This window comes from Eupeodes corollae, chromosome 1 (assembly GCF_945859685.1).
Source record: "Eupeodes corollae chromosome 1, idEupCoro1.1, whole genome shotgun sequence".
Taxonomy (NCBI): domain Eukaryota; kingdom Metazoa; phylum Arthropoda; class Insecta; order Diptera; family Syrphidae; genus Eupeodes; species Eupeodes corollae.
In genome coordinates, this window is record NC_079147.1 from 12,753,960 (window position 1) to 12,877,401 (window position 123,442).

The 123,442-nt window shown below is 36.6% G+C and overlaps 2 protein-coding genes across 2 annotated transcripts; both read left to right on the forward strand.

Annotated features, from left to right (window-relative positions):
- The first annotated feature begins 33,987 nt into the window (after nt 1–33,987).
- On the forward strand, nt 33,988–40,441 carry LOC129943263 (putative polypeptide N-acetylgalactosaminyltransferase 13). The gene is given in 10 exon segments (XM_056052571.1): nt 33,988–34,284; nt 34,397–34,590; nt 34,668–34,810; nt 38,253–38,665; nt 38,912–38,992; nt 39,203–39,378; nt 39,472–39,614; nt 39,616–39,727; nt 39,785–39,953; nt 39,985–40,441. Coding segments are annotated over 10 exon segments (1,827 nt in total). The 5' UTR covers nt 33,988–34,188; the 3' UTR covers nt 40,285–40,441.
- Nucleotides 40,442–52,410: 11,969 nt separating this feature from the next.
- On the forward strand, nt 52,411–114,992 carry LOC129942476 (allatostatin-A receptor). The gene is made up of 4 exons (XM_056051452.1): nt 52,411–53,370; nt 83,858–84,133; nt 84,271–84,429; nt 114,681–114,992. The coding sequence occupies exons 1-4, from the start codon at nt 52,870–52,872 to the stop codon at nt 114,774–114,776; spliced, it is 1,032 nt and encodes a 343-aa protein (XP_055907427.1). The 5' UTR covers nt 52,411–52,869; the 3' UTR covers nt 114,777–114,992.
- Nucleotides 114,993–123,442: the final 8,450 nt, after the last annotated feature.

A 123,442-nucleotide genomic window follows, 5' to 3' on the forward strand; every position in this document is an offset into this window, starting at 1 on the left:
TAAAATACGACTTAGACATTTTCAACAGCCCTTTTGACTGGAAATTATTATAAATGTCCTTCTAGGCCCTTTCATATATGCAGATTAAGAGTAACCTCGCGATCAGAAAATTATTAGTGATTTTCCTAAGCAAAATAATTCGCAAAAACAACTATGTTCCGTTTAAATTTGCATTCTATCGGGTCCAAAAAGCGAATTATCTCGGATTGGAACAAAAAGACACACTCTTCAATGGTCGAATGTTTATGTGTAAATTTAAAATAACTGTGATTTTCTTATCGCCTTAGTTTGAGCCAACGTGCGTTGTCGGCAAATATTTAGCAAAATGTTAGAAAAGGTCGTTGTCTAATGTCCAAGCTATCTTATATCCACGTCCACCGTCCATACTGCTCTTATCAAATAAAAGCAAGACAAAAAAAGGGATTATACAAACATGCAAAATACATGCATAGATGTATATATTTTGAAGTCATACTTTCGAGGACAATAACCCTGAGGATGGTTTTCAGATTCAAAACAAAAATAAATACGCAAAAAGTAGCACAAAAGTCAGAAGAGACTATTTTTAAAAGTTCTTTTTTTCTTTTTGTTGTTGTTAAATGAGAACAATTTCAACAAGAGGACAAAATGTCATACAATCTTGCAAGGATAATGTGTCATACAAATGTTTTCATACTTTTTGTTTATTTTGTGCTTTTTTTTCATTTGGAACAAGATAATATAAGGACGAAGCTGAATATCATTCATTTTAGAAAATTGTTCCCAGCCATCTATGTATATAGTGATGGAGCACGGGGGATGATGGGACATATAGTTAATATGGCAGAGCCCAGAACCAGAACTAGAATCAGAATCAGTGGAAGGGTATGGCAATGGCAGAGAGTTGGCAGTATGGAGGATACATAAATGACTGAACGACAGGACCGGCACCGGCATCATCACCGGAGTGTTTAACAGCAGCAACAACAACACCAACAACAGCACTTCCAGGATAATATGATGAAGAAGACGGTATAGCGGGGGAAGGACGATGGGTGTTGTGGGTGACGATGGTAAGCTATAGAATTTATGAGAACGTTTGATGTTGCATTTCGGTGTATTTATTCTGTTGGTTGGTTTCACACCCAACAACGGCAAACGTGTTCTAAGGATCTGCTATGCATAAAATGAACATACGTCAAGGATTTTAAAACACACACAAATTCACATATGAAAAAAAAAACATAACATAACTATACAAACAACAATGATGATGAGGAGGGTGACGTAGGGGGTGAGGGTGTATAAGGATGAAGACTGCAAGTATAGAATGTTTTCCAGTCTGCCAGAGACGAACGAAGGAAGCATTACATTGCGTTGACATTGCTTCGTCTGTTGATATATTATCCTTGCATAATGGCATGGCTGATGGTTTAAGCCAGGACTTTGTCCTTTTGGCTATATTCTGTCGCTGTGTTGGTGCTGTATCATATGCAACCATATCATCGCGCACAAGAGTTCTTCTTCAAGTTAAAGAGTGTAGATATACTTACAAGCATTTATTTAAACTGATGCAGGTATTGTTTTTTTGATGCTTCAAATAACACATATCCTTCTTATACGTTCTTTATAATATCCTATATCCTTTCGCTACCTCTGCTTCGTCATTTGTTGTGTTTGTTCCTTTCTGAAGTAAGTATAAAGTTTTTGGTGTAATGTATTAAAAAGAGGTTTAAGAAAAAACGAAACGTGTGGTAATTGAGTACCTAACTCATTACAGAAATGAGCTACAAATGAGATTTTGCTAATGAGTTTGGCATTGTGGAAGTCGTAAATGTTTTAGCTGCTGATGCTGTAAATGTTGCTCATTAAATTCGCGCGCACATAATAATATTTTAGAGCGCACATATGAGGGATTTCCTGGCAGTACATCAATGTTGGGGGAGGGGGGAGGTTGTGTTTTAATGTTGTAAACTTGGCCTTGATGATAAAAAGTTATGGAAGCATGAATTGCAATGTGATTACACTTCGCTAAAAAAAGATGGTGGTATGCATATGTAGGTAAGATATATAATAAAAATATACATATGTATGAACATACAATCCCCTTGTTAACAAACTTATCCTTAATGTCGATACAACAAAGTTAATTACATTATAAATAGATGTCAATTGTTAGAAAAAAATGAATTTAAAACTTATTTTTGAAAATCCTAACGGTCATTCAACTATTATTTATGAGTATTTTATTGCCTGCATGATTGTTCTCAAAAAAAGTTTACAAACAATAAACTTTCCTTACGGTACTACTCTGAAGCATGGTTTTCTAATTACAAATGTTTCTCCAGACATAAAATGACCAAACATTTGATTTGACGGGACCGTTTTTCTCTCAATCTATCAAAACCCTTTGTTGACCGATGACGGTGGTACTTGTACTATCAAATGTTACTCTAAATAAATTCTCCACATGTTTAAATATTTTTAACTTCCTAAAGTTATTGTAACTGATCCGATTTCTCAAATTGAAAATTTTAAATGAAGTCCGTACGCTCGAGAAGTTCGGGAAGAAAGGACTCTCAAAAAAATTCAGTGGGTGGTTTTTAAACATAATAATTTAAGAAAAAGGGGAACATTTTGGTGAAACCAAAATATCTCACGAACCAATAACGCTTGTGACTTTAATTTAATTTTATAATATATATTGTAACGTAATACCCAACAATTATATTTAAAGTTGGTAAAATTTACTCTAGACTCAAATATCTTTTCAAAAATTCAAAATATTGGCTTCAAACTAATTTTATCTCAAAATATTGTTTTAGACATTTAGTAATTTACTTATAAAAATCCAAAAATCATTTTTTTTCGTAAAAAATACAAATTTACAAAAAAAGTGGCTGATGTGAATGATGACGGATGCCAAACTTGACAGATATCCGAAGTGACAGATGTCAAAATCGAAAGGTGTCTAAAGTGTTAAAAACAGTTTGCTGAATACACTGTCCATTATTTTAAAAATTGAAATTGTAGTAAGCAGATTCATATTTCTATAAATTATGGCAATCGAACATCAAAAATTGCTTTGCCAAAAAGTTTCGGGAGTAAAAAGCTTTTTAAAAAAATGTGATCAAAATTGTCTTAAAGAGAAAAACTGACATGGAATAAATGGCGATAGAAAATAGGGGAACGCGATCTTATTTTAAATTATTTTTAAAGCTTTTGGAAATCCTAAATTCTTGTTAAAGTTCAAGAATTTATGTCAGTTTATTAAATTTGAAATCTAAGCTGCTTAACACATTGTGAGTGAAAGTGGTTTGGTAATTTATTTGTTTGTTTTCAGATATATAAACTGACAGTAGCCATCAACCACAGAACCCACCTTTTCAATGTTGTCAAATCCTTTAGCACCGAGCAACTGTTTCAAGTTAAGAAACAGAAAATAATCAAAAGGGGGCTAAATCTGGCGAATAGGGTACGTGCGTAATGGACCCATGTTTCATCCATGGTTAAAGATTGTCTCAAAAACTTTGTTTTATTGCTGTGAAAGTTCTCCAAACACTCGGTTTAAACAGCCTCACGACGCTGTTTTTGTTCCATTATCAGTTAATGGAACAAAAACAGCGTTCAAAAAGTCCCCTGCATTGAATATTGACTAAAAATTTGGACATGAGAAAGCTGTGCGCAAGATGCGATAACAAACAATAGAACAAGAACAGAAAGACTTCTAGTTTGCCCACTTTCAATCGGAAGTCAAACAATAATAAAATAAAAAGAGGCTGGGATGCGACCCACACTGATAACTTCCCATCTCGTCTGTCGTTTTGTCTTGCTAAAAAGTTTGTCTTTGTGTTCTCGTATCAATTTTTACCAAATATGCGTACTATTTTTTGGAGATTTTATTTTTAATAAAAAAATGAACTTTTGGACTTTTATATAAAAATTACTGAATATCGACAACAACATTTCTGTGAAATAAAATAAGTTTTAAGCAATTTTTAAAAAACGATTTGAGACGAAAGTAAATTTTTACCAAGTTTTAGCATTGTTTTTTTTAGAGTTTTATTTTTTGTAAAAAAAACAGTTTATTCGATTTTTTTTTTAAATTTTATCGAATGTTAACAACAATATTTCTTATAAGATAAAATTTGCTTGAAGCCAATATTTCAAATTTTTGAAAAAATATTTGAGTCGAAAATCAATTTTTACCAACTTTTTTAAATATTTTTTAGGTTTTTAATTTTTTGTACAAAAACTGTCAATTCGATTTTTTTTTCAAAATTTTACTAAATGTTAACAACAATATTTTTTGAAAGCCGATATCTACAATTTTTGAAAATATATTTGAGTCGAAATCAATTTTTACCAACTTTCGTTAAATTTTTTTAGGTTTTTATTTTTTGTAAGAAAACTGTCAATTCGATTTTTCTCAAGATTTTTCAAAATGTTAAAAACGATATTTCTTATAAGTTGAAATAAGTTTGAAGTCTTAATTTCAAGTTTTTGAAAAGATATTTGAATCGATATTCAATTTTTCCAACTTTGAGTAATGTTTTTCTTAGATTTTTATTTTTTATGAAAAAATACTGTCAATTCGATTTTTCTCAAAATTTTATAAGATGTTTTGTTTTGGAGACAAAATCATATTTTAGTCGTAAAATTTCCGAGGTGACAAATTTTTTTTATCAATTTTTTTGATTTATAAAAAAAACCGTTAAATGGAGTCTTTTCAAAAAATATATTTGTTTGATATCACGTTACAATATATTATATGCAATTTAATTCAAGTCTCTAGCGTTTTTGGTTCGTGAGATATTTAGGGTTAACCAATATTTTCACCCTTTTTTAAACTGGTATGGTAAAAAAACCACCCACGCAATTTTCTTGAGAGCCCTTTCAGCATTTTTCTGCCTTAATATCTGTATAAAAAAATTTATTTGAAGTCGATATCTCTTTTGGTTCTTGAGCTATGGAGGACAAAAAAAACGTCCCGAACGTACGGACGTACGGACGTATGATCGTACGTGTCGTACACACGCATGCACAGATATCTTTCTAAAAATCTTTTATCTCGACTCTAGGGACCTTGAAACGTCGAGAAATGTCAAAATTTTCAATTTGACGGATCGGACCCATTACAATAACTTCCTTTGTCAAGTTATTAAAGTAGGTAGCCCAACAGTCCATGAAGAATCAGGCCTAGTGACTTACAACTGTCAACCATTCTTGTGTGCGAGTAATGTTGTCAGGGATGGAAAGGGCCTTCAGTTTATATGCCGAATCCGAACGGCTAATTTGAGAAAGCACTTTTTCATGACAAGAATTACTCTTGGGGGATTTGTCAGTTACTCGCAAGAGGCAGTACCCGTGAAAAAAAATAGCTGGCACAGGCAGGGATCGAACCCAACACCTCTTGCATTACAGTCCAACGCACTAACCATCACGCTACGAGTACTACCCAATATCAGTTTTGTATGGTCCAAAACCACACTGATAAGGACCAATCAGGTTGTTGACGCTGAGCTTTAGGCGTTCACATATTACGGAAGAGAAGATTTTGTAAGTGATGTTAAGTAGCCTCTACATTTCGTGGGTCTCTTTTTTTCATTCTTTTTTCCGATCATATTTTACAGATTGGTTGGTGCAGTCTTCACTTCCTCTAAGTCAGGAAGACGGGATTGTTGGTTTCCGTCGGCTACATTGATTGGATCATTCTGCCTTACAGCAGAATTCGATTCGTCGTCGGCGTTATATACAGTCTGCAAAAGTGGTCCTTCCCTATCCTCAGCAGCCTTCGGTTTAAGGTTTATGTACTTTTGAATTTCGTTTCACTTGCCCATAAGACTCTTGAACTTCATAGAACGCCATTTTGCATCCCTTCTGTTTGGCTGCATTTTGCTACTGACATTCCTCTTCAAACCAAGGGTTTCTCGTTGGTGACTGCTTGAAACCCAGCACCTTGGCAATGTTGCCACTGCATTTCGATACATTGCGTTGGCGGCAGAGAACTTCAAAAGACGTTACTTTTGACCCCGTCCGAGAAGGATTTGATGGATGGTCATGAGGCGCTCGTTAATGACTTGTTGCCTAAAGTTGGCTCCAATGACATAGCCACATCGAAACAATCGTTAATGGTTTTCTTGGTACTAGTAAATATCCCCGTTTTTCATCCCCTTTTTCCCCGTGGTGATATATGCTTTATAGTTGTTTATGGCCTCCGCAAATTCTTCGGTTGGACGTGGTCTATTTAGGAACCTAACATTGGACGTGTATATCCAAAGTTCGTAGTCCTTAAATCAATCAACATTAAATCCATATTCGTATCTCAGGCTTGTTGGTGCCTTTGGTTCTTCTCAGCGTGGTCAAAAAGCGGATCGACTTTTAAGGCTTCGGTCAATGATAGATTTGTTAAATTAATAGTTCAGCACTTCTTACTACCTACTTACTTACTTTCTCTTGACAAATCAATGATTATTTTCAATTAAAGAAATTCTATGAAACAGTACAATCCTGTGAAGCCTATAAAGCGAGGATACAAATTATGGTGCTCAGAGTTTGAAGTCACTAGGCCCTAGTTCTCCACGAACTGTTGCGCCACCAATTTATTTTTTATTTTTAGAGGATCAACATGATAATTCTCATAAAATTCTAATTAGTTCTCGTTTTCAAATTAAACACCAAGGATATGCATTTTCTATGATTAAAGATTTATAATAGTCCTGAAAATTAATTTTATAATTTTTCAAAGCATCCTCTCTCTTCTGTAATGGTCTGAAGTCGTTGTTATGAGCGGGTGTTGAAATGTGATCCTTTCTATGTGTGTATAAAAGTAAAATTCACTTATCCTAATAGCATCTTTAGCTATATCCACATAAACAGAGGGCATATTTGCAAAATGCCTCAAGTATTCATTCAAGTTTAAAAACTCACAACCAAAAAAACAACGAAACTAGTCAATGATGGCAAAGAGGTCCACCTATGGCAAAAGTCAATCTTCTCCAAGTTTTATGCTTGTTCTTGTTTTTCAAAAATTAAATTTTCAATATAGGTACCTTCATATTTTGGTTTTCTTTTTGTTATTGCATTGTTTACTTTTGAGGGTGCATATGATGGCATCAAACAATATGCACAGTACATGAGTATTAAAATCATGAGGCACATACCACGGCAGGCTACAACTTCTCTCGGTCTTCTTCGGCACTGATGATACCTTATGTGTGCAGAGACCAAAGAAATAGAATTTGTTGAATACCTTTGAGAGAAGCGATCCTTTTCGTCTATAAAATAGGAACATTCTATACTTCAAATTTTCAAGTTTCAAAAATTTATGAAATTAAGCTTTATTAAGTGACCCGTTCGGAGTATAGGTATAGACAGATACTATAACGAGTATACGTGGTAAACAAAAGATGGAAAGGCTTTACAATTAACATATACAGGAAGTTTCTTATCAACGACTAACTTTTTTTTTTATTTATTTATATTGTACGCCCACTCAAGGGGATATGAATACCCTTATAATGATTACACACAGTGCGAGTAATTAGTAAGCCAGGATAGGATTTGAAAGGAGATACCGATGCACATTGCTTTTGAATGGCTGCACATTGCAATGAGTGGGAAATATTGAGTCTGGTAAAGCATTCCACATTCGTGTAGTGCGACTAAAAAAAGAATATCTGTACTTTACAGTACGACCGAAATTGGGCTCAAGGATAAACGAGTATTACGGTTGAATTGTTTGAGGGGAGGAATGCAACTGGCTATTTCATAAGAGAAATGCTTATGGAAGTAGCGATAAAATAATGAGAGACAAGAAACCTTACGACGGTGCTCGAGAGATGCATTTTTAGAGCTCCCATTTGAATTCTGTCCAAGAGACTCAAGTGGGTTATAGACAGGAGCACCTGCATAGATGTGGGAATTGTACTCAAGTTTTGGACGAATATAGGCATTTTTGGCGATGTCAAATATTTGATCACTCCACAACAAATTTTTTGTAATACACATACCTAGGACTGATAGCTGCTCAGTCTCCTCGATGTAAGTACCACTCATGGATAGTGGCATTGGGGGAGAGTTACGCTTTTGCGACAGTAGACTGCATTGAGTTTTCGAAGCATTAAATTCTACACGGTTTTTGATTCCCCATTGAGCGATGCTGTCAAGATCAAAATTTAATGAACTTATCATACGCTGCCGTTGGTAGTGCACATCCGAAGAACAAGGATGAGAATTTAAAACGATTATGAAAAGCTGAGGGTACTGCCATCCGCAAAACAATTAAGTGGGTTAGAAGTTTCAGACAAAAGATCATTTATAAAAATAAGGAAAAGTGTTGGAGACAAAACGGAATCCGGTAGCTCACCAGCATTTATTTTGTGAATATTAGATCTGAACGAGTCCAATACCACTTGAATTAAACGGTTCGTAAGGTAATTTCTAACCCAACAAAGAAGGGATTCATCACTACCAAATGCACGCATTTTCGATAAGAGAGCTTGGTGCCAAACTCTATAAAATGCCTTTGATATATCAGGTGAAATAATCTTACTTTCTCCAAAACGATGTAAAGACTTGTTTCACTGTTCGGTGAGATAAACCATGAGATCACCAGTGGACCTATTGCAACTAAAGCCATACTGCAGGTCATTAAGAAGCTTCCGTCTTTTTTAGGGACAGGGTGGACAAATGCAGTTTTCCATCCACACGGAAAGAGACCTGTAGAATAGGACAGATGGAAAAGCTTTCGCCGTGGTTTTGTCAGCGTTGAAGAACACCTCTTCAGATCAATAGCGGGGATACTTTCCGGGCCAGCGGATTTGTGAATGTCTAGTCTAGTAACTGAACGAGTGCGAAAGAAGATTCGTCCCATTGAATCATTTACGCTTTCAAGTACAGACGAAGTCATGTCATTCACTGGCAGCTTCGAATTAACAGCAAACTGTGCTGCAAGCAAATTGGCTTTATCAATCGAACTTTCATAGGAAGTGTCATTAGAAACGAGCTTAGGAACCGACGAAGACGTAGTGTTACGCACATTTTTTCCAAATGGCCAGAAATTTGTACTACCATTGGGACATTGTAGTATTTTTTGCCGTAATTTCCGGTCATGCAAAAATTTAATGAGTCGTATGTCCGTTACAGGCCTTTCTAGCTCGTTTGAACTTATTCCGGTTTTCCTCAGTTGGGTTGGCTTTGTAATACCGGAAACTTACATTTTTAATTATTTTAATTCAATAGAAAATCCCTGGATACACAGATACATTATATATATACTACTTGGGTTTACATGTAATAACTTTCTTCTCTTAGAAGTTGCAAGCCATTTAAAACAGAGTTGAATTAATGATGGTTTTTAGTTTGACTAAACTACTTCTAAATGAATTTTTGGGTGCAATTTTTAAGTTTAACGTTATCTAAAAGTAAATTAAATATTTAAATCAAGATTACAGAATCTGTGTAACGCTTTGCAAAATCGAGCGGGCATACTATATTGTTTAAGTTTTTAAATTTACATAATATATAAAACCTTTAGCATGAAAATTACGTAACTAAAAAACACCTATACCTCAATATTGCCTCGATCTCTTTTACATAAGATGCATAGGTGCGAACAACTAAAGTGACCGATGACTATTTCTCCCCTTATCACATTCGGTATCTTTTTTAGCACCAAGATTCCACTTTCAACTTCACATAGGAAGTTATTATAATCGGTTGATTTGTCGAACCGAAAATTGTGACTTTTCTCGAAGTTTCCTTTTCATTTGTATCAATTCATTTTTCTTATAACTATCTTCTCAAAACCTAATATTTTATCAAACAATAAAAAATAACCTACGGGCCCTTTGTCTAAAACAATGTCAACACTAACCATAACTTATTTCAAAACCAAGAAAAGAGGCCACACTGATAACTTCCCTTCCCGTCTGTCGATTTGTCTTGCTTAAAAGTTTGTAGGTTTTCGTGTTGAGTGATAAAAATTGTGAGTTGAATAATTATTCTTTAAAATTGCTAACAATATTTTTCATATAAAGAAAGAAATAGTTTAGTTTGAAAATCTAGTTTTGTTAAATATATTTTTAGTCGAAAACAAATGTTTACCAATTTTAGTAGCATTTCTTAAATTTTTACAAATAGGATGAATGAAATTAATTTGAGTACTATTTTTTGTAGATTTTATGTTTTAATGTAAAAGGGGACTGTATACTGAATACTGAACATTGAAAACAATATTTTCTGTTAAAAAAAAGTTTGAAGACTTCAATTTTTGAAAAGCTATTTGAGTCGAAATTCAATTTTTACTAACTTTGAGTAATGTTTTTTTAGGTTAAAAAAAACTAACAATTAGATTTTTTTAAATTTTTTAATTCTTTTTCTTCGTCTCCTTCATCTTTTTAAAACTCCAATAACATTAACATAGAATTCACATTTAATTTGGCTAAGAACACCATATTATGTAATTTATGTAAAATTTTATGAAACAATATCAAACCATAGTAACTTTATGAAACTAGAATCAATGAAACATAAATAAACTCTTGTAAAAGGGGGCTTTTCACACTTCGCCAACAGCTCAAGCCCATATGCAATTCAGTTTATTTGGACCATTTAGTTCGACTCCAAATAAATTGAGGATTCTCTCAACTACACCCACTGCTGCCGGTCAACGTCGCTTCACTACGGTCGGCCGGTGTCAGCTCCATCATCGTGCCACTTTTATAATATTAAGGTACATAGCTACAGTTATAATAATATGTGAAAATTTCAAGGATCATTGGTTTTCAAAGTGTTTGGTTAACCACATCAAAATCGATTGGAACAAAAGTAACTATGGCTACCATAACAGGTCATATATACATATTCCATTAAAAGTTGCATGAGAGACGAGGACCCATATCACTTCGGCCAGCCCGGTCGGCAACAGAGACGGGCGTGTTGTGAGTATGTGATGGTAGACTATGGGCACTCTGCAGGGAAAACATATTCGATTGCAAATTTATGAAAATCGTCGAGGACCGACCGCAAATGATGTGTGAAATTACCTTCAATGGAATTTATACAAAAGAAAACCTACACATAACCATCAGCAAGAGCATCGGTCCTTATAGTCATCAATAATAATGCATCCATCCCAATCCAAAGTTGATATGTGTCAGGTTTTTGGTGCAGAAGCTCGCTCATCATCACTAAGCTTTTGTAAGGATTTGTTCTTTTTTGTGTGTGTTGTCAGTGTGAGTAGATTGGTGGAGAAAAAGGGTATTACTTCAGTGATAGAGGTTAATGATTTAACTTCAATTAATTAAACGAACTACACTATAGGGTTGCCACATTATGAGTTCAACAATAATTTTGTTAGAGCGTAAATAAGTTAAAATTTGGTTGTAAGTCTTCCACCTAAATACGTTAAAATTTTGTTGTAAATCTTCCACCTAAATAGCGAAATCACAGGTCTATATAAAGTCTAGTAATTCAGCTACATCTTGGCAATCCTGTGATGCCTTATTCAACTGATCAAATAAAGATCGAATTTTCCAGGGCTTCTCCTAACTGACTATAAATATTTTTTGTGTCCAATCCTTATCTCCAAAGTATATGATGGAAGACAAAAAAACTTGTTGTGGTACGCAATTCTAACAATACTCATTATGAAAACGGATTTTTAAAAAATTAAAAATGTTGCCATAGAATCTTTATTCATGGTGTTAAGCAATTGAATGGAAACCTTTATCCCAAATAGGGTTAAAAGTATTAAACCCAACGTTAAATCATGGTTCGATTCCAGCTGCAAAAAGGTTATCAAGGCGAAAGAAGTAAGTTTCCAGTGTTTTAAAGCCAAACCAACTGAGGAAAATTCTAAAAGGTTTAACCAAGCCAGGAAAGCCTGCAACGCCTATCTTCAAATAACCAAATTTTTACATGACCAAAAATTACGTCAAAAGATACTGCAATGTCCCAAAGTTAGTAGGAATTGTTGGTAATTCGTAAAAATATGAGGAATTCTTGCTCTTCCTCGGTTCCTACGCTTGTTTTCAATGACACTCCTTTAGTTAGCTCTATTGATAAAGCCAACTTATTTGCAAGGCAGTTCACGGAAAATTACTCCCCCAGTTCTTAAACGTGTAAGTAATTCTATTGGACCAATCTTTTTCCGTACTCGAAATGTGGCGAAGGTTCTTAAAGATCTCAATATTCATAAATCCGCTGGCCCAGATGGTATCCCCGCTATTATTCCGAAAAGGCATTCTTCCACGCTAGCAAAACCACTGCGTAAGCTTTTCCATCTATTCTTTTCTTCTGGGCTCGTTCCGAGTAGTTGGAAAACTGCATTTGTTAAGCCAATCCCAAAAAAAAAGGCTAATCTTCCTCTCCCACAAATTACCGACCGATGGCACTAACGTCCCATCTTTTTAGGGTCATGGAAACGCTTATTAATTATCAGCTTAAGAAATATCTTGAAAAACGGAAGCTTCTTAATGACCGACAGTACAGCTTTCTGTCAATACTTTCACTGGTGATCTCATGGTTCATCTCACCGAACAGTGAAACAAATCTTTACATCTCTTTGGAGAAAGTACGATTATTGCATTTGATATTATAAAGGCATTTGATAAAGTCTGATATCTTGCTGTCTTATCGAAATTGCGTGCTTTTGATATCGACGAATCTCTTATTCGTTGGATTAGAAATTTTCTTTCGAACCGTTCAATACAAGTTGTTTTGGACGGATTCAAGTCTGAAACTCATAAAATAAAGTCTGGTGTGTCACAAGGCTCCGTTTTGTCTCCAATCCTCTTCCTTATTTTTATAAATGATCTGCTGTTTGCTACTTTTAGCACTCTTAGCTTTTCATATTCGTTTCCAGACTCGCAACCCTCCTCTTCGGATGTGGAACTGCAACGGCAAAATATGATAAGCTCATTAAATTCCAACCTAGACAGCATTATACAATAGGAAATAAAAAATCGTGTGGAATTTAATGCTTCGAAAACGCAATGCTGTCTTTTATGGTAAAAGCGAGCTAAACCCACTTTGCTACCGTCTATGAGTGGAACTTGTGTCAACGAAACAGAAAATCTTGACATCCTCGGAATGTGCATCAGCAACAACCTTTCGTGGAGCGATCATATACGCGATGTTGCCAAAAAAGCAAGCAATTGTTCTCTCCGTCTGATCAAAAAAGTTTTTTTTTAAATGATTGGTGACATTAACATCATTAACTCGTTTACGTCACTCGCACATCGACGCAAGGTTTCTCACCCTTTTTACCGTTATATTAACAGACTATGCTCTAGTGAAATAGTCAGTTGCATTCCTCCCCTTAAACAATTTAACCGTTATACCCACACTTCTAGGAATGACCATCAATTTACCCTTGAGCCAACTTCGGCCGTACTATAAAGTACAGAGATTCATTTTTTAGCCGTACTACGCGAATGTGGAACACCTTGCCCCGCGCTTTCTTTCCCTGTCATTGCAATGTTTAGAAATTTAAAATCAATGTACACCAAAACCTCCTATCCAACTCTTCCCTCTTTTCTTAACACTAAACACTGTGTCTTTGGTATATTATACAAGTTCTTATTTAGAAAAAACTGACCTTAAAAGAGGTTAAAATGTGACCCACTCTGATAAGTTCTAATTGGTACCCGATACAAATGTTCAAATGGTATTTTTTGTAAGAAGTAAATTTTATTATTAAATGAAACTATTGAAAGACTAGACGAATCAGTAATTTATTCGATATGTCCTGTGGAAAAATATAAAAGAATATTTTCGGGTGCTTGTCTGGTTGACGTGGAAAAGTCATTTGATATCGTATCTTTCCAGGGCCTATACTCGTCAGACTTGCCATAAGTAAGGCACTAACGTACAAGGTTTTTCAACAGGTAACCTACAAAAGTAGAGCGACAGGGACTGCAAACGACACCAAATTTCTTGCCGCTCTTTCGATATTTCTCTTTAGTAAGGTTTGTCTTTTTATAATGGAAAGATATGCGAGCCAACAACAAATGGAAATTATTAAGATTTACTACCGAAATTTGGAGTCAGTGGCCTCAACGTTAAAAACGTTACGGAAGAAGCCTCAAGATTCATGTGGTATCACAATGGGCCATTAAACTGTCCTAGGTGTGTCCTATTCCATCACAGACAGCCACTTTCACCTAACCTACCCTAGCAGATCAACAGTTGAGCGTCTAATAGGAAAATTTTAATCCACGGTACAAAATTTTCCGGTGCCAGTGGGACAGAAGTTGCAGAAAGCTTAAATGTGTCTCTGACACGTCGTTCTTAAGCGTTGGACATCTATGTTACGTCGTTCTGGCGAATTTGTGGAAAAGATCTTGGCCTATATCCTAATAAGATTAAATTGAGGCAAGAACTGAAGTCGCTTGACCACAAGAAGCGTCGTATGTTCGTCAATTGGGCTGAGCAACAACTTGAAAATGATTCGGATTTTCATCGAAACAGGCTCATTTCTGGCTCAATGGCTTTGTCTATAAACAAAATATGCGGTATTGGTCAGGCAACAATCCACAATTACTCGAAAAGTCATCATGCATCCCAAAAAAATTACTGTTTGGTTTGGTTTATGAGCTGGCGGCGGCTTCATTGTAAATGGGGATCGCTACCGTTCAATGATTACCGAATATTTTTGGCCCCAATGGGATGAAATGGACTTGGAACAACAGGACGGCGGCGCGGCGGCGCGGCACCACAAGCCAAACAGCGAATGTCACAATCAATTTATTGGAAACCAAGTTTGGAGAAATGGTCCAGTCGCTTGGCCGCCTCGGTCGTGCGATTTGACGCCGTTAGACTATTTCCAGTATGGGGTTTGTCAAATCTATGGTCCATGCCAACAAGCCAGCGACGATTGTAGAACTTCGTATGAATATCGAACAGGAAATTGCAGTAGTATTGAGTTCAGCGTCTGGATTTCTGCAAGTGCGGCCATGCAAAAGAAATCAAGTTCCATAAGCAATGGCATCAAAACGCACTTTTAAAGGGTGTCCCAAAATTAACGCAAGATTTGAATTTGCCGCCATTTGTGCAGTGAAGTGTTGGCAACCCTGAAAAAAAAACAATTTGACAGCTAACAGTATAGACTATGGGTTATTAAAAATGGAGCGTTACACGATAGAACAACGCGTCTTCATTATTAAAGAATATTTCAAAAATAGTGAAAGCTTGGCGGCTGCAGTTCGAAAATTTCATACAAAATATGGTCGGAATAGTGTTTTAACTTCGTCAACTGTGAAGAGATTAATTGAAAAATTCATGGAGACTGGATCCGTTGGAGACGCCCAACACACTGGTCGTCCAATACAAGCCGTTCAAATGTGAATGTCGAAGCAGTGCGTGAGAGTGTTGCTGACAATCCAAGAACCTCAATTCACCATCATGGACAAGAATTGAAAATTTCAAGAACCTCTCTACAGCGTATACTCACCAAAGATCTGTGCCTTCATGCTCGATATCGCGACATGATTACACTGTTCTTTCTGCCAAAATTGGATGATATTGATGTGTCCGTCCAATATGTGGTTTCAACAAGACGGTGCCACATGTCATACAGCCCGTGAAACAATTCAATTACTGCATGAGACATTTCCAGGTGGTGTACTCTCTCGTTTCGGTGATCAAAATTGGCCTCCTAGATCGTGTGATTTAACACCATTAGACTTCTTTTTATGGGGTTATTTGAAATCACAAGTCTATGTCAACAAGCCCACAACCACCCGTGCATTAAAGAAGGAGATTCAACGCTGCATCAACGAAATTCAGCCACATTTATGCAGATTGGTCGTGGAAAATTTCAACAAAAGAGTGCGCATGTGCATGCAAAGCCGTAGAGGCCATTTGTCCGATGTGTTATTCCATACATAACCCTATTCTATGTACTTTACGGGTCAATAAAAATATAACTATTAAAAGACTTAAAACGGCGTTTTCTATTTAATTCAAATCTTGCGTTTATTTTGGGACACCTTTTACAAAAATAAAGAATTTTATTTATGTCCAAAATCTTATAAATGATTAATGACATACTTAATGACATGCGGTTTATTGTCAAAAGTGGCATGTAACTTCTAACAAAATCTTTGATATTAAAAATGGTCTTCACCAGAAACCATTTAACTCACCGGTCTTGTTCAGCATTCACACCAGCTATCTGATAGGCAGCCTAGCTCAGACAATTGCGTACACAGACATCCTAATTGTGTACAGAACGGCCCCAAAAATTGAGGTTATCAGAACACTTGCACCGTGACTTCGACAAGATTCCGCAATATTGCGATAATTGGAAGTTAAAAATCAACTTTAAGAAATGCTTAATTTGTTAAGCACTCCGTAGTCCGTTGTATGGTACCTTAAAGGATACTGAAGGGTTTTTCAATTGACGCGGGTAGATTTTGGCGCCCCGTGGTGGCCATTTTGTTTTGGTGACATCTGTTAAATCTTTTGTTTACCATTCATTTGTTTATGCCAAATCATCGTGGCAAGTTACACCAGAACAGAGCGTTGAAATAATAAAACTTTTTTATCGAAATTATTGGTCGTTAACGTTGCGGTAGACGTGGTGGCTCTCCACAATCGACTATTCAACGTTGGGTGACCAAATTTGAAACGACCGGTTCAGTAAACAATCAGCCAACATCGGCCACGTTGAAGGAACGCAAGATCGTCAAGAACATCACTGTGCTGCTGCGATCCGTGAAAGTGTGCAGCAGAACCCGAGGTAGTCTTTTTCTCACCGTGCTCAAGAAAGAACTCGGCCTTTCGTAGACTTCTACTAAGCAAATTTTGAGTCGGGACTTGAGCTTCACCCGTACAACATCCAATTGACCTAGGAGCTCAAAGTTCATGACAATAGACAACGCCGGCCCACCGTTTGTTTGCTGACTGACTCATCTATAGTGACAAGGCGCATTTTTGGATGATTGGCTATGCTAACAAGCAAAATTTCCGCATATGGGACGACACCAAACCACGCGAGGTTCACTTGGTGATAATGTATCCTCAAAAAGTTACCGTTTGGTGTGCATTTTGGGCCGGGCGGCGGGGCGTGGCGGCGTAATTGGTCTGTACTTTGTTGATAGCGACATTAGTGAGGTCACCGTCAACAGCGAGCGCTACGTGTCAAACAGCAAACGCCACGATTGACATTTTGCATGCAAGATTTGAGGGTGAGGTTATCTTAGCCACCAAGATCATAAGATTTGACCCTACCAGACTTTATCTCTGGGGTTTCTTGAAGTCGTGGGTCTATAAAAATAAAAAACAATCGATTCGGAACGCGGAAGAGTCATTGAAGATTGGACCACTGGGATCAGTGCCACCGTTAAAAGGCGAGCATTTGAACGATGTCATAATCCACACCTAATGGCATACATGATCCTTTCAAATAAAAAAATAATTTTGTTAATACCTCACACACAGCTTGTTTTATTCCATTTCAACATCTACCCGCACTTATTGAAAAACCCTTTACATATCGATTAACACCTGTAAGAGCTTCACTCAAGTCGACTGCAGAGTATTGTTATCGCCAAAAATACCTCAACTTGTTGCTACCTTTTGTTCCTGAGGAAAAAAGTAACCCTGAATTTCACATCTGTCAAATTCCACCAATCACAAGAGGTTTTGGTCCGCAAAAATTTGCGGTCAAAGAAGTGTTCGAAGGGCGTCATCAAGAATCTTTTTGGAAACAAAATGTATGGGGTTCAAACAAAACGTGTTTACCTAAGTCGCCACCAGAACCAGATTCGTCTTTCGAGATATCAAAGTGTCTGCGGGCGAAGGAAAATGCGAAAATGATCGCATCAATACCACGACTGCAGCGTGTTTTGAAGTTAAAGAAACCAGCCAAGTTCGTCAAGCGAAGGTTGCCAATCAAGAACAGATTTCGACGTAAGAAGATCAAACCGAATCAGGAAGAAACCGAATTAATGAATGAAAGAATTACAATTTCTATTAATTTTAAATAAGCTAGAAAATTATTCTGCAAGCCACAGGCTTTTCTTTGTAAGCCAATTGAAGAGATGTCGAAGAGTGAGACCGTCATATCGGTTAAATAGAAATTCATTCATAAACTGCAAGCTCTGTTGTAGGTATAAAGAGCAATTAGTCAAGTTATTAAATAAATAAATGACCCACATTTACATAATTTGCAGTTTGCTATATTTACTATGTCCTCACTATCGAACTTTTTCAAAACAACTTATAGTCCTAAAGTACTCTTTATACCTTTTTGAAATCTTGATTTGTCCTTTTTAGAAAATCATTTAAACTTTTTTTTTAAGAAATGTCTTCTCCTATAAACATTTCCATCTAAGATACCTTAATCTAAAATCTCGTTACTTTCGAAGAGAAATTGTTTCTTTCTGAGCACGTTTCGTTTCAAAACAATTTTCTATATTTAAATTAGTTTTTGAAGTGTAATCTTAAGAGAATCTAGTTTTTCATTATTTCGTTTTACAAGAAATAGAAATTTCAAAAAATACAACAAACAAAATAAAAAGAATCTGTTGATGTTGTTCTTCTGAAGTAGAAGAGGCTAAAGTGCAGGCACGTTTTTCAAATCCTCAAAATGAATAGCTTTACATTAAGGTATATACTACACAGACCTTTCCTATATATTCTATACTATATACCTACCAAAGGCACTCACGCATAATCCTTAATGATAGCATCCAACACACAAAGGTGAGAGAAACAATTATCCTTGAGAAAAGTTTGTTGTTTCAAGAAGCTAACATATGCTGTTCACTGTGCAGTACAGTACAAGACAAGAAGTGCAAGAAAGCATTTTATCTTGGCCCCTTCTTCCCTTCCAACTCCTATGATGATGAGAAACGATTCTTCACAAACTTTTCCTCTTCAACATCACAAAGTGCATTTATAAACTTTGTTGTCTAAACTAAACAAAAAACAAGAACTCCCTGCCTCATAACACCATCATAATGATTTGCTTGAAGCTATTAAATCATGAAAAAAGCAAATATTTCTGACTATGAGACAAAAACTATGTTTCGCCTTGACTCTTGTTTCTATTTTTCCATTTTAATTTTCTTTGTATGGAAAAAAACATAGAAATCCAAATTCCAAAAGAAAGCAATTCTTTTGGAATTGAAAGATTTCAAATTGTATGGAAAATTATTGTGAAAACATTCCGTTTGGGTTTTTGGCAAAAATAGTTGTGATTCTGTTTGAAATCTTTGTCTAAACTTGAAAATAATATTTCTCGACTGCGGCGGAGGACGACGAAGGACGACGGATGGCGGACTGCGAATTCTTGTCCCGAAAGTTGAAACAAAGATCCAATTTTCGAGGTGGAAAGCAATTATTTAGTTATGAGCATCATTTCGCTTTAGCATCATAAAACTGGAAACAAAAAGCTAATTTCAACACCAAGCCGTCCCACCCGCCTTTATCCACTGCCATTTTCTTCTTTATCGGGCACCCTAACCAGGTGAGCCAGGTGGTGGAACAGCCCGGCAAGCTGTCCTGGATTATTATCCTTTAAGTCCAACAGACGACTCTCTTTTTCTCACTTTTGTTCACTCGTTCTCGTTCTCTCTGTCTCTCTCTTTCTGTTTCCAAAACTATTGTTTAAGTACACTTTTGTATCGAAATTGTTTTTAAATTGTTCCTGAAGGACTTTGCAATTCGTCTTAAGTTCTTTCCATGGTATACGAGTATGATGGGTTATTCTGGTGATGATGGGCGGGTAGGGGAGGTAAGGAGCTAGTGTTGTTTAAGGTGATGGTTATTGTGCAATTGTTCATAGTTTTACAGAGTTCAAGGGAGATATTTCAAAAATTATAAACTTGTTGTGTGCTGTGAATAAAGTGAATGGTGGAAGTTTTTTTTTGTTTCATGAGAAACTGGAGCAAGAAAGTGGAACATAATATTTCGACAAGAATTCTTAAGGGGAGGAGGCGTTGTTCGGGGAAAATTGTCGAGAGCAGCAATAAGGATCAAGTAAGGCTATTCTACGGTTTGTTTAAAGGGCGATACCAGATAATTTTAAGTTCTTCTATACATAGTTTTGAAAAGAGCTGAAACTTTGAAATTGAAACTATAGAGCTGTTGCTTCAGATGTTTGTGGCTTAATTCAACTTAAATATGCTTAAGTAAATATTATTTTCGTGTCAAAGACTTAAATGTTGGCAGAAATAAATAAATAAAAGAAAGTACATAGTGGTTTAGTCTGTGAGAAGAATATTTGACCATACCCGAAAAAGTCGGACACAAGAAAGCTTGCTAAAGTGATGACGAAAAGATAGAAGTACTCATATGTTCAATTTAATTCTGTGTAGAAACATAGAACTCTTTTTTAAAGACAAAGAACAGCCATTCAAAGTGGAATTAGAATAGAAACTGCAGTTTAGTCTTTTACCAACGGAGTCCAAGACATAAACTCCATCACACCTTGAGCGAGCAACCAAAAAATACACCAACCCAAGGAAGAATACATAATCGTGAAGTTCAATAACATGAAGACAGGTCTCTTAACGATTTCATGTATAACCATTTAAGTCCCTCAACTATCTGCATCGGAGATCACTACATGAAAATGGATGCTGAATTTAATAAACAGTGTTTTAAAATTTTGGTCTATCACCTTGATTCCGACAAGACATTAACCACTAGGGTGGGCCGAATTTCAATTTTTTGGATTTTTAACAGGGCTTAGCTATTTTAAGATGCTAAATGGTCCTCGTTAGCTTATACGTGAAGTTAAATTTTAATATTTTAAGCCTAATAGCATCTGGATTGTTGTTTAATTTTGCCTTAAAATCTCACATCCTTTCCTCCACTTATTTTTATCAGATTTCACTAAAAGTAAGGCCTGATTTTTTAGTAAAACCTTTCTAAAACTAAATAATATTATTATTATAATATACAATATCATTCTTGAAATTAAAGACATTAATTATTGAAAGTACATATTGGGAAATATTATATATTTGAATACATTTCAAATTCCCGCCAATCGTGCATCGGCCATATTTAATTTAAATATTCTAAACTCAAACGTAGAAGAAGAAGAAAATTAAATACAAATTCATTCTTTTTGAGTAACAACCAAGAGCAAGAGCCACACTTATCACTTCTTACAATTAGTCCGTTTGTTCGTTTATGAATTAAAGAAAAAGGTAACTTTGAGCTCTTAATATATCCGATTATTATTTTATTCTGTGTTAAATTATAGACAAAGTCTATTTGTTTTGTGTCATCAAGAGAATGGAACGCATTCGAAATAGTTGGAAATCTCCTTTCTTTGGTAATATTGACGAATTAAAAGACAACATATTGCCAACCTACGAAGAGGTGATGAAGTTTTATGAGGGGACCCGACATAAAATTAAATATGAAAGGCTAACTAAAAAAGAACCAACCCAACATTTAAAGAAATAGAAGCTGTGGTATGGTATGGATGTTCAAATGGTAGACATGTGCATTCAAGAGGACACAAGCGTCCACAGGTTTTTCTCAAAACCCACCTCTGTCTATCAACTCCTACTCTCACCTCCCCGCGGTGAACATCGGGTGCCTAGTACCTCAACTGGAGATTGGGTTCCAACCCCAGTGGAAAGCAAGTGGCAGCAAACGAGAGAGGGGGGAGAGGTGTTTCCACTAAGGCACCTCTCCTTATCCAGGCGGCAGCGGACGAATTCTCGAGATGGAATCAACGGTGGCGTTTACAGTTCCAGTAAGGTCGAACTACTTAGTGAACACCTTATAGGGCTTCTTCGACATATTCGGAGCCCAGGCCTATAAGGAGCGGTTCATCCGGCTCCCCTTCCTTGGAGATATACTAAGGATCTGGCCCTCCAGGTTGGGGGTTGTGCCGTCGGGGTGACTTCCTGGCCACGTAAAAACATCATAGTTTCGAAGCAACAACAAGGCTCGGATACGGACGGATTCACTGTTGACAACCCACGCAAACGAAATAAGGACAATGAACTTCGGATATGTACGTGGAATGTTAGGTCCCTTAACAGACCACGTGCAGCCGAACAATTAGCGGAAGCCCTTAACTGCTGCAAGGCAGATATTACAGCCATCCAAGAAGTGCGATGGGATGGACCGGGCAAACGCAAACTAAAAGACTGCGATATCTACTACGGCGACTGCTACCGAGAACAAAGACAGCGTCTATTTGGGTGTGGATTTGTTGTTGGAACTAGGCTCAGGCAAAAAGTCTTGAGTTTCAACAGTGTGAGCGAGCGCATCACGACAATCCGTATCAAGGCTAAATTCGCCAATATAAGCCTAATATGCGCGCATGCCCCAACAGAGGAGAAAGATGAAGACACCAAAGATATGTTCTTCGAGCTCTTGGACAAGACATATGAGCAGTGCCTTGGCTATGACATTAAAATTGTCTTAGGAGATTTTAATGCCAAGCTAGGAAGAGAAGACATCTTTGGTGGCATAATCGGGAGATACAGCCTGCACGACACTACCTCCGACAACGGATTCAGGCTGGTCGATTTCGCTGCGGGGCGAGACGTTCTGGTAGCTAGTACGCAGCACAAGGGGACATGGAAACCTCCTGATCAATCAACCGTCAACCAGATTGACCACATTGCGATCGACGCAGTATCCAGGATATCCGAACATTCCGAGAGGCCAACATTGACTCGGACCACTACCTCGTTGTAGCCAAGGTACGGCTACGGATATCCCGATCCAAGCCAAAACAAGGAAGTACTGTGAGAAGATTCGACGTTAGACGGCTACAATCGCAAGAGACTGCCATGTCCTTTTCCGATCGAGTCTCTAATAACCTCCTAAGGAGTCCTATGCTTCCTGCATTAAGCATTGAAAACCAGTGGCAACATTGCCTTGCAGCCATCAGAGATGCCGCCTCTGAAGTGATAGGTTTCACACGGCCACCACAGCGAAACCCCTGGTTTGACGACGAATGCCGGCAAGCTCACGCAGCGAAACAACAGGCATACAAAACGGCGCTGCACAAAAGGACGAGAGCTGCTCGCGAGCTCTACAAGCAGAAGAGGAGAGAGGAACACCGGCTTCTTAGACGGAAAAAAAGAGAGCATGAGAAGCGCGCGATCGAGGAGATAGAGGGATGTCACAACAGGAATGAGGTTCGTAAATTTTACCAAAAGGTAAAAAAAACCTCCCAAGGGTACCAGCCACGAACCGAAGCCTGTAAAGACGGTCAGAAGAACATCGTAGTAGAACCGCAGTCGATGTTGAGAATATGGAAAGATCACTTCTCCAAATTATATAACATCGACGACGAACCGAATTCCGCTGTAAGGGAGGTAGAACCACTCAACCTCGGCGACGCAGATCAACAATTCCGCCTACCCGACCTTGACGAAGTGAAGATAGCTATATCTAAACTTAAGTCAAACAAAGCTGCTGGAGCTGACGGCATCGCTGCCGAACTATTCAAAGCAGCAGGCGATGACGTGGTAGGGAGCATGCACCAACTCATCTGCAAAATATGGTCGGAAGAAAGCATGCCCGATGAGTGGAATCTCAGCATAGTGTGCCCGATACATAAGAAAGGAGACCCTCTAAACTGCGCCAAATACAGAGGCATTAGTCTCCTTAACATTGCGTATAAGATCCTCTCTGCCGTATTATGTGAACGTCTGAAGCCATTCGTCAACAACCTGATTGGTCCTTATCAGTGTGGCTTCAGACCAGGAAAGTCCACTATCGACCAAATATTCACACTACGGCAGATCTTTGAAAAAACCCAGGAGCTTCAAATCGATACCCACCATCTCTTTATCGATTTTAAAGCCGCGTATGACAGCATCTATAGGGAAGAGCTCTACCGAGCAATGTCTAGTTTTGGCATCCCTGTCAAACTTATCCGTTTGTCCAGAATGACGATGGAGAATGCACGCTGCTCTATCAAGGTCGGAAAAGATCTTACCGATGCATTTGATGTCAAAAAAGGTTTTAGACAAGGCGATGCACTGTCATGCGACTTCTTCAACATCGTTCTGGAAAGAATTGTGCAAAACTCAACCGTCAACACTAGAGGCACAATCTTCCAAAGATCCATCCAATTACTCGGATACGCAGATGATATTGACATAATTGGAAGATCAAAGCGGGATGTCAGTGGAGCGTTTTTGAGCATTTCGACGGAAGCGCAGAAGATGGGTTTAGTGGTCAATGAGGGCAAGACCAAGTATATGCTGTCATCAAAAAAGGACACTGAACGACGACGTCTTGGACAAAACGTCACCATGGACAGCTTTAACTTTGATATAGTTAAGGACTTTGTCTAGCTAGGCACCGCTATTAATGCAGACAACGACACCAGCACTGAAATCAAACGAAGAATAACTCTTGCAAATCGCTGCTTCTTTGGACTTAGAAGGCAATTGAGAAGTAAAGTCCTCTCTCGAGCATGTATGATCACCATCTATAAGACACTCATCATCCCGGTTCTCATTTATGGCGCTGAGGCCTGGACCTTGTCAAAGAAAGATGAGAGCTTCTTAGGATGCTTCGAGAGAAAAATTCTTCGGGCGATTTTTGGTCCTGTACGCATAGATGGAGAATGGAGGAGAAGATATAACGACGAGCTGTACGGGCTGTACAGCGACACTGACCTAGTTAGCAGAATCAAAGTCCAACGGCTTAGATGGCTAGGTCATGTAGAGCGGATGGACATCAACGCTCCAGCCCGGAAGGTCTTCGAATCCAATCCCGAGGGACGGCGCAGTAGAGGAAGACCGCGACTCAGGTGGCGCACCCAGGTGGGAGAGGACCTCAACCAACTTGGCGTGCGAAACTGGAGACAGCTAGCTAGGGACCGAGCTGGCTGGAGACGCTTGTTGGTTTAGGCCCAGGTCCGCCCCGGACTGTAGCGCCACCTTAAGTAAGTAAGTAAGTAAGAAGCTGTGGTAGCTGCAAAATTGGCAGACGTATAAGCGAAATCTTCTATGCCTACAGTAGAACCGAAACGAATCAAGGTAATACTACAAACATATCATGTATAGTGTAACATTCTTAAGTCTCACCCAAAAATACCGGAAGAGAAATTGGGAGAAATTTGTGTAAAAAACAAGATCTTATTTGATATTTCAGCTTGCAAATGCCAAACCTTACTTAAATGTACTTGTTCTTAAAACAAATAAGTACATATTAGGGAACGCAATTTCATAATAGATCAGGTGAAAGGTGGTTTTGACGTTGATACAACAAAAAAAATGACAAAAGCGCTGAAAAGAAAATAGTTACGAGAAGAGAAAAAGCTACAAAAAGTAGCTTAACTATATACGGAAAAGTTGAGTAGTACATTGGAATCCATATGTGTCCAAACGGATTGCGAGGAACCAAATTTTTAAATTGGATTGTCGACTCCAGTGACTGAATCAGCGAGCACTTCTAAGATTTTAGTTGATTTCGCTTTACTTTCAAAAACATGCGACAGATTTAAAGTGTCAGACAGTGCGAGAGCAGCCATTGTCTCAGCAGTTCTGCATGCATCGAAAGACAAAATAATAGTCAAAAATAAGCTGTGTCGATAAAGACAAAAAACCGGGAAAATGTGATTTCACAACATACTGTTTCACTGATTCTTACATGTTCTTTGATGGAAGAAAGGATCAGACTAACTTTATCTGAAAAAGATGGCAACAAAAAAAACAAAGCATACTTTAGGAAAACATTTCGTTAATAAAAGAACCTGACGCGAAGTTCTTAGGCTACATTCCACCATCTTCAGGCACAGCAAAGTGTATAGAACAAGAAATATTAACTTTTTTATGTATGCAGATATATCAATGGATAGTTTTATTGCAAATGGATGTGATGGATCAAATGTAGATGTTGATAAAAACGGCGGAATCGTACAGATGCTGGAAAAAGATTATATAGGCTATTGCAGTGGATCATTTGTTTATTGTATATGAATGAAATGCCATTTAGGCATCTGTTTCAACACTTTGATGGCGTCATTGGAAAAGAACTCGAAAAATGTGAAAAATTACCATTAACTCAGTTCCAACCTATTCCGACGAACTCGCCTGAATTCTTAGGCTTCATGTTTCAACAGAGTTGGCTTCTGCAAATCTTATCACCCTTGCAATGAACACCTTCAAGGTTTACGCTCCGGTATGGTTTTCTATTAAAACTCACCCTAGTTGTAAAGATGGATCTAGAAACTTGTTCAAACTCATCGAGCAAACCAGATATCTGCCAACAAATTTAAAAGCTGTTATTGACCCAGTTATTCAAAGGAACAGCTATTTCGCACATCCCGAAAATTTACTCCTTGTAATGAACACAGATCCCCAGCCAAATATTCGTGAATTAGCTGCTCGTCAAGTTTTAAAAGCTAGATCAACAACTTCAAAAAAATTGCGCCTGTTCCAAATCCCGAAAGTATATTTCAATGCTTCAACATATTACGATCTTTTGAGTTGGCAAGACAAAATTACTGAGCCACCGATATTAAAATCGATAACCGAAGAAAATCCCAGAATGTTGGATGGAAAATTGGAAATTGGATGCGCCTTCCTTGTCACACTCAAGCTGTTGAACGGGCAATAAAAACTTTGTGTGGTAGCTTAAGCAGACAAGACAAACTTCAAAAGTTCTATAGAAGCCGGCTGTGTTTTTTTGTGCTCTCTTAAATTTATTTGTTTAAAATGAATTCTAATTGTGATAAATGCTTAAAGGTTATTGATGATATTTCCTTTCTTTCTTTTGTGTTGTTTGTGGCAGAATCATACCATCATAGAATCGGGGTGTATCAACTTAATCGATAAAAAAGAAATTATCACTTTCAAATCAAATAAACATTTGTTCTTTAAATGCGAAAAGTGCATTCTTATTCCTTTAAAACTGTGTATTGACAAATTGAGAGAACTTTCTATGTTGCTCGATGTTCCATCTTCTCAAAGTGCAACACCTTCTCTGGATCTGAGTCGAAACATCCGTATCTCTACTCGTGCTCAGAGAACAACAAGTTTAAGTGTAACTGATAAAAAGAAACAGTCAATTACTAATACGAAAAACAAAAAAGTTTCTCTCGGAGAAACCTCTACACCTCAGAGTCGCTCTTCGTTAAAAAATAACGTTCCTTCGCGTTCCTCTCTCACTCCCTCATCAACGAAATTGTTATCAACTTCTACGATATCAAATTCAAATAAAGTCAAATTGGCATCGAAATTGAAGAATGTTCCTACGACAATAATAGATGTTGATGCTAGCAACATTGACAACAGTGATAAAAACAATTCAATTGAAACAGATGTTGTTGTTGATGCTCGCGATGACGTTAGTAATGTTGACGATATTGGTGATGTTAATGTTGATAGAGTAAAATTTGTTGCTATTGATGATCGTGATGCCTGCGAAAGTGGAAAACTTGTTGCTGACGCTGTTATAAACAATAATGTTACATCGGACAATAATGTTGAAGGTGAAAGTGAAAAACTTGTTGCTGTTGATGATGGTGTGGCTGAAGCTGTTGTAAGCAATAATGTTACATCGAACAAAAATGTTGCAGGTACTAGTAAGTGTAAGAAACAAAAACATTTAATAGGCAGCGATGTTCTCGCCGTCTCCGTTCTTCCTTCCGTACCTAAAATACGTTTTATACATGTTTCTCGGCTTAAAAACACTGTCAATGAAAACGACATTACGAAATTTGTAGCACAAAAGCTAAATCTGCCAGCAGAGAACCTTGTTTGTGCTAAATTGATGAAGAATGATGCAGATATTTCTCAACTGCGTTTCATAAATTTTAAACTTGGTGTACCTTCGAGATCTTTCGATGCTGTTCTTCAATCATCTTTATGGCCAACTGGAGTACAAGTTAAGCAGTTTTTGAACCATCCAAAAAACGGACTAGGCCAAAAACAAAATCAAACGTCAATGAATGATCTTCAAATTTTTAGCTTCAACAAGTATTTTTACATCTTTTATCATAATGCGAGTGGTATGAGAACCAAATCGCATGATTTCTATATTGCTGCCCAGGACTGTCCATACGACATTATAGCTTTAACTGAAACTTGGTTAAATGAGAACTTTTTGAATGGTGAATATTTCCCTTCCGATTACATCGTCTTTCGCAAAGATCGTCAAACTGGTCAAACTAGAGGAGGAGGAGTTTTGTTGGCTGTTCAATCAAATTTTACATGTAGAGAAATTAGACTACCTTATAATTCTTTCGAAATTGATCAGATTTGTGTTTGTGTAGATTTATTTATCCAATCTTTTAAATGTATTCATTTATATATTTTCGTATCATATATCCCACCTTCATTTCAAAATCTTTTGTATGAGTCTCACATTAAAAATATTGTAGAAATTGCTAATGATAAAGATGAAAATTGTTATTTTGTAGTTGTTGGTGATTTTAACTTGCCTAATATTAATTGGAAATTCTCAGATGATGAAAAGCAATTATTTCCTTATAATGTTGTCAAAGATTATGAATATAATGTTATTGATAGTTTATCAGCCTTAAATATGTATCAAATTAACAATATTCCTAATTCTATTGGTCGTATTTTGGGTTTAATTTTTATTGATAATTGCCTTGAAACTCAATGTAATGAACCATCTTATAAGATGTTAGAAAATAGCATTCATCACAAGGCAATTGAAATAATTTTAAATTTTTCAGTTTTAAATGAATCTAAATCTAAAAATAATTCACAATTGTATGATTTTAAAAAAGCTGATTATGATTCCATAAAAACTTATTTAAACACAGTAGATTGGCAACAAATCTTAAGCAGTAAAGATACTTAACAAGCTTTTACTCAGTTTCGGAACATTTTAGATTCAGCGGTTTCTTCTTACGTTCCTGAAAAAAACTTTATTTAAAAATTCAAATAAACCTATTTGGTTCAACAAAAGTATATCAAGACTGAAAAATGTCATGAATAAACTTAATAAAATTAAAAAATCTTTAATTCATTTCAATGAACAGTTCAAACAAATAAGAAGGAAGTATGAGTTTTTGAAAAAAAATTTATACAAGCAATACATCTCGTCTCTTGAATCAAATATTAAGAATGACCCTAAGAGTTGTTGGTCATTTATTAACACGAAAAGAAACTCAACTGGGATTCCAACTAGCATGACTTATAATAATGTGTTGTCCGATGATATTAATATAATTTGCAATAACTTCGCGTCGTTCTTTCAATCTAATTTTATAAATCTTAAATTAGACTATGCTAACTCAATAAATTCAGATCCTATGTTGATCTTGGTAATTTACAGTTATCTGTAGATAATGTCTTACAAGTACTTTTATCTCTTGAAAACAATTTCTCTATTTCACCAGACAATATTCCACCAATTCTTTTAAAAACTTGTGCTAATATACTTGCTACACCACTTTGTATAATATTTAACCTTTTTTAAGTAGTGGTGAGTTCTTAGATGAATGGAAATACTCTATAATAACTCCCCTTCAAAAAACAGATGAAAAGCTGAAAACCTATGCCAAAATTCGACAGCTACGTTTAATTTTAATTTAATTTTGCTTTAGTTTTAGTTTTATTTATCAAATTTTTCTATTATTTTTGAGTTACTAATTATGTATTATTTAAATGTTACTGTTTCTTAAATAAATACAAATAGAAGTATTTATTTTGTATTGTATAAAAAGTAGTTTTAATCGATTCAAACTTTAACATTAAACCGAAGGCAGAAGATAAAGTCTGATGACAGCCAAACTTAATACCATTGTTTTACTCATTGTTTGACACCATTTCAGCACTGTGCCCGAAGAGAAATCAAACTTTTTTTATCCATACAAGTGTGACCCACCCTATTAACCACCAACAAAAAACGCAGGATTTTGAACTTTTTACTTTGGAATATTTATATATAAATCGACCATGCCCACCATATCAACTGTAAGACAGGAATATGTAGAACTCAGCCTATAGTTTCTATCTGTTACAAATTTACGTCATGGTCAGTTACTACGCTCTTTTCGAACAACACTCATTTTATAAGGTCGATTTATATAGTCAATTTGATAACAAGATAGCGGTTAATTCAATACTGAAAGCGTAAACGATTTTATGGGATGAATCTTTTGTCGCACTCGTGCAGCTTCAAAAATCCACTGGCCATTATATTATCATCGCTTTTGTTCTGAACTGATGTTCTGCAACGCTGTCAAAACAACTACGTTCATTTTTTCATCTGTCATAAAAAGCTGTCCAGCTTAACCCTAAAAGCGAATCCTCCTCGTTGCCTGTGTAACCGAACAGTGGACAAATCTTTAAATAGTTGTATAGAAAGTAAGAACATTGCACGTGCTATTTCAAAGGCATTCGATAGAGTTTGGCATCAAGCCCTCTTATCGAGTATATGTGCACTTGATGTTGTTAAATCTGTTCTTTGTTGGGTTAGAAATAACCTTTTGGACCTTCCAAAAAAGTAGTATTGGACGGGTTTGATAGTGATAACTATAAATTAAATGTTAAAAATATATTTCGATCTTGAATCTTGGAATCAAAAAACCGTGTAAAATTTAATAATTCGAAAAATGAATGTCTGTCTTATGTCGCAAAAGCTTTACTCTTCTTTAATGGCACTATCAAGGCGTGGTACTTGCATCAAGGAGACAGAGAGGACTGTAGGAGGAGACACATAACTAGAACTGAAAGTGATATATTTGACATCGCCAAAAAACTGCTAAGTTCTTAGGTTTTCTCCGGAGATGCAAGAATTTTGTTTGCTTATTGTTATTTGGCTAAATTTTGAAAAACTTTTAACTGTCCAAAACTTGCGTAGAATTCCCAAATTTGGACTTGAGTCTTTTGGATAGAATTAAACAAAGGGCTCCTAATGATAGGAAATATTCTATTACTGAAATACTTACTACAGAGACATTTTATTTTACCGCTTTTGAAAACCGCCAAAATTAAATAACGAGTATATAACTCGTTATTTAATTTTGGCGGTTTTCAAAAGCGGTAAAATAAAATGTCTCTGTAGTAAGTATTTCAAGGAATACCTATATCCTTCACTCAAAAAATTCAACCGTAATACTCATACTTCTAAAAATGCTCATCAGTTTACCCTGCAGCCTAATTTCGGACGTATTCTTTCTTCAGCCAAACTACACGAATTTGAAGTACTTTACAAGGCTTAAAATTTCCTACTCTTTCTTGAAGCTGGTCGGGCCGTAGATGTTGGTCGACTCAACATTCCATCCTCGCGATGTAATGGCCTTCCACCTCAGCGATACCACCCAAGACCACGACGGGAAAAATAGACTGTGTAGTATGTAACGCTTTACAATGCTTTCTTTTGTCGACGACAGTTTTTAGTTGTTTAAAGGAAACTCATTAGGTGAAAAAGTTTCGCTGATGGCGTTACATTATTCATTGTAGTTAGTTACGAGTTTATGCGAAACCAAGGACTTTTAGAAGGCGCCCTTGAAAGTGTATGCAGAGCATTAGGAAAGTGGGTCCTACCTAGTAACTTACTTAAGGTGGCACTGTAGTCATGTGCGAAGTAGGTCCACAACCAACATAATTCTCCGTCTAGCTTGGTCCCCATAGTTACTCGTATATGTCTCACAGATGTGCACTTTAGCTGGGTCAGGTGACTTTTCACTTGTACGATCACCCGAACGGCATTCCCTTACGAGCCTGTCCTCTGGGAGTGGACTCAAAGATTTTCCGGGAGGAAGTATTGGTTAAGATGCGCCCTACGTGACCCTGCCATCTCAGTCGTTGCGCTTTTATCCTTCTACTTCACTGTACAGCTCGTTATTCCAACTTCTTCTCCCCTCACCTTCAATTCATACGTGATCGTAGATCACGCGAAGAACTTTTCTCTCGAAACTGCCCAAGGGCGTTCTCTCTGTTTTTGTCAGGGTCTATGCTTCTGAATCATATAACAGAACGGGAATATGTACCGATACTTTGCTTGCTCGAGAAAGGACTGTACTTCTTAATTGCTTTCCTTTTTTGATATCGAAAAGTTGTTCCCAACCCTTATGGAGATGGTCATCTTCCACAATCAAACCAGTTTGGCACGGATGCTAAAACTAGAAATGGATCTATACAGTTCGTCCCTCGAGATGCTGTTTTATGTGGCCTTGAAACTGATGAAAAGATGGTGGGTGTCGATTTGACGTTTTTTTTTCCAGGCTCTATCGTAATGTGAATAATTGATCGAGTGTGGACTTTCCTAGTTTAAGACCACACTGATAAGGACATATCAGGTCAGTGATGTTAATGAGACTGATTGCTCTATAGTTGTTTTTGAAAACTCGGCATTCAATTCAAGTCATCTACTTCACCGGTTTCGTTAGAGTTCCACTTAGGTATGGCAATATTTATTTCGTCTTTGCTAGGAAGACGGGTTTGTTGACTTAAGTCGTCTATATTGAATGGATCATTCTGCCTGAAAGCGGAATTTGGTTCGCCGTCGTCACCATTGTGCAGTCTGCATAAGTCATCCTTCCATATCCTCAGCATTGACTACGATCACACTATCATGTTTCCACTTTCGTCTTTGCAGCCTCGAATTGAGATTTATGCATTTATGCATTTCGTTTCACCAGCTTATAGAATTGGAAGCTATACTATTTATGTTGAAAAAATATACCCGAAATCTTTCAATCGAATAGAAAAACACAATAATTTTAGTGTAAGCTTCTGAAAAACTAAAGCCACTAACAGATGCCAAACAATAGGCCTAGAGCTTAAAGCATCCGTACTGGGGACAAAAAAAAAAGGCTTGACTTGCTTATCAAAGGTAGCAGAAATTGTGTGTCGCGGTTGACTAAAGGTTACTCATGCTTGTTTTCGATAGAATTCACTCCCCTTACAAAGGTGAGCACAACCGTCAGCTAGGAGATCAAGCCAATGTTTAACTTTGACAAATTGATTCTTACATCTACCATGATCAATTGAAGAGTAATTTGGTCACATAACAGCAAACATGAAGTTTTCAATTTTCAGTGCTTCAGCGATGTTATCAAGTTGTGTTATAATAAAGATACCTCGAGTAATTGAGTTTGATGACGAGATTTGAGTTCTGGTTTAGTTAAAGGGTCCGCTGAACTTGGTATCATTCTATAAACCGAAGAAGAAAATGTGGAGGCTAATACCAACCACGATTTGAAGTTTTAATCTCAGTAGGTTAGATACTATTTAAAAAACTGTCACTTTTGAAGCTATTATATTTTGACATTTAATGAGTAAAAACTACGTCATTGATGAAAATAGAATGATTTACACTTTAACAACTTATTAAAATTATCACAAAAATCGAAATTGAAACCAAAATCTTGGGATTTTAACCCTGTAAACTTTGAGTAAACGTCAAACATAAGATTTATGTAAAATCAGCATAGTTGTTTTTGAGGTCAAAGTTATTGGAGGCATACAGCCTCAAATGTGCACATTGGCCATGGTAAATTTGATAAGACGATATGGTACTTCCGCCTCAGTCATGGCGGCCATTTGGGTGATACGAGTATTGTTTGTTATTCTTTCTTACAGTTAAAAGAATGGATTCCTTTTTTCTTTTATAATCAAAATAAAACCTTTTATTGAGAAACCCTGTATTATACCTTCGGTTTGAATCAGTTCTGTTGTGCTTGACTGCAGTCAGTCTATGGGTGCTTAACAATACTCTGGAAAAGTGCTGTGATGGTTACGTTGTCCTTATCATCTTATTGCTAATTAATTTATAGTATCAAGTGTCTTCGATAAAAGCAAACACCTAGCTACACATGAAAGGTGGTGGGCTGGGTAATGGGTATTTGTACAACTGAGGGTGTATACCGAAGATAATCCCAATCGTCAACAAAAATGTAGTCAAACAGATACCTGCTATCGAAACCGATAACGCAAACGACGACGTGATATTATCAGAACCGAAACAAAAATAAGAAAGACAAAATTTGTATCGTTCGTCATTGATATCGCTTTGGCTAAAATGTATGTCAAATATTGATTTCGAATTCCGACTCCGAACACCGATAAGAAACTACTCTGCCGAACACGTAGCACCACCGCCGCGCCGCGGCCGCCACCGTATCCGATTCTATAGTCACTGCGAGTCGTCGTTATGGAACATTAGAGCTTTGAGGAAATTCGTTTATATTTATTATTTATTTTAATTTTACCTTCTGTCACTCTTACCAATTCAATAGACGGATTCAATAGAAAGAAGAAGTATCTGCTACTCTTGATGGTCTTAATACTAAGCACGGTGTTCTTTGTGATTCAAATCAATGTGCAACTAGAACGTGAATCCAACTCCACATTGAATATCGGTGAACTGAAAGTAAGGTGTTTAATCTCAGGTGGTTTTCTTCATCAATGTGATACATTTTCATCATAAACCATATGCCCTATACCTGTATACCTATGTATATAGATACATTTATACACTTTAGATCCTTGGCAACTTAAGTGCGCTGTCGAGAGAATTTGAAGGATTTATCTCCAAGCGGATGGTTCTCCATTCGTTCAAAAATAAAAACAAGAAACTCAAGAAGACGAAGAAGAAAAGTGATTTTTATTTTTTTGAAAAATACATCAGTGACGGAATTGGAGCGTTTCGTAAGCTGCCAGATACGCGTGATGAAGTGTGAGGCTTTTTTCCTCTTTTGATATGACGGTTGTTTTTAACTTGAAAATATACTGATTTGCATTTTTATTTTACAGATGCAAGGAACGTAGATTTAATGTGCCAAATAAATCCAAAGTATCTGCGATAGTAGTGTTTAGGAATGAACCGAGATCAACGCTGAGGACTCCACGACGGATTTTGGAGGAAATTATTGTTGTTGATGATTTTAGTGATGATAGTAAGAGATTGTTATGGATTTAAAGCCTTTTTAGGTCTGTTTAAGTCATACCAATAGTGTTGGTCTCTAATAATGAACAGTGAGAGTAGTTTTTGAGTTTTTTTTTTTGTTTATTCCAAGTTCCCAAACGTAACCGAATAAACTTTCTGCTAGACAAATAAGATTGAGTCTGTTTACATACCTGACCGCAAGGTACCAGTGTTATATACCCCTCACTTAAGTAAATACTTCTTTCCAAAATAAGTTCACACATCACTTTAATAGTACACAAAAAGTTCATATTTCGTCTTATGAACCTCCGGACTTGAGGGTTCACTTCGCAGCTGTTCACAGTCATTAAAGTTTCAACACTTTCAAAAATGAGATGGACAGCGCGAATAAAAAGTTTGGGCTTATAAACTTCCCATAGGAAGTTATTGTAATCGATACGATTTGTCGAATTGAAAATATTTACATTTCTCGGCGTTTCAAGATCCTTAGAGTCGAAATAAAAGATTTTTGGAGAGATGTCCGTATGTCCGTACGTTCGTGATGTCTTTTTCGTCGTTCATAACTCAAGAACCAGTAGAGATATCGACTTCAAATAAATCTTGTTATATAGACAGATAATAATGCAGAAAGATGCAGAAAGGACTCTCAGGGTGTTTTTGTGTTGTTTGGTGTTGGCTCCTGAGATATTTCAATACTTCAAGATTATCTACTTTTGTTTCTATTTTACAATTAATTGCTATTATTTGTTTTTGATCAAAAACTTACTTAAGGTGGCGCTACAGTCCGGGGCGGACCTGGGCCTCAACCAACAAGCGTCTTCAGCCAGCTCGGTCCCTAGCTAGCTGTCTCCAGTTTCGCACGCCAAGTTGGTTGAGGTCCTCTCCCACCTGGTTGCCCCACCTGAGTCGCGGTCTACCTCTACTGCGCCGTCCCTCGGGATTGGATTCGAAGACCTTCCGGGCTGAAGCGTTGATGTCCATCCGCTTTACATGACCTAGCCATCTAAGCCGTTGGACTTTAATTATGCTAACTAGGTCAGTGTCGCTGTGCAGCCCTTACAGTTCGTCGTTATATCTTCTCCTCCATTCTCCATCTATGCGTGCGGGACCAAAAATCACCGGAAGAATTTTTCTCTCGAATCATCCTAAGACGCTCTCATCTTTCTTTGACAGGGTCCAGGCCTCAGCGCCATAAATGACAACCGGGATGATGAGTGTGTTATAGATGTTGATTTTAGATGCTCGCGAGAGGACTTTACTTCTCAATTGCCTTCCAAGTAAAAAGAAGCAGCGATTTGAAAGAGTTATTCTTCGTTTGATTTCAGCGCTGGTGTTGTTTTCTGTGTTAATACCGGTGCCTAGGTGGACAAAGTCCTTAACTACCTCAAAGTTATAGCTGTCCATGGTGACGTTTTGTCCAAGACGTCGTTCTTCAATGTCCTTTTTTGATGACAGCATAAACTTGGTCTTGCCTTCATTGACCACTAAACCCATCTTCTTCTCTTTCTTCGAAATCCTCAAAAATTCTCCACTGACATCCCGCTTTGATCTACCAATTATGTCAATATCATCTGCGTATCCCAGTAATTGGATGGACCTTTGGAAGATTGTTCCTCTAGTGTTGACGCTTCAGTTTTACAAAATTCTTTCCAGAACGATATTGAAGAAGTGCACCGCCTGGTCTAAAACCTTTCTTGACATCAAATGCATCGCTGAGATCTTTTCCGACCTTAATAGAGCAGCGTGCATTCACCATCGTCATTCTGCAAAAACGGATAAGTTTGAAACACTATGCTGAGATTCCACTCATCGGGCATGCTTTCTTCCGGCCATATTTTGCAGATGAGTTGGTGCATGCTCCGTACCAAGTCATCGCCTGCTGCTTTGAATAGTTCGGCAGCGATGCCGTCAGCTCCAGCAGCTTTGTTTGACTTAAGTTTATATATAGCAATCTTCACTTCGTCAAGGTCGGGTAGGCGGAATTGTTGATCTGCGTCGCCGAGGTTGAGTGGTTCTATCTCCCTTACAGCAGAATTCGGTTCGCATCGCCGTTATATAATTTGGAGAAGTGATCTTTAAATATTCTCAGCATTGACTGCGGTTCTACTACGATGTTCTTCTGACCGTCTTTACAGGCTTCGGTTCGTGGCTGGTACCCTTGGGAGGTTTTTTTTACCTTTTGGTAAAATTTACGAACCTCTTTTCTGTTGTGACATCCCTCTATCTCCTCGATCGCGCGTTTCTCATGCTCTCTTTTTTTCCATCTAAGAAGCCGGTGTTCCCCTCTCCTCTTCTGCTCGTAGAGCTCGAGAGCAGCTCTAGTCCTTTTGTGCAGCGCCGTTTTGTATGCCTCTTGTTTCGCTGCGTGCGCTTGCCGGCATCGTCGTCAAACCAGGGGTTTCGCTGTGGTGGCCGTGTGAAACCTAGCACTTCAGAGGCGGCATCTCTGATGGCTGCAAGGCAATGTTGCCACTGGTTTTCAATGCTTAACGCAGGAGGCATACGGCTCCTTAAGAGGTTATTAGAGACTCGATCAAAAAAGGACATGGCAGTCTCTTGCGATTGTAGCCGTCTAACGTCAAATCTTCTTACAGTACTTCCTTGTTTTGGTTTGGATCGGGATATCCGTAGCCGTACCTTGGCTTTAACGAGGTAGTGGTCCGAGTCAATGTTGGCCTCTTGGAATTTTCGGATATCCTGGATACTGGAGAAGTGTTGTGCGTCGATCGCAATGTGGTCAATCTGGTTGACGGTTGATTGATCAGGAGATTTCCATGTCCCCTTGTGGATATTGAGATGCGTGAACTGCGTACTAGCTACCAGAACGTCTCGCCCCGCTGCGAAATCAATCAGCCTGAATCCATTTTCGGAGCATACCTTAAATAAAACCTTTATCTTTCAAAAAAAAAAATCGCGTTACCCTGTCCCATTCTTTCTTTAAACAAAACTTTAAGCCCTCAAACATTTTAATAGCTGCTATTTCAAATCTTTCCAATTTTATGACACTCATTAAAATATTATATCTACCTGTTTTCAAAACTACAGACTTTCAAAATTCTTTATGGTTTCTAGATAACAATCATTCATGTTCAGTTCATGGTGAGCTACATCATTTTAATAGCATTTTGAAATGAGTGCGCCATTCCTACAAAACCTTTACCACAAAACTTTACGATGATACAAATATCTCTGGAATCACTTTTAACTTCTCTTGGTGCATCCTTTCCATTAGTTATAACTCAAGTCCCAAGGGGTGTTGCGTATTCAATGTTCTATTTTCAATCAAGTCCTTAAATTCAACAACAAACAAGGAGACCTTCAACAGCACATAGCCTAGATCCATAAACTCGTGCCTACACCCTTGTTAAACATCAAAGATTCCCAAATAAATGCCACAACTTATATCAGCACTCCAATTTCCCATTTTCCATAATAATTACAAACGTACACAGCCCCCCCTTCATGCGATGCGATGACCAAACATTTTACTGTATATTACTTATTTTTTCTCCATCATTTCATTTCAGAAACAGCCCTTGCTGACCTGGTCAAGTTGCCCTTGGGGGCTTTTATAAAACCTCACCGCAATAGTCAGCACACGGGTCTGATTGAATCACGTAATCTGGGGGCAGAACTAGCCACCGGTGATTACATTGTCTTCCTCGACAGTCATTCCGAGGTAAATGCCGGCTGGATGGAACCATTGTTGGACCGCCTCAGCTCGTACCCAGGCATGGCCGTTAGTCCGGTATTGGATAGCATTGATGCGACAACATTTCAATACCGTACCAGTTAAGAGTATCTCAAAGGCGGATTCATTTGGGATTTACACTTTCGTTGGATACCGGTGAGCGAGGAGCAACGCGTAGCTAGAAACCATCCATCAGACCCATTTGCGTAATTGTCAATGTTCAAAAGAAGTTTTGTGTTAGCAGTTAGCTCAAAAACCTTCAACCAAACTATCTATAACTGGCATCTCTAGACCTTGCCTATATATTTCAATATTTCTGCCTTAATTTCTCGCTTCGAGAACAAATAAATATTCCATTTTTGGACGGGGCTTCGCCCTTCTCTCTTAAGGCTTCTGTTTTACGGTTGATTTATTTGCAAGAGTCCAACGTTTGCCGGCGGAGTCTTCATGATATCCCGAAATTGGTTTTCCAAATTGAATGGATTCAACCCCCTTCTGAAGGTGTGTATAGATTTTGTAAAAAAAAGCTGTTGTTGCACAGGTACACAGATTCAGAAGCACTCAAGGGTGTTTTTGTGTTCTTTGTAGTGAAGTGAAACAGCTTAAACAGTACTGCGGTGCGGTGCGGCATGCGGATTGAAACTCAAAAACAAAAATATTTGTTTGTGGAATTTTGAGAGAAAAGCGTTTTGTTTTCGTCCTTGATGACAGGTTTGGGGTGGCGAGTCAATTGGAATGTCTATAAAACTGTGGCTGTGTGGCGGACAAATTGAGATTGTGCCCTGTAGCTGGGTGGGTCATGTGTTCCGGAATATCCAGAGCCCGCATCATCAGGCGCTGCCGGTGGAGGTTCCTAATGGACAACAGCAGCAGCAGCAGGATCTAAGGTAAGTTTTGGCAGTAAACAAAAATAGAGATTAAGATAAAAAGAACAAAGTAAGAACCGGTCCGACTTTATATCTTGAACTCGTAAAATGCAGAAATCGTAAAGTCATTGCCGACTCTTGGCTGGACGAGTATAAATACTTTTTCTCTGCTTCGAGGAGGCGGCCGCCTGGAACTGATGGTGGAAAATCCTATGAGGATCTCAAAAAAAACTTTATCAACAGGACACGACAGCAATCTTGCGCCACCGCCGCCACCACCATCACCGCCGAGACCAATTCAAAGGAAAAAGCAGGATTTACAGTGCCGCCCGTTTTCATGGTTCTTGCAAACGGTTTTCCAGCAACTAAAGTGAGTATTTTCAAAGTCAAAAATATACCTTCTTCCTCTTTTTCCTTTGGTTCTTAGACCTCGTATTCATCATATCATCGGTGATGGTGGTTCTACCTTTCAGATTGCCAAACACAGATTACATTGCATTTGGAAAATTGAGCTCTGGACAAAAGTGCTTGAAAACTGGCAGTGTCCTTGCCCGGGCTGCTTCCGGAACTATTGCAGATGTTGTCCTGGAAAACTGCTATCATGGCCGAACTAGCCATTGGTTTCTCAGTCAAAAAGATGGCCGTCTGGTATCCGATACGGGGCATTGTTTGAGTGTTCGTGTTCATCACGTTAAAAAATCCAATGACAGTGAGTGGCTGATGACAGAGTGGTCTGCATCTGCTTCGGCGACAACGGTGGAGTTAGGAGATTGTGACCATTCAAAAGGATGGACACGGTTAGGTGGCAAATTAATTCATGAAAACACTCAACTGTGTCTAGATAATCCCTTTAGTGAGGTTGTAACAATGCGTAAATGTCGACGTGGAGCTCCATCACAGTTGTTTAGATTTTCCGTTGAACTGTAGCGGTGGTAGTTTGTTCTGCTGAACAATAAATGTCATGAAGGCGTGAGTTGGGATGAATGGAAAATAAGTGTAAACGTGAAGATAGGACATCAAAGAGGTTGCGTGTTTTTGTGTTTTATGGTGACAATACACATTTTAAAGGCTTACAAATGCTGCAGCGACGTCACTCGTCACGTTGATTAAATTTGAACTTTGAATCTTAAATTTCAATAAACTAATGAACTTGTTTTATAATTGGATGTTCTGAAATATTTTTTTTGAAAATTTGTTTAGAATGTTTATAGTTGAAAATGTATGAAATGAAAATATACGTTAAGAGTTTAACCCGTTTTTTGGCTCATTTAATGGGATTTAATGTTAAAATAATCGAATAAAAACAGGCACGAGTACGATAACTTTGGTCGCTAAGGGCGGGAGGTGCAATTTTATAAAAATTTACTTAAATACTTCTTAAGACTTCTAAGTGGAAATTTATGAAACAGAAGTTAAAAAAATCACTTCGAGTTTTATTTTTCTCACGATTAGAAACACCAATGGTGGTGGGGTGTTGTACAATCTTATCATAAGGTCTTATACTGCAACTTTTCCTACACACGAGGGGCTAACAACCCCTTCACAGTAAAAAACTTGTAAGTTATGAGAGAGATACCAGCCTCGGATAATGATTCCCCTCTTATGGTAATTAGACCCGGAACGACAACGGACTACGCATTGAGGGTTTGTACCTGGAATGTAAGAACCCTCTACAGTCCAGGTCCAACTCAGAAACTTGAATCTGACCTCTCGCAGTATAAAACAGATATTACTGCGATCCAAGAAATACAATGGATAGGATCAGGGACAATGAAGAGAAAGAATTGCGAGATTTATTATAGCTGTCATCAAAGATTGCATATATTTGGATACGGATTCGTGGCGGGAAATCGGCTTAGATTGAAAGTCATGGATTTCATCAAGGCCACATTACAGAACATCAGTATAATATGTGCACACGCCCCTACTGATGATTCTGAGAAGTCTAGCAAGGAGGATTTCTACGACCTCCTGGATAGAGCCTACGGAACCTGTCCAGAGTACGACGTCAAAATCGTACTCGGAGACTTCAATGAAAAATCGAGAAGGAAGACATCTTTGACAGATTAGTTGGAAAGCACAGCCTCCATGAAGAAACAAGAGATAACGGATTTCGACTAATCGACTTTGCTGCAGCTCGTAATACGGTGATAAGTAGCACTAGGTTTCCAAGACGGAAGATCTACACAGCAACCTGTCGATCTCCGGATGGTCGAACCACCAACCAATTCGACCATGTGCTAATCGGCGCAAGGCATGCATACAACATCCTGAACGTACGCACTTTCCGAGGAGCAAATGTCGACTCTGACCACTCTCTGGTAGTGGCTAAGTTTAGAACTCGAATATCAAACTACAAAAAAACACGTGCGGCCCAAAGAAAGAGGTTGCTTTAGCACATTGGACTACAGTGAGTGCCTGAGCAAGCGACCACCGCGGTCCTCCCAAATACTACAGACGTCAACACATTGTGAAACCAATATCGCGAAATAATAAAAAATGTAGACGAGACCTCCATAGGTTACCAGCCACCCCTGAAAAAGATTCCGTGGTATGATGATGAGTGCGTGATATTGAAAAGAAAGAAGGAAAATGCACGTGTGCAGATGCTGCAACGGAAAACAAAAGCAGCAAGAAAGAGTACCGCACGTAAAGGAGAAATAAGAAAAAGACCCTGCAAAGGAAGAAAAGAGCATCCGCAGTTTCTTAGCTCAAAGATCTAGAGGAGTCTCGGGCCAAGAACAAAACCCAAAGTTTCTTTAAAAGGTCGAACCAATTAGCTTCTGGTTTCAGAACCGGGACACAAGCTCTTCGAAACAGTGAAGCAAACCTAGTCACCGAAGCACAGAAAATTGTAGATGTTTTCAAGCAGCACTTCCAAGAGCTACTGAATGCGCAAATTGTCGAGCAAGATAATGACGTAAGAGAAGCAAGACTAGTCATTGAAGACCCAGTCCCAGCCCCCAGCAGAGAAGAGGTAGAAAGAGCCATCCAAAAGCTAAAAAATAACAAGTTCGTTGGGTCGGATGGCATACCCGCGGAACTCGTTAAACATGGAGGAAGTGTTTTGATAAACCGCAAGCACCAAGTCATCACCAAAGTGTAGGAGGAAGAATGCATACCCACTGACTGGTCGATAAGCTCCATATGCCCCTTCTACAAAAAAGGCGACCCGATGTTATTCAAAAACTACCGTGGCATATCCCTGCTTAATGTTGCATACAAAATCCTATCCAACTTCTGTGTGAGTGTCTTAAACCTTTCTGCAACACAAATATCGGAACGTACCAGTGTGGCTTTAGGCCAGCAGAACAACGATAGACCAAATATTCACACTGAGGCACATCCTGGAAAAGACCAACGAGTTTTAAGTCGAAACCCACCATCTTTTCATCGACTTTAAAGCTGCTTATGATAGCATCCACCGTTAAGAGCTTATGAGGTCGATGTCTGAATTCGGGATCCCGAATAAACTGATCCAGCTGTGCCGCATGACGCTAAACAATACGCAGTGTGGTATGCAAATGGGTAACAGCTCATCCGAGTTATTCCAAACTTGCGCAGGGTTTAGACAAGGAGATGCGCTGTCATGTGACTTCTTCAACATAGTTCTGGAGCAGATAGTGCGTAAGGCAGGTGTGAGCACGGAGGGCACAATCTTTAATAAATCCACCCAGCTCCTAGGCTATGCGGACGACATAGACGGTCGATCCAAGAGAGCTGTGCTTGAGGCCTTTACAGCGAATGAAGAACAGGCGAAACTAGTTGGTCTTGAAGTGAATGAGGACAAAACAATGTATATGTTATAAACAAACAAAGCAACATCTGTCCACCGCCTAGGACAAAACGTCACTGTAGGTAGCAGCAATTTCGAGGTAGTTAAGGAGTTCACCTTCCTTGGAACAAACATCAACTCCACGAACGACACCTAAGTGGAGATCCGAAGATGAATTACCCTAGTAAAACGCTGCTGCTTCGGTTTTGCCAAACAACTGGGTCAAAACTCCTCACTCGAAAGACAAAGTGTCTGCTAATCAAAACTTTGATTTTACCAGTCCTACTCTACGGCGCGCGCCGAGTGCTGGACGATAAGTAAAAAAGTTAAATTGATACTGGGCACTTTCGAAAGAAAAATTCTTCTACGGATTTTTGTTCCCGTATACGACGATGGCGAATGGAGAAGAAGATACAACCGAGAACTGTATGAGCTGTACCAAGATGTGGATGTAGTCCAGAAGGCCAAGAAAAGACGACTACATTGGCTCGGCCACATCGAGCGAATGGACTACTCCACCCAAGAAAGTCTTCTCAGCCCAGAACCCAGGTTCAAGACGACAAGGGAGACCGAACCTACGTAACAAGGACCAAGTGACTGCGGATGCCAGAGCGCTTGGTCTCAGTGACTGAGAGTGCATTCGAGGGATCGTTCACGATGGAAGACTGCAGTATCTCAGGCTGAGATCCTTCATGGATTGTGAGCCGGATAGTGCATGTAAAGTTACTTTTGCACCTACAAAATCTGGATTAAACAAAAAAATAATTGATATTATCCATATAAATATAAAAAAAAAATTTTAAGTAGCGAAATCTCAAAAACCAAAAATTAAACTTTTAAATATTATTTTTTAGACTTTAAGTCAATTTTAAATAAAAATTGTCTCTCCTGCCGAAACGAGGGCAAATATTCACCAAATAATGTTTGTATTAAGCCCCTCTACCAAAAACCTTAATTATATCTTGTCGCCAAAGTTATCTTACTCTCCCAAAAAATAAGCTAAAACACCGTTCAATTTTTGAAGATTTGTCATACCTAAAAATTTGCATTCCACGATAAATGTAATTGAAGTTTTATTACTTGCACACTGGTTAACCTAATACTTTCTCCAAGACTACTCTCTTCAACTCTTAATAGGTCTAAACTTACCAATTTTAGATTCAACTTCAATTTTCAAAAATATATTTAGCCACCCTGTGCTTTGTAATTGCATACTTTCAGGTGTTTTGTTTGAATTAAGAAAATAATCGTTTTTTAGGTTTCGCAAAATAAAATTGGCCTGTTTTCATTTATAAAAGACTTTAGGTTCGTTGAAAAAAAGACAAATTAAAGACAACAGCAAAAATATGTGTGTCACAAAAGTGTTAATTTTTATATTCAAGGTAAGTAAATAAAATTATTGGTTTAGGAGAGAACAAATACGTATGTACATAACAATTTGTGGAAAGTCATTAAAAAAAAACATTTATTTTTAAAAGAAAACAATATTAGACAAATGATCGCCATAATTATCTTTACAGTACCATATTCATACATACATTTTATGTGACCAGTTCTCATAATTTTGGCCGGATGTCCTCAATAACTTCAATAATTCCATCTTTAGGAATTAATCGATTATTGGACATTTTAATCTTTGATCTTCCAAGTAGTTCCAAAGAAAACAATTTAAAGTTATAAAATCACAAGATCTTGATGACCAATAATTATAACCGCACATCCTTTAGTGGCACCATCAAGTGGTGGTGAAGATAGATAGATAGATAGATAGATAGATAGATAGATAGATAGATAGATAGATAGATAGATAGATAGATAGATAGATAGATAGATAGATAGATAGATAGATAGATAGATAGATAGATAGATAGATAGATAGATAGATAGATAGATAGATAGATAGATAGATAGATAGATAGATAGATAGATAGATAGATAGATAGATAGATAGATAGATAGATAGATAGATAGATAGATAGATAGATAGATAGATAGATAGATAGATAGATAGATAGATAGATAGATAGATAGATAGATAGATAGATAGATAGATAGATAGATAGATAGATAGATAGATAGATAGATAGATAGATAGATAGATAGATAGATAGATAGATAGATAGATAGATAGATAGATAGATAGATAGATAGATAGATAGATAGATAGATAGATAGATAGATAGATAGATAGATAGATAGATAGATAGATAGATAGATAGATAGATAGATAGATAGATAGATAGATAGATAGATAGATAGATAGATAGATAGATAGATAGATAGATAGATAGATAGATAGATAGATAGATAGATAGATAGATAGATAGATAGATAGATAGATAGATAGATAGATAGATAGAAAGATAGATAGATAGATAGATAGATAGATAGATAGATAGATAGATAGATAGATAGATAGATAGATAGATAGATAGATAGATAGATAGATAGATAGATAGATAGATAGATAGATAGATAGATAGATAGATGGATAGATAAATACATTGGTAGATAGAGAGAAAGAAGAGAGATGGAGAGAGAGAGTGAGGAAGAGAGAGAGTTAGGGTGAGGAAAACAGAGGAAACTTTTAGAACAGCTAAATAGGTGCGCATTTCGCTATTAAAAATTTATAAAATTAAATGGTTAAATGGTTAATTGGAAACAGGCTTTGAGATTCGCCAATATTAAAACATAAGCCACTTAAAAAGGGTTTCAAAACGTGTGTCACTAGGATTAGGATTAGGCCCAATACAAAATTTCAGAAAAAAACAGCATTTAAAACCATTTTTTATAATGTTTTTTTTTACATTACTAATGACTACGTCCGCAATTTTGGGATATAACCTCTATAAGACGCCGGATAAAGTTAAAACCATTACGAGAACCGTTTGGAAATATGAGAAAGCCAACTAGGACGGTCTCAATGAACTCTTCAGGAACTTTAACTGGTCGCTATGCTTCCTCGATAGTGACATGGATTCCAGTGCAGATATGATTACAAACTTAATTCTTTGTGAAATGAAAAAAATTATCCCGAATAGGGTAAATTCTATCAAACCCAAAGAAAACTCACTGTTTGATTCGAGCTGTAAAAAGGTTATTATTAGTTAGTTAGTTTCCGGAATTACAAAGCCAACCCGGCTGAGAAAAACTGGAATAAGTTCAAAGGAGCAAGAAAGACCTGTAACGGACATACACAACGCATTAAATTTTTACATGATCAGAAATTACGGCAAAAACTACTACAATTTCCCAAAGGTAGTTGTAAAAATGTGCGTAACACTACGTTTATATCGGTTCCGACGCTCGTTTTTAATGACACTCCCTTTGTAAGCTCGATTGATAAATCCAATTTAATTTGATTGCAGCACAGTTTGCTGTTAATTCGATGTTGCCAATGAATGTCATAACTATTCCTGTACTTGAAAGCATAAGCTATTCCATGGGACGAATCTTCTTCGTACACGTTTAGTTACTAGAGTACTTAGAAATATCGACATACACAAATCCGCTATTGTTCTGAAGAGGTGTTCTTCAACGGTGGCAAAACCACTGCGTAAGTTTTTGCGTCTGTCGTATTCTACAAGTCTCTTTTTTAGTTGATGTAAAACTGCATTTTTCGAGCCTGTTCCTAAAAAAGGCGAATCCTCCTCACCACCTAACTACCGTCCAATTGCACTTACGTCCCTTTTTTCCAAGCTCATGGAAACGCTGATCAATTTTCAGCTTAAGAAATATCTTGAAGAACGGAAACTTCTTAATGACCGGCAGTATGGCTTTCGTTGCAATAGATCCACTGCTGATCTCATGGTTTATCTCAACGAACAGTGGAACAAATCTTTAAATCGTTTTGGAGAACGTAAGATTATTGCATTTGATATTTCAAAGGAATTTGATAGAGTTTGAAACCAAGCTCTTTTATCGAAATGGCATGCATTTGGTATTGATGAATCAATACTTCGTTGGGTTAGAAATAACCTTTTGGACCGTTGAACTCAAGTAGTATTGGACGGTTTTTAATTTGATATTCACAAAATAAACGCTGGTGTGCCCCAGGGTTCCGTTTTGACTCCTACACTTTTCCCTATTTTTATAAATGATCTTTTGTCTGAATCTTCTAAGCCACTTAATTGTATCGCTGATGACAGTGCCCTCAGCTTCTCACATTCGTTTTAAGATTCGCATCCTTGTGCTCTGGATGTGAACTACCAACGGCAGCTCATTTAATTCTGATCTTGACAGCATTATAAAATGGAAAATCAAAAACCGTGTAGAATTTATAATAATAATAGAATACTGTCATAAAAGCTTAACCCTCCTCCAATTCCACTATTCATGGGTGGTACTTGCATCGAGGAGACTGAGCAGCTATCAATCCTAGGTATGTGCATTACAAACCACTTGTGGATTGATCACATAATTTACATGACCAAAAATACTGCTAATTGTTAAAGTTTTCTCCGAAGATGCAAGAATTTGTTTACCTCTTCTGATCTGGCTTTAATCTATAAAGCTTATATTCGTCAGTTACTCGAGTACAATTCTCATATCTGGGCAGGTGTTCCAAGAACACATTTGAGTCACTTGGACAGAATTTAAAAAAGAGCTCTTAAAATGATAGGTGACCGTTGTTTAACTGAAACTTTTGTATCTCTTGAGCACCGCCGCCGTAGGGTTTCATGTTTGACATTATTTTATCACTATTTTCATAAACAATGTTCTAGTGAAATAGCCTCTTGCATTCCTCCCCTCAAACAATTTAACCGTATTACCCGTTTTTTAAGAAATGCCGATCAGTTTACCCTTGAGCCTAGTGTCGGACGTACAGTAAAGTACAGATATTCTTTTTAGTAGCACTACACGAATGCAGAATGCTTTACCAGACTCAATATTTCCAATTTATTACAATGTTCAGGCATTCAAAACCAATGTGCATCGGTATCTTCTTTCCAACCCTATCCTCCCTTCCTTCTAAGGGTATTCATATCCCCTTAAGTGCGCGCACAATATCAAAAAAAAAACTTTGTCATTTCTTCACAAGAGGCAAAGATTAAACCCTCTGGTGTGACAGTCATACCCACTAATAATCACTCCAAGGGTAATTCAGGAAAATAAAATAAAGTACAATATTAACCAAAACACTTTTCCCCGCTGATTTTCCAATTTTATCTATAACAACTACAGTATGGAATAGTTTCACAATAATTAAAGAAATATTTGCAAAAGCACCCCAAACGCTCTTCGAATTTCGAATACATACGCATTATTTGTATCTGTCTCCGATATTAATCTGAAACCAATTGAAATATGTACGACTTATTTATTTTTCTTTTAACCTTGCATATCTTTTTTTTTATTTCTAGGGACGTGCATAAACTCCTTTTTCTCTATACACACCTCCCACATAATTTACCAACCACATACGAGTCTATGAATTCTTCAGCAATTCGAATAATTTGTTTGAAAATTTAATCAAATAGTTCTTGAAGCTTTACGCAAGTGTTTCGAAAACAACATTGCCATCCGAAGCTCAAGGACAAAGCCTTGAAACCAGCAAATATTGAAAAACAAACATTGATGATGCGATGCTCTATACTCTGCTCTACTCTAGACTCTAGCTGATATGGTGTTGATGTGGGATGTGGAGCTTGCTTATTCCAGAAATGTAATTTCCAGGTGAACTGGCTTACTTGGTTTTGCCATAGTATTGCATTGCATAATCCTTTTTCAATTTAAATCCCAGAAAGCTATCCGCACGCCTCATAGATTAATTGGCAGTACTTGCATATATCATTCGGTTCGTATTTGCGTAATTGCACAGAACAACTTCTATAGCTGTAGCAGACAACAGGTAGACAATAACGCAACGTCCAAATAGTACATACACCGTTATACAATCAACAATATTGTATCTGTACTCTATTTGAATCGAACTATATGTAGCAACACTCCGGATCATTAAATTGGGATAGTTTATTGAATGAAACATAGGTATACTTTTTTTGGTCTTGAATTTTGGAACTTATCTTATCTTGGCATAAGGAATGCCAAAATTTAAATTCTGCAGAGTCGGGGAACAGACACCGACAAAGCTGATGACAACGTCGATGTTGTTAGCGGAGTCGAGGTCCCCAGCGAGTTGCCGGGCCCAAGCTCTGCAGCTAAAAATAATTAAAAACGAACCTTAAATCAAAAAGGCAAACCTTCTAATCGGAGGCGACGCAAATGCTCGGCATACCCTTAGAGGAAGTTCTGTGATCAATGAACGAGGTGAGTCACTTTTTGATTTTATTATTGAAAATAATATGACCATTTGTAACAGAGGCAATACTCCCGCTTTCGTCTTCCCGAGCGCGGAAAATTATAATGGATGGGAGGATGTGTTTGAAGATACTTTAGTAAACAACCGTAATTTATTAGGGGAGAATTGGAGAATTTCCCTTTTGAATTCGTTTTCGGATCACAAGTGGATTATTTTTCAAATTAATTTCGAGTCGAAAAACCCTCCGCCTTATAGAAATCCCGAAAGAACTGACTGGAAGAAATTCAGTCAAATTGCTAATTATAAACTAAGCAACTAATCGAATATCACAGAATCGATAGGAGCCCTTGAATCAAAGGTGAAAACCTTTGAAACTTCTATAAGTAAAGCTTTTAGAGTCTCTTGCCGAGTTAAATATAGCCGTAAAATCCTTCCTTCTTGATGAATGAAGAACTGTACAGTCTTAGGAAAAGGACGAGCGCATTATTGATTACCGTATTAGAGAAATCCTAGTTGGACGACTTCTCGAAAGCTCTCTTAACGGCAAATCTACGGAGGCTGCCCTCTGTGAGGTAGTGCGTATTCTAGAACAAACAATCCATTATTCATATGGAGTGAAGGCGGTTGCCTATGCGGATGATTTGGTGATATTGGGGTCAGGAAAGTACACCTTGTCGTTAGTAAAATCACGGAGTCAGCTTTGAAGAAAGTTACCAGCTGGGCCACGAGTTGTGGACCGGGAGTTAACCAAAGTAAAAATGAACTGTTGCTCCTTACCACCAAAACTAAAGTACCGCCCTTCACACTTCCTCGACTCAACGGTCAAATCCTATGATTGTCTTCCAGTGCAAAATATTTGGGAGTAGTACTCGACCCTAAACTAAACTGGAAACTAAATATTGAAGTACGGGTTAAGAACGCCTTTGTTGCCTTCTACACCTGCAGCAAAACTTTCGGCAAAAAGTGGGGATTTCAGTCGAAGATTATTTTATGGACGTACACAGACGTAGTACGTCCAATCTTAACATATGGTTCGATTGTGTGGTGGCCTGCTCTTTGCAAAGCCTATAATATTGATAAGCTAAAAAAGGTTCAGAGAACAGCTTGCGTGGGCACCACAGGGGCCATGCGTACTAGCCCAACAGACGCCTTACACGTTATTTTGGATCTTCTACCAATCGACCTTTTTATTTATTACATAGTTTCCTACAGCGCTAATAGGATGAAGGAATCAAACAGCTGGTTGTCAAAACCTTATGGTCACAGCAACACAACGAAATTGATTCCCTCAGATATTATCTCGGTAGGCACTGACTGCTGCACTCCTACTTTGAGCCTTAGTAAGGGTTTTAAGGTTATTTTCCCATCCAGAGAAGATTGGGAGGATGACATCGTGTCGATAGGTTTCGACACAACCATCTTTACTGACGGCTCAAAGATTGAGTGCGGAGTTGGTTCTGGGATATTTTCTGAGTCCCTAAATGTAGCCAAATCCTTTAGGCTTCCTGACTTTGCTAGCGTTTTTCAGGGTGAACTGCTGGCAGTTAAGGGAGGCATTTAAGATACTTAAACAAAACCAAAACCGAAATGTGGCTATCTTTACAGACAGTCAGGCAGCTGTCAAAGCCATTAACTCGGCCACATCCTCATCTAAGTTGGTCCAGCAATGTCGCGATGAGCTTGCGAGCCTGAATATTAACCTCGGTGTCACCCTGATCTGGGTTCCGGGCCATAATGGTATCGTGGGAAATGAACGGGCTGACGAGCTAGCCAGACAAGGATCGGCCCTTCATAGCTCACTTGCGAAAATGGTTAACATTCCCCTTGGTGCCATGAAGATTAAAATCTTTTTTATCTACCAAACTGATTCAAGCCGAAGGTGGAGCAATTTACCCAACTGCCTTATATCTAAGAAGATATGGCCCACCTATAAAAAAAAACGTACAAACGATCTTCTATCCAGGCCAAGGTAAGACATAGCCAGGATTGTTGCGGTTTGTACCGGACATTGGCCTACAGGAGTTCATGCAGAGAAGTTGGGTATCTCTTACAACATCTTTTGCCGTAGCTGTAGTGACCAAAGAGAAAGTGAAACGATAATCCATTTCCTTTGCAAATGTCCTGCTTTGGCAAACACTAGAATGAAATACTTTGGAAAAGCATTCTTTCACGAAATTGATGAGCTATCTGAAACAAAGATTAGAACCCTAATCTTTTTTCTCAATGCGACAAAATGGCTCTAACATAATCGCTATGAAGCTTCTCTATAAATTTGTCCCTTTCTATCACAGGTCAAACGAGTTTTTGGTAACAATACGGCGCACTACAGGGCTAAATGGATCTCAGACTAATTCGCCTTGAGATCGCCATTTCTACCTACCTATAGATACAAAAGGTTGTACCTGATGTTAGCTCCACAGAAAAAAAAGTTATCGTATAAACAATCGTCGATAGTCAACTTCAAATTTGCCCAAATTGTCACCAAATTTACTACCAAAATTGACTATTGAAAATCGTTATATTCACTATACTCAAATAAGATATGGGTTTTCAGAAAAAAATGCTCATAATGATTACCGCCGTTGCCATATTGACTACAGTATTAGTCAAAACGACAACCGTAGTTTCAATTTCTTTCAACAAAAGCTGTCATTATTGACTACCGCAGTTGTCATATTGACAACAACCATGCATTTTCCAGCCCTCTTCTTTTGAACCCCTTTATTATAAGCTGCAGTCGTGAAACAAGTTCAATGAGTAATCATACGTTGAGCATCCTACGAAAAACACTAATATAAGTCTGCTGAAATATGTCACTTAATCAAAGTACTCTTTTCCTGAATTGAAATATTGCCAATATTCCAGGCAAAGTGATTTTTTCAAGTTAAAACTCTGATAAAAAAATAAACCTGACCTCAATCAATTCAACCGGATTGTATTTATTTATCTCTGCATACAGATCAATGGTTTGAAACAAAAGCTGGTGAATCGTGAGAATGGAGGCATTCCGAAAAAATCCAACCGTGGGTGATGACCTCAGGAGCGTGAAAAATTATTTTGAACTAAGCAAACTCGGTAATAGTCAGATTGTGTTCATATTCGGTTCGGGCAGCGGCAGCGGATAGTGGTTCGCGAATTTCAGAATTTTAGAATTTCAACATTGTGAAGTGAACAAAATATTGGTTTTGAATTGATTTCCAAAACAAAATTCTAAACGCACACACGTACCAAGTACACTGCGCTGGCTCCTATTTATTTAACAACTGTGTTATTAATTACCCGATGAAAGATCTAAATTAGTGAAAATATTTATTTCGGAGAAAACGTAGGTAAATGTCGAAAGCATTTCCGGTAGTCTGCCCTTTGATTTATTATCCATAATTCGGTCTGAATCTCCATCGTCCCAATAGTCATATAGAGCGGGACTCTAGGAAGCAAGTACGTTCATAACAAATTTATATACCTTCAGCTCAAAATGAATTTCTCGAATTACGATGAGAAATTCAATGCAACACCCATTATAGATGCCCAACTTGAGGAACTTGTTACGGTTATAGTGCCGGTGTTTTTTGGACTTATTGCCATCACAGGATTTCTGGGCAATAGTCTGGTGATATTTGTGGTGCTGGCCAATCCGCAGATGCGGTCCACCACCAATTTGCTAATTATGAATTTGGCCATTGCGGATCTATTGTTTGTGATATTTTGCATACCCTTTACGGCCAGCGATTATATGTTTTACATTTGGCCATTTGGGGAAGCCTGGTGTTGTTTCGTTCAGTATATGATTGTGGCAACAGTGATGGTTAGTATTTATACGTTGGTGTTGATGTCGGTGGATCGATTTTTGGCGGTTGTTCATCCGATATGGTCGAGGGCGATACGAACGGAGAAGACGACAAAAATTGCCATATTCACAGTGTGGAGTGTGATAGTTGTGGCATCGGTGCCGGTATTTTTTACACATGCATTAGAGGTGAGTTTTATTAAGCTTGAAATTATAAGTACAAAAACAATATCGAGGAAATCAGCGGCATATGGTTGCACATGTGAGTTATTGGATGATGGAAATAAGCGAACTAGTATAAGACAAAATACTGAAAAGACTGAAAGTTAGTGATTTTGTGAATAAGAAATAGACTTTATTAACAAGATGTACTAACCTGAATTTCGGAAGCATTAAAGATCCATCGAAAGAAAAGGGTCATTTTTGGTGCAAGAATTTCACTTTTCATGATTCATTAAATATACTATTAAATTTCTAACTGAACTAAACTTCTGAAAATCGACAGCCCTTGTAAATAACTTATTTTGTACTATTTGCCCATTTGACAGAAAAGACGATTTTAAGTGTTTTCGTTTTATAAATATTTGTACCTTGTGGTACAGCTGATAGTGTTAATAAGTTGTGTTAAAGATTGTATTTCGAAATTAATTTCGATTAAAGCTCTAATTACTTTAGCATTTATTACTGTAGCATGAAAAGCTTCCAACAAACTTTTGTCTAATCCGAAGAGAACAGCAAACGCGTATTGGCTATAATTTACATAATATATAATATTAATGCTGTGTTTATAGGCTAACCAAGCAATAACCTCCCAAAATATGATATGATATTAGGTAGGCCCTTCATATAAGAAAGTTAAGGACTTATTTTATGCATTTTTGGGTACTTATTTAATTTTTAAATTTGGGGGTTATTTCACGATGAAATAAATTCTCAATTTAACTATGAAATATTTCCCCAAATTATGGGGTACAATAAGGCTAATTTTAAGGAATGGGTCTTATATCACTATAATAAGGTGAAATAAGACCAAATTGGTTTTGTTTGTTTCGGGACATGCCCATCCAAGTGCTGGGTGCTTTCTACTTTGTAAAATATTTTTGTCTTATTTCTCAAAAAAATTTGGCCTTATTTCCTTTGGTCAAAGTGCAATATGACCAACTTCTGAAATTGGTGTTAATTTTTTTTAAAGAAATAAAATGGTAAATGAATTCTTAAAGTTGGCTATTTATTTCAATCTTTTTTTGACATTTTTTCATTTTTGAAATTTGATTAGTTATTTCGTTTTAAGTTTGGAGGTTATTTCTTTTTGAGTTATTCTACGGATTTATTTTATAGTGTACGTTATTTTCACTTTAAAAATCCAGCATAGGTTTGAAGAAAAGTAAAGAAAATCAGCATGAAATTTTTTGCTATTGACAAATTTGTCTTGCTTTGATCTTATAAAGGGTGTTTTCATATAGCTAAATGCCTTTGCCTTTTAATGACAAAAAAAATAAAATTATTTTGTTTATTTGCATGAAATTCACTTTATTCCAAAGGTGAGAAGAATAAGAAGTCTTGAATTTGAATATTGCCTTACACTTATTCTATCACGTCGGATTTTTAAAATATGTGGTACAAAAATTCTAAAGACAACCAAATATGCTGTTCTTAAGGCTTAGTAAAAACACAACAGATTCCTTAGCAACGACTTTTGTGATGATTCTCCAAAGTTAAAATTTGTACCATCTTGATACAGTTATATTCATTTATGTTTCTAACCTAGTTTTCGTAATTACTAACTTCGCATAGGAAGTTATTGTAATGGGTCCGATTTGTCAAATTGAAAAGTTTGACATTTCTCGACGTTTCAAGGTCCTTAGAGTCGAAATAAAAGATTTTTAGAAAGATGTCTGTGCGTGCGTGTGTGTACGTACGTTCGTACGTCCGTACGTTCGCGACGTTTTTTTCGTCGTCCATAGCTCAAGAACCAGAAGAGATATCGACTTCAAGTAAATTTTGTTATGCAGACAATAAGGCAGAAAGGACTTTCAAGAACATTGCGTGGGTGGTTTTTTTTACCATAGCAGTTTGAAAAAAATATCTTTCGAACAAAAAATGCTAGAGACTTGAATTAAATTGTATATAGTATATTGTAACGTAATATCATAGAGGTATGTATTTTGAAAAACTCCATTAAACGGTTTTTTATAAATCAAAAAAAAAAATGAAGAAAAAAAAAGTGTCACTTTCAAAATTTTACGACTAAAATATGATTTCATCTCCAAAACACTTTTGTGCAACAAAGAATAATGTTTTTGACATCTAATAAAATTTTGAGAAAAATCGAATTGAATTTTCTTTTTATAAAAAATAAAAATCTAAAAAAAACATTACTCAAAGTTGGTAAAAATTGAATATCGATTCAAATATCTTTTCAAAACCTCAAAATTAAGGCTTTGAACTTATTTTATCTTATAAAAAATATTGTTTTCAACATTTTGAAAAATGTTGAGAAAAATCGGATTGACAGTTTTTTTACAAAAAATATAAACCTAAACAAAATTAATAAAAGTTGGTAAAAATTGATTTTCGACTCAAATATCTTTCCAAAACTTTGAGATATTGGCTTTAATTTACTTCTGTCTTTCAAAAATATTGTTGTCAACATTCAGTAAAACTTTGAAAAAAATCTAATTGACAGATTTTTTACAAAAAAATAAAAACGGAAAAAAATATCTTTTCAAAAATTTGAGATAATAGCTTCAAACTAATTTCTACTTATAAGAATTATTGTTTTCAACATTAGGACAAATTTTGAGAAAAATCAAATTGACAGTTTTTGTACAAAAAATTAAAAACGTAAAAAAAATTTAACAAAAGTTGGTAAAAATTTACTTTCGACTTAAATAGCTTTTCAAAAATTAAAAATATTGGCTTCAAACTTATATTATTTCACAGAAAATATTGTTTTCGATATTCAGTAATTTTTATATAAAAATCCAACAGTCCGTTTTTTCATAAAAATAAAATCTACAAAAAATAGTATGCAAATTTGGTAAAAATTGATCCGAGTACATATAGACAAACATTTAAGCAAGATAAATCGACAAACGGGATGGGAAGTTATCAGTGTGGACGCATCCCAGCCCCTTTGATTTGATTTGACTCTATCTGAAATTCTTAAAAACCTTGAATTTAAGTGTTAAATTTTAGTGCTGATTCCGAATTCAATTATGGATCTCAGCTATAGATATGTGTTTAGACCCTGAAATACCTATTTTCATGACCTTACAACCATAAGATTTAAGACTTAATTCGTAATATCATCAAAATTTGCTTTTATATTGTTTTACGTTTTTCTTTTAGAGGTTAGGTGTAACTAAGCAACTGATTTTGAATAATTAAGATACAGACAATTTTTAAACAGAATATTGAAAAGACTATTGATTTGAAAAATCACAACAGCCTCAAAGTGTCACATATACGAGTAAGGTTATTTTTTCAAGTAATACCAAAGTAAACTTAAAACAAATCATCTGACAGCTCTCAAAATGAATGTACTCGTAAGTTACAATTGTGATGCTAAATTAAAGTTCTATACCTCCAAAAAAATACTTACCGTCAATTTCTTGTGAATTTCTAGTCTCTAAAGCTCGGTTTATTTATAACTTAGGAGTATGAGTTCAAACTCATATATTCATCAAGTTCGCAAGCGTAAGAACTCTGATTTAGATCTCAGTCTCAAGTAGAACTTCGATTCACTAGACTAGAACATTAGAGCTGGGTTTGGCAATATGTTTACTTATTCTAAAAGTCGGATTTATTTGGGTAGAAAAGACATTTAATGTGAAATAATACAACATTGTCGATTAGTCTTGTGTAAGATAGGTTTTGGTCCTTTGTTAAAAAAGTTGTCGGTTAAATCATTCTAAAAAAAAAATGAACCAAAAATATCTAACAATATTTTACATATTTTTAAGTCCAAACCCAATTTTCACCAATCTTAGTAGCATTTTTAAAAGTTTTTATTTCTTTTATAAGCAAATACAGATTGGGTTTTCCTAAAAAAAATATTCACAGAATGAAATCATTTTAAAGTCAATACCGTCATTTGATCACGAGATATCGAGAACCGATCATTAATTTTTACCAATTTTGAGTACTATTTTTTGTAGATTTTAATTTTTATGAAAGAACTTACTGTCGGATTTTTATAAAATTTGTACTAGTTTGACCCTATAATTTTAAATTTTTAAAAAGATATTTGAGTCGAAAATCAATTTTTACCAAATTTTAGTAATGTTTTTTTTTTTTGAGTTTTTATTTTTTGTAAAAAAAACTGTCAATTCGACTTTCTAAAATTGTATTTAAAATGTTGAAAATAATATATGGTATAAGATAAAATTTGTTTCAAGCCAATGTCTCAGTTTTTGAAAATATATTTGAGTCGAATATTAATCTTTACCAACTTTTAGTAGGTATTGTTTTTTCAGGTTTTTATTTAGATGTTTAGTGAAACATATTGTCCTTGTGTACATTTACCAAAAATGGGTTTTGATAGACTTCATTCAAATCCGACTTCAAAATGTATGTATGAAGTCAGGTTCTTGACGTTTGCTTTTTGAAATTTGAAAAAAATACGTCCACATTTATGTACATAAAGTTTTCGAGGCTATCGAACATATCTTCATCTTTAAAAATCTGAAAGAAACGCTGTACGAACCATTTATGCTAAAACTGTTTTATAATTCAAAAGGGTAAAACGGCTCAAAAGAAAGCTTTGGTCTTGTAACGAATCCAGTGTCTAAACAGTTCTATTATATCAGGATTAGTTTCATATTTTATATGAATATAAAAAAAAACGTTGAAAAGAGTTAAAATTAAAGTTTGGATTTTAAGCAGCATTTTGAATGAAGTCCAACACGTGTTTTTTTTTTTAAACTATGAAAGTATCAAATTCGGGTTTTTTTTTCAAAATTTCATATAGTTTCAAATAAAGCCTCATAACTAAGGAAAGCATTGAGCAAAAAGAGTTGTAATTTGCAAAATTATTAGGTATACAATTTATTGTTAACTTAGTCTTAAGAATCCAATTCTTTTTGTGTGATAAAAATTTGAAGGCCAGATTCGAATTTAGGACTTGTGAGACAGAAAAAAACGTAATTTTGTCGACCAGTGTAATTTTAATTAATACCAATCTTAAGCAAAATCTAATCAAACAAGAAAAAAACAAAAAAAGTGAGGAAATCAAATCCAAAACCTAAAATAAATGTCAGTTTCAACTAAAACTGGCAGATGTTTTTAATTTTGTTTGTACAATTTTAGAACAGGCTACTACACAAATATCAAAAGAACACGTTCCATTTAACCGAGATCTTAAATTCCTAAAACGCAAAAATTATTTTAAACCGAGTTCCGAAGATGAAATGAGAAGAAATTGGCATTTAAAGTTTTATACCTCGAAACAAAAACACCAGTTACAAAATATTGTTAAATTTCGCTAAAATTTAAAAAAAAAATCCTAAATAAACATTAAAATTGTTTTCAGTCCTAAATTTCTGCCTTAACAGATTAACTTCAAGTATTGATAGCAAATTTTGTGATGCTTCTGTATTGAAAATTGGATTTTAAAAACTATATTTTTAAATTTCGTAAATAGGAAGTTATCGGTATGGGACGCATCTTTTTTTTCAATTCCGTTCAATGTCATGTTCTGTTTTTGAATACATCGTACAACGACGGAAGTAAAAATAAATATTTCTATTTCTGTTAAACATTTCCTTGTTTTTCATAAATCAAATGATATGTTTCTAACGTTAAGATAATTTGGAATCAATCAAAACTAAAAATACTGATATACTCTCCCAAAATAACATTTCTCAAATAAATCAAACATTAAAAAACTATGAAAAAAAACCTAAGAATTTAAAAAAGAATGTAAGCACAAATTTGCTCATGCCTCAAAGCTCGAGCTAAAATCTACACCTGTCCTTAAATATCACCACATTAAAAAATATAATAACCACAAATCGATTAATTTTAGTGTAAACATAAACACAAAATGTATGTTCCGTTTTAACGACGACCAATCTATCATGCGGGCAATTTAATTTTTCATTTCGTTTTAATATTTTTGTAGGTAAATTGTTTTAACATTTTATGTGTGTTAATGCGTTGGGGATTATTTTTAATTCACTTCATTAAATTTACAATTTTAGAAACATCAAATTTTGTAAATCCCTTTCCACGCACATAAATGTAAACATAAAAATTCTCAGAAAAAAACAACTTTATTTGCATAATTTTAAATAAAAGTTAAGTGTTTTTTTTAAATTTTTATTTTTAGTTGAAATTATAACAAAACGCTTTATCGAAATATAATTTAAATAATTAAAGAAAACACGTTCATATACACTCATTACCTTAAATATACATACACTTAATTGTAATACAAAAAAGAAAGAAAAATTTAATTTGTCTAATTTGTTTATAATAAATTTAAAGAAATTTGTTTGTACATTGAATTTTGTTTATCAATTTGTAATAAAGTTCTAAAAGATTTTTGCTGTTCTTCCTAAATACGAGAGGGCAGACAATTAATCTTAGTTAACACTTGCAAAATGTAAATTTGCAAAATATTCACTTACTTTTTATTTCTTGTACAACTGTGTATATGTAAATTTTGTTTAGGTAAAAGGTAATAAAATATTTGTATTGAAATGATTTTGAAGCATTGAAAGAAATACATCTGTTCAATATAAGAATTCAATGATAATTAAGAATTAAGGTGTTTTGTGATGTTTGGTTTATATAAATTCAGGAAACAATAGGAATAGAAATGTGTTTAGTTGTTTTGAATATAGTTCGATAATAATGAATTCGTTTTGTTTAACAAAGTTATTTTTATTGAAAATAGTAACAAAGTGTGGGAAATGTTTATTGTATGGGAATTATTTCTAAGAAACATTATATTTTGGGAACATCATATATGTTTTCTTTTATAAATACATTTTAAAGATTAGTTTTTCTTAACCACTGCAAAAAAAGCACCTACATTATTTTCATAAATTAAAAATAACGAAGCCCCAGGAGAAGATCGCGTTCCCTATGAGTTTTATAAATATGCTTCAGAAAACTTTTTGATAAAACTAACAGATGTCAGCGATGATTTTCCGGAAAGCTTGGAAAGTTGGTTCAACCAACGCTTTCATTGAAAAAATAGCCAATTTTAAATTTGCTTACTGGTACTGTCACGAGTGCCGTAAGCTCTTTGTATCTCAACTAGCTTTTAAAATGTCTTCTTTTAAGGCTGACACTTTAAAACTTTCTAAAGATTTTGAAGAGCTACTGAAGTCTTTCAACACTGCAGTTTGCAAATTAAATGCATACTCTATAACCAACATCATGGTCGATAGTTCTACTTCGACTAATGATTTGACACAGCCTGTTCCCACTACTTTCTCTTCTACATGTGAAGATATTCTCGCGCAATCAGGTTCTGGTGTTAATAACGCAGAAAGTGTACCTGAGAAACAAAAGAAAAAGTCTAAGAAAAGTAGCCGAGAAAACTCTGAACTTGCTAGAAATTCTACCCCACCATCAAAAAGAACAAATGTCAACATCACTCCAACACCTACAGATCCCACCGGAACTCCCAATATGCCTCAAATTGTTGCCTTAGATTTAGCTTCCAATAGTGACACCGTTACATGAACTGTAATAAACAACGTCATCCCTATCAAAGCTGTCTCCAAACCAAAAATAATTTTTATATCTCGTCTGGACCCAGTTACTACACCAGAAGATATAACTTCCCACTTAGTATCTACCAAGAGCATACCTTCCACCTCATTTATCAGGTGCAAGTTTGAAGTCTGTTTATAACGATCTCTCCTTGGCATTACACTATCTTATAAACTTGTCCAGCTCTGACACCAATATCTTACTTTTAGGTGATTTTAATTTACCACACATTGACAGGATTCCATCCGAAGACGAATCCTGCCTTTAAGCCTCTCCTTCTTCTTCGCAATTGGAACTATCTCTTCTCGATAAAGTCCTTCTTACTAACTTACAGCAAACAAGCTGTATTAAAAACTCAAAAAATCGAATTCTCGATTTAGTCTTTTCTTCTGACGCTATTAGTACTCTTGTTCTAGAATCTAGATCAGGAATTGCTAATATTGACAAATATCACCCCCCTTTGGACATTTTTTTTCGACTTAAGTAATCACCTTACTAATCACAGTAATTCTTTTGATTGCTTATATAATTTTGATTTCAGAAGAGCCACTTTCCAGCAGTTGTCTGAAGATTTTACCATTTCTGGAATTGCTGATACACTAGCATTTTCTAACATTGACGAAGCAGTTTCAACTTTTTATAGGATCCTTAATTATTGTTTTGAAAAAAATGTACCGATAAAGAAATCAAGAAATACAACCTTGGTCCACGAAAGAAAAATAATTCATGGAAAACGTATCTCAAAACTCTGTCTCCAGTCAACTTCTCTTTTTATGTTGAACTCTTTAACCAATTAAAATCTCTTTCTAATTTTGTATATGCTTGTTATGTTACTGATATGGGCACCTTTTTGAAAGGGAATCCTAAAAAATTTTGGAATTTTGTTAACTCAAAGAAAAAATCAGATGGCTTTCCAGTTAACTTCACTTACAAGAACATTTCGTTAGATAAAACTTTTGATATCTGTAACGCTTTCGCAACGAATTTCCGTGAGTCATTTGTTAATAGCCCTCAAGAAGTTGATGAAGTATATTTCATAATATTCACACTTTTTCGCAAACTAGCTGTAGTCACATACCTGTGCTACACAGTACGGTCGTTGATCTTTTATCTGCGTTGAATGATGACTGCTCAGCCGGTTCTGATGGTATTTCCCCGATAGTACTAAAAAAGTGTAGTAATGCTTTAGTTGAACCCCTTACGTTTTTATTCAAACTTTCTCTAAAAACAGGCAAATTTAACAGTATATGAAGAAGTCATTTCTAACACCAATTTTCAAGAAAGGTTACAAGTCGGATATAAGCAACTACAAGCCCATTGCAAAGCTTCCTTGCATTCCTAAAGTATTTGAACAAGTTGTTTGTGAAAGTGTAGCATATTTTAGTAAAAATCAACCGTTACTAATCTCCTTACATTCTCAAACATATGTTCCAACGCTTTAGAACAAGGTTATGAAGTTGACTGTGTATCCACTGACTTTTCTAAAGCTTTTGACCAACTTAGCCACGAAATTATTTTATTCAAACTTAAGGCTCTTGGTTTTCCACCATTTTTCTTAGCTTGGATTAAGTCATACCTTGAAAACAGATCGTACGAGGTAAAATTTAGAAATTGTCATTCTGAACCTTTTGTTGCTCAATCTGGTGTTCCCCAGGGAAGCCATCTTGGCCCCTTTCTATTCATTCTGTTTATTAACGATGTATCGTCATGTCTACGCTCAAGTGAACCTCTTATTTTTGCTGACGATATGAAGATTTTCAAAATAATAAAGTCCAACCATGATCGTATTGCAAGAGACGAAAAATGAAAATGGGAAAATGTAGGTCTTGATAACGCCATCACTATCTCTACAAAAAAAAATTGAAGACAATGCTAATCGAAGCAGAAAAAACTATCAATTGCAACTGAAAAGGAGTCTTAAGCAAGAATCATATTGTCCCAAGCACAAAGTTTAAACTATTTGAGGACGTAATGCGATCGATAGTATGCAATGCTGGCCAGGTATGGGGATTTCAGCAGTATGAGGAGGTAGAAAAACTTTAAAGATACTTCATTAAAAAAATGTTCTGGCTCCCAGAAAATACATACACCTATCTTCACATTAAAAATGCATCTGCAATATATACTAAAAGTTACAGAGCTACCATACCATCGGCTAACTAACATTATCGTTATAGACATGTGCTTCTTGGAAAATTATATACATAAGACATTAATGTTTTTGTATATAAATTTAAATTTTTTTTCGGGCTGACGATTTTTTAAAACAAATATTTAAATCAATTTTTTGCTTAACAAAATCACACCTTTTACTGCTACTTATTCATAGACAATTTAAACCCATTTTTAACCGAATGCCTGGAGTCTAAAAATAAACTTGACAGAACCTATGTTTAAGCTGTTTTTAAATCTATGAAACCGTTTAAGATTGACCTTCTAAATATTAAAGATCGAAATTTAATGATAGGTTTCCCAATATCTGTGTGCTTCCAAGTTTTAACAGCAATAGCACGACTGACGTAACATTTTTGAACAAACAGAAATTTAAAGGATTTTAAAGATTTTGGTTCTACAGCTAACGCAATTCATTTTGTTCCTAGGTACAAGTCATTTCTATAAGTTTAAGTAAAATTGTACTAGAATTGTAGTAAAGGGTTTTTCCATTAGCGAAGGTAGATTTTGGCTCCCGTGTCAGCTGTTTTGTTTTAGTGACATCTGTCAAATCTTTTGTTTATTTTTCAGTTGTTTATCATCATGCCAAATTACACCATTGAACAACACGTTCAAATGATAAAACTTTATTGTCAAAATTACACAAATGTTACGATAGACGTGATGGCCCTTCCCAGTCGACTAATCAACGTTTGGTTGCCAAACTTGAGACGAGTGGTTTAGTAAGCAATCAGCCAACCCGTACGTTCAAGAAACGAAAGATCGGCCGAGAACATCGCCTGCGGTTTCTGAAAGTGTACAACAGAACCCGAGACAGTCTATTCCTCACCGTGCACAAGACTTCAGCTGGGCAAATTTTGCGTCGGGACTTGAGCTACACCCGAACAAGATCCAACTGACACAGGAGCTCAAAGTTCATGACCATAAAAAACGCCGTTGTTCGCTGACTGGACTTCATCCAAAAAATCATCTTTAGTGACGAGGTTCATTTTTGGATGAATGGCTGTGTTAACAAGCAAAATTGCCCTATATGGGACGACACCAAGTCACGCTAGGTTCACGATGCGACAAACGCCAAGATTGACATTTTGCATCGCAAAAATTAGATCATTCGGATTCGTGCCACCGTAAGAAGCCATACTAAATGGCAGACATATTTCATACTAAATGGCAGACATGCCCCTTTCAAATACAATTTCTGCCAAATTCTTTAAAAATAGCAGCTGTGTCTAACCTATATGTTAAATTTAGACTCCATTTCAAATAGACTTGGGTTAAAAATATAAAATTAAGAGATAAAATGAAAAAAACGGGCTGAAATAAATGATGGGTAAATTTTAAGGGCCGATGTTGAATGTGAACCGCACCCAAACATAAAGTTTTGTCTTCATTATATTTGACATTTTTTAATGTCACACTTAATCAATTTAAACCATGGAAGGATTCACAAACGAGTAACGCGTTAAATTTATTCATGCTTATTATAAAAATGGACGTTCAAAACCATATCGTGCATTTCGAGATTTAGGCAGTCAATTTAATAGTTCAAATGTGCATACAATTGGAAAAAATGTGCAATTCTGTAAGAGATGTGAAAATACCAGAGCGTGCTTGTACAGCTTTGTACTGTTATTTGGAAGAAAAAGTGTACGTCAACAAGGCAGTAACATTAACGGAATAGAACTCAGCCTCTCCAAAAATTTGGACTATCGGATGCAGGTAAACTTGGCGGATATTTTGTTCCATACAAATTAAACGATACCAATATTATCATAATAAAAAGAAATGACAATTATTTCCTAAATAATTGGTGTTTTATTCAACATCAATTTCGGCTCTTAAAATTTAACTACCGCTTACAAGCCTCACTTACTATCTTGCTTTGCCACAACCGGGAATCAGATTGTTCCATGTTAAATAAACTTTCCTGTTTATTTGCCTACATAATCTAGTTTCGCATTACAAAGTTTCGGACGTCCTGCTCTAAGCTATCATTCCAGGGAATCCATGAGTTTTCTTATTGCTTTATAAAGTTCTATTCTGGATGTGGTGTTAAAGTCAGCTTTGAGGACTATTATTAGATGGTATGTTGGGATGTTAAATTCAAGACTTTTTTTCATCGCCTGATTTAGGATACTAATTTGATCAGTAGATGACTTGCTAAGTCAGAACCCACATTTATATTTGTTGATTATGGGGCTATCTGATCTCCTAGATAGAGTTTTATAGGTATAATTGCTTAGTGATATCTCAATTCTTACGTAAGGAAAAGAATATAATACCTTTCCTCCAGTCTTCTGGCATTCCTTCTTGTTCCCATTCGTGCACTTAGTAATTCGGTTTTGAATTTACACTTTTTAAATTACTTGATCAGTTCAGATAGAATAAGAATACCAGGGTTTGTTGTCTTCTAGCCCGTTTACTGGCTTTTGACATTTTCAATGCTTGATTGCTGAGACATATATCGTCAATTTTTTCCGTGAGATAACCGTTGAGTAATTAAAAAATGTGCAGTTTCAAAAGTTTCATAATGAATTTACGATCGGTGACCAGATTTCATTACGTCCTTGCAGTATGTGCAGCGTGGTTAATACTACGTCATACTGCGGACGGATTGGTAGAACTATCACGGCTGGTGCTTACCTAGCTCTCTATTTTTTTCCATTTTATAGACGATATTCATTTCATAGGCTGTCTTCATTAGATTCTGACATTATTTTTTATAACGTTTTGTATAAGATGGAAAAAGCCTGATTTTAATAGTTTGTCTCTGTTCCCAACAAAATTTGCTAGCATTTTTTTGGGATTTAATTTTTTGTTCAAAAACTGTCAACTGATTATTTTCAAAAATTACACCAGATATTAAAAATAAATTAAAGGCGACAGCGGACTTTGTGTTAATTTTATGGGATTTAACTTACCTTCAAATTTAATAAACAACTATAAATAAAATTGAACCATCACTGTAACTAGTTAAATAAACTGCATAAACCTGAACTACAAAATGTTTGTTTAAAAACCTTCTTTGGTTTGTGATGCGCTTTGTTTTTCAGCTGAGGTTTCACTAAAGAAATAACATAGAACTTGAATCAGGAAAAGTCTTAAGATCTTATACAAAATACTAGTTTTTAAAACTTATTTTTATAATTAATTATAAACAAGTTCTTATAATTAATTTAATATCAGGATCTATAGTAGTTGTCACTGAGTAGGACTGTCATGCCAGAAGCTTTCATTTGAATAACTGTTCTTAACATTTACCTGTTAAAATTTTTTTCACGGGTACTGCCTTTTGAGAAAAATTGACAAATTACTATTCCAATAGTAATTCTTGTCATAAAAAGTGTAGTTCGGATTTAATATAAAAACTGTAGGTTGACTCCATCCCTGACATTATTAGCACGCGGGAATGGTTGAGAGTTGCATATCTTGAGGCCTTGGTTCTCTGCGGACTATTGTGCCATATAATCTGGTCTGGATCCTTGATTAACCAACTAAATCTTGTTTACTTAGTTTCTAGTATTATGTGTTTATCCAGTAGTGTCTTATTTGGTGCCTAACATAACAAGCCCGACAGATAGAAAGTTAATTTGGTATTCAATTCAAATGGAAACTCTCAAGAAAGTTGTAAAACTAATACACAGAACGAAACAAATGGCCTGGGATGCGACCCACACTGATAACTTCCCATCCCGTCTGTCGATTTCTCCTGCTTAAAAGTTTGTAGCTTTTCGTGTTGGGTTAAGAAAGTTGTCAGTTAAATTATTCTTAAAAATTTTAAAATTACCAACAATATATTTCATATAATGACATAGTTTCATTTTGAAAATTTTATTTGGCAACGCGAGTTTTAAGTCGACAACCAATTTTTACTATTTTTAATAGCATTACTTAAATAAAATGATTTTTTATATGAAAAAATTCAAATTGGATGAATGACAATAATTTGAAGTCAAAACCTTCTATTGTTTACGTGATATCGAGAACCGAACATCATTTTTATCAAATGATCGTACAATTTTTTGTAGATTTTTTTTTAAAAACGGACTGTTTAATTTTTATCACTGAATGTCCAAAACAATATTTTATGTTATATAAAATAAGTCGAAAATAAATTTTTAATAAGCTTTAGTATTAGGTTTTTATTTTTTGTAAAAAATTGTCAATTCGATTTTTCTCAAAATTTTACTAAATGTTGGAAACAATATTTTTTATCTTTAAATTAGTTGAAAGCCATAATTTCAAATTTTTGAAAAGATATTTGAGTTAAATTTTCGAGGTGACGATTTTTTTTTTTTGATTTATAAAAAACCGTTAATTGGATTTTTCCCCAAAAATATACTGCTTTCTTATCCCGTTGCAATATATAATATAAAATTTAATTCAATTCTCTAGCCCAGCTATACTCAACCTGCGGCCCTCGAGCTTATAAAAGTTGGCCCACAGTGTGGTTTAATACATTCTTAAATTATCGAGTGACTGCAGAAAACGTGAGAAATATATATCCTAGAGCCTTGCCTAATTGTTTCGTGAAATATTTAGGGATAATCAAAATGTTCACATATTTTTTAAACTACTATGGTAAAAAAAGCACTCACGAAATTTTCTTGAGAGCCCATTTTGCATCTTTCTGCATTATTATCTGTATAACAAAATTTATTTGAAGCCGATATCTTTTCTGGTTCTTGACCTATAGACGACGAAAAAACATCGCGAATGTACGGAACGTAAAAAAAAACTTTTATTTCGACTCTTGGGACCTTGAAACTTCGAGAAATGTCAAAATTTTTGATTTGGCAAATCGGACCCATAACAATGACTTCCTATGGGAAGTTTAAAAGTCATACCATTTACTATTTTGGTAGTCAAATTGACTTTTGTAGTCAATTTTTAATCCCATAACCACGATAGTCAATAGAACAATTTTCGGTTGTCAATTTTGGGATAAGAAATTTTTGTTGAACTTGGTAGTCAATACGATAATTGTCAATATGACAATTTTCATATTGACTACCAAAATTGTTCAATCGACAATTTTTGGAGTCATATTTAGTACCCGAAATTGACAATCGAAAATTGTTCTATTGACTATTCAGTAGTCAATATTTTAAAATAAGGCCAAATTTACAGTTCATAATCGACGATTATGACAATTTTCTTTTTATTGTGTGTATAATTTTGTAATATTTCTCTTAGGCCTTAAACAATCTTTTGCTGAAGTTTTATCAATATTTTAGTTAGAAATTAACATACATAGCAAACTGTTCCAAAATTGTAATTGTTTTGGTAACAACGGTTAACAATATTTTCAAAAATATTATAGTGATAGTTCGTAAAAACAAAGTTTCCTGAAATGCTAGAAACTCTGAAGTAACGTTTGAGTAGCAGTTTTGTAATTTACAATTATATTACATTTCAAAACAACCATTAAAACCATTTATTCAGCTATTAAAATAGATTTCAAATTTAAAAAAAAATATTAAATATTGCACGAATAGCAACGTTAAGAAAACATGCTTTCTGTAGAGATTACGATCTACAAATAAAAACAAAACGTATTAATTGGAAAAGTTGTTTTAAAGTAGTACTTTTTCGAAAAAAATCGCTTTAAGACAAATCTTGTTTTAAAAATGTTTATATTTATAAGTTTGTATTCAATAATATATTAATGCAATCTATCTATTTCTAAGGAAGATCTTTAAGAAAGTTGAATTTTCTAAAATTTAAAAAACACCATTATTTAAAGAAATAAGTTATAACGTAAGCCAGATTGCTTTCGAACTTATCTTTCACTAAAATGCTATTTTCCATTATGCCAGATGTATCATTTATATACCAAATGATATTTTCTACTCAAACTTAATTGGAAATTAATTTATTTAACAGATCATTATATTCCAACTTTCAATGGCTACTTTTAGCATACATAAAAATAAATTGATATATAAACAACATCTTTATCGATTAAACACACATTTTCAAACTTAAAAAAAAAGCGTAATGGTTTTCGTTTTTAAATTAAATTAAACACCAAACAGCCTCGAGGTTGAGAGTCGATGGAGATGTTTTTTTTTTTAACACGCCGCCGATTGATTTTAGTTCGCAAATATTTGATTTCTTAATTTTGTTTTTGAAAATATCCCACAAAAAAACAATCCAAATATCTTTTGAGTACTATTAAAAGATTTATCGATTTAAATCGTTGAAATAAAATCCAAACACGTACTAAAATAAAAACATAACACAACTTTTTGATGAGCGTGTAAACACGATTTCCACTGATTTTAAGTGTTTTATTTTTTTATGGATGCAAAGTTCTGAGTTCAAGGGCACTAATTCCATTTTAATTCTAGTGGTTTTTCTTGGTTTAATTCTTAATGACGGACATAGAGCAGTTTTATCAATTCATTATAAAAGAACACTTCAATTATTACTTTAAGACTTTGTTGAAAACTTAAGACATTCAATTATAATACAAGCGAAACAGCTGGTTTTCGCAATAATCATTTAAATTTAATGTTCAGAAAATATTGAAATTATTATTAAAGTATTTATTATTTGGTATTAGCCATTTTCTTTGTAAACTTCTTTTTTCAATTTTAGTTTGAAGTACTTACATATGGAAATCACAATGATCAAAATAAGTTTTAACAGACTATACTTATAATAACTGAAATAAATAACACAAAAAATTAAGACTTTTTAAGGTTTAGTCATCAATACGAGACTTTATATCTTTTACTAGAATTTGACGAGGACCTCGCCGATTTCAACAATCTTTGCGTTTTAAAGTTTTATCTTATAAAAACCTTCTATTTAAAACATATTTTTAAAAGGGTTTTTTTTTTTATAATAAGCGCAAACTCAAGGGGATATATTCCCCTTATTATGTAGACACAGTGTGAGCACTAGAAAAGGGAGAGAGTGGTTGAAAGGAGATGTCAGTGAACATTGGTTTTGAATTCCTGAATATTGTAATAGCTGGGAAAGACAGAGTGTGGCAAGGCATTCCACATTCGCATAGTACGGCTATAGAACGAATCTCTGTACTTAAAAGTACGGCCGAAGATGGGCTCGAGGGTATATTGATGAGCATTCCTAGAAGCGCGAGTATTACGGTTGAACTGTTTAAGGGGACGAATGAAGCTGGCTATTTCTCTAGAGCATAAACCATTAAAATAACTGTAAAACAGGGTGAGACAAGAAACATTTCGACGATGTTCAAGTGACTTAAATAATATTATGATGGTAATATTTCCAATCAATCTAAATGCTCTACGTTCAATACTATCCAAGAGGCTTAAGTAAGTTGCAGGAGCACCAGCCCAGATATGGGAGTTATACTCAAGCTTTGGAGGGGGAGAAAAACTTCTTGCATCGCCTTAGAAAACCCAGACATCTTGCGTCATTTATGGCGACATCGCTTATGTGAACGTTCCACAAAAGGTGGTTGGTGATACACATACCAAGAATATCGAGATGCTCAGTTTCCTCGATGCAAGTGCCATTTATGGAAAATGGCAGGGGGGCTATATTCTGCTTTAACGATACAAGACAGCATTGCGTTTTCGAAGCATTAAATTCCAAGCGGTTTCTTATTCCCCATTGTACAATGCTGTTTAGGTCGGAATTTAATGAGCTTATCATATTTTGTCGTTGCAGTTCCACATCCGAAGAAGAGGGGTGTGAATCTGAAAACGAATATGAAAAGCTAAGAGTACTATCGTCAACGAAACAATGTATTGGATTAGATGTTGCAGACAGGAGATCATTAATAAAAATGAGAAAGAGTGTTGGAGATAGAACAGAGCCCTGGGGCACACCAGCATTTATTTTGTGGTTTTCAGACTTGAATCCACCCAATACAACTTGTATTGAACGATTCGAAAGGTAATTACTAATCCAACGAAGGAGGGATTCATGCAAACCGAAAGCACGCATTTTCGATAAGAGAGCATGATGCCAAACCCTATCAAATGCTTTTGAAATATCTAGTGCAATAATCTTACTTTCTCCAAAGCTATGTAAAGATTTGTTCCACTGTTCGGTGAGATGAACCATAAGATCACCAGTGGACCTATTGCTACGAAAGTCGGCCATTAAGAATCTTCCGTTCTTCAAGCTATTTCTTGAGCTGATAATTAATAAGCGTTTCCATGACCTTGGAAAAAAGGGACGTAAGTGCAATCGGTCGATAATTAGACGGTGAGATAGATTCGCCTTTTTTGGGAATAGGCTGGACAAATGCGGTTTTCCATCCGCTTGGAACGAGACCTGAGAAGTAGAACAGATGAAAAAGCTTACGCAGTGGTTTTGCCAGAGATGAAGAACACCTCTTCAGAACAATAGCGGGGATACCATCCGGACCAGCAGATTAATGTATGTTAAGATCTTTTAGGACTCTCGCTACAGTACGAGTGCGAAAAAAGATTTGCCCCATAGAATCATTAACTCGATCAAGTACAGGCGGAGTCATAACACTCACTGGCAGCGTTGAATTGGCGGCGAACTGCCTAGCAAAGAGATTTGCTTTCTCTAAAGAGCTAATAAATGGAGTGTCATTCACAACGAACGTAGGAACCGAGGAAGAGAAAGAATTTTTTTTACAAATGACCAAAAATTTGTACTGCCTTTGGGACATTGCAGTATTTTTTGCCGTAATTTTTGGTCAGGTAAAAATTTGGTCCGTCGAATATGGGCGTTGCAGGCCTCCCTGGCTTGCTTGAACTTATTCCGGTTTTCCTCAGTTGAATTGGCTTTAAAACAACGAAAACTTACCTTCTTAACCCTAATAACCTCTTTACACCTCGCATTCGGGATAAAAGTTCTCATTCCCAGAATAATCAAACTTGTGATCATATCAGCGCTGGCGTTAACGTCACTATCGAGGAAGCATAGTGACCATTTAAAGATCCTGCAGTAATTATTGAGACCGTCCCAGTTGGCTTTCTCGTATTGCCAAACGGTTCTCTTAGGAGCTCTTTCTTTAACTGGAGAGTTTTTACACGAGAAATTTGCTGATATGACACAATGGTCAGATGTGCCTAGAGGAGATAGAACACTAATAGTGTACTTACCATGGTCAGAGGTAAGAAACAAATCAAGAGTGTTTTCTGCTCGACCTACCACGTCCGATATTCGAGTGGGCTCGTTGACCAGCTGAGTTAGGTGGTTTAATTTAGCGAAGATCTCAGCAAACACTCCTGTTGGTGTTAACTGGCCCGAATGTTGAAACCATGAAGAATTGTGTACATTATTGAAATCGCCCGTAACAACGATTTCAGTGCGAGGATAGGACGAAATAATTCTTTGGATGGAATCAGACAAAGCATCAAATTCACGAGAAGTCGATACTCTGTCTAGATTTGGGCTATTTTATTTTTGAATTTCATTAATGTATGGCAATAATTTATTAAGATAGGAACTGGTTATTCACGAAATTGTGTTTCTCGTTCATTTTGAAAAGCTAGTTGATCTGCTCCGGGATCCTTAATATAGTCTTTTTGTCGTTCTTCCGTGTTCGTTGTTAATGCCTTCAGTGTCGGATTAGATCTGTTTAGGACTATCAGTGATCTCTACTGACAGGATGGCGAACATCCTTACCGTGTTAAAATATATACAATTTTCCACTGCTGGGTTGGTATTCTTTAAATTTGTCTGAGTACAGCCTGAGAATCAAATTTCACTATGGCAAGTTGGAGATTCGTTATTTTAGAGTCTCCTGACACCTATTAAATTTGATCACATAGTTTAAGTTTATATCTTCCCCAGCTTTTGCCCATTCCACTAACCGGGATAAGTATACGCTGAAGAATTTTTCTTGCAATTAAATTACTTGTAACTTGTTTGTCGAACACTATTTTCGTTTATGGAAAACAATCGAAATAAAATATAGCGAATTTCACTGATGTAACTTTGTGATCTCAAAGATTTTAAGTACAACTTTTTATGATAAAGACATAAGGAAAGAAAGAGATGTTTTTGAAGAAGGTAAAAGGTGGAAATTGTTTATTGACACGGCTTTCAAAATGCAGAGTTTTTAAAAATATTTGCATTATACTTGAATTCCTGAAAACTTCATTAACAGAAAAAAGTTGAACTGCGACAAAGCATCTTACATTCGACATAGTACGTCAAAAGTTTTCAACTCTGTACTTAACAATACTATCAGAGTCGGACGCGGGGTATACTGAGAAGCAATTTTAGAGGCGAGAGTTTTACCGCTTGGGGTCTTAGGAAATACCAATGTCCAATTTTGACTAAAGATAGACTTACAAGAAAAAGTAGCATTGCCGCAAGATAACCATACCATGAAACCGTCCACGCAGAATATCAATTCATTTCTTCAGCTATATGGCACCAGTAACAGTTAATATCACAACGGGATGCCTCTTTTAAGATAATTTTGCGACGAAAATTGGGATCAAGTTTTCTGTTCTACCAACTAACTGTTCTAAAATCCAATAAGCGAACACAAGCCGCAAGCTGCGTATGGTCGTTTAGTATAAGGTCCTGGATCAATTGGATTTTGTAAGCGTGCATTCCGAAATCACGGCAGAGTGCTTTTGAAGCAATGCTATCAAATGTAGAACATTTTCAAGTCATTATCAGAGCTGACCGTGCGCCACAGACAGAACACAGAGGTCGTTAGAATGCACCTCAAGTTGATAACGTAGCCGTATTATTTGTTGGACAAGAATTTACAAAAAGGAATATTGTTTTGCTAGATAACACTCTAAAGAGGCATGCCTCATGTTCATCTTTTAGTTTGGCTCTAAGATAAAGTACGGCCCAATGATATTGATATTTTTTTCCAGTTATATCAATAAAGGTTCCGATCATGCAACATTTTCAGCAGAATCACGAGATGAAATTCAAAATTTCCAGAACGGCAGATATATTAGCTGATCCGATACTGTTTGGCTCATATTTGGTTTTTCTATCCACGAACGTTTTCTTTCAGTTTTTCAACAAGCTGTACACTTAGAAATTGGTCAACGTGTTTATTACAATTAACAAAATTCTCATGAGAAAATCGAAAAATGTAAAAAAATGCAACCATTATGGCGTTTTTTGAACTCTGCACTCAAGACGATTTTGCTAAAACATAATTATATACTTATTTATTTATTTATTTATTTATTACTTACTTTACATTTAGAAACAATTAATTTAGTAGAAGGAAGGAAGGAAAACAAGTTGCTCAGTATCCTTACAATAAAAAATCAACTCTTCTCGGCCGAGTGTACACCGTTCACCCAACCAACGCAGAATGTTATTACTTGGGTATGATGTACTTGGATATGATTTTGCATCACATTTGAGGACAACGTATGATGCCAACCAACTTTCAATTTTCGTTCAAGAAAATGAACAAAAATTAACCGGACTAGCGACTTGCATACAACACTATAATCGACAACGTGATGCAGAACAGTTGTAAAATATTCTTATTTGGTGCACCTGGCGGGACTGGAAAAACGTTCTAGTTCAATTTTTTGCTTGCTAAATTTAGAATGCAAGGAAAAATTGCATTAGCAGTAGCATCATCTGGTATTTCTGTAATATTACTTCAGACTGGAAAAACCGCTCACGTAACTTTCAAATTGCCTTTAGATAAGCAAATCGAAGAGCGTCCATTTTGTAGTGTTTCGAAACAAAGCTCACTAACTAAAGTGCTTAAAGAAACGACGTTTATTGTGTGGGACGAATCGACTATGGTAAATTAAGGTGGGCCTGAAGCCCTGGATCGTACACTTAGAGATTTCAGAGCTAATGAAAGTCCAATGGGAGGTGTTGTGATACTGTTCGTTGGTGATTTTTGGTAAACATTGCCAGTTTTGCCAAGAGGTGCAAAAAGTGATGAAATAAATTCTTGCTTTAAATCGTCGTTTATGTGAGCTTCTGTCAAACTTTTAAGATTGACCACAAATATGGGCGTACATTTGGGTGGTGATAATAATGCAGCACAATTTTCAGGAACTCTTTTGGAAATGCAAATATTTTAAATAATGATCCGTTAACATTAGCTGTTAATTCGTCTTGTCTTGTTACGCTAGTTGCAAAAGTTTGGTTCTATTAGTACTTCACCTAGAGAAAACGGATGATTGGTTACGCGAATGAGCGATTTAGCACCTAAAAACGATTCTGTTACAAGCATAAATAATAAAATTCTCTCAATGTTTCAGGCCCATCAACAAACTTATCTTTCTTTTGATAATCTTACTGATCAAGATAATGCTATTGATATTCCAATTGAATTTATGAATTCTTGGAATTCATCAGGACATGCTCCGCATAAACTGGACTTGAAAATTGGGCCCAATAATACTTATGGGAATTTAAATGCACCGTAACTATGCTCGGCTCAGCCCAAGGTCCAAACGAGTACAATAGACGAAGCACAGGTACAGACACTGAAGGTTGCAGGCCTTGACAGCACAAATCCCTGTTTTACCCAAAGACAATTTTATGTTGCTTGCCCCCGTTTCAGCTCTGCAAAAACTGTAAATGGGTCTCACCAAAGAACAAAAAATATTCTTTACAAAGAAGTATTATAACCGTAATAGAAATATGTACAGAGATAATATATAATTTACTTACTTACTTAATTAAGGTGGCGCTACAGTCCGGGGCGGACCTATGCCTCAAACAACATGCGTTTCCAGTTTCGCACGCCACCTGGTTGCGTCACCTGAGTCGCGGTCTTCCTCTACTGCGCCGTCCCTCGGGATTGGATTCGAAGACCTTCCGGGCTGGAGCGTTGATGTCCATCCGCTCTACATGACCTAGCCATCTAAGCCGTTGAACTTTAATTCTGCTAACTAGGTCAGTGTCACTGTACAGCCCGTTCCTCCATTATCCATCTATGCGTACGGGACCGAAAATCACCCGAAGAATTTTTCTCTCGAAGCATCTTAAGATGCTCTCATCTTTCTTTGACAGGGTCCAGGCCTCAGCGCCATAAATGAGAACCGGGATGATGAGTGTCTTATGGATGGTGATGAGGATGAGGACTTTACTTCTCAATTGCCTTCTAAGTCCAAAAAAGCAGCGATTTGTAAAAGTTATTCTTCGTTTGATTTCAGCGCTGGTGTCGTTGTCTGCATTAATAGCGGTGCCTAGGTAGACAAAGCCCTTAACTACCTCAAAGCTATAGCTGTCCATGGTGACGTTTTGTCCAAGACGCCGTCGTCCAGTGCCCTTTTTTGATGACAGCATACGAGGAGCGTTCAATATATTCTCGGTATCGATATGAAGGAAAATGCGAATTCAATTTAAATTGTTTCTATTTTTCAATATAATCTCCCCTAACATCAATGCATTTGTTACATCTTGAGATAAGCTTTTTTAAACCCTCAAAAAAATAAGTTTCCTCTTTCCCTGCAAAATACCCATTTATTGCCGACTTGAGTTCTTCATCATCAGAAAATCTTTTTCCACGAAGACATTTTTCAAATCCGGAAACAGGAAGTAATCACTAGGGGCAAGGTGTGGACTATAGGGTGGATGCTGAATTTCTTCAAAACCACAATCTCGCACAGCAGCCTTGGAAACTCGCGCCGTGTGAAGAGGAGCGTTGTCATGAAGAAGCAACACGCTGCGAGTGAACCCCGTCTTTTCTTTTTAATTTCCTCCCGCAAATTATGCAAAGTGGAAGCGTAGGATTTGGCGTTGATGGTTTCACCTTTTTTTGTACTCAATGAGTAAGATGACAGCATATACTTGGTCTTGCCCTCATTGACCACTAAACCCATCTTCTTCGCTTCCGTCGCAATGCTCAAAAACGCTCCACTGACATCACGCTTTGATCTTCCAATTATGTCAATATCATCTGCGTATCCGAGTAATTGGATGGATCTTTGGAAGATTGTGCCTCTAGTGTTGACGGTTGAGTTTTGAACAATTCTTTCCAGAACGATGTTGAAGAAGGCGCATGACAGTGCATTGCCTTGTATAAGATCTTTTCTGACCTTGATAGAGCAGCGTGCATTCACCATCGTCATTCTGCAAAAACGGATAAGTTTGAAACACTATGCTGAGATTCCACTCATCGGGCATGCTTTCTTCCGACCATATTCCCCAGATAAAGCCTAGTACATACTTGTGAACCATCTCGTGAACCCATACAAATTTCAGTTTTTGGTTCACCCGTGAACTTACTCGTGAAGCTGAGTGGAGAACAAAGTGGAGAGTTTTCGTTCACGGGCAATTCACGTGCAAAATGTACGGGAACTGTTGACGAAGCTTTGACATTTGGTTTCCGCATTTTAAAGTTTGTGGCTGCTTGCGCGTTGTTCTAAAAAAAAAGTTAAAATGGTGTCATATGAAATAGAATACCTATTTGAAGATTCAACTGATGAAGTTGACGATGTTGGCCTCTCAAAAACAGCAAAAAAAAAATGTATGACACATCAAATAAGAGACGACATGGAGGGTGATACGTACGAAGGATTTATGTCTTCATTAGAGTGTTTTTGAAACGTCAAATGTTCACAACGTGTACTCACAAGTGTGTACCAGTGAGCAATGTCAAAAGTTCACTTTCTCCACTAGCGAACGTTCACTTCACGAGGAAGTATGTACTAGGCTTAAGTTGGTGCATTCTCCGTACCAAATCATCGCCTGCTGCTTTGAATAGTTCGGCAGCGATGCGGAATTGTTGATCTGCGTCGCCGAGGTTGAGTGGTTCTATCTCCCTTACAGCGGAATTCGGTTCCTCATCGCCGTAATATAATTTGGAGAAGTGGTCTTTCCATATTCTCAGCATCGACTGCGGTTCTACTATGATGTTCCCCTGATCGTCTTTACAGGTTTCGGTGCGTGGCTGGTACCCTTGGGATGTTTTTTTTACCTTCTGGTAAAATTTACGAACCTTATACCTGTTGTGACATCCCCCTATCTCCTCGATCGCGCGCTTCTCGTGCTTCTTCTTCTGCTCGTAGAGCTCGCGAGCAGCTCTAGTATTTTTGTGCAGCGCCGTCCGTTTTGTATGCCTCTTGTTTCGCTGCGTGCGCTTGCCGGCTTTCGTCGTCAAACCAGGGGTTTCGCTGTGGAGGCCGTGTGAAACCTAGCACCTCAGAGGTAGCATCTCTGATGGCTACAAGGAAATGTTGCTAGTGGTTTGCTTAATGCAGGCAGCATAGGACTCCTTAAGAGGTTATTAGAGACTCGATTGGAAAAGGACATGTATCTCCCGATTATGCAACCAAAGATGTCTTCTCTTCCTAGCTTGGCATTAAAATCTCCTAAGACAATTTTAATGTCATAGCCAGGGCACTGCTCATATTTCTTGTCCAAGAGCTCGAAGAATATGTCTTTGGTGTCTTCATCTTTCTCCTCTGTTGGGGCATGCGCGCATAGAAGGCTTATGTTGGCGAATTTAGCCTTGATGTGGATTGTCGTGATGCCCTCGCTCACACAGTTGAAACTTAAGACTTTTTGCCTGAGCCTAGTTCCAACAACAAATCCACACCCAAAAAGACACTGTCTTTGTTCTCGGTAGCAGTCGCCGTAGTAGATATCTTTAGATGTCTTTTAGTTTGCGTTTGCCCGGTCCATCCCATCGAACTTCTTGGATGGCTGTAATATATGCCTTGCAGCAGTTTAGGGCTTCCGCTAATTGTTCGGCTGCACGTGGTCTGTTAAGGGACCTAACATTCCACGTACATATCCGAAGTTCGTTATCCTTATTTCGTTTGCGTGGGTTGTCAACAGTGAATCCGTCCGTATCCAAGGCTTGTTGGTGCTTCGAAACTTAAGGTATTTTTTACGTGGCCAGGAAGTCACCCCGACGGCACAACCCCCAACCTGGAGGGCCAGATCCTTAGTATAACTCCCAGGAAGGGGAGCCGGATAAACCGCTTCTTACAGGCCTGGGCTCCGAATATGTCGAAGAAGTCCTATAAGGTGTTCACTAAGTAGTTCAACCTTACTGGAACTGTAGACGCCATCGTTGATTCCATCTCTTTACTTAATTATCATTCAATTATTTCGCTATCTTTTTCCACGTTAGCCTTTAGTTCTTTGAAATAGTTGGATGCGCCTACAAAATTAGCAGCGTTATCAGAAAACATCTTAGAAAATCTGCCTCTATGTGACATAAATCTTTTCAGCGCACGTAAAAAAGCTTCGGTAGAGCGATCAGGAACAAGCTCTATGTGGACGGCTTTTGTAATATAATAAAAACAAATAGAGCCAAATGCACCTCCTTGTTTTGCTTGCAGCGAATATGATGACGAACGCTTATGGGGCCGGCAAAATCAACTCCGGTTAACATAAACAATTTGTGTTGCAGTGGTAATACACGATCTACGGGTAAGCTGCCCATAAATTGAGAGATGAGCTTAGGATGCATGCGAAAGCACCAAATGCATTCGCTTACGATGGTTCTTGTCAGTTGTAATCCACCAATAGGCCAATAACGATTTCGAACAGCTACCAACACCATTTGTGGTCCTGCGTGAAAAAATCTTTAATGATGAAAATATGAGATGAAAGAGAACGTAAAGTGATGAGTCTTCGGCAATAGAATCTGGTGCTTTGCATCAAAGGCTATCTCAGCTCACTTAATTCGGAATATCAGCTATCGTAGATTCTACATTTGAACAAAATTTGGTCAGTTTGAATCCTCTCTCTAAAATTTCAACGAGTTGAAGTCGACCTTCAATGCGTTCTTCAATGTTATTTGCCCCAAGCATCGCATCATCTACATACAAATTTTCTTTCAATAATTTGGCACCCACAGGAAAGTGCTCAGCTTCATCCATTCCTAGTTTATTTAAAGTCTTGATAGCTAAATAAGCTCCAGGAGCGGTACCGTAAGTAACTGTGAGCTGTCGAAGAACTTTCAATGGGTCTTTCTTTTCTTTCCGCCATAAAATTAATTGAAAATTAGTGCCAGCTTGATCAACAAGTACTTGTCTATACATCTGTTGTATATCAGCAGTTATTACGTACGGGAATAAGCGAAAGCTCAAGAGTATTATCATCAAATCATCCTGTAGCCTTGGCCCTTTGTATAATAAATCGTTCAAGGAGACTCCATTTGATGTCTTACATGAGGCATCAAACACACTCTTATTTTCGTACTTAAGCTTGACATTTTAAACACCGGGTGATGGGCATAAAGAAATGCGTCGTAGAAGCATCGAAATTAGGAACCAAGGCTCATATTCATTAATAAATTCTGAATACATTTGTTTCATAAGAGGATGTTTTTTAAGTTTGCGTTCGAGGGCTTGGAAGCGACAGGTTGCAATGTCCAATAAATCACCAAGTAAGATTGGGTTGCCATAGAAAGGGAGGCGTACGGTGTATCGTCCAAAGTCGCCTCGACGAGTCGTAAGTTCATAATGGTCCTCAACAGCCTTGTCTTTGGGACTAAGAAACGAGCCAGGTTCATACTTTGTGCAAGACTCAATTTCAAATGCTCGTTCTACTAGCTGCCTCAATGATTCTAGATTGTCGATTGAAGCTCTAGATGAGTAAAGTGCTCTACGAAGAAGAGTTGGGGATGTAGCGATAGATCCAACGACAATATATCCAAGCTTCGTACTACAAATATAAGGGAGATCGGGTACTAATGGATATTGCTCACCAGTTAATAATTTCCATAATAAACCTCTGCCAATTAAAAGATCAACGTGCTTAGGCCTGTTAAAGTTCGGATCTGCTAATTTAACGTGAGATGGAATTTTCCATTCCGAAATACTGAAGGCAAGTGGGGGGTACGACTCTGTTATTTTCTGTAAAATAGATGCATGAATATCGAATCGCTCAGAGTCGTTTATAACGGAGGTGAAAGTTAATTTACAGAGTCCTTTCGATGAAACACCAATGCTTACAATGCCGCCTATAAGCGTATCACACTTGATTCGCTTAGCATTTTTTATTTTGGCAAATCTCTCTGATATGTAATGATCTGTAGAGCCACAATCTAGCAAGGCGTGACAAGGGGTGGCGCAGCCATTTCCATCAAATACATTCACAATACCTGAAGCTAATAGAACCTGCTCATCTTTGAAAGATTGTGATGCAAAAAATGATCTTCGTGACGTGATACTTGCTAATTCAACAACAGGTTGCGTGCTTTCAAAATGCAATAAAGCGTGGTGCTTCCTTGAGCGTTTCTCACACCGCCCCTTACAAAACCTATACGAATGCCTTGATTGAAGACATGCAACACAGGCGCTCATCTTTCTTACTTCTTCTGAACGTTCTTTGGGTTTAAGCGCAATCTTTTAAAACATGCATATTTGATTGACATTTAAAACATTTACTATCATGCAAACTAGCAACCAAAATAGTATGGCTCTTCTTACCCTATTGCGGGCGTTTATACATAACCTGTGATTTGCCAGCTTGCTTTCTGGTCTGATCCACACGCTCTTGTGCTGGTGCATATTTCTCAAAGAAACTGGTAAAACTTGTCCACTTTGCGATGTTCTCGTTTGTATGTTCTTCCAACTTGGATTGAGCCTTGATATTAATCTTTCCGAGAATAAGAGTAATCATTAAATTCTCCGCCACAGCTTCAGCGGTAGCGGTAGCGATAGCAGTGACCTATAGTGTGCCTGAACCTTGTCGATGAGGTCTCTATAGGCTTGTGAACCTCCACCCGATACCCCTTGCATGGAAATAATGGGACCCAAATATGAGGGCCTCGTGGTCAAAACGGCCCTTTAAAGCTTGTCATGCCTTTGAAAAGTTAGATGCTGTTACTTCCATGTTACTAATAATGCGCTTAGGCCCATCACTCAATGCAGATTTTAAGAATCTCAAAGACCGATCACGGAGTTGGAAGTGGTATCTTTTCAGAACAACTGAATCTCAGTCTATCCTATAGACTGCCCAATCAATGTAGTGTATTCCAGGCAGAAGTAATGGCGATTAAAGAAGCACTATCCTGGCTCAAAGAAAACGTTATATCTTGTAAGGATATACGAATCTTCTCAGACAGCCAACCCACTCTTAAATCTCTCGCGTTTGTCTCCACAAACTCTCAAATAGTCCACGATTGTCGATCATCTCTGAATGAGATGACGGAACAGTTTAACATTCACCTAATTTGGGTGCCGGGCCACAGAGACATTCCGGGAAATTGCAAAGCCGATGAGCTCGCCAAAAACGGAACACTTCTGCCTCATGTTAGACAAAAACATAACATAGGAACACCACTTGCTACATGCAAATATCTTCTCAATCAATATGCTCTAGAAACAACAAATGCTAGATGGTCACAAAGTACCACCTGCCTAGCAAACAAGCAAATATGGCCAAGTATTGACTTAGAACGGTCAAAAAGCTTGATATCACTGAGCAGACAAAGTATAAGCTCTACAATTTGAGTAATTACGGGACACTGCCTCATAGGATGACATGCTCTGAGGCTAGGGGTCTACACAAATGACTTCTGTAGAAGCTGCATGGACGAGGAGGAAGAGGAAACAGTCCAACACCTTCTGTGTACATGTCCAGCACTCTCCATTAGAAGGAATTACTTTCTCGGTAATCCCTTCTTCGATAACACCAATGAACTGGCAACGATTGACACAAAATGTCTCTCTAACTTTATTAAAAGTACATGAGTAACCTCATTAGTGGTATCACAATGGACCCTTGAGGTCTACGTGTGTCAATGACATCTGGACAGCCACTCCAACCTAACCTAACCTACCTCCTTAAGGGAAAGACTCTCTAACCTCATAAATCTCCGAAATATGTGAAAATATGTCGCATACTCAATTTTTAAAGAAAATTACTTGAATTGCTTTACTAATCTCTTTTAAAACTCTACAACACAATTTAAATTAAATAATAACCATGTTCTGCTACCAATTTATGTTGGAAAATAAAAAATCAAAAGTTTAATTTAAATACAAGTTCAATTTTTATTAATTGAAAACTTAACATTTTAAGGCCGAGTAATGAATTGAATTTTTCTTAACCTAAATTTGAAACATGATCTCTGTACATGAGGATATGAGAATATGCAAAAAAAGAGAAAGCCTGAACTTAAACAGAATGTCAAATTAAAGAAAAAGTTTTGTGTACGTTCAAAGCTAGAATAAATTGTAGCATGTTTACATTATGTTATAATTAATTTTACTTTTTTTATTCTTTAACATTTGTTTTCATAACGTTTAAATAAATTTAACAAATGAGTCATAATGGCACAATATAATATAGTTAATAGTTCCTAATGGGTTACTTAGCTTTATAGAGATTTGAAGATTTGAGACCTTGCACAATTTGTTCCAGCCCTTGATTGTTTCTATTCACGCATGTACCTATAAATTTATAGCTTTTCGTATTTACCGCACACTCAGGATTAAAATATCTTTTCAAGTTGATCTGAATGAGCATTCAAATATGTACAAACCAATTGAGTCCAATTGATTAATATCGAAAAGTTATTTTTCCAAAGAATCCATTTCCCACTTCCATTTCCATATCAATATCCATATCCATATCCATTTGGCATTAGCGAGGGCCCTTATTACCATAAATTACAAGTGATTTCGATAAGTAGCGAAATCACTAACGGATTAAAGTCGATTTAACAGCTTTATCCATATATCCATTCCCTACACCTATGTATATCCATCCATTAACTAATTGGCGCTGTACGAGTGTGTTATACAAATTCACCCCCTCCCACCCCCATAAATATTAATCATGCTCACTGAATCTTCCATAAAAAATATATATTCCTATCCGTGAAAAAAAAAGTAAAACTTTTTGTTTACACTTTTGCTAATTTGTGTATTTCCAGGATATTCCGGACGAGCCCCATCGATGGCTGCTGTGCCGATTTGATTCGAAGAACGATTATATCTCATGGTCGACATATCACATTACATTCATGATTGCCTCCTACTTTCTGCCGCTGATCATAATTAGCGGTCTGTACATCCGGATGATAACGAGCCTGTGGCAGCAGGGCGCCGGGGTTAAGATGTCCGAGGAGTCGCAGCGGGGCCGGAAACGCGTAACTCGGCTGGTGGTTGTGGTGGTTATTGCATTCGCCTCCCTCTGGCTTCCAATACAGGTATGCGTTGCACGGCCCGTTCGGTTCCCACGCTCGAAATCTCAAACTTACTTCTTTTTTTTTTATTTGCAAGATCGAAGCATAATTTAATTTGTTTACGTTTTGTTTATATTTATTTCATTTTTGTTTTTCCACAGATAATTATGGTTCTGAAGAGTTTCGATTTGTACCAAGCCACTTCCACCTGGACGGTTATTTTGCAAATAATCGCGCACTTGCTAGCGTATACGAGCTCTTGTATTAATCCCGTGCTCTACGCTTTTCTATCGGAAAATTTCCGTAAAGCTTTTCATAAGGTAAGTTGATGTGAGGCTGGGTTGGGGATGGTTAATGGAAGTGGGATGATGTTGAATTGTTAGTTTTGAAGTCGATAAACACAGGTAAACCAGGAGGATGGAAAGAGGAGGGTGGGATTTGTGCGAAATATTTGTATAAGAAGTGTTTTTGTTGATATAGTTTCCACGACTTAGCTGGAGGCTTTTATTGGTTGCGTTTCGGGGGATGAGTGATTCAGCTATGAGAAGAGAATGGGGGGGAGGAATTAATTATAAATAATACGAATGAGAATGGAATTTGTATTTCCCGGCTTTGATTGCATTCCAAATGAGACACAAATTTAGTGTGAATAAATAAAACACAGGTAACCATCCTACATACTACATCGTAAATATACAACAGTTTTACACCTACACTTTTGATTCTGTTTAGTTTTGGAATTTTTATTGCAGGCGTTTTGTATAATGATGATTGAAAAGTCAAGGTAAAAATGCGAACTACGAATAAAGAAGGAGAGTATCTGAGGCAGTTTAAGATTAAGTAAAACAAATATTGCAGGTTCGCATATAAATTTAAAGTTAAGTTAGGATAGCAAAATATTTAAGAAACAAAGTTTATGATTTTGATTAAAATTCGTTACTCAAATATCGAGATCAGTAGTAGTTTTGTTAGTTATTTGATATTTCCTTATGCTAAAAATAATTATTTCAAAAAAAAAATTCTAATTTGTCTCCAATCCTTCTATTTTCGAGCGATTTGTTTGTTTGATGTTTGCCTAATATTTTTCTTTCTTATTTAAAATTCACAAAAACTTATTTTTGTGCCTTACATTTTTGTTGTTTATGGTGCTTTTTTATCTGGAATTTGGAAATTTCAAGAATCATGAATCGTCTGTTCAAATTGAACTTGAAAATATGTAATCTATTCCCAAAGTTCATAGAGGAAAACCTAAAAGTTGTGGTAAGATTTTGGATTTCGAGCAAAGACAATCCCGAAACCTTCTTTGAAGCACGATGTTTAAAAAATCACATGACAGCGCATCACCTTGTCTAAAACCTTTTTTGACATCGAAAGGTTCTGTTAAGTTGTTTCCAACCTTTATGCAGCAGCGCAATGGTCATCCTGCACAACCGCACGAGTTTGGCAGGGATGCCAAAACTAGACATGGCTCTATACAGCTCGTCCCTGCAAATGCTGTCATATGCGGCCTTGAAATTGAAAAGATGGTTCCATGATCTGCCTTAATGTAAATATTTGATCAACTGTGGACTTTCCTGGTCTAAAACCATACTGATAAGGACTTATCAGGTTGTTGCCGATGGGCCTTAGACGTTCACATATTACGGCAGAAAAGATTTTATAGGCGATGTTAAGAAGACTGATTCCTCTATAGTTGGTGCAGTTTAGAGGGTCTCCTTTTTTCAGGATCGTGCAAACAATACTGAGGTTCCATTCATCGGGCATGCTTTCTTCCTACCATGTCTTACAGATAACCAACTTATTTCCAGCTGCTTTAAAGAGCTCTGTATTCAAGCCATCCGCTCAAGCGGCTTTAATAGACTTCAGATATAATATGGCAATCTTTACTTCGTCTAAGTCGGGAGGACGGGATTGTTGGCTTTCGTCGTCTATGTTGAATGGATCTTCCTGCCTGACAGCGGAATTCAGTTCATCGTCGCCGTTATACAGGATGCAGAAGTGGTACTTCCATATCCTCAGCATTGACTGCGGTTCCACTATGACGTTTCCACTTTCGTCCTTGCAGCCTTCGGTTTGTTGTTGTGAATTTTGTTTTCCTGTTCATAAAACTTTCGAACTTCATTCCTGCTTGTTAACCTCTCAACATCTTCGACCGCACGCTTCTCATGCCCTCTCTTTTTCCTTCTGAGAAGTCGGTGTTCCTCTAGCCTCTTCTGATCATAGAGCTCATGAGCAGCTCTCGATCTTTTATGCAGCGCCGCTTTACGTGCCCGTTGTTTGGTTGCATTTGCCTGCCGACATTCGTCATCAAACCAGAAGTTCCTTGTTGGTGGCTGTTTGAAACCCAGCACATCAGAGGCGGCTTCTCTGATTGCATCTTGGCACTGTTGCCAAGATACATTGTGTTGGCGGCAGAGAACTTCGAGAGAGGTTACTTATTACTCTTTTGGAAAAGGATTTGGCGATCTCTGCCGATTGTAGCCGTTCGACGTTGTACCTTCTCCCAGCACCTTCCTGTTTTTCCTTGGGCCTGGATATCCGAAGTGCTCCCTTGGCTACAACGAGGTAGTGGTCCGAGTCGATGTTAGCTCCTCGGAAAGTTCGTACATCCATGATTCTGGAAGGCGTCGATCGCAATATGGTCAATCTGGTTGACGGTAGATTAATCTGGAGAAGTCCAAGTTCCTTTGTGGATGTTGAGGTGTGGAAAACGCGTACTGGCTACCATGACGTTTCGCCCCACAGCAAAATCTATGAGCCTGAATCCGTTGTCGGAAGTGTTGTCCTGCAGGCTTTTCTTTCCGATTATTCCACCAAAGATGTCTTCTCCTTCCTAGCTTCTCATTAAAATTGCCCAGGACTATTTTAATATCGTAGCTAGGATACTGCTCATGGTGTTGTCGTCTTTTTCTTATGTGGGGGCGTGCGCGCATTTCAGGCTAATGTTGCCGAATTTAACCTTGATGCCTATGGTTATGAGGCGCTCATTGATGCACTTATAGCTCAAGACTTCTTGCTTTAGTCTGGCTCTAATGACGAAGCCGCATCCAAATAAGCGTTGTTGGTTTTCGCGGTAGCAGTCCCCATAGTAAATATCGCAGTTTTTCATCCTCTTTTTGCCCGGCCCATACCATCGTATTTTGTGGATGGCGGTGATTTCTGCTTTATAGCGGTCTAGGGCCTCCACTGGTCTGTTAAGTGACCTTACATTCCACGTGCATATCCAAAGTTCGTTGTCCTTAATTCGTTTGCGTAGGTTGTCAACAGTAAATCTGTCCGTATCCGAGGTTTGTTGGTGCCTCGCAACAACGATGTTCTTACGTGGCCAGGAAGTCACCCCGACGGCACAAATCCCAACCCGGAGGGCCAGATTCTTAGTATAGCTCCAAGGATGGGAGGCCGGATAAAACCGCTCTTTATAGGCCTGGGCTTCGAATAAGTCGATAAGTCTGGATAAGGAGACGTGCCTTAGTAGAAAGACCTCTCTCGTTTTGAATAATAACATCCCGATCCGAGGGGGAGAAAAACTTCTCGCATCACCTCAGAAAACCCAAACATCTTGCCGCATTTTTGGCGACATCGTGTATGTGATCGTTCCACAAGAGGTGGTTCGATCGAGTATATTCAGTCTCCTCGTTGCAAGTGCTATTTATGAACAAATGGCAAGGGGGGTATATCTCGCTTTAACGATACAAGGCAGCATTGGATTTTGGAACAATGTTTTTATTCAGTTTGGTAAGAATTTAATGATCCTATCATATTTTTCGTTGTAGTTCCGTTCATCCATCTGAAGATCAGGGATGTGAGTCTGAAAACGAGTACAAAAAGTTAAGAGTAACATCGTCAGTGAAATAATGTATTAGAACTTTCAGACAGGAGATCATTACAAAAAATGAAAACGAGTGTTGGAGATAGAACAGAGCCGTGGGGCATACCTCATGTTTTTTTACGAATGACCAAAAATGCTTACTGCCTTTGGGACATTGCAGTATTTTTGCTGTAATTGTTGGTCATGTAGGGTCCTTAGGTCTAATTATTTTAACCCTGATTGGCATAATAGTTCTCATTCCCAGGAGAAATGAAATTTTGATCATACCAGCGTTGGATATTGTTGGACAAATTACTTAATTGGCGATAAAGAAACTTCCAACGTATTGTACAGTTTTGTTTACAGCACTTATCGTCAAAGTCATGATCCAAAAAAAAAGGTGTAGGTACGGGAAATTGATAGTGTCGAATCCTTAGAAAAGCACTTGGAATTGGAGAAGAAATATTTTCTCACTGCCACTGTTCCGATTTCTTGATTTACGAAGTCGGTCAAATTCTCACTTTTTAAGTTAAAATATTTCAACTCGTTTTTTGAATGTCGTTTATGACAAATATTTAAATAAAACTGTGACATATTTTATATAATAATGTCAGCTGAGTCTCACATTTATCAAATATTTTTGATATTGATATCAGCTCATATAACATTTTAGTTTGCTTATAATACGTACTAACCACACAAAATTAATTTTTTACTTTTTTTTACAAAGAATGCAAATAAAAATAAACAAAATGACTTTTAAAAATTGTTTGATAAGTTTCCGGATTAAATATCTTGATACTGCTTTCATTTGGTAGAAGGCCTTATAATCTAAGTTCCCAACCTCGAGCGAAGAATGTAAGATGTTCGAATATCAATACCACACAAATTTCAACATTACCCAGAAGAAGAATGAAGTTTTTCTTATAGAAAGGTTAATACAAAATTCTACTTTCGACATTCTAAGGGCATAAGGAAGATGATAGCACATATAGCAAATTTTATAAAGGGTGATTTCTTTGAGGTTAGGATTTTCATGCATTAGTATTTGACAGATCACGCGGGATTTCAGACATGGTGTCAAAGAGAAAGATGCTCAGTATGCTTTGACATTTCATCATGAATAGACTTACTAACGAGCAACGCTTGCAAATCATTGAATTTTATTACCAAAATCAGTGTTCGGTTCGAAATGTGTTTCGCGCTTTACGTCCGATTTATGGTCTACATAATCGACCAAGTGAGCAAACAATTAATGCGATTGTGACCAAGTTTCGCACTCAGTTTACTTTATTCGACATTAAACCAACCACACGAATGTGTACAGTGCGTACAGAAGAGAATATTGCGTCTGTTTCTGAGAGTGTTGCTGAAGACCGTGAAATGTCGACTCGTCGCCGTTCGCAGCAATTGGGTTTGTGTTATTCGACCACATGGAAGATTTTACGCAAAGATCTTGGTGTAAAACCATATAAAATACAGCTCGTGCAAGAACTGAAGCCGACCGATCTGCCACAACGTCGAATTTTCAGTGAATGGGCCCTAGAAAAGTTGGCAGAAAATCCGCTTTTTTATCGACAAATTTTGTTCAGCGATGAGTCTCATTTCTGGTTGAATGGCTACGTAAATAAGCAAAATTGCCGCATTTGGAGTGAAGAGCAACGAGAAGCCGTTCAAGAACTGCCCATGCATCCCGAAAAATGCACTGTTTGGTGTGGTTTGTACGCTGGTGGAATAATTGGACCGTATTTTTTCAAAGATGTTGTTGGACGCAACGTTACGGTGAATGGCGATCGCTATCGTTCAATGCTAACAAACTTTTTGTTGCCAAAAATGGAAGAACTGAACTTGGTTGACATGTGGTTTCAACAAGATGGCGCTACATGCCAAACAGCTCGCGATTCTATGGCCATTTTGAGGGAAAACTTCGGAGAACAATTCATCTCAAGGAATGGACCGGTAATTTGGCCACAAAGATCATGCGATTTGACGGCTTTAGACTATTTTTTGTGGGGCTACGTCAAGTCTAAAGTCTACACAAATAAGCCAGCAACTATTCCAGCTTTGGAAGACAACATTTCCGAAGAAATTCGGGCTATTCCGGCTGAAATGCTCGAAAAAGTTACCCAAAATTGGACTTTCCGAACGGATCACCTAAATGAAATTATCTTCAAAAAGTAAATGTCATGGAAGAATCTAACGTTTCAAATAAAGAATCGATGGTTAAAAAAGTTCTCAAGCTCTTAAAAAATCACCGTTTATATAAATAGTGGTGATAATTATGTTAAAATAACATGCTCGTACTATAGAAAAGTTTGTTGCTGTTCGCGGAAGTGAGGCTGAAGAGCCTCTACTATTCGTCATGCCCAAATATTGTACCTCTCAGACTCATCGTTGAGGAACATTTTGCATAAAGACTTGCATTTGCACGCTTACAAGTTGCAATTGACTCAAGGACTAAATGCCTTTTGACTTCAGAATGGTGACAAGAAATGACAACAGTGGATGATAAATTTTTGAAGAAAATCATTTTCAGTGATGAGGCACATTTTCACCTTATTGATCTCTTTAATAAGTATAGAATTTTCAAGTTTGGTCGAATAATAATCCAAGAGTGATTGCCGGAAAACGAATGCACCCACAAAGAGCAACTGTTTGGTGTGGTTTACTTTTTTCCAAAATGAAACCGGCCGGGCAGTTACTGTGAATGGTTTTTGGTATCGGGAGAATATAACGATCTTTTTATGGTCTGAATTGGAAAAAATAGATGTAGACGATTTGTGGTTTCAACAGGATGGTGCCCCTAACGAACGTAACACAATGGCTCTATTGAACGACAGATTCAATGGCCGTGTCATGGTGGCGATGTCAATCGGCCGCCATGATCATATGATTTGGACTTTTTTCTTTGGGAATATTTGAAAACAACAATTAAAGATGTAAAGGTTGATTTAATTCGTCACATAAATGCATAGAATTTCAGCGTCATCGAACATTAGGACCATCAGATGGAGGTGTGCCGGCAAGTTTAAGGCAGCCATTTCAAAGATATTTTGTTCGAAACATAATTGAACCATACCAAATTATCAAACCATTAAGAAAAGACCGACATTTCCCAATAATATGTGTTTTATTCATAATGTACATTGGCCCTTGAAATATAACCCACTTACTTACTTACTAACTTAAGGTGGCGCTACAGTCCGGGGCGGACCTGGGCCTCAATCAACAAGCGTCTCCAGCCAGCTCGGTCCCTAGCTAGCTGTCTCCAGTTTCGCACGACAAGTTGGTTGAGGTCCTCTCCCACCTGCGTGCGCCACCTGAGTCGCGGTCTTCCTCTACTGCGCCGTCCCTCGGGATTGGATTCGAAGACCTTCCGGGCTGGAGCGTTGATGTCCATCCGCTCTACGGCCATCTTAGCCGTTGGACTTAAATTCTGCTAACTAGGTCAGTGTCGCTATACAGCCCGTACAGTTCGTCGTTATATCTTCTCCACCATTCTCCATCTATGCGTACGGGACCAAAAATCACCCGAAGAATTTTTCTCTCGAAGCATCCTAAGACGCTCTCATCTTTCTTTGACAGGGTCCAGTCCTCAGCGCCATAAATGAGAACCGGGATGATGAGTGTCTTATAGATGGTGATTTTACATGCTCGAGAGAGGACTTTACTTCTCAATTGATTTCTAAGTGCAAAGAAGCAGCGATTTGCAAGAGTTATTCTTCGTTTGATTTCAGCGCTGGTGTTGTTGTCTGCATTAATAGCGGTGCCTAGGTAGACAAAGTCCTTAACTACCTCAAAGTTATAGCTGTCCATGGTGACGTTTTGTCCAAGACATCGTCGTTCAGTGTCCTTTTTTGATGACAGCATATACTTGGTCTTGCCCTCATTGACCACTAAACCCACCTTCATCTGCGTATCCGAGTAATTGGATGGATCTTTGGAAGATTGTGCCTCTAGTGTTGACGGTTGAGTTTTGCACAATTCTTTCCAGAACGATGTTGAAGAAGTCGCATGACAGTGCATCGCCTTGTCTAAAACCTTTTTTGACATCAAATGCATCGGTAAGATGTTTTCCGACCTTGATAGAGCAGCGTGCATTCTTCATCGTCATTCTGCACAAACGGATAAGTTTGACAGGGATGCCAAAACTAGACATTGCTCGGTAGAGCTCTTCCCTATAGATGCTGTCATACGCGGCTTTAAAATCGATAAAGAGATGGTGGGTATCGATTTGAAGTTCCTGGGTTTTTTCCCAGATCTGCCGTAGTGTGAATTTTTGGTCGGTAGTGGACTTTCCTGGTCTGAAGCCACACTGATAAGGACCAATCAGGTTGTTGACGAATGGCTTCAGACGTTCACATAATACGGCAGAGAGGATCTTATACGCAATGTTAAGGAGACTGATGCCTCTGTAGTTGGCGCAGTTTAGAGGGTCTCCTTTCTTATGTATCGGGCACACTATGCTGAGATTCCACTCATCGGGCATGCTTTCTTCCGACCATATTTTCCAGATGAGTTGGTGCATGCTCCGTACCAAGTCATCGCCTGCTACTTTGAATAGCTTGGCAGCGATGCCGTCAGCTCCAGCAGCTTTGTTTGACTTCAGTTTATATATAGCTATCTTCACTTCGTCAAGGTCGGGTAGGCGGAATTGTTGATCTGCGTCGCCTAGGTTGAGTGGTTCTATCTCCCTTACAGCGGAATTCGGTTCGTCATCGCCGTTATATAATTTAGAGAAGTGGTCTTTCCATATTCTCAACAAAGACTGCGGTTCTACTACGATGTTCCCCTGATCGTCTTTACAGCCTTCGGTTCGTGGCTGGTACCCTTGAGAGGTTTTTTTTACCTTTTGGTAAAATTTACGAACCTCATTCCTGTTGTGACATCCCTCTACCTCCTCTATCGCGCGCTTCTCATGCTCTCTTTTTTTCCATCTAAGAACTCGGTGTTCATCTCTCCTCTTCTGCTCGTAGAGCTCGCGAGCAGCTCTAGTCCTTTTGTGCAGCGCCGTTTTGTATGCCTCTTGTTTCGCTGCGTGAGCTTGCCGGCATTCGTCGTCAAACCAGGGGTTTCGCTGTGGTGGCCGTGTGAAACGTAGCACTTCAGAGGCGGCATCTCTGATGGCTGCAAGGCAATGTTGCCACTGGTTTTCAATGCTTAATGCAGGAAGCATAGGACTCCTTAGGAGGTTATTAGAGACTCCATCGGAAAAGGACATGGCAGTCCCTTGCGATTGTAGCCGTCTAACGTTTAATCTTCTCACAGTACTTCCTTGTTTTGGCTTGGATCGGGATATCCGTAGCCGTACCTTGGCTACAACGAGGTAGTGGTCCGAGTCAATGTTGGCCTCTCGGAATGTTCGGATATCCTGGATGCTGGAGAAGTGTCGTGCGTCGATCGCAATGTTGTCAATCTGGTTGACGGTTGATTGATCAGGAGATTTCCATGTCCCCTTGTGGATATTAAGATGTGTGAACTGCGTACTAGCTACCAGAACGTCACGCACCGCAGCGAAATCGACCAGCCTGAATCCATTGTCGGAGGTGGTGTCGTGCAGGCTGTATCTCCCGATTATGCCACCAAAGATGTCTTCTCTTCCTAGCTTGGCATTAAAATCTCCTAAGACAATTTTAATGTCATAGCCAGGGCACTGCTCCAAGGAAGGGGAGCCGGATGAACCGCTCCTTATAGGCCTGGGCTCCGAATATGTCGAAGAAGCCCTATAAGGTGTTCACTAAGTAGTTCGACCTTACTGGAACTGTAGACGCCAACGTTGATTCTATCTCGAGAATTCGTCCGCTGCCGCCTGGATAAGTAGAGGTGCCTTAGTGGAAACACCTCTCCCCCCCTCTCTCGTTTGCTGCCCCCAACAACTTTCCACTGGGGTTGGAACCCAATCTCCAGTTGAGGTACTAGGCACCCGATGTTCACCGCTGGGAGGTGAGAGTAGGAGTTGATAGACAGAGGTGGGTTTTGAGAAAAACCTGTGGACGCTTGTGTCCTCTTGAATGCACATGTCTACCATTTGTACATCATATAACCCACTTAGGTAACATAAAAACAGTACGTTTACTCCCAAATGCACATTTTCATTCTACAGTTAAAGTTTTGATTCCAAAAAAAAACAGTTTGCGTGTTTTTAACGTAAAATTCACTTCTTTCAAAAATTATGATTTTTGAGTATTATTTTTATCACATTTGTATTACATTTCCTAATCTAACTGATTGTGCCGTATTTATTATTGAATAACCAAATTTCTGACAAACTATTCCCGGAAACAAAACAATATGTTTATTTTTTATTTAAATTTACAAACCATAATTCATTGTAGCAAATAGTCTACTAATAACTAAATATTATTATTAAGCTCTTAATACAATACAAAAACTAAAAAAAAAACAACATTCAACAAAAGTTATAAATCTAAACTAAACAATTTATCTTAATTTTCTTGGCCACGTTTATATTTGTATGAATTTCATGCCAGGTTCTCAAATGATTTATCACAAAACTTTTTTCAACTAAATCTGTGCGTTTCGTTTCATTTGTGTTTATTCATTATTCAATCGAATATCAATTATCCCTGAATTAAATTTATAGTTTGTTGCAACATATTAATTTAAATAATATTTTTTCTCTGTAATTTAAACATTGTGGTTAAAAATAAATAATAACTATCTAAAAATTAAAAGTAAAAACAAATAGCTGGGAAATAAAAATATGATTATTATCGTCAAAAACTTTAATCACTATTTCGTGGCGAAGTATTTTTTTCACCAAAAATATGTAGCAATGTTTTCGTTGTCGCCGCTGCCCCCACCACCGCCCCCTTCGTTTAGTCTAAAAATAATTTGATTCTATGCGAAATGCGTCCGCGTCACACTCAGTACAATGTGTGCTGGAAAATATTTTCGTATCTCAATTATGGGGCATCAGACGCACAACGCAACTCATATTGCATGTTATGAAGTTTATTTATATTATGTGGGGGTTGGAGTTGGGGGTAGGTCGAGTGCGAGTGGTACGAAGCAGGGTAGACGATTAATAAAATAATCGAGGTCATGAAATAAAAGTAATAAACAAGAGAATCAACGAAAAAAATCATATCACAAATAATTAATATTGCTTTTCGGTGATAACTGCTCTGTTAGCACTCTAATCTAATGTAAGTATTAATTTATTCACACATGAGTAGGGTTGCCATCAGTGAAATGTTATGTTTTTTTAGGCGTTTTTGTTTCTTTTAGATATCAATCAAATGAAGAATAAACTCAAGTGTAAACTTTTGCATAAAATATTTAAATCAACTTGTGATAGTTCAAAATCAAGTGGGCTTTATAGGGTTCGCCGAGATGAGAGATAACGAGACTTCTGCTTATCTTATCAAAACCAAAACGTCACTTTCTCGGAATTAGTATAATTTGTAATCTTTTTGCGTTGTGTGAGTTTCAATTCGTAGGAATACTATATCAAATTCTGGGCACAGTTGATTTATGAACAACAATGTCCTCCCCAACTACAGTTTGGAATTCGGGGTCTTCTACGTATCGCAAAAAGATTCTTATTTTTTCTTGATATTAAGGAACCACCGCGTTTTTCTGAGCTTGAACCCAAAAATTCTTCGGTCAAAAACGGCACACTTTACTTAAGCGATACTACCGACGAAAATCTTCACCATTTGGGCACATTTTATATTTATAATTTCTTTGTCCAACATACATAGTTTACAATAAACTCGGCCATCTATACGTTGTTTTGTGAACTGAGTCCGAGAAATACCGGGTCATATGCAAAAGGATGAGTTCAAGCTCTAAAAACATTCTTAGAGTTGTATGCAAAAAAAAATACAGAGACCGAGATCGATCTCAAGCTGTGAGCTCGAACTCAAGGTGTTGAGATCGATCTCTCTACGAAAGCTCTATATGAGAAAGTATTCTAGTATCTAGTATTGATATGCAAAAAAATGAGCAAACGCTTGATTGCATGAGATAGATCTCACAATTGTTGAGAATGGCTTTCTCTTACTCAGTTGATAAAATATTTTCGAAAATTGTAAAGATTTAGTGAAACAGGTGCGCAATTATTGACAGATGAGTTTTTGGGGTGAACCCTTGAATCACGCGGTGGTGAAGGCATAGATGTCAATCAATCAATCAACGATATCTAGGGTGGTACAGCAAGTCGCAACAAAAATTGGAAATATCTCTATCATCAGGAAGAGTACGTCAACCGCAAAGGAACCCATTCAATACAGGCTACGGGCAACACTGATGAACAATTAACAAGCATCAAAATTTGCAATTCTTTTTCCCATTCCTTAAGAATTATTTGTTGACACTTTTTAGTAATTTTTGTTCACTTATGTCCTAGCTAAATTTGTTTTTAAATTCTTCTATAATTTTAAGAATAGCAAACTGGTAACTGCCACTTCTCCAGTAAAACTTTATTTTGTTTCAGTTACTAGAAATTTACTAATGTCGTCAGAATTATTGTTTATAATTACAGTTTCATTTTCGCTTCCAGAAGACATGAGATCGATCTCATGTACTTACTTAGTTAAGATGGCGCTACAGTCCTGTGTGAACTAGGGCCTAACCCAACAAACTTTTCCATCTAACTCGGTCCCTAGCTAAATCATTCCAATTTCGCGCTCCAAGTTGGCTGAGGTCACTTTCCACTTGTGCGCGCCACCTGATCAGCGGTCTTCCTCTACTGCGCTGTCCTGTGGGTGTGGATTCGAAGACTTTCCGGGCCGGAGCATTGGTTTCCATGCACTTTTACCCTTTTAGCTAATTCTACGTCGCTGTACAATCCGTACAGCTCGTAGTTCCATCTTCTCCTCCACTCCCCTTCGATGCATACGGGATCGTAGATCACACGAAGAACTTTTCGCTCGAAACGACCCAAGGTGTTCAGTCCATGCTTCTGCGCCGTATAGCAGGACGAGGATGATAAGGGTCTTATATAGCAATACTTTGGTCCCTCGAGAGAGGACTTTTCCACTCAATTGCTTTCTTAGCCCAAAGAAACAACGTTTAGCAAGAGTTATTCTGCGTTTGATCTCAGCGCTGGTTTTGTTGTTTGCGTTTACAGCGGAGCCTAGGTAGACGAAGTCCTTGACTACCTCAAGGTTACGTCTGTCGATTGTGACATTTTGACCAAGACATCGCTGTTGTATGTCCTTTCTTGATGACAGCATGTACTTTGTTTTGCCATCATTAACCGTTAAACAAATTTTTGCTGCCTCTGCCTTAATACTCACAAAAGCCCCATTGACATCACGCTGAGTTCTCCGATTATGTTAATGTCAACAGCATATGCCAGTAATTGGACAGACTTTTGAAAGATAGTGCCTCTAGTGTTGACGTGTGAGCTCTGCACTATTCTTTCAAGCACGATGGTAAAAAAATCACATGACAGCGCATCACCTTGTCTAAAACCTTTTTTGACATCGAAAGATTATGTTAAGTTGTTTCCAACCTTTATGGAGCAGCAAACGAACGAGTTTGGCAGGGATGCCAAAACTAGACATGGCTCTATGCAGCGCGTCGCTGAAATTGTTGTCATATGCGGCCTTGAAATCGATGAAAAGATGATGGGTGTCGATTTGGTGTTGATGGGTTTTTTCCAGGATCTGCCGTCATGTAAATATTTGATCAATAGTGGACTTTCCTGGTCTGAAACCACACTGATAAGGACCGATCAGGTTGTTAACGATGGGCTTTCGACGAGCACATATTACTGCAGAGAAGATTTTATAGGCGATGTTAAGTAGACTGATTCCTCTATAGTTGGTGCAGTTTAGAGGGTCTCCTTTCTTCAGGATCGGTTTTTATATAAGTTTTCGAATAAAAAGTCATCCACAATCTGTATAGAAGTAAAAGCCTTAACTTAAACAAATTATTTAAAAATGCATGTTTTAAAAATATCTTTATAGTTCACATTAACAAAAAATTCAAAATTACTTTTCTTTCGGGTGATGACTAAAGGGTATTTTTAAACTGAATGAGAAGTTGCGGTGTCTTTTGTTTATGGTCCTACAGTTAAGAATGTGAAACTGTGTTGACATTTCTGTTCCAAAATGAAGAAATTGACTATAAATGCAATTCAATTTGGTCGCGAAGTTCATAGAAGACTTAATTCTCAGTGTTTTGTTTTAATTCTGGGACATCAATTTGGTCGTTATCTCTTTTGCAATGAGCAAGGGTTTGCCATTTTTAAAAATGAATCTGCTAGCGACATTTGGTCCCAACAAGACTTCCGAAATTGTCATCAATTTATGCATCAACTTATTTCAAAATCAATTTTGTGACAACTTCTTTTCAATTGTATCAAACTAGTTTAACGAATTGAACATTTTTAAATTCTAGGCACTAAAATCTTTATCAAATATTTTTAGAGAGATGTCTGTACGTCAGTACGTTCGGGATATCATTTTTCGTAGTCCATATCTCAAGAACCAGAATAGATATTCTAATAGGATAAAAAGCAATACAAGATAATGTTTTAAAATCTGATACATTTTGACACAAAATCGAAGCAACGTTTTTTTTACAAAAAATAAAAACCTTAAAAATAACACTTCTACTAGTTGCTAAAAATTCATTTCGACTCGAATATATTGCCAAAAGTTAAAGATATAGCCTTTTAAATAATCTTATCTTATAAAAAATATTGTTTTTTAGATTTCGAAAATTCAACAGTAAATTTTGTAATAAAAAATTTAGAATCTACAAAAATGCTAAATGAAATCAGTAAAATGGATGAATTCATTTTGTGCCAAATTTGATTTTTTACGGAAGATAACGTTCTTCGAAGGAAAATCCAGTTAGCATTCTTTTTCTAAGAAATGAAAACTTTAAAAAATTCTTCTAAAATTGATTTAAACATAGTTTTCGACTAAAAATGTCTAAGACCTTTTTTTAAAAACAAAATACTAAAGTATAATGCGAATATTTTTATACGTGTATAACATAAAATTTTTCTATTAATATTTGATAAAATTTTAAAAAAAAATTTATTTTTATAAAAACAATTACAGAAAGTCGAAAGCAATATTTTGTGTGAGATAAAATTAGTTTGAATCCTTTTTTTTATTTCTGAAAAGCTATTTGAGTCGAAAATAAGATTGTTTTCAACTTTTTCTATTGCCATATCTTCCCTCTTAGTTGATCTTTTTAAGACAATTTTTCTCACATTTTTTTAATAAATTTTTTGCAATGTAAGAAATAATTTTTCAAGATCAATACCTTTTTTTATTTCAAATTTAACGTTTTCACTCCCGAAACTTTTTCAGCCACTTCTGAAATCTGTCACCATTGATACCTACCACTTTTACAGCTGTCAATTTAGACCACTGCACTTATAACACTGGTCATCATGGCTTGTGCCTCAGGTGATTATCTCTAGGACCTCCACTTTGAGGCTGGGATAAGACCCATACTGATAACTTCCCATTCCGTCTGCCAATTTGTCTTGCTTAAAAAGTTTGTAGGTTTTCGTGTTTTGTTAAAAAATTTGCCATCAGTTGAATTCTTCTCAACAATTTTAAAATTTTTGCATATGATGTAATAGTTGATTTCAAAATATATCTTAATTAACGAGATTTTTAGTCCAAAACATATTTTTAAAAATTTAGCGTAGCATTTTTTGTAGATTTGATTTTTTTTTTGAAAAAAAAACTGACTTTTGGAATTGTATAAGTAAATTACTGAATGTCGAAAATAATATTTTCTGTGAGATAAAAATATTTTATTTCGGCTCTAGGGACCTTGAAACGTCGAGAAATGTCAAAATTTTCAATTCGACAAATCGGACCGATTACAATAACATCTGATAAAATTTTGAGAGAAATCGAATTGATAGTTTTTTTTATAAAAAATAAAAATCTAAAAAAAGCATTACTCAAAGTTGGTAAAAATTGAATATCGATTCAAATATCTTTTCAAAAACTTGAAATTTAGACTTCAAACTTATTTTATCTCATAAGAAATATTGTTTTAAACATTCTGAAAAATGTTGAGAAAAATCGGATTGAAAGTTTTTTTTACAAAAAATAAAATCCTAAAAACAAATTAATAAAAATTGGTAAAAATTTATTTTCGACTTAAATATCTTTTCAAAACTTTGAGATATTTTATCTTTCAAAAATATTATTGTCAACATTCAGTAAAATTTTGAAAAAAAAATCGAATTGACAGTTTTTTTTACAAAAAAATAACAAAAGTTGGTAAAAAATGATTTTCGTCTCAAATATGTTTTCAAAAATTGTAGACATTGGCTTTAAACTTCTTTTATCTTTCCAAAAATATAATTGTTGTTGTAAAAACGAATAGTATTTGTGAGAATAGTATTTGTTCAAAAATTAAAATATTGTTTTCGATATTCAGTAATTTTTATATAAAAATCCAACAGTCCGTTTTTTCATAAAAAATAAAATCTACAAAAAATAGTACGCAAATTTGGTAAAAATTGATACCAGTACATATAGACAAACTTTTAAGTAAGACAAATCGACAGACGGGAAGGGAAGTTATCATTGTGGGTCGCATCCCAGCCTCTTTTTTTTATTAGGTACTTATAAAAACCGTTTTGTTTTTTTTTCCAAAAATTTACTGTTTTCGTATCACGTTAAAATATAAAATACACACGTACCCACAGACATGTCTCTAAAAATCTTTCATTTCAACTCTATGCACCTTGAAACGTCGAGAAATGTCAAAATTTTCAATTCGACAAAATCGGATCGATTACAATAACTTCCTATAGGAAGTTAAAAAGTATTTTTTCGTCATTCAAAATAATTCTGAATTTAATTTTTTTTCTTGTTTGAAAAATATTCGATCTGTTTTTTTTTATTTATACAAAAACTGCTTATTCTGTGTAACGTCATAAGTTGGATGAAAAGACTGCTTAAAGCTTTTTTTTTTCAAAACATACATATACAAATTCTGAATGGAATGAGACAAAAACCTTCGAAATCATTCTCATCAGCGGCATGGTTCAAAAATATTTCAATTGCATGTTCTGAGTCCCATAAGTTCTGCTTTAGTTAAAAAGTCATATTAACGGTCCTTGGAGTTTTTTTTTTTTAAACTAAGGACTTCTGAACTTGTAGATGATTTTGTCTTCCATTTTATTTACCAGCAACTAATTTTGTAGAGCTTCAAAAATTCGCAAAACGGCAACCCTACAAAAAAACCTATGAGATTCGCATCGAATTCATGAATCAGTAAAATAGTTTACCGAACACAACGGCATCGCATTTTAATTATGCGTATCATCGGAAAAGGTGGTGAAGAGAGCGTGTGGCATTGGCTCGTATGTATACAATACGATAGCTTGTAAATCATCCTGCGCCCCGTGCCAGCGCCACTGCCTAAATACCCCTCCTCTGGTACCACAACCCTAGCACCGCTGCCGTGACGTCAGTATCAGTATAGTTGCGGGCAGGTTTTCGTTTTTAATTAATGGCACAAAATTGTTTGCATTGATTCGTAATTTGAATAGAACGTGTGGGTGATTGAATTTTTATAGCTCAATTAGATAGGATCCATTCCTTTCCACATTTCCATCCCTTGAAATGCTATGACGCGACGCACGACACGACGACAAGGGGTATACCTACATATCTATCTAAAAGTATAGACTTGTGCTGTGGCGGGCGGCGGTCGGTGGTGATGCAAGCGGATTGATAGGCGTATTCCGAATGGTATTTATATGTAAATTGTAGGTAGATGTGTTTTTTTTCTGTTTTTTGAAAATCTCTTAGCGCAAAATTGTGTTTAAAGCAACAATCGGTTGTTTGCTCTGAATCCGATATGTCTTGAAAGTAAATACACCTAAAGTGTTCTGTAAACAGTGAAGTGCTACCGAAATAAGCTTGTTTTCATTTGCCGTTATCCGAATGGGATATTTCATCAAGACGATGTAATGTATTGTTTATACTTGTATCTACGTTATTTACGGTATGATTCGAGGAAGGCGGTGAAGGAGGTGACAGGAGGCAATGTCGACATTGGGCTTCGGTTGGGATGCAATGCAACTGCATTGTTTTCATATAAAGAAAATAAAGCGCTTCCCGCGTTTGCCTTATCCATGCAAATTTTACCGTTATGATGTATACAATTTAATTACAAAATTTTCTATTTTTGAAATTTCAAATTTCAACACAAGGTTCTGCATAATATTTTGCAACTCATTGCAAAAATGATGGAACTATTTGCCATTTTATTGATAGACTGAGATATAAATCAGAGAGGATTGTACAAGTTTTCAAAACAAAAGGCAAGAAAATTATTTTTGGAAACTCATTGATGTATTTTTAAAATATATAAATTTTGATGATGGATTATTGAAGGGAAACAAGTGTACAGCAAAATGATTAAAATAAAACTACGGAAGTGCAGCAGCTTGACGTATGTACAAACATGATGTTGATTGCGATGACGTATTTTGATTAAGTCGATTGTTAGAAATCACTTAGGTTTGGGGGTTGTGCCTGAAAAGCTGATGTATAGTTTTGTACATTACCTTTAATATGCAACACAAATATAATTCAAAGCAGGGACGTAGTTCAGGCATATCATTTTAAAGGGTGCTCCATAGCAAATAATACAAAAATTAAGTTAACTAGGATCTACAAATGTGTGAAATTATTCATGGAAGGTTTCTCTGGAAGTAATTTGAAAAAACTTTGATGGAAATTTTAATTTCCATGGCGTTAGGTCTTTTTGTCAAAAAGCAAAGAAAACCAAGTTCGCACCTAGCCCAAACAAACCTCACTGTTTAAACGCGTCTAACATAGCCCAAACACCCACAATCTTTTTTGCCTTATGTCATATACATAAATTTGGGCAATACGACATTGGAAGTCGGTTTGGCTGCATGTTTTATTTAAACCTTGTAACGTTCTTTACGAAGTTTCTCTTTTTGTGTTTTCTGTCATTTTATGTTTAGCTTTGCTGCAAAGCCCAACCCTAATTTAAAATTTCAAATTCTCTTGGGCAGAATGACAACTTATAATTCGAGCTATAATTTATTAACTTTCCATAGGAAGTTGTTGTAATAGTTCCGATTTGTCGCATTGAAAATTTTGTCATTTCTCGACGCGATGTTTTAAGGCCCCTATAGTCGATATAAGAGATTTTTGGAAAGATGTCTGCGAGTGTACGTACGTCGGTACATTCGCGATGTTTTTTTTGTCGTCCATAGCTTAAGAACCAGTAGAGATATCGACTTCAAATAATTTTGTATACAGAAAATAATGCAGAAAAATGCAGGAAGGGCTCAAGAAAATTAGGTAGGTTAGGTAGGTAGAAATGCCGATCTCAAGGCAACCTAGCCTGAGATCCAATTACAGCCGAAGTGCGCCGTTTTGATACCAAAAACTCGTTTGACCTTGGATTGAAAGGGTTAGATTGATAGAGAAGCTTTTCCAAAGCATTTCATTCTGGTGTTTGCCAAAGCAGGACATTTGCAGCGGATTATGGTCTTACTTTCTCTTTGGTCACTACAGCTTATACGGCAAAAGGTGTTGTAAGAGATACCCAACTTCTCTGCATGAACAGGCCAATGTCCGGTACAAATCGCAACAATTCTGGCTATGTCTTGCCTTGGCCTACATAGAAGATCGTTTGTACGGGTTATATTATAGGTTGGCCATATCTTCCTAGATATAATGCAGTTGGATAAATTGCTTCACCTTCGGTTTGATTCAGTTTGGTAGAAAGAAAAGATTTTACCCTTCATAGCACCGAAAGGAATGTTAACCATTTCCGCAAGTGAGCTATGAAGGGCCGATCCTTGCCTGGCTAGCTCGTCAGCCCGTTCATTTCCCACGATACCATTATGGCCCGGAACCCAGATCAGGGTAACACCGAGGTTAATATTTTGGCTCGCAAGCTCATCGCGACATTGCTGGATCAATTTAGATGAGAATATGGCCGAGCTAATGGCTTTGACAGCTGCCTGACTGTCTGTAAAGATAGCCACATTTCGGTTTTGGTTTGGGTTTTGTTTAAGTATCTTGCATGCCTCCCTTATTGCCAGCAGTTCAGCCTGAAAAATACTAGCAAAGTCAGGAAGCCTTAAGGATTAAGCTACATTTACGGACTCAGAAAAGATCCCAGAACCAACTCCGCACTCCATCTTTGAACCGTCAGTAAAGATGGTTGTGTCGAAACCTATCAACACGATGTCATTCTCCCAATCTTCTCTCGATGGGAAAATAACCTTAAAACCCTTACTAAGGCTCAAAGTAGGAGTGCAGTAGTCAGTGCCTACCGAGATAATATCCGAGGGAATCAATTTCGTATTGTTGCTGTGACCATAAGGTTTTGACAACCAGCTGTTTGATTCCTTCAGCCTAATAGCGCTGCAGGAAACTATGTATTTAATAAAAAGGTCGATTAGAAAGAGATCCAAAATAACGTTTAAGGCGTCCGTTGGGCAAGTACGCGTGGCCCCTGTGGTGCCCACGCAAGCTGTTCTCTGAACCTTCTTTAGCTTATTAGCCACCACACAATCGACCCATATGTTAAGATTGGGCGTACTACGGCTGTGCACGTCCATAAAATCATCTTCGACTGAAGTCCTCACTTTTTGCCGAAAGTATTGCTGCAGGCGTAGAAGGCAACACAGGCCTTCTTAACTCGTACTTCAATATTTAGTTTCCAGTTTAGTTTAGGGTCGAGTATAACTCACAAATATTTTGCATTGGAAGACAATGATAGGATTCGACCGTTGAGTCGAGGTAGCGTGAAAGGCGGTGCTTTAGTTTTAATGGTAAAGAGCAACAGTTCAGTTTTACTTTGGTTAACTCCTCTCCTAGTCTACAACTAGTGGCCCAGTTGCTAACTTTCTTCAAAGCTGACCCTGTGATTTCACTAATCACAGAGGTGTACTTTCCTGACACCAATAGCACCAAATCATCCGCGTAGGCTACCGCATTCACTCCACATCTCTCTAATTTAACGAGAATTGTATCCATGACCAGAAGCCATAGAAAAGGCGAAAGCACACCACCCGGGGGTGTTCCCCTACTCACGTGTTTTGTTGCGATTGTATTGCCTAGAGAGGCTCGAATCTTCCTAACACTGAGCATGGAAATAATCCATTCTCGAATGAAGTCTTCTACACCGAACTTAACGAGCGATTCTTCTATTGATTCTGTACGTTGTTAAAAGCACCTTCTATGTCTACGAGTAGGAAGGTGGAAAGAGTAAATTCTTTATAATGGATTGTTTGTTCTACAGTACGCACTACATCATGGAGGGCAGTCTCCGTAGATTTGCCCTTAAGATAAGCATGCTGAGAGCTTTCGAGAGGTCGTCCAACTAGGATTTCTCTAATATGGTAATCAAGAATGCGCTCCAAGGTTTTAAGCACAAAAGATGTTAAGCTTATTGGTCTGAAATCCTTCGCGGATTCTAGACCTCGCCTACCCACTTTCGGGATAAAAACTACTTTGATCTGTCTCCACGACATGGGCACATGTTTGAGAAGGAGACATCCTTTAAAAATTTGTTCCAGCCATGGAGCTGCCACATTATGCAACTTTTGAAGCATAACTGGCAGTATGCCATCTATGCCTTTGGATTTATATGTAGACAAAGTATTGATGACCCACAAAATATTTTCTCTGGCTATGACGGAATTGATTCGCTCCATATGAGCTACGTACGATTCGACTCTCGCAACCCGGAAAGTGCGTCTTCATCAGTAGCTCAAGAGATTCGGCTGGAGAGGCTGTCCAGGTTCCATCAGGCTTTTTTAGAAATGAACGATTACATTGTTCCTTCGATACAACTTTGCTGAGCCTTGTGGAGTCGTTTATGTCTTCGATTGATTGACAGTATTCTTTCCAGCCTTGTCTTTTGGCTGATGACAGGGCTTGCTTGTAAATTTTAAGAGAGTCTTTATACGGTTGGTAAAACTTATGTTTGTGGCAGATATTGAAAATTGTCCTCGTCACTTTCCTAAGACTCGACAGTTCTTTATTCCACCTCGAAGGAAGGGTTTTACGGCTATATTTAACTGGGCAAGAGACTCTAAAAGCTTTACTTATAGAAGTTTTAAAGGTTTTCACCTTTGATTCAAGGTCTCCTATCGATTCTGTGAGATTCGGTAAGTTGCTTAGTTTGGAATTCGCAATTTAACTGAATTTCATCCAGTCAGTTCTTTTCTGATTTCTGTAAGGCGGAGGGTTTTTCGGTTGGAAATTAATTTGAAAAAGAATCCACTTGTGATGCGAAAACGAATTCAAAGGGGAAACTCTCCAATACTCCACTAATAAATTACGGTTCTTTACTAAAGTAACATCAAGCACTTCCTCCCATCCATCATAATTTTCCGAGCTCGGAAAGACGAGAGTGGGAGTATTGCCTCTGTTACAAATGGTCATATTATTTTCAATAATAAAATCAAAAATTGACTCACCTCGTTCATTGATCACAGAACTTCCCCAAAGGGTATGCCCAGCATTTGCGTCGCCTCCGATCAGAAGGTTTGCCTTTTTGATGTTAGCTTCGGTTATGATTTTGCACACCTCCTCCGGAGGTTATGGTGCATTATGGGCAGAGTAAAAAGAAGCATACCCTGTGTATTCTTGTCTTCAAATCTGACAACTGTCAGATCGGGAGTGCTAAAATTTGAACATAAAAAACCTTTTAAATGTTTCTTAGCTAAAATACAAGTTTTGGGATTACCTTGGTCTTGATCTGCCGATTTATAAAAGAGGTCGTATCGGTTGTCTTGGAGGCCTCGCACCTTGAAACCGTTTTTCCACGGTTCTTGGATAACGCCAATGTCGAAGTTTCCCTCCCTAAGGAAAACTGTCGGATTATCTGAAGCGCACTTAGAGTGCTTCAGATTAATCTGGATGACCTTCAGCGCCTTTTTTAATTATTTTTAGCTGCAGAGCTGGGGCCCGCAACTCGCTGGGGATCTCGACTCCATTTATAACATCGTCATCCTCGACGTTGTCATCAGCTTTGTCGGTGTCTGTTCCCTGATTCTTAGATAAAACTTAGTTTGTGTTCGGCCTTTTTGAGAGCCCCTAGACTCTAATCGCTAATCCTCAGAAGGTAAGAGGCGCTGGTCTTCTGCGGTTCTTCTGCTTTAACTAAAGCCTAATCGTGCATGGGGACCAGCTGATTTTTGCCTCAGAAGACCGCGGATCAGATCCTGTCCGCTTGGCTTTATGCTCATGAGCGGCAACCAAATGCGAGCCTTCGGTTGTCTAGGGATGTCCTTAGCTGGGATAAGCTTGAGCTTCAAGCCCTCCCAGTCATTGCTAACCTTAGCAATGCTTTCACTAAGGAAATCCCTAGAAAACCTGCCCGCACACTTTATTACCCTATGCCCCCTGAGCATCTCGCCAGAGTCAAAACTAGGGTAGAGGCCCTCACTGTTTGTTATAGTGTATGAAAACACCTTCTCAGAGAGCTTGCCCTCAAAAGAGTTCCACGTGTTCAGCAGACCTTTGCTGTTTGTGGAGAGCTCATCCACAACTGCTGCGGGAAGGTCATCCCTAACAACTTCACTAAGAGTACGCAGTTGCGCTGTTCCAGAAGATGGTGCTTTCACTGGCTTTGTCCGGTCGTCAAGCTTGCTCTTTTTCTGAGACGTGCAGATCTCTACCTGAGATCTAACGGCCTTTTCTCAGCTGGCCAGAAGATTGTTGTATTCATCAACAACCTTCTGGTATTTTATTTTATCTTGGCCGTCCCTCTCATGAATCACTCCGGTCTCTTCATTTTTGGCAATCTTGGCAAGAATGTGCGAGGCCGATTTGAAGCGGTTCCTGAGAAGAGCGCCTTCTGATTGTTTTTTGGTTCTCCGAATTGCACTGCTACTCGAGGGTTTCGGTTTTGTATACGGTTTAGGAAGTATAGGAGTGCTATGAATAGCACTGCCTACACTTTTTGTGGTTTTGGGTTGCTCACAAGTGCTGGAACTACCAACGCTAAATGAGCTCCTCTTCAAGTTTCCTGGCTGGAGTTCATCCTCTAAGTCTGTCGAGGGTTCTACGTTCGTCTTGTCTATTTCGTCCATTTTTTTTTAAATTTATTGTATTTTGGTCCCACGAGTAGGTCGGAAAAAAGAGGTCAGCCCCGGCAGAGCCGATATACCGGGGTAAAGCAGAAAATAAGACGGACCCTGCTAAGGCATCCGAATGAGCTCGTTAGCGACTGGTTTTTCCCCCAGCCTATCATTCATCGGCACGGATTATGTAAGACGCTCACACCACCACTGAAATTAGGGACCCCGTATCTATAGTCAAATTGCATTGCTAAAGCTTGCTACTATTAAGGAGTAGGAAACTTCAGCAATTCAACCTGATCTTAGCTTCCATCTTGATAACGTACAAGACAACTGTGGTGATCATTACCGCCCGGCACCCACTGGGAGGGTTTGAAACGATTATTTTTGCGAGGCTATCCTGACCCTAAAGTTGATGAACTGTTTCGTCCTTCACCTCATCTATACAGCTCCTTAAAATCATTTGAGAACACTTCCTGCCAAGTGGCGTGCTTTACTCTCAGACAGTGTCCGGCTATGTTGGGCTACTTTTTCTTAAACTCGTATGTCTGATTCTAAAATACGAATATTTTCTAGTTGTTCGTTTAATTTAACTGACTACTGAAATTAAGAGAAAAAATATGAAAATTGTGCTACAATTGAAAAATGCTGTTAAAAATTAATGTAAGGTATATTAACAGTTCTTCAGTGGTTGGCTAGGAGATATGATTATAGAAAAACTATAAAAATCAACGAAATGCGGAAAACATCATAATTATTTTAGGGACAAACAATTTAAAAAAGGATGATAAATAATCTAACAATAAGAAGATGAATACTTTTATCAATATTATGATTACTTTCATCAATATGATGACTACTTTCATAAATATGATGATCAATTTCAAGTTTATCATGAATTTGAAGAAATCATTCATAAGTACATATGATGCGCGCATATTTAATGTGTTAGATTTAATGAAACATGACATTAATATGGTGAACGAATTCTTTAGTAAGGTGAAATAAATGTTATGAATTTATTCAAAAATGTAATGAATAGGAAAAAGTTTTTCGTAAATATGAAGAATGCAACCGCAGCGTGATGGTTAGTCCGTTGAAGTGTCATATCAGAAGCCTTCGATTCATATTTATGTTTAAGCAATGTGTGTAACAATACAATGAACAAATCATTGATAAATACGAAGATTGTTTTCATAAATATAATGATAACTTTCATCAATGTAATGAATGGTAAGAAATCATTCATAAATATGATGAGTGCATTAGTCAATTTGATGAAATTCGATATGAATATATAATGAACTAATTCGCCAATAAAACAACTGAAAATGGCCAACATTGCATGCTACAACTATGGGGCTTTGTAAGGTACAAGTCTTTATTCTTGGCACTATTGAAGTATTTATTTATTTATTTAGCTTAATACAAGCTATCATAACTTAACTTAACTTAAAACTAGCTTAACATTTTTTTTTTTTTTTTTTTTTTTTTTTTTTTTTTTTTTTTTTTGCAGTTCTTGTTATCAGTTTTCAACATTAATTCATGTGGGCCCTAAGGCCCACATTAAAGCTCTTTAATGTACAAGAACTTACAATTTTGATTTTACTTAACTTAAAATTACAGGGGACAGGGGATTCGGACTCAAAAAGGGAAAAAGTAAAGGGTATCTTTCAGATGGGATTTGGAAATGTTGAAATCGAAAACTACCATAGCAGCGTTGCAGTGACGAAGAATTCTGGACATTGGTTCAAAGTGCCCGTAATTAGTGCGGTAATGAGGGATATAGAAAAGGGAAACAGATCGCAGATTTCGAGGGTTAGTGTTAAGATGAATATCACTCAGGAGTGCCGGGGAATCTATATTGCCCATTAACAATTGGTGAGCAAACAATATATCAGCGTTTTTGCGTCTAATATATAACGGCTGCAAGCCTATCAGTTTTAGTCGATCAGCATAAGGAGGCAAGTTGGATGTATCATCCCAGGGGAGGCCACGTAAGGCAAATCGAACGAAACGTCTTTGAACATTTTCAATTCTGAGTGAATGGTTTTCATAAAAGGGAGACCATACTTGGCATGCATATTCAAGATGAGGACGGACTAGGGAAATGTAAAGCGCTTTAGTAACATAGGGGTTGGAAAATTCTTTTGACCATCTCTTAATAAAACCGAGAGATCTATTAGCTTTATTAATAATTTGGTCCAAATGGGAATGGAAATTCAAGTGTTTGTCACACATAATACCAAGATCTCTAATAGAATCGACTACGTTGACGGCGTCATTAAGGAAGTAGTATACTCTATGAGATGGAATTTGTTTGCGCGAAAAGGTCATTTGTTTACATTTACCTACATTTAACTCTAGGAAATTATGCATGCACCAAACAAAAAAGATATTAAGATCATTTTGTAAAAGTAAGGAATCAGATGGAGTAGAGATAATCTTAAAAATTTTCTTATCATCCGCAAACATTAGGATATCTGAGTTTTTTAATTTAAGACAGACATCGTTAACAGATAAGACGAAGAGAAGGGGGCCAAGGTGACTACCTTGTGGGACTCCAGAAGTTGCATGTATAGGACTGGAGACTGAGTTACGGAAAAGGACTCTATAAGTTCTATTCGCAAGATAGGAGCTTATCCAGTTTATAAATATAGATGGAAAGCCTAGAGCTCTTAGTTTGAGATAAATTATGTTATGGGATATTTTATCAAAGGCTTTGCTGTAATCAGTGTATACGACATCAACTTCTTTGCCATTCTCAAGGGCTGACAAAACTTTGGATATAAATTCAATTAAGTTAGTCGTAGTGGATCTACCTTTAAGAAAACCATGTTGAGCGGGGGAGAATAAAGGCTTGCAATGGAAATAAACGGAATCATAAACTAAGCTTTCAAAAAGTTTTGGAATGCATGAAAGTTTAGCAATAGGTCTATAATTGTTAATTTCAGTTTTATTGCCTTGTTTATGAATGGGAAATATAAATGAATCTTTCCATATTTGAGGAAACACACCTTGGGAAAGAGAGAGTTCAAAGAGTGCAGTTAGAGGCTTTGACAGAGAATGCATACATTTTTTTAGAACAACTGATGGGACGCCATCAGGACCAGGGCTAAAGTTTTCTTTGAGGCTTACGATTTTGGCAAGTACCATTTCTTCAGTTATTGTAAACGATGAAAGGGAGGTTTGAGTGCAACCATCTAAATAACTAAAGTAGTGTGGATCAGGATCATGCAGATGTTCAGTATACGATTTGCTAAAGTAATTAGCAAATAGATTTGATATGGTTGTTGGATCAGAGGAGATTATGTTGGAGAAACTCATTGAAGGTGGAAACCCATCAGATTTTCGTTTGACATTTATAAACTTGAAAAATTTCTTTGCATCAGAAAGAAGGTTATTTTCCATTTGGTTAAGATATTGGTTATAAAGGGATTCCCTTAATTCAGAGAAAGAATTATAGGCGAGAAGATAGTTGTTGTGATCAGTATCAGATTTGGACTGTAAAAAGATCTTCCAAAGCTTGTTACGGGTATTTCTTAGGCTACGGAGCTCTCTGTTGTACCAAGGGGGAGCAGAGGTGAAATCTTTTCTACGAGAGAACGGTACTGATTCTTCAATACAGTACGAAAGAATCAAATAAAACCAATTTGTAAGGGACTCAACTGTTAATTGGAGGGATCTTAATTCAAAATCGGCTGAGCTAAGAAGATTGTTAAGTTTGGAGAAATCAGCCCTACGAAAATCATAACAGTAATTTTCCATTTCAAAAAAGTTGTCGTCAAATTCAATGGGGAAGGAGAGATTAAGGGGTGGATGATAGCGATCCAAGGTTGAGAGAAGATGAGGGCTCGGGGAGACAACACAGTTATCGCAATCAGATGAGAATATGAGATCGAGGTGTCTCCCCATAAAGTTTCCTACTCCATTTAGTTGAAAAAGACCACAATCAGACAGACGATCAATGAACAGCGATTCAGATTCAGAAGAGATGTTAGTTGGAAAGAAAGATGTCTGATCATCTGAGGTGGACCAATTGAGATGGGGAAGTAGTTAAATATCTCACTTACTTTCTATAAAGTATTAATACTGCTAAACCTTAGTTTGACTTGAGAAACCTTAAATTTACAATTGGGTTTTGAAATGTTTAAAAATTGTTTTTTGCTGATAATTTCGAATTTGGGATGGATCTGCTAGGATGATAAGTGACACTTGATTCTTACTTTAATAGTGTTTTTTTTTTTTAATATCTCAAGCTTCGTCGGTCACGAGAATATTTTTTTTACGAAAAAAGCTAATTTAGAACATTTTTCATTCATTTGAGTAAGCATCTTGTACCTAGATTTATTTAGAAACATTTGTTGGAAAATGATTTAAAATTGTTTGTTGTCACAGCTTTTTTGCTATCAATTTGACTTTTACCCTACATTGATCAAATTATATTATTCTAACTATCATTAATCAACAATAACAAAATTTTACCCTTGTACGATTCAATATTTGCAGGTTTTTAAAGAAAAAATACCCGCTTGCAACATGATTTTAATAAGTTTTTATCTTTTGCGAAAATAATCAATTATCTTCTTTTTTTCATAAATCCAAAAAACCGAAATAAAAAAATTATCAACTCGAGAGATCACCAACTGAATTTTTTTGAGAGTTATTTCTGGTTTTTACCAGTAGCATAATGTTTAGTGCGCTGGGCTGTCAAGCCAAAGTTCTTCGATTCGATCCCTGCTTATGTCATCTAAAGTTTCTTTCACGGGTACTGCCTATTGTGAGTAATTGACAAAGTCTCCAAGAGTAATTCTTGCCATGGAAAGTGTTTTCTCAAATTAGCCGTTTGGATTCGGCTTAAAACTGTAGGAAACAGGATTGGTTGAGAGTTGTAAGTCACTATAAGCTCTAGTCCCCAACGGAGTGTTGCGTCACCTAATTTTTCTTATTTTTGTTATGTCTGTATATCTTCAAGTTCCTTTCTGTAATATGAACTTTATATTTTGAATCTACATTTATCTCTGCTAATTTTAAGATGTAGTCAGAAAAAGAGTTATCTCCATTATAAATAAGGTTTAAGGGACTTTAAAACACCGAGAAATGTAAAATTCTACTTGTTACCTGTTGTTAAAAAAAAACCTGAAAAGGGTTCAGTTTGACAGTTTTCCAAGATTTGTATTGTATTCTTAAATTGTGTGAATGAGCACGTTAAGGACATCTTAAAGCAATTATTTTGCTAACCGTTGTAATATAAATCCCTTTGTTAAATAAATAAGCTAAATCAAGAATTAATAATATTTTGTAATCATTTTTCTTAGAAGTAATTATTATATCATAGCCTTAAGCATACAGCATCAAGCCTTTTAAAACAAAAATAAAAATATTGCTGTTAAATTTACATATTTATGATGAACGCAACATTTTAACTCGATGAACATCCTCTGCGTGCAAAATTTAGGAAAATTTCAAATTCTTAAAAAATATATTTATTATAGCATCAAAGCTTAAATACACATCCAACCTTACCCATCACAACAATTTAGTTGGTTTTAATATTTGTATATGTATATAATATAACAATGTATTGTGTGCAATATTTTTCACACTTTATTCGGTTTTGGATGGATGGAAAATTAATGCAACCAGTAAAGGTAAATATTTGTCACGCCACGCTGTCGCTGGCTGGTGGATGCCGTGGCCGGTCCATAACCGCCATCGCCATCACCATGGTTAATATTTTTGTGCATCATAAAATATGCAAAAGCAAAACCCGAACCAAACCAAACCAAAAAACCAACCCTCTGAAGCCGAGTAATTAGTTCAGTAACACGAATTTACACTCGAGCTGAGTCTATTTTGCCCTTTTTAAATTAATTGCTATTATATTCCAGTATTGGAATTATGATTTTGAAAATAAACAAAGAAACCTTTAAACCTCTAACATAACCATGTTCATTCAAGTCTAAAAAAATAAATCAAAAACATCATTGGAATCGTAAGAGTTGGTTCCGATACACTAAACGAAAGTGGGCGTGAAAGTAGGCGGACGCCATTACCAATCTTTGAACTTGTTTTCTTTTATAAAATTAGGGGTATAGCTTAGAAGAAGTCGTGTAGGCTTGAAATCGTTTACGAAAACCTTTGATGTTTATTTGAAAAATGGGCGTGGCAGTGATGTTTAGGGTTTCAAACAGCTTAACTTATATGTTAAGAAAAGTTGATGCTTTCTTTTACAAACTCAAAGCAATAACATGCGACCTGTCCATCCATGGTAATACTTTTGTTGGTTTTGAAAACAGAATTGTAAATATAGGATTTTATTTTTCTCTCCCAAGCTCATCCCCAAACATAAAACAACAACAAACAAAAAACACTGAAGTGATTTAATTATGCATAACGCAATTGAGAGAGAAATTATTTGAAAAACAAAGGGGAATTTTTGAACATCACAACCACCACCATCACCACCGCCGCCAAAAACAACAAAAACAATACAAAACTTATTATAAGGGTTATTTTCTTTTAAGCTCCGAATGGAATTGTGTACATTTTCTATAATGAAACGATTATAATGAAATAAAATGAAAAAAACAAAAATTTTGAAAAAATAATAAAACATAATAATCCCCTAGAAGGACCCTCATCCTGTTTACTTCTCTTAATATTTTGTTCATTAAAACTAAAAAATATTTGTTCTTTTTTTTGTATTTTTGTAGGCCGTCAATTGCTCCCCCAGATATCAAAGTTGTAATTCACATCTACCACCGCCGAGAAGAACATCAAATGCTAGAACTTCAACAACAAGTATGTGAATAATATGTGAAGTGAATTGAAATTAAAATTTAAAAAAATAAATTCAACAACTGAATGTGGTTTTTGTTTGTAAATATTAAAACATTATTGTTTATATTTAAAAAATAAAATGTGAAAACATCATTACTTTTATCACGTTTTGGTATTTTTTGTTTTGTAATGTGTGTCCTCTTTAACGCTCGCACATAAGTGTACAATAATTTTAAGCATTTTTTGTATTGTGTAATATTAATTAAATATTTTTATCTTTTAATAAAGTTTAATTTAAAAAAAATTGTTTTAGCAATAAATTAAACACTTTGAGATTTTATATTAATATGTCAAAAGGTAAGTACCTAAAGCTTTTGAAATAAAAAAAAAATTGCAGGAATGTGAAAAGAACTTTTTTTAAAATTTCCTTTTTTTTTTTGTATTGTTCCTCAATGAGATAGTTATCCTTGGTTTTTAAACTTTTCTTGGAATTTTGTATTTTCAACAGGATTTTATTCCTCAAGAGCTGAAGTGGCGTTACTCCAAATTTGAAATTTAAATTTAAAACAAAAATCTGAAAATACTCACATCGAAAATACCTTAAACATCATTTATTTATTTATGTAACTTTTTTAAATCACATATCTGGTTTAACAAATAGTGTTGCCGAAAGTTCTTCAATAGCAAAATTGTACACTCAGAGAAAAATGGCAACGTAAATAGTAACGCGATTCCTTTTGAATTTAAATTGTAGGCCACTTTGAAAAAACAATCATAAACCAAAGTAAAACTGTTGGATTTCAATACGAAACCGATTAAACAAGGAGTTTTACTATGAAACGCCTTTGAAATAAAAATAAACGCGTTCAAATCAAGGATTTTTTTTGGTTGAAAATATTTCAAACGAAAAACAACGTTGATTAAAAGACTAACCCACTTTAATTTGAAGTAGAAAATAATTGTTTCTGATCCAAAGATGAAATGATGATTGTTTTCCTCTTATCATATGAACAAAAAAGTAGACAAGAGACAACGTAATTTCAAAGGTAAAACGACTTTTATTCAAAAAAAGAGGCTGAGATGCGACCCACACTGATAACTTTCCATCCCGTCTGTCGATTTGTCTTGCTTAAAAGTTTGTCTATACGTACTCGTATCAATTGTTACTATTTTTTGTAGATTTTTTTTTATGAAAAAAACGGACTGTTGGATTTTTATATAAAAATTACTGAATATCGAAAACAATATTTTCTGTAAAATAAAATAAGTTTGAAGCCAATATTTTTAATTTTTGAAAAGCTATTTGAGTCGAAAGTAAATGTTTACCTACTTTTGTTAATTTTTTTTAATTTTTTGTACAATTTTTGTACAAAAACTGTCAATTCGATTTTTTTCAAAATTTTACTGAACGTTAACAACAATATTTTTTTAAAGATAAAAGTAGTTTAAAGCCAATATCTACAATTTTTGAAAAGATATTTGAGTCGAAAATCAATTTTTACCAACTTTTATTAATTTTTTTTTAGGTGTTTATGTTTTGTAAAAAAACTGTCAATTCGATTTTTGTCAACATTTTTTTCAGAATGTTGAAAACAGTATTTCTTATAAGATAAAATAAAATTGAAGCCTAAATTTCAAGTTTTTGAAAAGATATTTGAATCGATATTCAATTTTTACCAACGTTGAGTAATGTTTTTTTTAGATTTTTATTTTTATAAAAAAAACTGTCAATTCGATTTTTTCTCAAAATTTTATAGGATGTCAAAAATATTATTCTTCGTTGCACAAATTGTCTTGGAGATGAAATCATATTTTAGTCGTAAAATTCAAATTTCAACTTCTTTGGTGTTCGCAGAATAAGAGGCCAATGCATGTGCTTAGTTCAAGAGTACTTTAATATTTATTTATTTATTTATTTTTATCAGTAACATATTAAAATATATTACAAATAATACATTTAAGAGCACTAGCAGCTAGACTATCGGCTCCTTGTATTGAAAGTATTGTAATTTAAGTTTAAGTAGTGTTAAAATAAAATTAATCATTTGGATATTATCATAGTTTGGTTTATTTAATATTTCTAAGATATTTGTCTTAAGGTTGATTTTGTTTTTTATAACATTAGAGGAGAGAAGGCAGAGTTTATGTGTACATTGCTTTTGTTTGATGAAAGATATTTTATTATATTGAGTCTAGCTGCTAGTGATTTTTTTAAATAAGTAGGTCTTTCCAATTATATTTACAATTAAAGACTAAACCTAAAATACATAGACTATTTACATTTACAATTTGAACATTATTAATTTCAAGATTAAAATTAAAACAATTTTTTTTTCTACAAATATGAAGGATTTTACATTTGCTTAGAGATAATTTAGAGCCAGAGAGCGTTGACCATTCATTGATATCTTTTAATAAGTTTAAAAATAAGTTTTTGGCGAGTTCTTGAGCATTGTGTTTACAAAGGATATATGCATCATCTGCATAGACACAATGATCTAGATCTTTGTATTTAGAGATAATAGAATTTATTTCATCAAAAGCAATGGAAAATAAAATTACTGATAATGGTGATCCTTGAGGGATACCGTTGTCAAGTGGAAATGTTTTAGAAAAACAATTACTAACTTTTACCGAAAATTTTCTATTAGGTAAAAACGATTTAATGTAATTGAAAATATTTGGGCCGACGCCCCATTGTCTTAATTTTTGCAAAACTAGGTGAATACCGATTCGGTCGAAGGCTTTTTCAAAATCAAGAGCCAAAACGGACACATGATTTCGAGCAGATAGAGCGTTTGAAATTACGTAATCAAGATGAAGAAGGGCGTCAGTACAACCTCTTTTGGGCTTAAACTTCTTTGGTTTTAAAATAGGGATGGTTGTAGCTGTTTTCCAGCTTTGTGGTATGACACCACTGTCAAACATTTTATTGTAAAGGTTAAGGAGTCTAAGTTTAGTGAATTTTGGAAGGTTTTTGAGCATAGAATATGGTACTCTATCCCGACCAGGGGTCTTACCTTTGACTACACTCAAGCAACTTTCCAATTCAAGAGAAGTGATTTTGACTTCAATTCGTTTTGCTGCAGCGTTTTGAGCGGGTAGAACAGGTGCTGTGAGATACTCATTTTTGTTGGTATTAAATTCTGATGAGAAATTTGAGTTATTAGAATTACGAGACCATGTCTCAGCAAAAGCGTTTGATTGTTGTTCAGGGGTTGTGGCAAAGCTATTGTGCGTTTTTATTGAACTAGAGAAGGTGGTTTTGGAACTCCCTGCTAATGTTCGAATGTTTTGCCATACTTGATTTATTGGGGAGTTGGGGTTAATCCTACTAGTGAACTCTTCAAAGGATTTTGTTTTACTCGTTCTCATAAGTTTTCTAAACCTAGCATTAGCTTTCTTGTATGCTAGTAAGTTGACTTGGTTGGGACTTTTTTTAAAAGACCGCCAGTTTCTGACTTTTTTGGCTCTAAGCATAGCTAATTCTTTATTCCACCAAGGAACAGATCTTTTTTTAAGATCTGTAGGTGAAGTTTGAGGAATAGAACTGTTGGCAGAATTACGAATGGTTTTGAGAATTTTTGCAGCTTCTTTGTTGACACAAGTGAAGTTAGGTTCAGTTGGAATGTTTTGGAAGCTGTTTTTGAACTTGTTCCAGTTAGCACGTTGGATGATATATCTTATGGACTATGTACCTGAAGATTATGCTGTGAGCTAAGAGATTGGAAAGTGGTCACTGCTATATAATTCTTTAAGTGCACACCAAGATGTTTTCGTTATTAAATCAGAGGTACAGCAAGTAATATCAGTATGAGTTAGTGTGTTGTGTTGTTGAAAAATGTGTAGAAGATCCGTCATTTAATAAAGACAGATTTGATTTTATAATAAAATCTTCAAAAATTGCCCCACGTTTAGTGGTTTTTGGAGATCCCCAAAGTTGGCTCCACGAATTAACATCCCCCATCAATATGAAAGGAGTGTTAACTTGTTTTATAATGTTAACTAAATCTCTGTAAGCAAAATTTTGATCAGGGTGAATGTAAATACAGATAATTGTTAGTTTGATACTTGACAGAATTTCGACTGCTGTTAAAAGTATATTCGAGTTGATTTGTAGTAGTCTGTGCGGGATATTATTTTTAATAAGGATACCAACTCCCTGTTTGCAAGTGTTGATGTGAGGGAAATTATTAAAATAAGCAATATATGGTTTAGGTATAAAGGGAACTTTATTATAGGCGCAATGCGTCTCTTGTAAACAGATAACATCTGAATTGAATTCTTTTATCAGAAGGTTCAATTCGTCGTAGTTGTTACTAAATCCTTGCATGAATTTAAGTAGTGATGTGTTATTTGTGAGATTGGGTATTTTGTTGAAGGCGGTATGGTGAGCTGGCCGATGCTTTCGACTGCGGAGGAGAGAGTTATCCCAACCTAGAGCGGATGGGCTCGCTTCCCCCTCCCCAGGTGAGAGCGCCGGCTGAATTTTGGAGGTTGAAGGTTTTTCATTATATTTGTTCATTGTGTTCTGTTTGGTAAGCAGTCATATCGACTGACTGATCTATAGATATTGGAGTTGATTTAGTTTGTTTTAATGTGTTTAATTGCGGGAGTTGGTTTGAGTTTTTAGAACTGGAGATTAGATTTTGATGATTGTGCTTTTGTAAACAATTGAGATTTGGAAGAGTTGGTTGATCATTATTAATAGAGGAATTGGAAAGGGATATGGGAGAGTAATGAAGAGAATTCGATTTAAGAGCAATTTGTTCTGCGAGAGGTAGCTTATCAGAGAAGGATGTCGTAGTTTTCAGAGAATCAATATGAGAGGTGTGAGGAGGAGAAAGAGATGAGTTATTTGGTATTTGATTAGGGATAGACTTTTGCTTAAAAGTAAGAGAAGTACTTTCGAGAGGATTTTGTAGAGTAGGAGGAATAGATAGAGAGTTATTTGTTTTATCGGTAGAGTTTTGTGGTGAACTTGCGGGGGCAGATTGAGGAGCGTTGACTAATTGTTTAACTCTTTCGGCATAAGCAATGTTAATAGACTTAACAAGTTCGGGGTTTTGTTGGTTGTAAGCACGGTATTTAGGGCAAGTTTTTGAAGAGGCGGAGTGCTTATCTAAGCAATTAGCGCACATAATCCGTGAGCATATGGATGGTTCGTGAAATGGAGAATTGCAGTGTTCACAAATTTTTTGATCTTTTGAACAGCGTTTAGTCGTGTGGCCCAGTAATTGGCAATTGCAGCATCTCATGGGAGAGGGAATGTACTCTTTTACCTTTGCTTTATACCAACCGATCTCTACGGTTTGAGGGGCTTGGTATAAATCAAATGTGAAGAGCATTAAGCTCCCTGATCTTTCATTTCTGCTACAATCTCAGCTTCACTGACAGTAATAAGCCAAGGGGCATACACAATGCCTTTGGAAGAGTTGAGTTGTTTATGTAGAGAAACGATAACTGGGATTTGATTTGCGAGATTTCTTATTTTCAGAAATCTGTCTGCGATTTGCTGATTTTTGACCAAAATAAGAATACTACCATAGTTGAAAGCGGATTTTTTTGTGGGTCTTTAGCAGAAATAACAATAAATCGAGGATTTTTTGTGTTTTGCTGTTGCGGCAATGCTGGGAATTCATCAACACAATTTTTGTTTTTTTTTGCCCTAGGTTCTAGCGACGAGTTATCATACAAACCATCGTAGTAACCTGGGTTTTTTTTTTAGAACCCGTCTCCGGGTCTATAACATAATGAGAATTCATAATTTTGTATATGAGGGTATGTGTGTAATTCAATCTATGTACTACATTAATTTATACTACACATCTCCCGTTTTAAGAATAAAATTAATTACATTTTCAAAATATTTACATTTCAATAACTTGTATAATGATATTCTAAGTATATTTTCTATGATGATGTATACCAGTTTGGTTTAAATACTGTTCGACCATATCTAGTTGTTGTAAGATAATTGGGATGTCTAGTAAAGTCAGAACTTCTCGTGACCTCTTCTCCCCCTTTAGAATCTTCATTAGTAGTAGGCACATTACTTGTTATCACATCATCTGTCGGTTCGGGTATATGTACCTCATTAGATACATAAGGAATGTCTTTTCTGAAAGAATAAACGAGGTGAAATGAATTTCTTCGAAATGTACCTCTTTCAGTTTCGACGAAATGAGGCGTGGTGAATCAACTTTGTTCAAAATTCTGCCCCAAACTTGCAGACCTCGAAACCAAACGATGTCGAAATCTGGGCTGCTGGTGGACACCATGTCTATTGTTGAAATTGGTTGCTTGTTTTTGTTTCAAAATTTGTTCTTTATACTGGAGTTCATCCTGTCTAATAGACTTTGTACACAATTGCTTGGCTGCAAGTGGTAAAGTCGTTCGTAATCTTCGGTTCATCAATAATTCGGCAGGGCTATATCCATTTGCTGTTGTCGTTGCTCTGTACTCTAAAAGGGCAAGGTAAGGATCTTCATTTTTTTTCAAAAGAAGTTTGTTGATTTTCACTGCTGACTCTATAAAGCCGTTGCTCTGCGGGAATCTTGGACTCGAGGTAACGTGTTGGAATCCCCATTGCTTGGCAAATTTCCTAAATTCTGACATCTCAAGCTGCTTAAACTTCGGACCATTGTCAGTTCGTACTATCTCCGGGATCCCATGTCTGGAAAATATAGATTTAAGTTTAGAAATAATACAACTTGCAGTTTGATTTTCCAATAAAGCGATTTCTGGAAACCGTGAATAATAGTCGCTGACAATTAGGTACGTTTTCGATTTACAAAAGAAAATGTCAGCTCCAACCATCTGCCAAGGATTATCTGGAACCACAGCCGGAATAAGTGGTTCATGCCTCGGGGCAGTGTGTTGAATGCACACTTCGCATCCTTTGACTACATGTTCCACTGCCTTTGCGCATCCAGGCCACCATACTGATTGCCTAGCACGAGCTCTACATTTGTTGATTCCTAGATGGCCTTCGTGGATTCTTTTTAACATCTCGTCACGCATTGTATGTGGGATGACTAAACGATTGCCATACATCAGCATTCCGTCATTGATCGCCAGGCTATATCGATCATTGTAATATTGCTTTGCTTCGGGAGTAACTTTTTGCCTTAAAGGCCATCCTTCTCGGACATATCCCGCAACTTCAATCAAAATTGTATCACGCTGTTGGGCTGTTTTGATTTCATCCAGTTTATTTGCTGTTGCTGGTAGCTCTGAAATGATTGCCTTTACGAAAGTCCTTAAGTCTTCTTCCCTCTCTGGATTCTGGTTCGATGACTCAATTGGACTTCTGGATAAGGCGTCAGCTGCAATTAAATCTGTTATGTAATCTCTAAATTTCTCGCACGTGGCCCATGTTATCGCTAAGGCCTCTTTTTCTATTTGGGCGTATCCTCTTTTGGTTTCACTCATCGTTCTAGATGCATAGGCGACTGGTTTAAGAAAACCATCACTATCTTCCTGACGCAAGACAGCTCCAAGTCCGAATGAGGAAGCTTCTGTTGAAATAATTGTCTTCTTGCTTGGGTCGAACATTTTCAACACAGGTTCTGTAATCAAAATATTCTTTAAATTAAGAAATGCAATGTTTTGACTTACACCCCATGTAAAGTTGACGTTGTTTTTCAAGAGCTCATTCAGTGGATGACAAATCGAAGCCAAGTTAGGGATGAATTTGCCCAAGTAGTTCACGAGACCAAGGAATCTTCTCAATTCCGCTACGTTCTTTGGTGGTGAAAATCCTTCGATCGCTTCAACTTTTGATCTTCCTGGATGAATGCCAGTGCCATCGATTCTATGGCCAAGAAAATTTACTGATGTTAAACCAACCTGGCACTTCTCACGATTAAGAGTCACTCCCTTAGACTCCAACTTTCCTAGTACTTTGAGAGATTACTGTCGTGATTTTCTATGGTCGACCCATAAACAAGTATGTCGTCAGTTTAACACACCACCCCTGGAATACCTTCAATTATGCGCTGAATCTGTTTCTGAAAAATCTCCGGAGCGCTTGAAATTCCAAATGGTAGCCTAAGAAAGCAAAACCTTCCAAATGGCTTAAAAAAAGTTGTCAGTAGCTGCGACTTAGGTGACAGTTTTACCTGTCAAAACCTGTTCTTTGTGTCTAATTTAGTGAAAAATTTAGCACCAGCCAACTGGGCTAGGGTGTGATCTGCGTTTGGCATGGGATGCACTTCACGTTCTATACACTCATTGAGTCGGTGTAGGTCAACACAAAGTCGTATATCTCCATCGGGTTTGGGTACTATGGCAAGTGGAGCACACCACTCTATTGGGTCGTCAACGAATTTGATCACTACCAGCCTTACCATATCGTCCAATTTTGATTTTAATTTCCCTATCAATGGGATAGGCACTCTTCTTGCTGCATAAATAGCGTACGGATTGCTTGGGCTTTTTATTTTGATTTCATACTGCCCAGGAAGGCAACCTAATTCTTGAAACAATTGAGGAAACTCAATTTCAATTTGCACGTTAGATCGAATATTTGCACTATTTATATCGATAGCATTTAATCTCTGCAATAATTTTAGCTGTTCACATGCCTTCAGACACAGTAATGGAGCTTTTAAGTGTTCTATGACATAAATCGTGGAATGTAAAAATCTACCTTTGCATTCTAATTTTGCTTCGAATGAACCGATAATTTGTA

Coding starts and splice junctions, on each gene's coding strand:
- LOC129942476 (XM_056051452.1), top strand. CDS start 52,870: ATGAATTTCTCGAATTACGATGAGAAATTCAATGCAACACCCATTATA. Junction 53,371..83,857: donor TTTTTACACATGCATTAGAG/GTGAGTTTTATT, acceptor GTGTATTTCCAG/GATATTCCGGACGAGCCCCA. Junction 84,430..114,680: donor TCCGTAAAGCTTTTCATAAG/GTAAGTTGATGT, acceptor GTATTTTTGTAG/GCCGTCAATTGCTCCCCCAG.